We start from the raw sequence: 140600 nt of genomic DNA, 5'->3' as shown, positions 1-140600 counted from the left end.
AAGGACACACAGCAAATCAGGAGTGGAGCTGGGATTCAAATCCAGACAGTGAAGTTCCAGGGTCTCCACTTGCTATGTGACATTATTTCTTAATGTATTCTTTATCTGTTTGAAAAAGTCACACCATATTTCCGTTTGGAGAGAAAGAGAGAGAATCTTGAGCAGGCTACACACTGAGTGCGGAACCCAACAGGGGGCTCAGTCTCATGCCCCTGAGATCATGACCAAGCCAAAATCAAGAGTCAGACACTTAACCAACTGTGCCACTCAGGCGCCCCTCAGGCCATTTTAAAATTCTATATGCATGTGTGTGTATTTTTTAAATAGAAACAACAAATGCTCTATGATGAATTGTTTCATAATCTGTATTTTTTAAAATTCCAGTCACTATACAGCACTATATTATTTTCAGGTGTACAATGTGGTACGTACTCTATCATTCTTCTTGTCTGTTCTTTTCAGGCCTGACCACAGCCTGATGGGAGGCACAGGAGAGGGAAGGACATGACTTTGGGAGTCAGATGATGTCCATCCTCATCTCTGCTCTGTGTGAATTGTGGCAGGATCCTGGCCAGGCCCCTTCCCCTGCCTGACCTCAGCCTCCATCTGTAGAGCGAGGATGACCCTGAAGCCAGTGACCTCCACAGGCCCTCCTGCTCAAGGATTCTCTGGCTTTCTCTGGTCTATTTTTGCCTGACACCTCTCCCAGGGGCCTGTGGGCCTGAGCTAGTTTCCCTGGCTGGCCCCGATCCAGGCAGCTCAGGTGGAGAGCGCCAAGCTAATGAGGCCAAGGTCATGGGCCAGTTAGCGGCTCTTGGAGAAAACCGTGGCTCTGCAGCCAGAACACAGCTCCCCCATCAGTCACTGGGCTGGGGGCGGGTGGGGGGGAGATGATGAGAGCAAAGCTGGCTCCTGCAAGTCATCACTTCCAGTAGGAGCCACTGGGAGCCCAGGTCCCATTGCCCTTTGTGACTGTACTCAGCATGCTTGTCTCCCAATCACACTGAGAAGCTGGGAGTATATGGGGGTGGGGGTGGGGGGTGGGGGTGGGGAGAAGACTAGATGGTTTATTGAGTGCATCCCCTGCCTGCAAGCAGACTCACACCACATTAAGCCAAGAAGATCAGCTCATTTTTTTAAAGCTACAGCAGAGGGTACCCACATCCCCCCAGGGCTCCCCGCTGCAGGACTTTCCTTTCCTTTTCTATGGGGGCGAGGTAGGGAAGAGCTTCCTCTTTTATGTTATTACCTGCTGGGAGTACCAGTCTTCTCTGTTTTGTTCACAGCAGCAGCCTTGGCACCTAGATCAGTGCCTGGCATGCATGCAGTAAAAGCTCGATATATATTGTTTGAGTGAGTCAATTCACCTTTGTCCCAGGAAGAGGCTGTGTGCTGCATTAGGAAGGACACAGCATCACCAGGGGGTTCTTCTTGGTTTCCAATGAGGGTGGGCAAGCTTGACACTCAGAGAAAAACTATGTAAAAGCTCTAGGGAGAAGGAATTTAATTCTTTTAGAGTGAGTCACACACCCCCCCCAATTTGAACATTTTGCAAATTTGAATTTTCTTATTCCAGATTTTTCATTTCAGTTCACTGAATGTCTATTATTAATGATGCTATATTATTAATTTTTAAGATATTTATTTATTTATTTATTTGAGAGACAGCATGTGGGGAGCAGGAGAGGGAGAGAAAGAGGCAGGCTCTCCACTGAGCAGGGATGTGGGGTTCCACTTTAGGACCCTAAGATCAGGACCTGAGCCAAAGGCAGACACTTAACGGACTCAGCCACCCAGGCGCCCCTTCTTAATCCTTAGTTGAGTTCTTACCATCAGCCAGGCTTTGGGCTAAGCACCTAAGAAGGGTTGATTCATTTAGTTTTGATAATAACTATATGAGATGGACACTGCCATCATTCCCATTTTACAGATGAAAAATTGAGGCAGACAGAGGTTAAGTCATTTGCTAAAACCTACATGGATAATGAGTTGTGGAGCTTGGAGTCCAAGTCCAGAGCTCACACTCCTAATCACTGCTAATGCTGCTCTTCAGGATCCCCTTTGCGTGCAAATATCTGTCGATGAGGTGCTGGTGCTTAAAACATGAAGGAGGTTTTCAACAGGTAAACGGTAAAGGAACTGGTAACCCGCTCCTGGAATCCGCTCTGCAGGCAAAGGGGCAGACGACAGATACTAATGGGCCAACTGAACGACTTTCCTGAGAACCTTGCGGAATGTGAAAAGGCAATCTCCCAAAGTGTCCTACTGTGCGATCCCGTTTATACAAAGGATTTGCAAGAACAACATTCTGGAAATGAAGACTAGATCAGCAATGTCCAGGTGAAGGAGGGGCGGAGGTGGGCGGGGAAGTGGGCGTGGCTATCAGAGCAATTGGAGGGCTCCCTGCCGACACATGAGAAAATGCTCCCCATCACTTGCCATCAGGGAAATACAAATCAAAACCACAGTGAGATACCACCTCACACCAGTGAGAATGGGGAAAATTAACAAAACAGGAAGCAACAAATGTTGGAGAGGATGCGGAGAAAGGGGAACCCTCCTGCACTGTCGGTGGGAATGTGACCTGGTGCAGCCACTGGGGAAAACTGTGTGGAGGTTCCTTAAAGAGTTAAAAATAGAGCTTCCCTAGACCCAGCAACTGCACAGCTGGAGACTTACCCCAAAGATACAGATGCAGTGAAACGGTAGGACACCTGCACCCCGATGTTTATAGCAGCAATGGAAGGGTTCTATCTTGTCTGTAGCAACGTCAACATCCTGCTTGTGATGATGTTGAAGACCAGGGAAAGAGGCCGCATTTGCTACAATAAACTACAACTGGCAGACTCTAACCTCAAAGTAGAAACCTGGCTGGTTGTGTGCTAAATGCATGAGTGTGTTTGCATCTATAACATTTAAATGGTTAACTAACCACTGGGACGCCTGGGTGGCCAGTTGGTTAACCAGCTGACTCTTGGTTTGGGCACAGGGTCGTGAGATCAAGCCCTGCACTGGGTTCCACACTCAGCATGGAGCCTGTTTAAGTCTCTCTGCCCCTTCCCCTGCTGACTCTCTGGCAAATAAATAATCTTTAAAAATAAATAAGTGTTTTATTTATTTACCAAGTTGGGGCACTTGGGTAGCTCAGTCGGTTAAGCATCAGACTCTTAATTTGGGCTCAGGTCATGATCTCAGGTCTGTGAGACTGGACTCCATACTGGGTGTCTTGTCTCTCTCCCTCTCAAAAAAAAAAAAAAAAAAAAAAGGTCCATGAACTATCTTTATATTATTTTGTGCAACTCTAAAATAAAAGGTTTAATTAAAAAAAAAAAAAGAATGAAACATGCTTCTGCCTTTGAGGAGTCTAGAGTCTCAGGCCCCACCTGACATGTCCAGGTCACTTCCATGTGTCAGAGTATGGAGGATAGAGCTCGGCCTGTGAGGACAAGTAGGGTAATCCCGTACAGGCAGAGAGGAGCTGAGTCCTCAAACATTAGCAGGTCAGGGGTGAGAGGAAGGACGTCGGAGGCAGGCAGGACCACAGGAGCAAGTGGGATGCTTGGGTCTTCTCTTCCCTAAGCCAGCCCTAGGTGAAAATATCTCAGACTGCATCCCTGCAAAAATGCAAACTGCCAGCTATTATCTAACTTGCAGTGGAAACATTTTAAATGATGAACAAAATTGTCCTCTTAAAATTTGTCTTCAAGCTTTGGTGCCTGCCACCACTTATCTGGTGAGGAGCCCAATTAGAGGAGAAAACAAATGGAGATCCCCTTGTCAGACATCTCACCAGAGAGCCAGAGGCTTTGTTCAGCCGTCGAGATCATCTTTCATGTCCAATTTAGTAAAAAGGCAGATGTTCATGTTTTTCCTGTTAAGAGATCATTTCTTTTTAAAATGCATGGGTTAAAAAAATAATAATAAAATAAAATGCATGGGTTTTTTTTCTTGATAGACTTAGTCTGCATTATATATATACTTTATATACAGTCCACATATATACAGTGGAAAGCCCGAGCGTTACGGGGTCAAAGGACCCTGCATTTCATCTCAATTCTCCCACTTACTACCTATGGTCTTGATCTCCAGTCAAGAATCTGAGTCCCTGGGTCTCTACGATGAGACTAATTATACTCAACAGGCCAACAATACCGAATTCTAGGGCTATGGTGGGAATTCAGGAGAAAACATTTGCCAAAGAACCTGGCAGTAATACCTGAGTTGTAGTAAGTGCTCACCAGGTGATAGTCAGTGTTGCTAATTGTAATTCTAGCTTACGTAAGAAATTAAAGATATGCACTTTTCATGGTGCTCTACAGATAGCACTGTGATTCCCAGGGGGCTTTGCCATATCAGCCCCGATAGTGGAGCTGATCCTATAGCTGATCCAACAACCCCCAAACCTTGCGGGTTTACAACAATAGAGTATACTTTTTTTTTTTTTTTAAGTAGGCTCCATGCCCAGTGCGGAGCCAGAGGGCTTGAACTCACAAACCCTGAGATCAAGCCCTTAGCGCCTGAGCCCCCCAGCCCTCCAGCCCTCCAGCGTTTACTTCTTGCTCATACCACATGGCCATCTGAGGCAGGTGCAGCCCTGCTCCTGTGATCCACCCCCCACCCCGCCCCAGCCGGCCTCTGAACACTGCTGCTCGTCATGGGAGAGCAAACAGTTCTTACAGCAACAGTAAATGCCATGGCTCAGAAATGACACACGTTATTTCCATTCAGAGCTCATTGGTCAGAACTCATCACACATTCGCACCTGCACCGCCAGGAGGACAGAAGAATCAATCTGTCTTGTGTCCAGAAGGGAGGGAACCGGAGGGTGCAGCCCCCAGCCCTGGCGCGGTGCAGGATTGCTGCCTGCGTGGAGGTGTGGCCGCTGGGGTGGTGGGTGACGCAGGAGACAGAGGGCTGCGATCCTAGGACCCTAGGCCCTTGTGCAGGGCTGAGGCCAGGGGAGCGCCTTTCTCAGCTGCACGCGACCCGGACAGACCCGACCCATTCTGTTCTGCAGGCCACCCCGCCGGCCCCACTAGTTGGTGGGAGTCCCAGGCTCTCGACTTGGGTGCTGAGGCCGTGGGGAGCCTGCTTCCCTGGCCCCCAGTTCATGGGCAAAACAGGCACAAAGCAGTATCTTCAGCTCCACCCCTCCCGCCCCATTGGAGCCCAGGGCCTATGCTTCTAATAGTTTGGGGGAGCCCCCAGGCAGCCAGTGTCTCTGGGTGCTCTTTTACTGCACCCCCCCGCCCCCCCCCCCCCCCCCCCCCCCCCCCCCCGTGCCAGCCATCGGCCCCTCCCTGCTCTGGCTGTGCCTCTCCTGTCAGTGCTGACGTCAAAGGCAGGAGCTCAGCCCTCATTGTCCTCTGAGGTCCCTGGGGGTTGTAGCTCCAACAGCAGCCGTGCCTATGCGGACAGTGCCACCTCCCGTCCCCTTGGAGGCTGCTCATGGTGTCTTGTGCCCCCAATGCCCCAAATCTCATGCATGTGCGGGGCAGCCCTTGCCAGAAGATTCACCAGAAGCTGAATCAGGGCAGCCAGAGCAGGCCCTCTCTCAGAGGGATGGCCTCAGGCCCTCCTTTGTCTCCCTCCCAGCCACAGGCCAGGGCAGTGGCCTGAGCACGCTCACTTCCACTTCCTTGCCCCTCCTCCTCAACCCTTGATTCCCCAGACTGAGTCAAGGCCCCAGTATAAGATTCCCCTAAAATTGGATCGGCAGGTAATGCTGGCCAAGCCCGGGCAAAGAGACCCACTGGCCCAAAGCTCTTCCAAACAGCAAACAAACTCTTCCCATTGCTCGTGTGAATTCACACCTTGCTCCTGACCAAGCTGCTCACAGATTCCTTTGTGGCCTTCAGTGGACAGATGCAGGCCTGTCAGACCCATTGGCTTCAGTGAGAAAACTTCTGGGGGCTTCCAGTTTGCCCAGCGAGCTGGCGTGGCTACACGTATACGTTGACCCGAGTGGCTGGGGAAGCAGCCTTCTTTGTTTTCCGTGGCTGACACACCTTCCTTGCATCAAGGGGAGCAGACCTCTCCTTGCCCTCATCCGGGGCCAAGGAAGGCAAAACCAAGGTTCCAGGCAGGGCAGTTTCCCAACAGGCCCGTCCTCCTTCAGGAGCTGGCTGTTACCTAGCACTACCTCCAATGTATAAAAGAACATCAAGGAAACTCAGTAGCAGTACACGTGTCAGGAGCAAGTAGATAAATTAGGATCCACTCTTACCACGGATACCAATGCCCAGAGGAAACACATGCCCACAGCTGCTGCCTTCTTGGGTCACCTGGCCATGCAGGTGGTCTGGGCCCCCATGCACAGCACTCCCCCCTCCAGGAGTATGGGGGCGTGGAAAGAGCAATCAGATTCAAATTCAGATTTGAATCCAGGCTCTCCTACCTTGCACCAGGTACCTAAACTTCCTATGCCTCAGTTTCTCCATTTGTCAACAGGGGCAATAATCTGGTTTGCAAAGGGTTATTTCGTGAAGCTCCTCCTCCCCCTGACCCCACGCCCTCAGGATCACTGACCAGGGAGGTGTGGCTGTTATCATCCACGGAGATTCCAGTCCCCAATCTGAAGACCTGATTTACTGAGTTATAACCACACCCCCCGCCCGTATCCAAAATATACCTGATAAGGAAACAGATCGCACGGAAGAAGTTGGCCGACCCCACCCTCAGCCTCTCCCCTCGGCTGGCCAACTCCGAGGAAGCCCATGTCCAGACCTGCTGGGGCCTCCTCTGGTCGCTCGGGTCGCGGGCCTAACTGGCTGTGGGGCCAGAGTTCCTTCTCTCCACTCTGGGTGCACCTCCTGCCACTCCTGCTGCAGCCGCACACGCAAGGCACGCCAGCTCTGGGCATGCGGCCTGGAGTACAGGAGGCTCGGCGAATACAGTACCGACTTCTGTTGTTGCTTTGTTTTTACTCAAATACCTCTAGTAGGAGGATATCTGTATACCAGCTTTTTCTAGCACGTTACCATTTTGAAACAAATCTGGGGCAGGGTTTCCCACAATCCAACAGAAAAACTTGGCAAATGCTGACAATCCGCAGGACACACACACTTTTTCTTCTCCCATCGCCCCCAGACCTGAAGAGCTTCCAGCTGCCCTCTTCTGTGAGGGTTGTGGCTGGGGTAGCACCTGCAAGAACCTCCGAGCTTTCCGTGACGTTAACTCTTGTACGAAGCTGTGAGTGCCAATGAGGAAGCTGTGAAGTCATTTCCCACCATATTGCAATGATGGGTTAATGAAGAAAGCTACACTTGGATCTGATTCTCTTTTTCTTTCTTTTTTTTTTTTTTTTCCAGAGAAAGAGCTCTAGAGCATGTGTGGGAGTGGAGGGGGTACAGAGGGAGAGAGAATCATAAGGTGCCATGTTCAGCATGGAGCTGGACGCAGAGCTCAGTCTCACGACCCTGAGATCATGACCTGAGCCAAAATCAAAAGTCAGACACTCAACTGACTGAGCCACCCAGGTGCCCGGATCTGACTTTCATTTGGATGAAAATAGTCTCTATTACAAGCAACAGTTCCCCAGGACTTACTCCTTGAAGGAAGGATCAGAAACTCCTGGGCTCGAGGCTGCCAAGCATTGACTAGTTGTGGTGACAGGTACACATGATGACAGAGGTTTAAATGAGGAGGGATTTTCATCAGGATGACTATGGTTTGGGCTAGTGTTCCAGCTACAAAGCCACACAGGTTTTGAGGGGTCTTTCTCAACCTAGCTTTTGCATGAGCCCAATTAGCTGTGGTTTAGGATCTTGCAACATGTATGGTGTCAGAGCAGAGACAGCTGTCCTGATTGTCATGCTGAATGCCATCTACCTACCTGCATGCCTCCAGGTGTTAGTTTAGAACATTCCTTCTACCAGGACACTTGATTCCATCACCTGGAAAGACCTAGGCCATCCTCCAAAGCCTAACCTGCTTGGAAAAACTTTCTTGAGTCCTCTGTGGCAGAGTTGACTGTCACCAGTCAGTGCTTCCCTGGTACCTGTGATTGCTGTAATCTAGCCTCATGCCTCTTTCCTTGTCTGTCTCCTTCTGCTGGACTCTGGTGACTAGACTATGGTTTTCCCTCATGCATCTATGTTCCCAGTGTCCTATGCAAGGTCTAGACTTGAGTAGGCAGAGGTGAATAGTTTTGGAATAAAAGTGGAAATCAAAAAGCATAAGTTGGTGCCCACGATGTTTGGATGGACACAGAGCCTGGATTTTCTGCAGCAGCTTATCTCTGCTTGACTGCATATCCTTACCTGGAAACAGGGGGAGCCAGGAGTGGTAAGTATCACAGTAACTTGGAAGGCCCTCAGGAAGGAAAGCAAATCTTGCTTCTGCCCAATGGCTGTGGAGAACAGGAGTCAGCTCTTGAAGGCTTCGCATGCTAAGGTCTTTACGAGCAGTTTTGAATTTAAGTCTCACATCCACTCGACATTTTCTCAATTAAGAAATCAAAGCTCAGAGAGGAGAACAAATTACCCAAGACCTCAGAGACACAGAGAGAAGTAAAAATCCATGTCTGACCCCAAAGATAGTCTTAATTATTCTGATTTATCTCCAAAAGGAAGTGAGTAGGAGTGGAGCTAGAATACAGAGGCCCAGGTTCACTCTCACTATAAGAGTTTGTTTTACCAGGATAAACATCATGGGGTACCCTGGACCCTTAATAGTCTGTGAAGAGACAGAAGAGAGATGAATATTATTATATCAGAAGAGCACAATGCAGTTTGAAACTTACTTTTTTTTATCATATACTTTTTTAAAAAAATAATTTTATTTATTCATGAGAGACATAGAGAGGCAGAGACACAGGCAGAGAGAGAAGCAAGCTCCATGCAGGGAGCCCGATATGGGACTCGATCCTGGGACTCCAGGATCACGCCCTGGGCCAAAGGCAGATATTCAACCGCTGAACCACCCAGGCGTCCCTATCATATACTTTTGTGTAAAGACAAAATTACCTCCTTATGTATAGAGGGAAATTGAGGCAAGCTCAGGGGCAGTGGTTTGCTCAGCATCACACAGCAAGTCCTCAAAGGACCTAAAGCTCAAAAATAACTTCAATTAAGTTCCTAACAAATGGACTCTCCAGCAGATAACAACCATATACTCTGGACAGAGTACAAAACAACTACTTCAGGGCTCAGCAGAGCGAACAAAACTAGGAAGATTTTGAGAGGGGTCAGAATGAATTAAGTGATGAGCAAAGAGTGAGTTCTCCATTTTTGCAGCTTTCCCTTGAAAGCAGATGTAATTTGGCACAACTCAAAGTGACTAAAACTCTGATAGAAAGCCTTCCATCTTTCTGGAAAAATTAAAACCAGAGAACAAAACCCAGGACAACCATGAATGCTGGAGAGTGCCAGCAAATTGTTAAAGGAGAAAGCCAAAGAAGGGAAAACAGTAGACTTAAGTCCGAACATATGAATAACTACAGTGTATGTTAATAAACTAAATACTCCAATAAAAGGCATAGATTATCAGAATAGATGGGAAAGCAACATGCAACCATGTGCTGTTTGTAATTTACAGATTATAAACAAATATATGTAAATAGTAAATGTAAAGACACAGATAGGTTGAAAGTAAATGGATGGTAAAATACATACCATGCAGACTGTCACCATTAGAAAGCAGGAATGGCTATCTTAATATCAGATAACATAGACTTCAAGACAAGTATATCACCAGACATAACAAGGGGAATCTCATAATGATGAAAGGGTCAATTCATTTGGAAGACATGATAATAAAAATTTTTGTATGCATCTATAAAAGAGCTTCAAAATATATGATGCAAAAATTAGAAATAAAGGAGAGAGAGAAAGTTCCAACTGGCAGTTAGAAAATTTAACATCCTCCTTCTTAACAGTTGGTAGACAAGTAAATAAAAAATCAATATTCATAGAGAATCTGAACAACACTATTAATTATTTTGATATATACAGTGATATATACAGAATCCTGCACACAACAACTGCTGATTACATATTCTTTTTTTTTAATTTTTATTTATTTATGATAGTCACAGAGAGAGAGAGAGAGAGAGAGAGGCAGAGACACAGGCAGAGGGAGAAGCAGGCTCCATGCACCGGGAGCCCGACGTGGGATTCGATCCCGGGTCTCCAGGATCGCGCCCTGGGCCAAAGGCAGGCGCCAAACTGCTGCGCCACCCAGGGATCCCTGATTACATATTCTTTTCTGGAGCACATGGTATAGTCACCAAAGTATACCATTTTCTGGTCCATTAAGTGAGTATCAATACATTTAAGGGATTTAAATCATGCAGACAATGTTCTCTAACCACAACTGAATTATATTCAAAATCAATAAGAATAAGATATCTAGGAGAATCCCAAATATTTGGAAATAAAAAGATTAACTTCTAAATAATCCATAGGTCAAAGAAGAATTCTCAAGGGAAACTTAAAAAACATCCAATTGAACTGAATTAAAATGAAGAGTTGGTGTATAAAAATTGGTGGGATGTTCCAAAAGCAGTGTTTAGGGGAATATTTATAGTGATGATAGGCTCCCAAATATGTTCATGTCCTAATCCCTGGAACTGTGACTATTGCCTCATATGACAAAATGGACTTTGCCAATGTGATTAAGGTAAGGATCCTGAATAAAAAGATTGGTTTGTGGCAGCCCGGGTGGCTCAGTGGTTTAGTGCCGCCTTCAGCCTAGGGCCTGATCCTGGAGACTGGGGATCGAGTCCCACATCGGGCTCCCTGCGAGGAGCCTGCTTCTCCCTCTGCCTGTATCTCTGCCTCTTTCTCTCTGTGTCTCTCATGAATAAATAAATAAAATCCTTTTTTTTTTTAAAGAAAGATTGGTTTGAATTATCTGAATGGGCACAAAATTAATCACAAGTGCCCTTATAAGAGGGAGGAAGGAGGAGATTTGTCTACAGAAGAGAAAGCAGGAAATATATGTTGATTAAAGCAAGAGGTTGAAGTCATGCAAGGAAAGGGTCATGAGGCAAGGAATGCTGGTGCTTCTAGAAGCTAGAAAAGATAAGAAAACAGATTCACGTCTAAAGCCTCCCAAAAGAATCAGTCCTGCTTATACCTTGATGTTAACCTGGCAAAACTGATTTCAGACTTCTGATCTCTGGAACTGTAAAAAAATACATTTGCTGTGTTAAGCCATCAAGTTTCTGTTAACTTGTTAGAGGTAACAGAAGACTAATGCAACAGCTTTAAATGTGTATATTAGAAAAGAAGAAAAGTCTAAAATCAAAGGTTTCAAGTTCTAGACCTAAGGTTCTAGATCAAAACCTAGAATGATAGATCAAGAAGCTAGAAAAAGAAAGAAAATTAAACTCAAAATAAGCAGAAGGGAGATGATGAAGATGGGAGCACAAATCAATAAAATAGAAAGAAGATCAACACAGAGAAAATTAACAAAACCAAAAGCTAGTTCTTTATTTGTTTTCTTCTTTCCCTTTTAGAGAGAGAGCAGGAGTGTGTGTGCATGCGCATGTGTGACCTGGGAGGCGGGGAGGGAACAAGAGAATCTTAAGCAGGTTCCATGCCCAGCACGGAGCCCAGTGTGGGGCTCAATCTCATGACCCTGAGATCACGATCTGAGCTGAAATCAAGAGTTGGATGCTTAACTGGCTGAGCTACCCAGGTACCCTCAAAAGTTAGTTCTTAAAAAAAAAAAAAAAAGCACCAGAATTAATGAACTCCTAGCTAGATTGATCAGAAATAAAAGAGAAAGAGAACATGCATTACCAATATTGAGAATGAAATGAGTTTATCATTATAGATTCTACAGATATTAAAAGGACAGCAAGAGAATATAATGAAAAACTTTATGCCACAAATTTGACAACTTAGATGAAGTGGGAAAATACTTAGAAGAATTCAACTTACTAAAATTGACACAATATGAAATAGAAAATATTGGAGTACCTGGCTGGCTTAGTTGGTAGAATATATGACTCTTGACCTCTGTCAAACCCCATGTTGGGTGTAGAGATTACTTTAAAAATGATAATAAAATCTTAAAAAAATACAAAGAAACATTCTATTTACAATAGTGCCAATAACACTTGGCCGGATGAGCACTGGGTGTTATGCTATATGTTGGCAAATTGAACTCCAATTAAAAAAATAAAAAAAACAATAGTGCCAATAACCATTAAAGTCTTAGGTATAAGTTTAAAAAAATCATATGAGACCTCTTCACCAAAAACTACAGAACATTGCTGAGAGCAATTAGACAAGACTTAAGTGAATATAGACATATAACATGTCAAGGACTGGAAGACTCAATATTGCTACCACAACAGCTTTCCCTAAATTGATCTGCAGAGTCAATGTAATACCCATCCAAATCCTAGTACACATTTTTGGTAGAAACCAAGAGGCTGATTCTAAAATGTATATGGAAATGCAAGTGATCTGGAGTGGCCAAAGCAATTTAAAAAAGAACAAAGTTGGATGTCTTACATTATTTGAGCATATGACTCGCTTAAGCTATAGAAAACAAGACAGTGAGGTATTAGCAAAAGGACAGACATATAAGTTAATGGGACAGATTGGAGAATCCAGAAGTAGACCCAAATACATGTGATCAATTGATTTTTGGCAGAGGAGTAAAGGCTGTTCACTAGAGAAGAAGTCTCTTTAACAAACAGTACTGGAACAATTGGATATGCATGTGACACAAATGGTCATTAGTCTTTATCTCACGTCATACACAAAGCTTAACTTGAAATGGATCAAAAAGCTAAATGCAAAAGCCCTAACTTAACACCTGCAGAAGAAAATATGGGAGAAAGTAATTGTAACTTTGGGGCTAGGCAGTGATTTCTTGAATTAAGACTCAAAAAGCATGGACCATAAAAGAAAAAAGTTGATAAATTGTATTTTATCAAAATGAAAACTTTCAATTTTCAAAAAACATTAAGAAAGGGAAAGACAAGTCCCAGAACAGGAGAAAATATTCTCAGCACACATATCTGCCAAATGACTTATATCTAGAATATACTAAAAATTATTTTTTTAAAAAAAGATTAAAAATAAATAAATAAAAATTAAAAATTAAAAAAAGATTCTATTTTATTTTTTTGGGAGAGAGCACGAGCAGGGTGAGGGGAAGAGGGAGAAGCAGCCTCTCTGCTGAGCAGGAAGCCAAACAAGAGACTTGATTCCAGGACCCTGAGATCATGACCTGAGCCCTGGCAGGTGCTTAACCAACTGAGCCACCTAGGCGCCCCATACTAAAAATTCTTACAACTCAATAACAAGACTACAACTCAATTTTTAAAGAGGGCAATAGATTTATTTTTATTTATTTACTTGAAAGAGAAAGAATACAAGCAGGGGGAGAGGCAGAGAGGGAGGGGAAGCAGACTCCCTGCCTGTTGCAATACTAGATTGCACGCCACTGAGATCGTGACCTGAGCCAAAACCAAGAGTCAGATGTTTAGCTTCACCGACTGAGCCATCCAGGCTAAGGGGGCAATAAAGATAAACAGACACTTCATAAAAAAAGATACAAGAATGGTTCATAAACATATGATAAGATGACTGACATCATTACCATAAATGCAAATTAAAACATCAGTGAGGGGCACCTGGGTGGCTCAGTTGGTTGAATGTCTGCCTTCAGCTCAGGTTATGGCCCTGGGGTCCTGGGATTGAGCCCCGAGTTGGGCTCTCCGCTCAGTGGGGAGCCTGTTTGTACTTCTCCCTCTCCCTCTACTGCTCCCCCTGCCTGTGCTCTCTCTATGTCAAATAAATAAATAAAAGATTTTAAAAAATCCATCAGCAAGACACCACTACACGCCCATGGGAATGGCTACAGTGAAAAAGACAGCCAATTCTAAGTACTGGTGAGGATACAAAGCAACCAGAACTCTCATAAACTATTCGTGTGAGTATAAAATGTACAACCGGCCTGGAAAACTACTTGGCACATTCTTCAAAGGGTAAGTATGCACCTACCATACAGCCACTCTCAGCACATACCCAAGAAAAATGAAAACATGCCCATGCAAGACTAGTACAGAGCAGTCTTGTTCACAATTGCCTCATATTAGAAACAGCCTAGGGTGCCTGGTTGGCTCTGTGGGTGGAGCATGTGACTCTCGAACTTGGGGTCATGACTTTGAGCCCCATGTTGGGAGTAGAGATTACTTAAAAATGGAATATTAGAGAAAAAGAAAAGAAACAACCCAAGTGTCTGTCAACAGGATAAGCAAAATGTAGTATATCCATACATATCACTCGGCAATTTTAAAAAATGAACTACCAGGGCGTCTGGATGACTTGGTCAGTTGAGATCGGACTCTTGGTTTCAGCTCAGGTCATGATCTCAGGGTCCTGAGACGGAGCCCCACGTCAGGCTCCCTGCTCAGTGGGGAGTTTTCTTCTCCCTCTCCCTCTGCCCCTCCCTGCCACTCCCTCACTCCCTCACTCCCTCACTCTCTCTCTCTCTCTCTCAAATGAATAAATAAAATCTTTTTTAAAAATGAACTACCAATACACACAACAATGTGAATAAATCTCAAAAGCATTATGCTGGGAAAAAGAAGAATACGTACAAACATATACTATATTATTCCATTGATACAGAATTTCAGAAAATACTACGTAATTTTATTTATATACAATTCTAGGAAATTATATATAGTATATACATGCAATATATATAAGTCACTGTAGCGACAAAATGTCCATAGGGGTTGCCTGGGGCCGGCAGAGAAATGGACCAGAAACAGGAATCTTTTGGGGTCATATACATGTTCCATGTCTTGATTGTGCCTGCGGTTTCATCTGCTAAAGTTCTTTTTTGTTTGTTCGTTTGTTTCCACTGCATTTATTACTAACATAAAAAAATGTTAAAAAGAAAAAAAATTCATTCTCAGTTCTCCAACGGCTCTCATCCTTCCCCCTTGCCCACACAACTCCTGACCCATTTCCTCAGGGCCAGTGCAAAACTGAACCTGTTCACTGTCGTTTTCACAGAAAACAACCAGTGCCAGGGATGTAGGGAAGAAGATTAGATGAGGGCGACAGTACTGTCCAGGTTCCCAAGGGTAGGCTGGGTGGAGATTCACAGAATTCAGACGAAAGGGCTGGTGGCCTCGCAATGACATACTCTAACTAAAGTGGCCTGGAGAGGAGATAGGATAGCCCGTAAGAGGCTTTAGAGGACATCTCATAGGCTTGTGTCAAACCCCAAAAAACCGACACCAGGAGGATGGGGAGACCAGGGAGGCAGTCTTGCGGAAAGTTTCACAATTCTCCCATGTTGGGAGGTGTGGAAAGTCTAGAGGGTATCAAGAGCCTCACTCATTTTGGCAGGAAAACTTACTCCAGTGTTGGGAAGTCATAATGATGCCACGGACACCGAGAGAGGCTACGTACGAGGGGATGCATGGTTTCACAAAGCACAGTGATCACAGACCAGAGCGGTGGGGACCATGCTACTGACGCAGGATCTACAACACCCAAAAGCAGGGAGAGTGGCCTTTCAGGGAGTGACTCTGCACCAGTCATCCGTCCTTGACCCCAGGTCAACCTGGTGAGTTTCACGGAGCAACTGGCAACTTTGGGGGTAGGATTTGTTACATAAAGAGGACTTAAAACAAGCAGCTAGAAGAAGGGAATGGTAGGAAACTGCTCCAGGGCTCTTAGGAATGGAGGGCAGTACTGGGGGCAGTACCGAGGGCTGGGTGGACAGATGCACAAGAAACAGCACCAGAGGGCAGCCCCGGTGGCGCAGCAGTTTAGCGCCACCTTCAGCCCAGGGTGTGATCCTGGAGACCCTGGATCGTGTCCCACGTCGGGCTCCCTGCATGGAGCCTGCTTCTCCCTCTGCCTGTGTGTCTGCCTCTCTCTCTCTCTATGTCTCTATGAATAAATAAATAAAATCTTTAAAAAAAAATAAAAAGAAAGAAAGAAACAGAACCAGAGAGGTTTCCTGTTCAGTGGTCAATCGGCGAAGGGGAAGAGGATCCAGGAGGCAGTTGAAGAGAGCAAAGGTGGGGTCCTGAAGGCGAGTCTCTGGAGGCTGGATTGGAAGAAAGTCCACATTCTGGGCACGTGATGAAACACAACTCTGGACCCCAAATGGGGGAGGTGGGTGTCACTGACTGAGGGTGGTGGGTGGAACAGCCTCACAGTAGCCGTCACAGGGCCACAGGGAAATATATGGCCGCAGGGTCAGAGGGCCCCTTCCAGCCTGGATGGGAAGGCACGGTCTCACAGAGGAGGTCCACTGACGCCTGGGTGGTAGAAGGCACGGAGGTCCTCATATCGACAGTGGCCCTTTTTGGCAAAGTGTCGGCAGACAAGGAGGTTGGATTTGTCTTCTGTAACTTGGAGGCCGTCCTTGGGCGGGCAGGTATTTTTGATAAGAGACCAACTTTTGAGCCTTCGGGGATTTCTCTGCTCTTTGTGAAAGCCTCCTCTGGAAGGACCCCCATGGCCTGGTCCAGAAAAAGGAGGTTCAGTATTGGCCCCCCACCAGCCACAACCATATGGGTCACACCTGGGGCCCAGGCCTCCCTGAATTGGGCCTCTACCCCTGGGAGAGGGTAGGAGGCTCAGCTCATCTGCTAAAATTCTTGAATTGTGCACTGGAATTAGATGTAGTTTATCATATGTAAAATTTGACCTCAATACTGTTGATAGAAAACAAACCAACCAGTCCTCTCTCTGTTACACACATTCCATTTGGGTCCCATTGCCTGCAGCGGGTCAGGGGTGGGGAGTGCACAGGATGACCCTGGTCCCTGCAGCAGGAGCGGGAGCACATAGAACAGTGCATGAGGCTATGCTGCGTCAAGGCTATGCCAGAGGAAGCCCGTGGGATTGTGGGAGCCCAGAGGAAGAGCATCAGGATCACCCGGAGGGTCTGGAGAGGTCTAGGGAAGAAGTCACTCTGTGTCGAGGGAGTCATGAAGGATAAGCAGGAGGTGGCCACTGCGGGAAGGGCCAGGATGCAGAGGAACCGAGGAGGAATGTCCCAGGGGACGTGGAGGAAGCTGCCAGGATTTCAGGGTTGCTGGGGCACTAGGGGTGAGGGAGGCACAGGGACGGGATGAACATGGAGAGGGCATGGTTGGGAACCCCTACCCTCCTCTTGCACTGTGCACACATGAGTGCTCCCTTGGTTTCTGAACTCCAGAGAGGGCAGGACCTTATATGATCTCTGTGTCCCCAGAACCTTGCAAGTACCAGGCACACAGAGGGGAGGGATGTCAACAAGTGTTTGACAAATGAATGATGAAATGAATGAATGAATGAATGAATGAATGAATGAATGAGGGGCTTGCCTTGCAGATCCACTTCTTTGGCCCCATTCTGTGGTCTCCTGCCAGTGTTGACACTGGAGCTCACCCCTCCTTAGGTTCTTCTGGGGACCATGCTTTCTCCTGGCTCTTCTGTCATTGGCTAGACAGGTCTGTCACCCTGGGGACAAAGGCAGCTATGGGAGGGATGCAGGTCCCATTTGGACGCCACCTCAATGTTCATGTGAGACGAGGCTCTGGAAGCAGACGAATCTGAAGATTACTTGGGAGAGACCAGTAGACTGTGGAATTCAAGAACAAGGTATAGTGAAGGGGAAGAGGGTGGAACGCCAGTCAGGAGGCCAGTGCACCCCATGGGCCGCCCCTTCCCAAAGCCACCCTTCCCTGGGCCTTGGAGCTTCCAGGCCTGGGGAACCCATGTGGCTTCTGTGGCAACATTCTCTTCAGCAGCCTCCCTCCCTGGAGAGGTGAGACAAGCCTCTGACAGCCTCTGCTCTCAGATCGGTCCCTGCAGGGACCCCAGGGGCTCCAGGATCACACCCTAAGCCATAGTCAGAAGCTCAACCACTGAGTCCCCCAAATACCCCCTAATCTCTTTTTTTAAAAAATTTTATTTACTTATTCATGAGAGACAGAGAGAGAGAGAGAGAGAGAGAGAATGAGAGAGAGAGGCAGAGGGAGAAGCAGGCTCCACGCAGGGAGCCCGATGCGGGACTCGATCCTGGGTCTCCAGGATCACGCCCTGGGCTGAAGGCGGCGCTAAACCGCTGAGCCACCTGGGCTGTCCAAACCCTGTCTTTTAAACCAATCTAATTCCTTCCTAATCCTCTGAGTAACCAGATTCCTACAATCCAGACTCCTAAGGGCCTTTTCAATTCTTAGCTGCTGGGTTTTCTTAAGACTACTGAGATCTTTTGCTACTGGAAGGATAGTGGGGATGTCATAGCACCTGAATGATTAGGGCCCACATGCTCCTGGTTGCTTCAGCGATAGAGCCCATCAGTCCCTAGGGTCCAGCGTCCTGTGGCTGAGGCTGGCACATCCCTGTGCATCCCTGTGATGGGGGAGGGACGGTTCCTGGGTCCCACGGTCTTTGATCTGAGAGGTCGGCCCCACCCAGGGCCCTCCCTGCAGCAGGATGACATTCAGAGAATGCCAAGAACAGAATTTGGGGTGGCTGGTCTATTGCTCCTAGCAGTACCCCACGCCATCCAAAGGCCTCAAGCCTCGCACTCTGAAAACTCTACTTTGCATGGAACACAGCAGAGGTTATGGCCTCTAACGGGATGGATAAAGGATGGTGAGAAAAATAAGAAGCCGTGGAGCAGAGCATTTTTCCACTCACCAAAGAGGAGTTATTCGGAAGCCTACTACCTGCTTTGTGTGGAGCCTCCAATAAACGGACGAGGCTCTTTTCTCTCTGGATGGACGCCTGCCTTGGCCCAGGCCTGGCTGCTGCAGCTTCACTACCTGGGGCCCTGGGATCCCCACGTGACTCCTTGGGCCCCAAATCCTAGGTGGTCGTTTGCATCTTCTCAGCCTAACACACCCTCCCATACATGGGGGGATTTGGGTGAGGCTGGTTCCTTGAATTCCTCAAGGCACACCACCTCCTTTCTTCAACTTCCTGTTGTGCTCCCCAGACACAGAAGAGCAATAGGCACGTGGAAAGAAATTAAGGGCTAGATTCTTTACGCCGGGACATCTCCCATGCATCCTTCTCTTTAATCCCAAGGCAGAAAATCCCTGGTCATGAATCCTAGGTGACAATTGGACCAGAAAACTAGGTGAGGGGCAGCCCTGGTGGCTCAGTGGTTTAGCGCCGCCTGCAGCCTGGAGCGTGATCCTGGAGTCCTGGGATCGAGTCCCACGTCGGGCTCCCTGCGTGGAACCTGCTTCTCCCTCTGCCTCTCTCTCTCTCTCTAGTAAATAAATAAAATCTTAAAAAAAAAAAAAAAAGAAAAGAAAAGAAAACTAGGTGAGGCTTTTCTTGCCTTCCCCCGAGATCTAAAGGCTGGGCTTGGCCGGTGAAGCCATAGGACAACTGTTTATCCAACCAGCCACAAGGGTGGCCAGGAGCCCCCTCACCAGGGCTCCTTTCGGGGACAGACCAGACACAAGGCAGGATGACTGACCCAGAGAAAGTCAGGTGGGTGGAGTCTGGGAAAGAAAGAGGGAAGAGAGACTCACGTGACCCTGTGGTGCTTGGCAATCCAAGAGGAAGGGAGTGAGGATGAAGTCTGTGGCCCCCAAGGCTCGGGCCTCCTGCCCACCAGGAAAACACAGCCATGTGTCCCTTCAGTCCCAGGTTCTGGACATGGGCTGAGGGACACGCCTGTGCTCAACCCAACGCCAGCCGGGTGCAAGCTTCCCCGGGTGTCCCACTGGGGCCAGTAGGGTGCCGGGGTCTTGGGAAAATAACCAGATGGGGGCGGGGGGAGCCCAGTGAGCAAGCAGGATGAGCCAGGGAGGACGTGCTCCCCAGGTCCCAGGACACAAGCCCCGGGGAGGGGAAGTCAGGCCTCCAGAGCCCAGGCGAGCGCAGGTGCATGGTCCTGTCCCCAAGCAGTCTGGGGAGGTCGAGGCGGGGAGGCCGCCGGGTCCCCGGTACTCGGCCCCCACCCCCAGCGGGGAGGCTGAGGCTCAGACACGAGGGGTCTCAGCCCCAAGCTGGTTGACCTCCACCTACCACAAGGTTCCTGGACATCTGCTGGCACCTGCTCTCCCTTTTCTGTCCACCCCCTACCCCGCGCTCTTCTCTTTCTTTCTTCCCCCCCCCCCCAAATCACCAGGGCTCCAAACACCACCTTGAGAATTTCATTGGAACTTCATTGGTGTCTCAGCGCACCCGGCCCCAAAGAGCTCCGGCAACTCGCCAAACGTTCCCCGCCCTTCTGCCATCGTCCCCACCGCCAGCATCATCCCCACTGCCACCATTGTCCCCACCGCCACCATCGTCCCCACCACCACCATCGTGAGGAGGTCCGCCGCCTAACGAAGGTCAGTCGACTGAGGCGGGAAAGAGTCCGTTCCTGGGGAGGGTGGGCAGAGGAGCACTTCTCGCAGATTCCAACCATTCTCGCTTGAGTATTCGGGCCTCGCTGCGTGTTCCTGCGCGCCCCTCTTTCCCCACATCCCCCGTGTCCTCTTTGGTCCATTCCCCTCTCTCTCTGTCCCTCTCTCCTCATTCCAGTCCCATGTCCCTTCCTCCCCGGGACCCCTGCCGCTGCAGTAACCCCACCCTCACTGGGCCCAACTAGCTAAATGCTAAGCTCCTTAACACCCCACCCCCAAACTTTATTTTACCCTCTTTCCCCTCTAATAAAGAGCCTCCACATCATTGTCCCACACACACCCCTGCTCCCTCTCTGCTTGGAGTCATGGAGTCCGGCCCTACTTCAGACTCTCATAGATCTCTTTGAGCAATTCCAACTTTCTATTCAGCTCCTGGGCCTCCTCCCTCATACTTTCAGCTGACCATGTCTTTGCTTCCTCATGCAAATTCCCTGACTTGAACACAAGGCTGACCGCTTCCATCAAAATGAAGAGACCAAGGCTGGCCGTACCTACGACCCGGGCTCCTCTGGCTATTGCCCGAAGAGAGCCTCTAACAACTCTCTTCACCTGTGCCCAACCTAGACCTAAGGCTGTGTTTGCTGTCAGGAAGCCTGCGGCCGCGACTACCGGTTGACAGGTGAAGCGGCCTAGCCTGAGGTTACGAATATCTCTTGCAGCGCGAGCCAGGACTTTCATGCTATCAAGAGCTAAGGAAGAAATGCTGGACCAGTTTTCATGCAGAACCTTTGCAACTACCTCCTCTTTATCAAGAGTGGTCTCGGCAGTTGCAGGCGACTCATGTGAGCCTTCCACGATGCTGGTGGTCACCTGGGTAGCATCAGATGCTGCTCCCAGCCCCACTCCAGCTACCAAGGTTTCCGGACTGAGACCCCCTATGACGGGTACCAGACCCAGACCATGAATGCCCAGAGGGCCAGTCGCAGCACCAGTGGAGCTGGCTACTATATTGGTGATGGTGCAGCCCTCGTGGACCTGGTCAACCTCATCTGCACACTCACGGAGCCTTTTTATGTACCCCTCAAGCTCCACTTTCACCTGGGGAAACACATTCAAAAACTTCTCCCTAGCCTGGCCTTCATCTTCAATATCCATGTCTCCTTCCAGGTCATTCAGACCTTCACGTAGCGCATCGGCGTCTTCCCTGTAACAGCAAAAGTCAGGTGATGAAGAAAAGCTGATCTGTCAAAGGGGCTTGATTCCATCTGTCCTACATAAACCACAGAACTTTCATTAGAAATCAAATGGGATAGAATTTTACAAAGGTAAAGAATTTTTCTTGAATGCAACTTTTTTTTTTTAATGCAACTTCTTAAATGCATTCAACATGAGCAGTGTTCCATAGTACACAGTCAATAGGGAGAAAAGGTGTCCATGTCATGTTAATGCTCTTGAGTGTTGGGTATTTGAGGAAGATAGCTCCTCATCAAGGAAAGGTCAGCACAGCTAGTGTCAGTGTTTGTAGACTGGGAACTCTGTAGATGAACATAGGGAAGTGGGGTGGGAGCAGAAAAACCTTTGCTGGGAAAATCTTCGTATGTGCTGAAGGATTAGCCTTACTCTCAGACCCAGCCCTTTGCCTTTGGCACTGGGAGGTGAGCTCTAGGCCGCACCTAGGGTGTCAAGGGTTCTAGAGTGATGATAGGACTGTCTTGCTTGGCCTGGGCCTCAAGCTGCTGGACAGCCTGACAAGAAAATGTATGATGGGGGCTTTTGGGTCATGTGCAGGGTCATGACCTATGGAAGAACTAGAAGATAAAGATATTAGTGAGACCTCCAGCAGGAGCTGGAGACCACAGGTCAGCCATGCAGGCAGCATGGGTTTGAGCCCCATAAAACTCTGTATACTGAGGCTCAGGATGAAAAAGACTCTTTCCCTGACCAAACATTATTTGGGCTCTTCTGAGCCCTCTTCTTAACTAGGCTTTGACCTTAGTCTTCTGTGCTCTGTCCTTGACAACCTGTAGTGCCCAGTTTTAGCAACAACCCTGTTGGATCAGGTTAGAAAGAATCCTCTACCTTCATGTCTTCTCTTAGTGATTGTTCATCCCCTGCCCCTGAACTTTTCCTTGGCTATAAATCCCTAGGTGTCTTCACTGTATTCCAAGGCGAGCCGATCTCTCTCCCTTACTACATTCTCAATGCCTGCAACTGAATTAAGTCTTCTTTATCATATTAATAAGTGTCATGATATGGTTTACTTTCATACCTTGAGCTTCGCTGGTGGGCAATGCTTCATGGGCTATTGTCACACACTGAATACTGGACAGTAATGCTTCCTGCAGACAATTAAAGCTTTGCATTGACACCCTCCTGGACACTGCCCCAAGTGTCTCTTTCTTCGGTTGATGATAACCCATACCCTGCCCTTTGACACAGCATTACCGAGAGTAACAGCTCTCAGTGAGTTCTACGAGTGCTCCCAAAGAAGCATTCAATCTCAGGTGGTGGGGAACCCCACTCCCCAGTTACCAGTTGGTTTCAAAGTAAGAGCAATGTTAGGGAAATCTCTCAGAATTTACAGTGTAGCTCACTGTGGGCACTTGGAATTCACGAGAGAAAACCAACAAACGCTCAGAGCAAGATGGGACCTTAATGATCATTTTGTTGTGCACTTGCTGTCTCTGAAAAGCATGATGTCCTCTGCTGGGGCCCAGCCACTGCCCCAACTGACTGAGAGGCAGCACACCCGCTACCCTGGTTCCCCTCAGACTCTCCAGCTCACATCACAGACCTCTGACCCAGCACCCCCCGACCTCACAGGTGTCACCAACCTAATTCACACCCCAGCTGGTGACAGATTCGCATGCATGCCCACCAAGACCATGTGCAACTTGACAAAATCTCTTAAAGATACAAGAGAGCTTGAGAACCTTCTATCTGAAGCACTAAGCCAGAAAAGACCTACCTTTGGGCAAGCTGGTGGAGGAAGTACTTTCTTCTTTGGTGGGTACTTCTGAGTTTCCTCTTTGGTGGGCACTTTGGTGTCCTCAATGAGGACAGAATTGGCAAATGCCCCTCAGGTGCTGGAAGTTGTCACATAGCCACACTGACTCCCACTGGCCTGACCCTGCTCTATGTAGAGGACAAGACACTTCCAAATGGTAATCAATACTCCCAACTCCCAGGCAAGGCATAGAGGAAACACCTTCTTATGGCATCAGATGCCTGGGGGGAGGAGATCAAAGAAGAGAGAAGAGAAATGTCCCTTCTCCCTCTCACAAAAGCTCTGTTTGGTCCAAAGCCTCCTCGAGTTTTGTCCTCTAGAGCTTCACCCAGTCCTAGCCCTGCTGCCCAACCCTACCTGGTCCTCCAACCTAGACACCCCTTGTCCATCCTGACAGCCAGCTCTGCCCTGGTCCAAGCCTCCTGGGCCATCAGATGGGATGACATCTCTTGGATCCTCAACTTTGTTTTTTTTTTTTTTTTTAAGATTTTATTTATTTATTTATTTATTTATTTATTTATTTATTTGAGAGAGAGAGAGAAAGAGAGAGAAAGAAAGAGAGAGAGAGGCAGGCAGAGACACAGGCAGAGGGAGAAGCAGGCTCCATGCAGGGAGCCGGATGTGGGACTTGATCCTGGGACTCCAGGATCACACCCTGGGCTGAAGGCAGCGCTAAACCGTTGAGCCACCCAGGCTGCCCGGATCCTCAACTTTGACCTTGCAATTCACACTGAGACCTTTACCACAATCTTATCAGATTCAATTCGAGCTTCCATTAAACAAATAATAAATCTGAGACTCCAAGACATACAGACCCAGAGAACCCACTAGGACTGGGCAGAGATAGAGTCAGGATCCAACCCATCTCAGTCCAATTCAACCCAAGCCTCTCCATCTTGTGGGCCAGGAGGATCTGGCATGTTCATTAAATCCTTTGACTGGGGGGTGGGGGTGGGGGTGGGGAAAGGCTCTAGTCTGAATCCACAGGGCACAGACTGATCTGTCAGTGTTTCTGGCGTGTCCCAGAGCAATTCCTGCTTAGCCCTCATCTCCAGGAAGACCCATGGCCCTGTCTTTTCCCAGCAATCTTCTAAAAAGTTAACATCAATTGAGCACCTACTATGCATCAGTCACTATGTTCAGCATTTTACCTGCATTATATTAGTTTCCTTGTGATAAAATTGAACAGATGAGGAGATCAAGGAAGAGCTAGGTCTGCTTTAGGTTAAGGCCCAAGGTCGTACAACCTGCCCTCAGCCAATGTCATTGAAGACGTTTCCCTATGGAATGTTGAGAGGAACATACTCAACCCCAACCCCAGGATACTGCTGTGCAGAGATTGGGGTGTCCATCCTGGGACATTCCCGGGGGGGGAGGGGGTTACCTGGACAATGAGGTCTCAGCCACAAATTTCTCCCAGGTTTCATGGTTAATCAGCAGGAAGTGCAGTACCTCTCGATTCACCGTGTCCTGGAAATACTCAATAGCATCCTCAATAAAACTTTTGTTCTCTAGATGGATAGAAAAAAAAATGAAAGGTCGTATAGTTTTTTTCTTTTTCCTGTTTCACTAAGGGAGACAGGAAACTTGGACTTAGCTGGAGGAACCCACAGTGTTAAATCTGAGTATTTATGAACTGATTGGCGGAAGAGGGATAAGAGAGAGCTGGCATAGGGAGAGGTATTGAGATCAATAGAATCAGTTCCTGCTCCACTTTCATATCAGATAAACAGGTGCTTATGGTAGGGACACAGGGCAAGTGCCCTAATATAGCCATCGGGGTGGGGAATGCTGGGAGAGAGGAGGTAAGTAACAGGTTCCAGGTCAAGAGGAGAGTAACAATACTTAGGGAGGACATCCAGTGTAGCAGGTACTGGCTCAAACCACATAAACACAGTATATTTGATCCTCATAACAACATAAGGAAACATCCACATTTATAGATAAGGTTAAGTAAGGCACCCAGGTCACACAGGTGGGTTGTGGCAAAGACCCGACTGGGGGCCTGGTCGGTGTCCCACTGACCCTCACAGAGCAGTCAGGCTGGCAGCAGGGTGAGAGCTGGAGGGAATGGCCTCTGTTGCAAAGCCCCCAGTCATCCTGAGCCATGCCGGAGGCTTGACCAGGGCAAGAGGGCAGGAGAGGCCTCCAAGGTTGCCAGTCTATCTCCCCTCCCACCCTGCTTCAGGACCCATTCATTCTCCCTCCTTTCTTCTCTGTTGTCCCCCCCACACACACACACTCCTCCGCATCCTGTGTGCTATCCTGGCCTCACTTCTGAGTCATTTGAAGGATAGCAAGGGGAGGGAGAAAATGGGCATCTAGGTCATGACTCTGAGAAGGCAGGAGGGAAGTGTCCCTACAGACCTTGTGGTGGGGACTCCCCTTGACCCCTCTTGGGGGCTCAATGACACTCTCAAGGGACTGACTCCTCTGTAGGTTAACTCAGCTGGAGGCATCCCCGCCATACCAAGCATCATCCAGAAAGTGGAAGGTGACTACCTGGAGAGAGTTCACGGCCTTCCGAGGTCATGGTGCCAGCAGTGGGATCTGAGGAGTTTCCCTACAGTTGTGTCTGTGTCTCAGCTGGAAGGAAGTATTGCAGAAGAGATTCAGCCTTGGGGAAGAGAGAAGAAATGGTGGGGTCAAATGTGAGCCAGCTGTGGCAACAGGGAGCAGCCAGGGTCCAGGCCTCTGGTGGTTCCCTCTGGGATGGCCACAAATGCCAAAATGGACTTAATCCCATGTGTTTCTCCACTGGACTCGGCTGGCTGCTACTTAAGGAAGGTTCCTCACCTCACTCCAACTCACTCCCAAGCCAAGTCAGAGTCCTGTCCTCCTGTTGGAGCACAAGGAGAAGATAATCAGACAAGGAGACTGCCATCTGAGAAGCTACGGAAGCAATAAAACCAAACACAGAAGAAAAGATGGAAGACATGTTCTGGAAGTTCCTTGAGGTCAAGAACATGTGTGTTTCCTAACTGATAATAGCTAATATTGATCCACTATCTAGGACAGGCGGGGCTCCTTATGTGATCCCTCACTGAATAGCCACATGCACTCCATAAGGTGGGTGCTCTTGTGGCTCCCACTTTAAAGTGGAAGAAACCATCACCTGCTCCTTCCCCTGCCAGGATGCCTTCCCCCACTTCCTCACCTGGTCAAAGTTTACCTGTGCTTAGAGGTCCCCGGCCCAAACTCCCCTCCCGGCTTCCCTGCACCCCCCGACTGACTCTCTGGGCTCCCCTTGAATGTGTGCTCTCCTGACTGCAGTCCTTCTCTTGTGTGTTCTCCTCCCTGAACTCTGAGGTACTCTAAGAAGAGACAAAAGCTGAGCAGGCACCAAACATGACAGATCCTATGAATCAAATTGAAAAGACTGAAACCAAGATTTTAAGAGACGTGAACAAAGAATCTCCAGGGAAGGGACTCACCCAGGGTCACACAGCCTCCGGGGGTGGGCAGGGCAGACGCAAAGACCAGGCCTTCTGATGCAGGTGTTTGGCTAGAAAGGTGACTTTAACCATGCAAAGGCTTCTAGGTTTTTCTCTGCTGTTACATCCAAACGTGTAAACACAGATCTAAGCTCACACCCTTATCGTCATCCCCATGAGTCTACAGTTTGGTGTTTTTAGACTATGAAGCCCAGACCGCCTCGCTATGATGACTCAGCCTTTCTTACCCTGGCCCTTCTCTTCCTTCTGATGGGGACACTCACTCCGACTTCTTCTCTTCCTGCCCCATGATGTGAGAACAGAGGGTCCGGCGTGAGGTGATGTAGTAAAAGACATTAGGGTTCAGGGCCATGTTCAAGAAAGAATTCATCAGATGTCTTTGGTGCAAAAAGGTGGTTTTATTAAAGAACAGGGACAGGCCCCGTGGGCAGGAAGACCTGCCCCAAGGTCATGAGGAATGGCCCCTTATAGACTTTCAAGTTGAGAGGGGGTTAGGGAGAGTGTGAATCTCTAAGGAATCCGGGAACCAAGATTTCTAGGACCTTGACGGGGCTAGTGACTGTTGGGAGAAGGTCATTTTTTACTGTCTAATAAACCCTTAGTCATGAGACCTTCAGATGTATATCGGTGGGTTATATGCTTGGGGGATGATTGCCAATGAGTATCTTGAGGGTAGAGATAAAGCAAATTTCTAAAGAAATTTTTGTATGTTAAAGTAGACTCACAGGATTCTGGGGATCAGGCTAGGATTGCCTTTTGCCCTTAGCAAACTGTCAATATTGAGGTAGTTGTGTCCCTAGAGGAAGGTCACTCTGCCTGTTTCAAGGACTTGTCAGTGGGCTGTAGGGCGTAAGCATATTTCATAATTCCTCTGCTGCCTTTATTCCCACATCATTCCCCGCTGAACACTTGTGACCCTTAAATCTTTAATGTTGCTGAGAGTGGAAGGGTCATCTTCCCTAACTTCCTCCTCTGATTAGAAGAAGATCCCATCACAGATGGGATCCCTGGGTGGCGCAGCGGTTTAGCGCCTGCCTTTGGCCCAGGGCGCGATCCTGGAGACCCGGGATCGAATCCCACGTCGGGCTCCCAGGGCATGGAGCCTGCTTCTCCCTCTGCCTGTGTCTCTGCCTCTCTCTCTCTCTCTCTCTCTCTCTGACTATCATAAATAAAAATTAAAAAAAAAATAAAGGAAAGAAGAATCCTTTAAAGCACCAATTTGAGTATACACGTTGCTTAGAAACCCAGATATGTGGTAATCTGGAACATACCCAGAGCGTTTGGTTTTTATGATAGCACAGAGCACCCAGTTAAACATGTAGTGCTGCTCTATTTTGTAAAACTGCTTTATGCATTTGTGTTACCCCAGTATTTAGTGGAGAAATGCTCTTTTGAGTATCACTTAGGGCTTTGACCGTGAACTTACTAAGAGCTTCTGTGTGCCATACGCCACTGTCCAGTCCCAAAGAGGCAACAAAGTTGGATGCGAGGTGGTTATACCAATGAGACACAGAATGTGTCCACCATTGTCTTAAATTTGGAAGGTCGACTGGCTTGGTAATGGTTTTAATAATGCATCTGTGCATCCAGGCAAAACCCTGAGTACAGTGGCCTATCCAGCCATGGGGAAAGCCATGGACACAAGTTAGGGCCACAAGGACATTGGGTCCCATTAGGAGACAATCATCTAATTCTGGGCCTCCCTTAACTGCAGTCAAGATATCAAGGGCGATTCAGGCTTGGAGGGCCACCTTTTGAATTGAAGTAATAAAAGAGGTCTGCTGTCACTTTGTAAGGACCAAGGGAGTCCAGATCCAGGGACAATTTCTCTTAGTTTTTTTGTTGCCTCCAAGGTCTTTTTTTTTTTAACCCAAATCAGTAGCCTGGTATAAACCCTGTATTACCTTCCTTGGTTATATTTGGGTATAATGATTTTTCTTTATTATTACCAACTCAGTCTTGTGGCATTTCCTTGTCTGAATAGCCTGGACTTACAGACTTTATTAGAGGTAAGAGTGGTAAAAGACTTAATGTTGTTTATTTTGTGCTGTCTGCTTGGCTGCATGGTGAATTGTTCCCTTTAGAATCTCATTCCTTTGGATATCCTTTGAGGTGAATTACAGGTACTTCCTTAGGTAGGAGTAGCCTTAAGAAGAGTAATAATTTCAAGTCCTTATTTGTTTGGGGATAATGGCTTGATAATAATCCCCTTTTCTTCCAAACGGCTCCGTGAGCATGTAGGACTAGGAAAGCATATTTGGAGTCAGTACAGATATTAATTTTTAAGACTTTGGCAATTACAAAGCATGAGTGAGCCCTATAACATACCCAGCTATTCTCACTCCATTTTCCACAAAACTATTGCCACCAGAAAACCGACTGTTGTCTGTTGGAGAATCTTTGGGGAATCTTTAAACTCTGGTTGACTAAAATACACAAGGTCACTAACTTCTGAATAGTTGTGCTCTCTGGAACTATGATAGTCAGGCCAGGCATAAGGTAGCTGGTTTAGCATACGTTTGACACGTGTCAAGTGCTATTTCAGGTATGACTATAAGCACAGCCTGGTATTCAAGAAGTCGGCCTCTCATCATCTATTGGTAGCCTTTGGTCTCTATGACACTCTGGAACCAATATGAAGTCATTCCACTCAGGGACTGTCCCATAGTGACCTTTGAGGCTCCTTTTACCAGGAGACCTGTTGTATGCTTGGCTAAAATCTTTGTTTGCAATTATACATCAACAGAGGTGGTTCTAGGATAAACGTGATTAAGGGGTAATACCATCAAGAAGCCCTCTTTTATGTGAGATCCAACTTTAACAAGATACTAATATAAGGAATCAAAGGCAAATGGGAGAAGGCTGGTCTCAAGGGATATGGGCATCCCCAAGTGCATCATCCAATCCAATCACAAAGTGGGGTCATCCGTTATCTCCACAAACCCACACTTAGCCCCACAGTTTGGGTATGCTCTGGCTTTTAGGGAGGGATTTTGTCATCCCAGCCACACAAAATTGGTCAAGGTGCTAGTTGAGTTATACAGTCGTTGGGGACCCAATCCTATTTTCCAGTTGTTTAAATGATCATATACCCATGGGGTCCTGTTATTCCCACGGAATAAAAAGCATGAAGATTGTCTCTATGAGCTTCTGTGGCAATTTCTCTGAAGTTTACCTCAAGTTGTCGGGCTTAGGCAAACAACATTAAAAGACATTTAGAAGTAGAATTTAACATCCACAAAGGTGGGTTATCGAAACATCATTTTTCTCTCTGAAATAACCCTAATTTCTAGAGATAGCCAAATCACGACTCATTTATTTGAAAAACAAGTCCAGTTTTAACAAACTTGGAATCATTATTTGCATAAGCTCAGCAAGAACAACCATTGATCGTATAGACCCTTAAACCTGTTTTTCTGGAACATTTTATAAGGAATCTCTAGCTTGAACTTTTAGTAGCCTCTCCAGGCAGAAGCCAAGTCAAGCACTCGCCTCCAGCATGCCTGCAATACCTGTAGATGTGGGCAGATTGCTCTTCATCAGGTCCCCAGTTATCCTGAGGTTCTTGTACCTGCCAGGAGATGACGACATTCTTTACTCACCTGGTGAGGCTGCTGGGAACTCTGTAACAGGTATCAGGCCAACTGTTCCAAGGGGCTTTGTGGCTTTATGCACGTCTCTCTCAAATATGACATTCCAATTAAAGCCTTGGTAAAATAACCAATGTTTCCAATGCTCTCCTATTACAGAGAGAACAGATTCTTATTGAACTTATGCAAATTACTGTGATTGTCATGGAAGAAAGAATACTCACTGAGACCTTTTGATTATCAGAGGGTTTAGGTCGACAGAAAAGTTAAACGCTTCAATTTGTTCATAAGTGAATGCTTTATCAAATTTCTGTAAGTCATAGGTATCTTACTTAAGACTTTCCTTATTCTGGAAGCACAGACATGAGAGAACCAGCAGTGTTTCAAACAGAAGTCACAAAACCACACTCTTCTACTTAGTTCATTTAGTCCCATGTTACTAGTTCTTGTTTAATTCGAATGCAGCTTTTTAGTTAGTTCTGGAAATTCTTACCCATTCAGTTTTATGATCTTAAAGATATCGCATACCTGTATTCGTCCTAAAAATCCTTTATATGAACCTCCTTCAGGATGAGACACGGTTGACCTTGGCCCCAAGTTGACCTCAATCTACCACAAGGTTCCTTGACCCGCTGCTGACATCTGCTCTCTCTTTTCTAACCGCCCCCCCCCGACCCATGCTTTTTTTTTTTTTTTCCAGATCACCACGGTTCCAACACCACCTTTAGAATTTCATTGGTCTCTCAGTGCACCTGGCCCCCCAAAGCACCAGCAACTTGCCAAATGTTCCCCCACCCTTCTGCCATCGTCCCCACCGCCACCATCATGAGGAAGTCGTCATCTAATGGTCAGTCGACTGGAAGACAAAGGTGAATTGAGGCAGGAAAGAGTCCATTCTTTTTTATATATATAATTTTTTATTTAAATTCAATTTAGTTAGCATATAGTACATTATTCGTCTCAGGGGTAGAGTTTCATGACTCATCAGTGGCATATAATACCCAGTGCTCATTCCATCACGTGCCCTCCTTAATGCCTATTACTCAGTTACCCCCCCACCCCCCACCTCCCCTCCAGAGACTCTCAGTTTGTTTCCCAGAGTTAAGGGTCTCTTATGGTTTGTCTCCCTCCTTGTTTTCCTCTTATTTTATTTTTCTTTCCCTTTCCCTATGTTCACCTGTTTTCTATCTTAAATTCTACTTATGAGTGAAATCATGTGGTATTTGTCTTTCTCTGATTAACTTATTTCACTTAGCACAATACCCTCTAGTTCCATCCATGTTATTGCAAATGGTAAGATTTCATTCTTTTTTGATGGCCGAGTAGTATTCCATTGTGTGTATCTACACATCTTTATCCACTCATCTGTTGATAGACCTCTGGCCTCTTTTCAGTGTTGGACTATTGTGGACATTGCTGCTATGAATATTGGGGTGGAAGCCTGGGTGTCTCAGTCAGTTAAACATCTGCCTTCAGCTCAGGTCATAATCTCAGGGTCCTGGGATTGAGCCCTGAGCTGGGTTTCCTGCTCATGGAGGAGTCCGCTTGGCCCCCTCTCTCAGCTCCTCCCCACCCTTCCCATGGCCTCTCTCCAATAAGTAACATCTTTGAAAAATAAAATAAATAAATATCGGGGTGCACATGCCCTTTGAATCACTATGTTTGTATCATCTGGATTAATACCTAGCACTGTAATTACTGGGTCATAAGGTAGCTCTATTTTTAACTTTTTGAGGAACCTCCACATTGTTTTCCAGTGCAGCTGCCCCAGCTTGCATTGCCACCAGCAGCATCAGAGGTTTTCCCATTCTCTACATCCTTGTCAGCATCTGTTGTGCCCTGATTTGTTCAGGCCATTCTGACCAGGGGGAGTAGAATCTCATCACGGTTTTGGATTTGTAGGAAAGAGTCCACTCCTGCCAGTGCGTCACCACGGGGAGGGTGGGCAGAGGAGCACTTCTCGCATATTCCAACCATTCTTGCTTGAGTATTCCTGGCCTCGCTGCTTGTTCCTGCGTGCCCCTCTTTCCCCACGTCCCCCGTGTCCTCTTTGGTCCATTCTCCTCACTCTCTCCATCCCTGTCTCCTCATTCCAGCCCCATGTCCCTTCCTCCCTGGGACCCCCCCCCCAAAAAAAACTGAATAAACCCCGCCGTCACTGGGCCCAACTAACCTAATGCTAAACTCTGGAACGCCCCCCCCAAATGTTATTTTGCCCCCCTCCCCTTCTAATAAAGTCCCTCTACGTCTTTGTCCCACTCTCGCCCCTGCTCTGTCCCTGCTCGGAGGTCATGGAGTCGGCCCTACATGAGACTCTCATAGAGCCGTGTGAGCAATTCCAACTTTCTCTCCAGCTCCTGGGCCTGCTGCCTCAGCACTTCAGCTAACTCTGCCCTTGCCCCCTCATGCAAGTGCCTTGACTCTTTTACAAGGCTGGCCACATCCATCAGAAGGAACACACCTGAGCTAGCCATGCCCAGAAACCGGATTCCTTTGGTCATTGCCAGAGCAGTACCTCCAAAAGCTTTCTGCACCAGATTGCCACTTCGAACTGAGACACTCCTACCTGTCATGAGGCGCCTGGCCTTGTCTACCAGGTGAGGTTGGACTGTGGCTACCTTCTTGGCACTATTATTCTTTGCAATTTTTTTCAGATTTCTAATGACAGATCCTAAAGAAAGAATTTTGAGTATGGTGTTCTGCAGATCCAATCCAACTCTGTCCCCTTGATCAATACCAGACACCAGGTCACTGGCTTCAGCTCTTGCAGACGATGTGTTTGAGTATTCCACAAGGCTGGTGGACATGTGAGTCACAGTAGCTGCAACTCCCAGCATCGATCCAGTTGTCAAGAGTGTCAGACTGAACCCTGCTGTTACAGGTGCCAGACCCAGACCAAGGACGCCCAGGAGGCCAGACGCAGCACCGGTGGAACTCGCTACCATGTTGGAGATGGTGCAGCGCTTGTGGACCTTGTCAACCTCATCTGCAAGCCTACGGAGCTTTCTTATGCGTTTCTCAAGCTCCACTTTCAACTGGGGAAACACATTCAAAAAAGTCTCCCTAGCCAGGTCTTCGTCTTCCATATCCATGTGTCCTGTCAGGTCATTCAAACCTTCACGTAGTATGTCAGCCTCCTCCCTGAAACAGCGAAGGTCTAGTGAGTAAGAAAGACTGATCTGTCAAATGGGCTTGATTTGATCTATCCTACGTAAACCACAGAAAATGTTTACTAGAAATCGAACGGAAAAGAATTTTACAAATGGAATGAACTGTTTCTGCAGTGTTAAAAACATTCTTCCCATTGCTCATGTTCCGTAAGACACAGTCAGGTCGGGGAAAAATAAGTCCGTGTCATCTGAAGATGCTCTTACTTGGTGGGTATTTGAGGAAGATGCCTCTAGAGTCAAGGTCAGGTCAGCTGGTCAGTGCCACAGTGTTTGTAGACTGGGAACTCAGTAGATGAACACAGGGAAGTGGGGTGGGAGCAGAAAAACTTTTGTTGGGAGGCTCTTCATGTGTACTGAAGGATTAACCTTACCCACAGAGGCCTGCCCTTTGCCTTTGGCACTGGAGGTGAGCTCTAGGCCCTACCTAGGATGTCAAGGCTGCTAGAATGATGATGCCTGGGCCTCAGGCTACTGGACAGCCTGACAAGACGATGTATGATGAAGGCGTTGGGTCATGTGCTGTCAGTTCTGATCTATGGAAGAACTAGAAACTAAAAGCGTTAGTGTGACCTCTAAGTGGAGCTGGAGATCACCAGGTGGCCATGCAGGGAGCATGGGACTGACCCCCAATAAAAGTCTATACCCTGAGCCTCAGGTTGAAAAAGACTCTCTCCATGACCAAACATTACTCAGGCTCTTCTGAGCCCTCTGCCTGACTAGGCCTTGCCGTTGGTCTTCTGTGCTCTGTCCTTAACAGCCTGGAGTGCCCAGTCTTTGCAAGAACCATGATGGATCAGGTTAGTAAGAATCCCCCCACCTTCATGTCTCCTCTTAGTGATTATTCATCCCCAGGCCCCATCCTGCTCCTTGACTAAATCCCTAACTATCTTGCTGTAGTCCCAGTTAAGCCAGATCTCACTGTCCTATGACAAACACTCTCTGGACACCTACAACATGAATTAAGTCTTCTTTACCATTTTAATAAGTGTCACGATAATTGTTTACTTTCACACCGAGAGCTTCCCTGCTGGGCAATGCTCCACATGCCATTGTTACACACTGAATACAGGACAGTAATGCATCCTGAGGACAATTGAAGCTTTGCACTGGAAACCCTCCAGGCCTCTGCCCCAAGTGTCTCTTTCCTTGGCTGAAGGTAACCTGTATCCTGCCCTGTGACACAGCATTACCGAGAGTGACAGCTCTCAGTGAGCTCTACAAGTGCTTCCAGAGACTCATCCAATCTCCGGTGGTTTGGGGAACCCCACTGCCACAATTACCAGTTGATGCCAAAAGTAAGGGCAATTGTAGGGAGAGTGCTCTCAGACTTTACAGTGTAGCTCACTGTGGAACTTGGAATTAAAGAAAAAAAAAAAAAACCCTCAGAGCAAGAAGGGATCTTAATGATCATTTTGCTTGGCACCTGCTCTCATCCCAAGCATGATGTCCTCTGCTGGGGCCCAGCCACTGCCCCAACTGACTGAGAGGCAGCACACCTGCTCCCTGGTTCCCTCAGTCTCTGCAGCGCACATCACTGACCCTCGACCCAGCACCCAGCACACCCGACCTCATAGGTGTCACCAACTTAATTCACACCTTAGCTGGTGACAGCTTCGCATGCATGTCCACCAAGACCATGTGCAACTTGACAAAGAGATCTTGAGAACCTTCTATCTGAAGCACTAAGCCAGAAAAGACCTGCCTTTGAGCAAGCTGGTGGAGGAAGTACTTTCCTCTTTGGTGGGCACTTCTGAGTCTCAGAATCCCTCAATGAGGACAGAATTGGCAAATGCCCCTCTGGAGCTGGAAGCTGTCACATAGCCACACTACCTCCCACTGGCCTGGCTCTGCTCTATGTAGATGACAAGAGCTTCCAACTGGTAGTCAATACTCCCAAACTCCCAGGCAAGGCATAGAGGAAACACCTTCCTATAGCCGCGGATGCCTGGCGGGAGGAGATCAAAGAAGCAAGAGGAAAAAGGTCCCCTCTCCCTCTCACAACACCTCTGCTAGGTCCAGGGCCTCCTCAAGTTTTGTGCCCTAGAGCTTCACCCAGGCCCCGCCCTGCTGCCCAATCCTACCTGGTCCTCCAACCTAGAACCCCTTGTCCATCCTGACCACCAGCAGGAACTGATCCAAGCCTCCTGGGCTTTTGGACGGGATGACTGCCTTTGGATCCTCACCTTTGACCTTGCAATTCACACTGAGACCTTTACCACAATCTTACCAGATTCAATTCCAGCTTCCATTGAATCAATGGCAAATCTGAAACTCCAAGCCATACAGACCCAGAGACCCCCAGGACTGGGCAAAGATAGAATCAGGATCCAACCCAGTTCAGTCCAATTCCAGTTTCTCCACAGACTGATGTGTCAGTATTCTTCTGAATTGTCCCAGAGGAAGTCCTGTTAAGCCCTCATCTCATGGAAGAAGACCCATGGCCCCTGACTTCTCCCAGTAATCCTCTGAAAAGTTAACATTGAGTACCTACTATGTGTCAGTCACTATGCTAAGTAATTTACATGCATTATCTTAGTTTCTTCAGGATAAAATTGAACAGTTGAAGAGACCAAGGCAGAGATAGTTCTACTTTATGTTAAGCTCCAAGGTCACATAACCTGCCCTCTACAGGTTTCCCTTCTCAATCCGAGGCCATTCACTGCCAGTGAATATCATGGAAGACATATTCCTTATGGATTGTTGAGAGGGAACATACTCAACCTCCACCCCAGGATGCTGCCAATCAGAGATCGGGGTGACCATTGTGGGGCATCCCTGAGGTGTTACCTGGGCAATGAGGCAACAGCCACAGCCACAAATCTCTCCCAGGCTTCATGGTCGTTCAATAGGTGATGCAGTACTTCTGGGCTCACGGTGTTCTGGAAATACGCAATAGCATCCTCAAGAAAACTTTCGTTCTCTAGATGGAAAGAAAGAATGAAGGGTTGTTTAGTTTTTTTCTTTTTCCTGTTACACTAAGAGAGAGAGAAAACCAGGGCGTAGCTGGAGGGAAACCACAGCTTTAAAGCTATGTATTTATGGATAAAGGAGGGAAGAGCTGAGAACTGGCCTAGGCAGGGGTACTGAGATCAAAGAATCAGTTCCTGCTCTGCTTTCAATACTGATAAGCAGATGCTTAGTTGGGACACAGGGCAAGTGCCCTAATATAGCCGTCAGGGTGGGGAATGCTGGGAGAGAGGAGGTAAGTAACAGGTTCCAGGTCAAGAGGAGAGTAACAATACTTAGGGAGGACATCCAGTGTAGCAGGTACTGGCCCAAACCACATAAACACAGTATATTTGATCCTCAGAAACATCCACATTTATAGATAAGGTTAAGTAAGGCACCCAGGTCACACAGGTGGGTTGTGGCAAAGACCCGACTGGGGGTCTGGTCGGTGTCCCACTGACCCTCACAGAGCAGTCAGGCTGGCAGCAGGGTGAGAGCTGGAGGGAATGGCCTCTGTTGCAAAGCCCCCAGTCATCCTGAGCCATGCCGGAGGCTTGACCAGGGCAAGAGGGCAGGAGAGGCCTCCAAGGTTGCTGGTCTACCTCCCCTTGCACCCTACCTCAGGACCCCCTCTTTCTCTTTCTGCTGTCACCCATGTCTTTGGGCTGTCCTTGCCTTACTTCTGGGTCATTGGAAGGACAGCAGGGGGAGGGAGAGAAAGTGATCATCTCAGCCAAGACCCTGAGAAGGCAGGAGGGAAGGGTTCCTGCGACCCTGTGGTGGGGACTCCCCTTGACCCCTCTTGGGGGCTCGATGACACACTCAAGGGACTGACTCCTCTGTAGGTTAACTCAGCTGGAGGCATCCCCGCAATACCAAGCATCATCCAGAAAGTGGAAGGTGACTACCTGGGGAGAGTTCACGGCCTTCCGAGGTCATGGTGCCAGCAGTGGGATCTGAGGAGTTTCCCTACAGTTGTGTCTGTGTCTCAGCTGGAAGGAAGTATTGCAGAAGAGATTCAGCCTTGGGGAAGAGAGAAGAAATGGTGGGGTCAAATGTGAGCCAGCTGTGGCAACAGGGAGCAGCCAGGGTCCAGGCCTCTGGTGGTTCCCTCTGGGATGGCCACAAATGCCAAAATGGACTTAATCCCATGTGTTTCTCCACTGGCCTTGGCTGGCTGCTACTTAAGGAAGGTTCCTCACCTCACTCCAACTCACTCCCAAGCCAAGTCAGAGTCCTGTCCTCCTGTTGGGGCACAAGGAGAAGATAATCAGACAAGGAGACTGCCATCTGAAAAGCTACGGAAACAATAAAACCAAACACAGAAGAAAAGATGGGAAGACATGTTCTGGAAATTCCTTGAGGTCAAGAACATGTGTGTTTCCTAATTGATAATAGCTAATATTGATCCACTATCTAGGACAAGCAGGGCTCCTTACTTCAACAACAGCAACAACCAAAAATAAGCTGGACTAAGTAAAATTTTTAAAAAATGACATCAAAAGAATTTTGTAATTTCAATATAATTTCATAAATAAATAAATAAATAAATAAAATAAAATAAAAATAATTTTTTAAACCTTGAATCAGTGTCCTCAGGGAGATCAGAAAGGTGTTTTCTTCATAAAATGAGAACAGGATGCACTGAAAAGCGGGAAAAAAAAAATTAATGGGACCAAAAAAGAGATCTTGGGTATTAAAAAGTGACCAACAAACTAAAGAAGTCTAAGGAAAGGTTGCAAAGGCTAAGGAAAACTTCCAGAAAGTGAAATGAAAATGTGAAAAAATAAATGGAACTAAAGGGGGAATGACAAGTTACCTTTTGAGGTCTTTTCTTAGAAAATCACTTGAGGAAGAGCTGCAGGAACAAAAAGTTTGTGTGCTTATGGGGGAAGTTGACGGTACTAACCAAGACCGAAAGATGTGAGGGATCCAGGAAACAGGAAACAGAACATAGGGAGAAAGGAATCCAAGGAATACAGCGGGGCATGCAGCAAGCCTAGAGAACAACCAGCCCAGGATGGAATAAGAAGTGAATAGTTCTGTGGGGAAAGGGGACTTGACCTAATACCTCACATAATGCACAGTTGTAAAGAAATTGAGGAAATGTTGAACGCAACACGGCAAGGTGCAAAAACAAAGGCAACTAGAAAATTAGGAAAAACTAAAGCTGTGCAAGGAAGCATGTGCAACTGTATTTCACAAGTTACCTCTACAGTAAACAATACTGAAAACAACACAAAGATGTAAACAATCTTGTTTGCTCTTTCACTTTAAGAACACAAGAGACTATTAAATAAGAGAACTAAATGCCCTCGTTGCCAATCAACATGCACCTAAAGTACAATAGCAGAAGCTGAGAGGTGAAGCATGAGGAGAGGAGAAGGATTAACATCCTCATTTCACAGAGTGCGGAGTCCAAAAATCCTGAGTGCAATTGAGAGGCTAAGAAATAAAGACATAAGAAAAAAAGGAAAAAGAAACAAAGGTGTAAATAAATTGCGACCACTAGAAAGGTTTCTCTTTTTTTCTTTGTTTTTCTTTCCTTTTTTTTTTTTTTTTTTTTTTTTTTTACTAGAAAGGTTTCTAATAGAGGATATAATATTAGGGCTATATTATTAGGAGAAGGTGGAAAAGTGTGTAAAAGAAAGTATAAAAATAAGTGAAACTCTTCTCTGTCCTGGTAAGAAAGAACTTTTAAATATCACAATTTAAAAATCACATTTTAAAAATCAAGGGAAAGAGATTAGCTCTAGTGGTTGAGGACTACCTGCATTGCGCCAGGCACTGTTCTAAATGCTCTGTGTGAATTAACTCACATACTAGTTCTCACCATGACTCTGTAAGAAAAGGAACCGAAGCTCTGAAAGGTTAAATAATTTAGCCAAGCAGCCGGCTAGTGCCAGAGCCGGGACTCAAATCCAGACTTCCTGTCTCCCGGAGCCGACTCTTGCACCTATTCTGTTTCCAGTGTAAGAATATCACTTAAAGATCTTGATGAACCACGTAAAGAAAAAGCAAAAAATTAAAAGCGCCTGTGTTTCACTGGGAAGGTGGGTGGGCATATGGGTAAAAACAAGTCCGTGAGTAGAGAGGGAATCTGTACTCTCCAGGAGTGGCCCTGGTGGCTTCAGGCTGAGGGGCACTGACCAGAAGGCCGTGGGTGGACCCTGTGTCAGGACAGGAGCAAAGCAGAAACACAGCTGTCGGGTGATCAGGGCAGGCCCAGCGAGGGGGGCACACGGCTCCCAGCAGGTCCCTCTCTCTGTCTCCAAGCCACTGTGGCTCTGCTCGCGTCCTGCCACCCATGCACGGCCAGCTCTTTGCTCTCAGCTCTGGCCTTCACAACGCATTGGTTCTCCTGGCCTTGCTGCGTCCTGCCCACCAGGTCCCACACACCTCCACGCTCCTCCAAGGCCACTGACCACCCCCTCCGCCTGCTGCCGCTCGTCTCTGGGCCTGGACATCAGGGACGAGTTTACTGGTCATCTTTGCAGCAAGGGCTGGCTGTCCGGCCCAGCCTCGGCCAACAAGATGCAAGGGGACCTCAGCTTAGGGGGGGTCCCTTGACCCTGGAGAGGGGGGAGGGGCAAGGCAGCCAAATGACACCACGAAGCCCAAGGACCAAGAGAAGAAGGAGGAGAACCCGGGGTGACACCAGACGTTTGCCAGAGGTCCATCCGTCCCGTCTTCTGCTATTCTCGGCCTGGCCCTGCCCTCGGCCTGGGCCTCAGCTGGCCTTGGAGGCCGGACCGTGCTCCCTCCTGCTTGCTTAGTACCCGGGGTCCTCGGCCAGCCTGCGGAAAGCTCAGTTCCCGGCAAGGCCGTCAGGAGGAGGAGGAGGGAACCCGACTGCACGGCCCGGACAGGACAGGGGCCCTCCCGGCCCCACCGGCTCTGTCTAAGCTCCAAGGCAGCAGGACCGAGATCCTCACACAGCATCGCCCTGCAAGTGGCTGCGGCCCCTGCTCCGGGGCAGGAAGGGGAAGAGGAGCCGGAATCAGCCTCACACCCCTTGGCCTGGCCCCGGGCCCCCACCCGCGCACCCCTGTGTTCCTCTCTGCTCCCCACCTGCACGTCGCCTCCGTCCAGGCACCCCACGCACCCCTCCTTCCGGCTTCTATTTTTCTTTTTAATTTTTATTTTAAGGAGGCTGCAAGCCCAACGGGGAGCTTGAACTCACCACCCTGAGATCAAGAGTCGCAGGCTCGACCTGCCCCGGCCTTGCTTCTGATCACACCTCAGCCTCCAGGCCTTGGCTTAGGCCGCTCCTTCCGCCCCGGGATTCCGTCCCCCACCTCCCTCACCAGGTCAGGGTTTGGAGCCCCCCTCTCTGCGCTGAGAGGCCCAGGAGCCCGACCTCCTCCTCCCCTGCCGGTTTCCCCCACTGACTGACCCTCCGGGTTCCCCTGAATATAAGCTAGAGAGAAAACGCTACAAATGTCCTGGAAGAAATATTAAAAGAAAAAAATAATGTCGAGTTGGGGAATCGTTCCTAGTCAAGATGGAAATCCCGGATGCAATAAAGGGAAAGTTTCAGTGATCTGACCTGTTAAAAATTGAAAATTGCAAAGGGCACCATGAACACAGTCAGCACAGCGAGAGGCCAGGAGGTACTAGCCAGGATCTGAGAGCAGAAGAGCTGAGCGGGCCCCAAACACGACAGATCCTATGAATCAGCGTGAAGAGACTGAAGCCAAGTTTTGAAGGGACGTGAACAAAGAATCTCCAGGGAAGGGACTCACCCAGGGTCACACAGTCTCCGAGGGCGGGCGGGCGCACGGGAACACCAGGGCTTCCGATGCAGGGGTCTGAGGAGGAAAGTGACTTTAACCATCCAAAGGCCTCTAGGTTTGTCTCTGCCGGCGGAGACACACAGATCTAAGCTCACACCCTTAGAGTGGTGCCCACAGGTCTACACTTCGGCGTTTTCAGATTACGAAGTCCACCGGCCTCTGCTGCGACCACAGACCCTTAACACCCGCCTCCACCTTCTTTCTTTCTTTCTTTCTTTCTTTCTTTCTTTCTTTCTTTCTTTCTTTCTTTCTTTCTTTCTTTCTTTCTCTTTCTTTCTTTCTTTCTTTCTTTCTTTCTTTCTTTCTTCTTTCTTTTTCTCTCTTTCACTTTTAGTATTTATTCATGCGTGACACAGAGAGGCAGAGACAGAGGCAGAGGGAGAAGATGAGGGGCTCCTTCCCAGGACCCCGGGATCATGACCTGAGCCAAAGGCAGACACTCAACCACTGAGCCACACACGTGCCCCTCTGGCTCTTTTTTTTTTTTTTTTTAAGAAGTTATTTATGATTTGAGAGAGAGGACAGCGAGCAAGCAGCAGGGCTAGTGACAGAGGGAGAGGGAGAAGCAGGCTCCCCTCTGAGCAGGGAGGATGTGGGGCTCCATGCAAGGACCCTAGGATCATGATCTGAGCCAACCAGGCCCCGCCCCCCTCTTTCTGATGGGGACACACAGGCCTCTCCTCTCTTCCTGCCCCACAGAACACGGTAGAGAGGGCCCAGTCGGGGGGGCGGGGGGAGCAAAGCCCGGCCACCCCCCTGCTCTGTCCCCAGGTCACGGTCACCCCACCGTGGGCAGTCACTCCCCCTCAGATTCCCTGCAGGCCTTCAGAGACAATGTGGGCGACACAAGGACCCCAAATCCTGGTACCTCAAGACAACCCACCCGAGCCTTTGCACCCCACAGAACTCCTTTGCTGGTCAGCCTGGCAGCAGCGCCCTGGGGACGCCCCAGAGGCTCTGACTCCCCTCCCCTCCTCCACCTCCTCTGCTTCCTCCCAATTCCCCAAAGACATGAGCCTCCGGACCTGGCCCTGCCCTCTCGGCCTCGAGGGCCGTCTGGAACCCTCTGGAACCCGGGCTGAGCACTGTCCCCTCCCTCTCTACTGTTTGGGGGCTCAGAGGGAGGGGGGAAGCTATCAGATGAGCGAACCCGGGTTCCAATCCGGGATATGTCCCTGCTTAGCTTAGAGCCTGGGCTGGAGCTCCAGGTCACAAGGATCCTTTCCTTATAGAGTGGCTTGGAGGGGGAGCCGCCGGGCCGGGCCCCAGCCCCCCAGCTTACCAAGGGCTCTTCATCACACTCGGCCCACCACGTCCAGCTGGTCTCAGCCGTGGGGACCCGGTCGCCGCTGGGCGTCTTGCGGGAACCACACGGCTGGGCCCAAAGAGAGCAGGGCCCCGATGGGAAACGGAAACCCCCACTGCTCGTGGTGAACCAATGACACCCAGGCTCATCCGGAGCCCGTCCTCCCTGGGCAGTCCCCGGCCGCCACAGGAGCAACCGCGCCCCTGACACCCCCACCCCCCACCCCACAAGCGTCCCCCTCCACCCTGTGGGTTCCTGCCCAGCCCCCTCCTCCCTGTCCTCCCACCCCACGTCCCCCCACGCCCGCCTTATTCTCCTTCCTGCCCCGACTTGCCGGATGCTCCCTGCGCACCTACCACTTCACAGCCACAAAAGGCCACACCCACGTGGCTCCTAGGCACCCGGTACCCAGATCCCGCTGCAGGAGCACCTGCTTCTCCACCCGGAACAATCGGGCTCATACATCAAAGCCCAAATCTAGCATCACCGCCTCTGAGAAGCCCTCCGCACCGGCCTGGCAAAGTCCACGGTCCCTTACTCTGCTCCCATGGGCCCTGGGGGAGGGCTTAGCTCCCCGGCTCGGCCACCAGGTCCCGGTCTTCGCGCCACCACCGCGGATCTAACCTGGTGTCTCTAGACTTGTCCCTGATGTCAGGGACACCCCAGCAGGCCCATCCTTGGTGGCCGAGTGCTGTTTGCTCGGGTGCAGACCTTGTGGGAGAGGAAATGAGGGTAAGGCTGTTTTCTCAAAAAAAAAAAAAAAAAAAAAAAAAAAAAAAAAAAGGCTGTTTTCTCTCCACCTATTTCCACTTGATGTAAGATCTCTTTCTCTTTCTCTTTCTCTCTTCCAGGAAAGCTAGTGTTTCTAGGAAACAGAAACAGCCAGCGAGGCCTCCTTCCCACTGGGAAGGCAGATGCCCAACAGCAGAGTCACGCAGGCGTCCCTTAGCCACTACGTCTAAAACAAAGCAGCATCATGGGTGGGTGGGAGGTGGGCAGCTCGGCTCCTTCCCTAGCACAGTGTTTATGGAGATGGCTCTCTTTCAAGGGGATCCAACAGCAACGAAAACCTAAATCACGGTTATGCTCCGTTACAAAAAAGGGAGGCACCTGGCCAGCTCAGTCCATGGAGCTGGCGACTCTTGGTCTCAGGGTCATGAATTCGAGCACCATGGTGGCTGTGGACATTCCTAAAAGTAATTTTATACTTAAAATCCCCAAAACCAAAGAATAAGAATGATGGTGGTGCTGGCCACAAAACATTGTGAAAGTATTTAATGTTACTGAAGTGTTGGGCGCCTGGGGGTTCAGTGGTTGAGCGTCTGCCTTTGGCTCAGGGTGTACCCCGGCGTTCTGGGATCGAGTCCCTCATCGGGCTCCTCGCAGGGAGCCTGCTTCTCCCTCTGCCTGTGTCTCTCCCTCTCTCTGTGTCTCATGAATAAATAAATAAAAATTTAAAAAGAACACTACTGACGTGTATGCTGAACAATGGCTACGACGGGAATGCGGTGGTGTGCATATTTTACCACCATAAAAAAATCGGAGGGAAAAAGCCAGTCACCAAAGAACAAATACTGGATGATTCTACTCATATGAGGTACCTAGCACCCTAAAGTAATTAAACTCCTAAAGACAGCACAGCAGTGGTTGCCGGGGGGTGACCAGGGGACAGGGGCCTAATGTTGAGTGGGGATGGAGTTTCAGTTTGGGAAGATCAAAAAAGTTCTGTAAGTGGACAGTGGTGATGGTCACAGAACAGTGTGAATATGCCTAATGCACTGAACCGGACACTTAAAATTGGTTAAAATGGTGGGGTTTCTGGGTGGCTCAGCAGGTTAAGTGGCCAAATAACTCTTGGTTTCGACTCAGGTCACGATCTTAGAGTCGTGCAATCGCCCTCTGCCTTGTTTTCAGAGAAGAGTCAGCTTGGAGATTCTCTCCCTCTGCCCTTCCCTCTGCTAATGCTCTGTTTCTTTCTCTCAAATGGAGGAATGGATCTTTAAACAAAAAATTTTTTAATTAAAAAAAAATGGTTAAAATGGTGAGCACCGACATCTGGCAACATGCACAGATCTAGAGGATATGATGCTAAGTCAGTCAGTTAGAGAAAGATGAATGCCATATGATTCCACTCATCTGTGGAATTTAAGAAACAATACAAATGAACAAAGAAAAAAGAAACAAAAATGAACTCCAGACTCTTTTTTAATGTTTCAAGATTTTATTTAAGTCAGACTCTTAAACACAGAGAAGACACACTGGTGGTTGCAGGAGGGAGTCGGGCAGGTGTATGGGGGGACAGGGGAACAGGATGAGGAGAGCGCTTGTCATGATGAGCACTGAGTAACGTACAGAACTGGATTTCTGTATTATACACCTGAAACTAATGTAACACTGCATATTAACTATACTGGAATTCAAATTTTTAAAGTTAATTAATTTTTTAAAAGAACGCACTTCTTGTGATGCATGTTGAGAAACAGAAAAAATTGTTCATCATATTGTGCACCTGAAACGCATATAAGACTGTATATTAACTACTTGAATTAAAACAAAATAAGAAACGAAAAATAATAAATCCCTAAGAAGCTCAACCTTGGTGGAAAGAAATAAGAGCACCGGACTCCTCCACGAGGGCTGTGCATGTAGGGATTTTACCCTCTGCTGTCAAGAAAAAGAAAGAAGATCCCTCCCTGCCCAGCCCCGACGCGCTACCCACCACTGGCGGCCAGTGAGCAACCGCACAGACCTTGAACTCCTTTTCTTCCCCATGGAGCTTGTGTTCCCAACAACCCTCCCGGATTTCCTCCAAAAAGGGAATAAAAGCTACCTCGCCTTTGTCTCTCCTGACTTGCCATGGTTTGTTCTGAACTGCCATTCCTCTGCTGTTCTCGAATAAACTCATTTTGCTGGTAAAATGGCCCTTTTATTTTTAAGGTTGACAGCCCAGAGGGAGAGAAATCCTTAAAACCCTCAAGTATTCTAAAAATGTGGTTTTCAGCCCTAAGTTCTCCCTGTTGGCTGGAGATGAGTCACAAAACTTCCAATACCACGAGAACTGGCTGCTGGATCTCAGCCGGCCAGCGGGTGCGCCCGACAGTCTGAGTCCCCAGTGGCCGGGCCGCAGGGGGTGGGGGCTAGGGCTGGCTGGGCCCATGTTGGCCCGCAGCCCCTGGCGCGGGTGTCAGGTGCTCCTGACCCAGCTCCTCACCTCCAGGGGGTCGGAGAAGCTGCCCTGAAGTGCTTCTGTCAGGGCGCCGTAGGCCCGAACCCCGCTGTGTCCAGGTCTCCCTTCCACGAGTGGTGGAGACTTCAGGGCATCACACAGCCCTGCTCAAATGCCACCCCCCCCCCCCAGCTTCTCACCACACCTCGGTTTCCTTGCTTTTGGAAAGCGTACATACCTGACCGTGGTACTGAGGGGATGAAGAGAGGAAGGGATGAACTGTGCTCGGCACACAGTAGGTGCTTAATAAGAATTGCAATTTCCTGAGCACTCACTGTGTAGCTCAGGCACTGAGCAGTCCCAGTATCTGCATGACCTCCGTCCGTCTTCCCAGCACACCCTTGAGGGCGTCTGCTGTCCCGGTCACCTCCATCTTCAGACGAGGACACACACGGACTTGAGAATCTAGTCCTTTCCCCCAGATCATGAAGCTGCCCGTCACCGACTCCCTTGGTCCTGCTCGTCCAGAACTCAGCTCCAGAGGAACCTCCAGAGAGCAGGCTTTGTCTGACAGCGAAGGAAGCTCCTGGAACTCAGCACCTAGGTCCGTGTCCCTAACCCCAGTCAAGCACACGTAGGTACTCAGTAACTGAAGTCAGCAGAAGTTTCCAGGAGATCCTCTTAGCGCCCTTGCCCCGGGCCCAGCCTGCCTTTTGAGCTTACCCTTCCCTGCACAACCACCGCCCCTCATCCAAGCCTGTGCCTCAGCCATGTTGCACTTCCAGAAGCTTCCAGAAGATGCACAAAGTAGGTGCCCGCTGCAGAAGCCCAGCACAGTCCCATCCAGGCCACCTGCTTGGACACACAGACACCACCAGACACAGGGCTCGTAGCACATGGTTCTCTTTATTGTGACGCTCAGTGGAAAACATCTGTAAACCAGCTTACTGTAGTGGTGACAGCTGTAACACATGCTAAGGCACTTTTATTATATAAAAAAGGGGTGGGGCTGGGAGCTCCGTTCACTCCTTTGTGACAGCAACTGGGACCTGAATTCAGAGCTTTTTAGCCATATGTAGCTTTCATATATCATCATGACTTCAGTTGGTTTTTCTTTAAAAAAAAAATGCCTTCTTTGCTATAAGTAAGTCTAAATGCAGCATATACAAAACAGTTAGGAATACAGGTAAATTCAGCAACCAGTGTAGACCAGTGTAGGACAAGCTACTCTCTTCTAAACATGGTTCCAAAGGAAAGGCAGTGATAAAGACTTGGAATTTTATCATTTATTATAAGGGGAGGGAAACTTTTTTTTTTCCTTTCAAACACAACCGTGCAGATGACAGATTTTTAAACCATACCGAGTCCTCGGTGCGGATAGTCTACACTCGGGCCCCAGTCTCTGAGTAGGTACAAGGTCATGCGGGAGGGCCACTGGCCCTTTGCAATGCTCTGGCTGTCAGACTCGGGACAAGTCCCTTAACCATTAAATATATTTGGTCCCCAAGAACGTTGGGAGAAGCCACTGCTGGCCTTTCCAGCTTGGCCCTGAGGCCCTGTCTGCTAGGCCTGGCCCCGCTGTGGCAGGGGCAGGCTGCCCTCGGCAAAGGAGGGAAGGGGGTCGTCATTGCACTTGAGACACTTTAGAAACAGGAGGGGACAGTGGCGCTGCCCAGAGCAGGTGGGGAGGAACGACTCTCCTTCCCCGCCCCCCGCAGTCTGTGCCCCGCACAGAGGTGGCAGCCCTGGGCCTGCTCTTCCCCAATCACCCAGGGCCCACGGGAGTTGGGGGGGCCAATGGGGCGGAGGTTGTGAGGTCGCCGTGTGTGATTGCCAACAGCAAAGGAGGAGGGGGAGCTGGTGGCGGAGGTGGGGGAAGGTGACAACTCTCCTGGGGTGTCGGGCTATCAAAACTTCTTAGTCTGAAGAAAAATAGATTCGTAGAAAACTCTTTGCCCCTCCCCGGTGGCCTGCCCTCCTTGCCTCGCCATCTTGTGCTTTTTTGGCAAGAGAGGGCCAAAGATCCTGCTGGTCACTCTGTTCCCAGGCCAGTGGCCCAAGACTCTGACTCTTTGGTATCAGGTTCTGGGGGTAGGAGGGGAGCAGGAGGGGGCTGCAGCAGAGAAAGCCGAACGCCCTGGAAAGGCCTGGGGTGGGGAGCGGGCAGGGAGGCACAGGCCTGAGGTCCCCCGGCCTGGTGGGACTGGGTGAGGAGGTCATAGTCACAGCAGTCCCAAGAAGGTGGACGGGGTGCTGCGGGGCTGGAATGGGGAGGCGGAGTCGTCTGTCGGTCTGTCCATCCGTCTTGGGCAGCCGGAGGAGAGGTTACTCGGCAGCTTTGGCCTCAGCCCCGTCCGCCTTGCCGTCCACCTCCTCGTCTGAGCAGTCGCCAGCACCTTTCCGGGCCACCCGGCGGGGCACAACAAACGGCAGGTCCCCTCGCCTGGGGGCAGAGGCACAGCGTCAGCAAGGTCGCTAGGGTGGCCGAGTACCGCTCACACACTTCAAAGCCATCTTTAGAGGGACACGAGGCCCAGATATCCGACAGGGCCTCAGGCTCCCTGGCTTCCCACTTTACCCCAGAACACGGGTGCACAGACGTCACCTTTCATACAGATGCTCAAATGGCATACAAAATGAGGTGAACCCAAGAGGTCACCGAGTGACCATCCTGTAAGCACATCCCAGCACCTTCTCCTGATCACGCATAAGAAAGTTAATATTCGTTGTGGGCCAGAATGTTGGAGAGAAGTGAGAATCCTGGAGAAAAAGACCCTCTGCCTCCCCCACTTGAACTTCTTCAGTGGACCCGCTCCTCAGGAGCCACACCGCAGCCCCCCAGGGGCGCAGGCCTGGATGGTCAGGGCCCTGGGCCACACCCAGCCCATGCATGCCAGGGACCGGCAGGCCACCTCGGGCCACCACTGGGGCGAAACACCCAGCCTGGACACCTTGTGAGGTTTGGAGCTACCAGGCCAAGTGTGCAGGCAAGATGGGGACAAAGGACCCCAAGAGCCGCCGTGCACCCGGAAGGCCGGGGAGCGGTCCAGCCGCGGAGGACAGCGCAGCATGGGGCGCCTGGCCACTGACCGCCAGGGCACAGATAGAACCAACTCTGGAAGCTTTGTCCACAGTGCACCCTTCAGAGCCCACGGGCTTCGGGGAGGGGAGGCAGGACTCACCTGAGCTTGTTCTTGAGGGAGCTGACCTCGCGGTTCATGGCATCGGCGGTCTCGGTGGCGTCCTCCAGCTCGCGCTGCAGCTTCCGGCGGGAGGCGTTGGCCCGCTGGGCCTCCTCCTCGGCCTCCTCCAGCTGCCGCTTGAGCTGCTTCAGGCGGGTGGATGCCTTGTCGGCCTGCAGAGACAGGCGGCCGGCGGCCCCGGTTAGGGACGGGGGCGCGGGACGGTCCCGGGGCCCCACCGCTTGGTGTGCACACACACCTGGTCCTTGAACTGCTCGGCGTTCCTCCGCTCGTCGTCCACCTGCAGCAGCACGTCCTTGAGCTTCTTCTCGGCCCGACGCACCTGCTTGCAAGCTGCCTGGCGCTCCCTGAGAGGCACAGACGAGGCGGCTCAGGGACCCTCCTTCACAGGGTCCGGCCACCTGCCAGCAGCCGGATGAGCTGTCCTTAGGCCTCGCTGGCATCTCCCCACCTGGAGGCTCTGAGGCTGAGGCAGGCGCTCGTCACTGAGCACCCACGACCGTCGGTCTACGGGAGGCATGGTGACCAGCTCCATTTCACAGATGAGCAAACGGGCTCAAGGAGGGAGGGGCACAGTCCCAAGAGCATGTATGTGGCAAGGAGAGGGAAAACTGAGATTTGGGGCCCGGGGCAACCTGCCCATTACCACCAAAGAAGCCTCAGTCTTACTGAGCCTGCAGACTGGCTGCCCGATGGGACAGGAACCCTCACCTCTGCTGATTCAGCCCCCAGGGACGGTCACCAAAGCCCCCAACCGCAGAGGTGGGCCGTGGGCTCCTCCGCGAACTCCGTGAAGCCCAGTGGAAGGGACGAGGGCAGGTCAGGAGGGGACATGGGCCCCGGGACTTGGGATTCAGGCAGGCACAGAGCACCCTGCAGGATGTTGCAGGTGATGGGCAGGAACACCTACTTGGTCTCGTTGTCCAGCTGCTCCTCCAGCTGTGCGATCTTGGCCTCGAGGGCAGTGATGGAAGCTTTGTACTTGGACTTGACGGTACCCTCCATCTCCTGCAGCTTGACCTTGAGCTCCTTGTTCTGGCGCTCCAGCTGCTGCCGCGCGTTCTCGTTCTTCTGGGCGTGGCTGCGCTCGAGGTTCAGGTCGGTGTTGATCTGGTCGATCTGTGGGAAAGAGGGCAGGTGACCTCGAGGAAGGCCGGGCACGGGGGGCAGGGAGCACGATGGGGCAGAGGTGGGGCCGCTGGGTCCCACAGAGCCCCAAGCTCTGGGCCCTCCCAGGGTAGGGAGCCCTGCCACATCCAGGGTCCAGAGAGGGAAACCAAGGGAGGCTGTTGCAGGTGCCAGGATGCGCTGGGAGGGGCGCCCAGGGGCCCGACCCCGCCCACCTGCAGGTTGGCCTTCTTCAGCCGATCGTTGACCAGCTCCGTGTTGCCCTGCTCCTCCTCCAGCTCCTCCTCCAGCTGGGCAATGCGGGCCTCCAAGCGCCGCTTCTCCTCCAATGCCAGAGCTCTGGGTGAGGCAGGGAGGCAGAGTGAGACGGGGCCTGTCCCGGAGGAGGGGCGCCCCCCACCCTCAGCTGAACACGCCACGCCACGGCTCACCCCTTGCCGCTGCTGTTGGCGATCTCGTCTGCCAGCTCGTCCCGCTCCTGCTGGGCCTGGCGCTTGGCACGCTCGGCAGCTGCCAGTTCCTGCCACGAGAACCCAGACCGTGACCTGCTGGGGCCGCCCACCTGAGGCCCCGCAAGCCCCCTCCCCCGTTCCTGGCACTCTACAGCACCATGCTCCCCAAGCCCCCCAAGCCCTGGCCCTTCCTCTCGAAACCTCTCCCAGGTCTGCCTCCTCCATGAAGCCCTTCCTCATCAGCTCCTCTGATTCCTTCCACTGAGGCCACAGCTTAGGCACCACATGTTTGCAGAGCCCCTAGATCTAAGTGTGGGAACCAAGTCATGTGCTGGGGATGTAGACATAAATAAAAAACCGTTCTTCCCTGACGGGAGGCTGGTCCCTCTGCATCCCAGGGAGACCAGAAGTCAGAGGAACGAGGCAGGGATGGGAGTTAGGGCAAGAGCACGGGGCCTCTGAAAGTCAGGTGGGTAAGGTGGTCTCAAGAGAGACCCACACATGACCTCAGAGGGAGGGATCACCTCAGGCCAGGCAGGTGAGAATGGACTAGGACAGGCCTGGACACCCAGCCCAGCCAGGAGCACCGGGTGGCCAGTCAGCTCACACTGTAGACCACCTAGGGCGGAGGGGAGGCTTCTGGGATATGGCTCACAGGTGACCGACAAGGCAGTGCGGGTCTGGGAAGGTTCCCCCTTGACAGGAGCCAACGCCCAACAGGAGGTGGTGATTATCACAAAGCCTCATTTCACGCAAGGGAGCTGGCCCCAAATGGCGACAATTTAATTCACACAGCGTTTTAATCACACCAGGGAGCCCAGCTACTTAATGAAACCCTGCAGGGAATTGTTTCACGAAGCCAAAACCACCCCCAACCCACTGCTGGAGTCAGGCTAGTTCGCTGCCAGCTGCGCTGGGTGGCCCAGGCTGGCTGGGTGGAGGCCCTGGGTGGCGGCTCTGGGCTGCCCCCTGCTGGTGACCCCGAGTGCCCCCCTGAGGCCCGGCCCACCTCCTGCAGCTGGATCATCTCGGCCTCCATGCTCTTCATCTTCTTCTCGTTCTCCTTGGCCTGAGCCAGGATCTCCTCACGGGAGGCACGCGTGTCATCCAGTTCCCGCACGCAGTCCTTCATCTGGGCCTGGGGTGCAAGGACAGGCTTGACACCCTCACCACGGCCACCGCCCCTCTCAGGGATGCCCCACCCCTAGAACTTCAGGCGGCCCTGCAGCCCGGAGCCATGTTCAACCGACTTGGCGGTAAAAGGGCAAAATAATAAAGACAGTCGTCTCTTTTACCCTGTGCCATTTTCACATGATTTTGACCATCAGGATTTACCAAGCACACCTCTGGCAGCGTTAACGTCGCTGGCTACGCCTTAGCCCAAGCTGCAACTTGGGCCACACTTTCTACAACTGGCTGTTGACCCGAATGCGGCACTCTGACACCATTCCCGGGACACCTGCCACTCTAGGTCAATGCCCACCTGCCGGATCAGCCCCCACTACAGGGTAGAAACGCGTCTCCTCTGTTCTTCTCCCATGATTCGTTTTAACTCTAAAGATCTTGCTCAAATAGGGTTTTTTTCCCTCTTCTGCAGATAAATCCCAAATTGAGATTCCCTGGGCCACAAGGCAGCAGATAGAATTGCCACCAGCAACAACCCTAGGACCTCACCAATGGCCCCGACTACATTCTTCCCGTGGCTGCTCTTCTGGGTACGATGTGGTTTCGATGTGGTTTCTTAGGATTTTTATCTTTAATGCTTATCTTGATGAACACTGAGTTCAGACATACTGACACATCAGTGCATCGTATGCCTGAAACTCATAAATAACACTGTATGTTAACTACGCTAAAATCATTATTAAAGTACAAGAAGGAATACATGAATAGACAAGACTTGTGATTTTTAATCCTTGATGAGGTGAGAGTCTCCCAAGTATGTGTCCTGTGCTCTGGGCTGCACGTGGGGTTCTGTGCTCAGCTCAGAAGCTTCACTCACTGTCCACCAAGACTGGATCAGGTCGGGAGCCAAGGCTCTCTCTGGTTTACTCTGGAAACCCACCACCAACTGACTACCTCCCTAACGTCACTGTGTTTCGAGGTTTCCATAGCTTTGTTTCCTTGTTTACTAGACACACAGTCAATGATCTCAGAGCAGCTTTGCTTCTGTTTTGCTTCCCCTCAACCCCAGGGCCACAGTCTCCATCTGCGAGATAGGGCTAAGGGCACCCCATCTGTCCGCGGAGAGGGGAGGGTGGCACCTCTCAGCATGTCCCGGCCACCATGCTGCTGGCCCAGCCAACCTCACCTGCAGCTTCCGCAGCTGCTTGATGGCCTCGTCTCGGTTCTTGTTGGCTGAGTCGATGTGGGCCTCCAGGTCCTTCAGATCCATCTCCAGCTTCTTGCGAGCAGCCACAGCCATCGAGCGCTGCTTCTTCTCGTCCTCCAGCTCAGCCTCCATCTCCCGCACCTGGGGCACATGCCAACAGCTTGGGAGGCTGCACCCAAACCCAGACCCAGGCCCGCTCTGAGCCCGGGTGGGCTACACAGGGCCTCTGGGGGCCCATGAAGGTTACTGGCCTTAAGGAGAGGGTCCCTGAACACTGAGACAGAAGACTGGAACATAAGGACAGGGGAGGAGTGGACAAGGAGCCCCCAACACAGCCCAGGGAAAGGGGAGACGGGGAGGGGGAGGGAGCTGTCCCCAGCATGCCCCTGCCCAGAGCCGTTCTCAGCCTTGTTCCAGGGAAGGGCAGTGGGAGGGCCTCCACACCTGTCTGACCAGCTGCTTCTTCTTCTCCTCACTCTGCTCGTCGCGGCCCTGCAGGTCCCGCTCGAACTGGGCCTTCATGGCCTGCAGGTTGACCTCCAGCCGCAGCTTGGCGTCCTCGGTGGCCTGCAGTTCATCCTCCAGCTCCTCTAGCTGGGTCTTCATCTCCTCCACCTGCTGCTCCAGAGCCCGCTTGGACTTCTCCAGCTCGTGGACCTGCCACCCCAACCACCAAGGAAGGCTGAGTCAGGAGCAGACGGACAAGGTCCCCAAGGTCCCTGACCTCAGGGTTTGCTCGGCCCCTAGTCCCTTGTGACTTCCCCACTCAGGTCCCTCTGGAACCCTGGCGGCTGACATGGTACTCACGCTCTTGCCGACGTCGTCCTTGGAGCTCATGAGGTCCTCCATCTCAGTGCGGAACTGCTTATTGAGCCGCTCCAGCTCCGCCTTCTGCTCCATGGCCTCCTCCAGGGCCCGGGCCAGCGACAGCGCCTTGGTCTCCTTCTCCCGGGCCTCTGCCTCGGCCCGGTCACGCTCCTCCGCATACTTGGCAGAGATGGTCTTCTCCTCGGCCAGTAGCTGGGGAAGAGGAGGTCACTGTGAGCATGCTGACCTCAGGTGGGCTAAGCACCCGGACCCAAAACTCCTTGGGGAATGAGCATCCTAAGTGCTGGTCTGAGGGGAGGGGAGCACAAAGAGCCGCCACAAGGCCATCACCCAGGGTACCCAGCGGGCTCCAAGTGGGGCACATGTAGTCCAGTGTGTCCTCGTAACCAGACAAGGTGATCTCTGTCAGCACACTGTGAGGTCTGTTTAGTTTGGATTATTGGAGAATCATGATTCTGTACGTCACATGGCGACCCTTCCAATGAAAACCCACAGGAAGCATGACACAAGAAAGGCCCTGTTCTCCTGAACAACCACTTGGTGTTTCCTTTAAAACCCATGTGGAAAACAAAAAAAACAAAACATGTGAATCGGGACGCCTGGGTGGCTCAGCCGTTGGGAGCCTGCCTTCGGCTTAGGTTGTGATCCCGGGATCTAGAATCAAGTCCCGCATTGGGCTTCCTGCGAGGAGTCTGCTTCTCCCTCTGCCTAGGTCTCTGTCTTTCATGAATAAATAAATGAACCTAAATAAATAAATAAATAAGTACATACATACATATGTGAATCTGGTTGCTTAGAGGCCCCACCTGCAGCCCGCATCAGAGATGCCCATTTACGTTCAAGTTCTCAGGTGTTCACTCTCCGTGCGGGCCCACCATGGCCAGACCTCGTCTCCCCATCTCCCCAGTCCCTCTTGTCCAGGTACCTCTTTATTCCCCAAGGCCCTTAAAGGGCCAGGTCATGAATGCTCTAGACTTTGCTGGACTCTGCTGCAGAAGCACGGAAGCAGGCAGAGACAGCCGCAAAGAGGGGAGCATGATGAAATCCAGCACAGGGGCACAGGGCTGCACTCGGCTGGTTTTGCCGACCCCTAATTTATTCTATTTTTCTATCCTACCCCACAATCTGGGTCTCTGAAAGCTGCCTCAGACCTTGTGGAATGAGGTGGAGGTATGCCAGATAAATAAAAATCCTACATAATGGGGGTATCTGGCTGGCTCAGTTGGTAGGACATGCACCATCTTGGCCTTGGAGTTGTGAGTTCAAGCCCCATGTTGAGGGTAGAGAAAAAGAAAAAAGGCGGGGGGCGGGGGGGGGGGCGGAGGGAATTCTACATACGAATAAAACTGGTTCCATAGAAACGATCTGAAAGATGGTAAGAAATGGGAAAGAGGAAGAGATGCCCTGCCCTGAGGGGGACCCCTGTGTGCCTGCCCCGTGGCCTGTGCCAGGTGGGAAATGAACGGTGGGGGGGTGCCTGGGGCCCACACCTGGTCAAACTTCTTCTGCTTCTTCTCCAGGTTGGAGGCAGTCTGGCGCTGGTGGTCCAGGTCCACGAGCAGGTCGTCCAGCTCCTGCTGCAGCCGCGTCTTCGTCTTCTCCAGCTTGTCGTAGGCAGCCACCTTCTCCTCATAGCGCTGGCCCAGCCCCTCCAGGTCCTTCTGGAGCTTCCTCTTCGCTTCTTCCGCGGTCTCCAGGCACCCCACGCCATCCTCCATCTTTTTCTTCATGTCCGTCACCTGGGCAGGAGTGTGGAGTTAGGGAGACAGCCCCGTGCCCCAGGGCAGTGGCAGCTGGCCTACACCCCACGAGTGGAGGCCCAGGCACGGGGATGCCCCTCTTCCATGGAGGCAAGAAAAATGGGGTTTCTGCAGAGGGTGTCTGCCCAGTGCATGCAGCCCCGGGGAAGGCCTCTCAGTCGAGACATACACCAAGCCTCTTGTTTCTTGTTTTACAGACAAGCCCAGAGAGGGGAGCCTCCTCCATCGGCCTCTGCCCAGGGACAAAATCTGTCTGCTGCGGAGGCAGGAGCTCTGGGGGGACCCACCCCGCAACCCCTCTTGGCACCCACAGACAAAACTGCCTTGACGCACACACACGGGCTACCCCCACCCAGACTGAACACGGACTATGGGCCACCCCCAGGAGGTGGTGTAGATCTTCTGGCCCGGCAAGGAGAACCCAAGACAGGATGTGCAAAACAGGGCTCTTGATCTATTTCTGGTTGCAGACCCTCTGGGAGTCTGGAAAGAAACTATAGTTTTAATAGGCATAAAATGCATAGGATCAGCAAGTAAACCAATACAGGAAAATGCAGCTGACGGCGGTGGTGCTGGCATGACTTCCTGCCTACATTGGCGATACAAGAAAATGCTACACATCCGTCAGGTTGGTGGAAATACAGACCTGATTATCTCCTCCATCTAAGCTGACAGACCCCTGAATTCTACCTGGGGACCCTGGCTAGGAGCTCCAGCTGGAGAGGGCAGGAGGTCCTGCAGGAGGACACCCAGCTTGGGGCAGGCCTGGGCCTCCTCTGCCCCTCAGGCCTCCCCTGCTATGTCCCAGGCGCCCCCTGCCTCCTGGGCCCCCTCTGTCCTCTGGGTCTCCCCTGTCCCCCGGACCCCCCCTACCCCCGGGCCCCCCTTATCTCCCAGGCCCCCTCTGTCCCCCGGGCCTCCTCAGTCCCCCAGGCCTCCTCCTGTCCCCTGGCTCTCCCCTGCCCCCCTGGACCTCCTCTGTCCCCCCCTGGGCAGACAGGTGCCCAGCAGGAACTCCCCAGCCTGCAGCACCCGAGTCATCTGGGTGGCACGCCGATAAGAACCTGGGCATGAAGGGTGGCGATCTGCTTCTCCAGGTTCCGCTTAGCCTCCTCCTCCTCTTCCAGCTGCTCCTTGAAGGAGTTCTTCTCATCCTCCATCTGCTTCAGCTTGGTGCTCAGGCTCAGCTTTTGCCGGTTCTCCTCCTGGAGCAGCTCCTACACCAAGGATGAGGGGGCCGTGTGTGCTCAGGAGGCGCAGGGTCAGACCCATGTGGGCCCCACACCCCCAATGGGAGGGAGGAGCTGATCCCTTGGATCCGGGCGACAGCTGAATTCCTGGTGGGGGCGGGGGGTGGAAGACCCCATGGATACAGGGAAAGACAGGGCATCGGAGGAGCTGGGACCCGCTGCCACCTTTACCTGTGTGTCCTGAAGCTGGGACTCCAGAGCAGAGAAGTCCTTGGTGAGTTTGCTGGACTTGCTGTCAGACTGGGTGAGGAGACCCATCACATTGTCCAGCTCAACCTGTGGCATGTGGGGGAGAGATGGGACAGGAGGGACAAGGCACATGATTGCTCTGGCGCCACCTCAGCAGTCAGGCAAAGGGGAACTGCACCCCGAATGCTTTGCTGACAAGCCAGTTTGGGGGGGGGGGGGGAGAGAGAGAGAGAGAGAGAGAGAGAGAGGTGCACAGGCGGGGGAAGCCCTGGAGATCTGGGCCAAGGCCGAGGAGCCACAGGCAGGAACTCCCGGCCATGGAGGCCTCACCTGCAGCTTGGTGACCTTGTCCGCCAGCTCTGTGCGCACTCGCTCCCCCTCGGTGAACTTGACCTGCAGTTCCTGCAGCTGGGCCTCAGCCTTCTTCCGCTTGTGCTCAGAGTCCCCTTTGCCCTGCTGCAGGACCTTCACCTCGTTGGCCAGCTCCCCTCGCTCGTTCTCCAGGGTCTGCTTCGCCTTCTCCAAGTTGGCTTTCACCTGGTGGGGACACAAGCCAAGATGTGGGAAGGGGCGTCTGTGTCCGGGCAGAAGGCTGGTCCTCCTTCCAGCGCTGGGAGAGCTGTGAGCTCCAGATCCAGAATGTGCTCTCAGCGAGCCTGCTGGCAGGCCAGTTCAGGGATGGTGTGCTGGCAAGAGCCCTGGACCCGGGAGCGCAGGCCTGACCCACACTCATCACTCGGCTGAGCGTGACACGTGGCCTGGGTCCTCACCTCTAGAACGATCCCCGCCCAGCCTCCTTCACGTTCAAGTGTAAAACGTAATCATCACTGACGCTAGGACTTTAGCAGTGTTAGAAGATGAAGGAAATTATAGTTGCTGGGAGTCAGGCTTCCAGTAAAGCCTCTGAAATTTGACATTCTGGCTAATAACATAACGATCTTCCAGAAAATATAAAAGTGGCATTTATAGAGTCCACCCGACATTCCCATTCTATTGGTCCTGGGGGAGCCCACGCACCCGTTTCGTCTGCTCCAGCTGCTCGGCCAGCTCCTCCACGGCCTGAGAATGCTTCTGCCTCATCTCCTGGATCTGGGCCTCGTGGGTCCTGGCCTCTTCCTCGAGGGTCTTCTTCAGGATGTTCACCTCCTGTTCGCGTTTGGACCTGGAGAGAAGCACGGAAGGGTCTCAGAGCGGAGGCCCGGGGCCGGGCGTGCTGCCGGGCTCTCCCTCCCGTGTGTCTCGGCTGTGCGTCTCCAACCCACACTCGCATACCCACTTTGCGGAGGAATCGGGGCCCTTTCAGCCTGAGAGCCCACCCTGGCCTCACTCGAACTCCAAGCCAGCTTCCTCGACGGGCCTCCCACTCCCGACCGACCTCTGCCTCCCACGCCCCCCCGCCTCAGGGACTTGGCCACTTGGCCGCATGGCACACCTGAGCTCCTGCTGGGCAGCCGTCGAGTCCAGAGTGTCCTCCAGCTCCGTTTTCAGCGCCTCCAACTCTTCCCCAAGGTCCCGCTTCTGCTTCTCAGCTTTATTCCTAGAAGCTCGCTCAGATTCCAGGTCTTCCTGGAGCTCGGAAATCTGCGATTCCAGCTCTCGGATCTTCTTCAGGGCCATGTTCTTCTGGGTGGCTTCCTCCTCCACTCTGCCAGAGAGACCAGCAATATCAGGGGAGGCTCTTCCCACCCAGAGAGCAGAGGGTGCAGAAAAGGCTTCAGAGAAGAGCAGCCACCGCCGCTTCTGGAAGCCATAACCATGCCCTCAGGTGCTCCTTTCCACAAAAACATCTAAAGCTTCCAGGAGATTTAAGAGCAAAACCACTTTGAGAACTGGAAAACCTCATAGGGGAGCCACGTCATTTTCCAAACTGAAATTCGGTGCTCTGAACATGAGAAGAAGAAAAACTAAATATTAAGTGAAAATGAAATAAAATGCTAGAGTCCATCATTCCAGCAACTAAGGAAAAAATACGAAGGTGCCAGAGACGCTCTCTGGGTGATGACCACCTGTTGGTGCAGGTTCGTTCGCAGCAGCCAGTGGGCCCCCCCGGACTGGGATGTGATAGTGGGGGATGGACAGGGGTGTATAGGAATTCTCTGCACCTTCTGCTCAATTTTGTTGTGTATCTAAAACTAATCTTTTTTTTTTTTTCCCAAGCACATCTGTAGTCAGAAAGTTTAAAAATGCATGAAAGACCTATGGTGCTTGGGTGATGTGTGGTGACTTCTGGGGGGGTTGCAAATAAATGACAACAAAGGAGCCACACGGGTGCTCTTGGTGGACAGGACAGGTCTTGCTGTGCAGCGGCTCCGAGGGCAAGGAGTGCTGGCCCCACCATGGGCTGAAGCGAGGCCCTCACCTGGCCAAGGCGGCCTGCAGCTCCTCCTCTTTCTTGGCCAGCTGCATCTTGAGCTCGGCAATCTGAGCCTGCAGCTCGGCGATCTGGTCATTGAGGTCGGTGGAGTCCCCCTCTAGCTTCCGACGGGTCTTTTCCAGCTCCTGACGCTGCTTCTCCTCTCTTCGGAGGCGCTCTGAGGAGGGAGCCCGGGGAGATCAACAGAGCCCTCAGTGCCCACTGATTCTTTTTCCGTTCTTGTTTTTCATTCTTATGTAAAATACTGAGTTTTTGTTATAACCCACGTGAGCCTTAAAGGATAACGATATGAAGATACTCGTACCCAACGCCCGGATGAAAGAAAGCACATCCCTGAGCTCCCACATCCGAGGTCACCCCAAACCCCGTTGACCTGCCCCGCCAGGGACCTATGCTCCCCTGCAGGTCGTGTTCACAGCCCCCTTTAAGGTTGCACCAGGTTTGCCTCCCTAAAAACCAGCTTTAGTTTTGCATGAACTTAAATTATGTAAAGAAAGTCCTGCATGAATTCTATACGGTCGGCGTGGGGCGTGGGTCAGGGTCCAATGTCTGGCTTTATGATTTCCACTAGGACATCCCTCAGGTAATCCCTTGACCTTGCTGTGGGGCATCTGAGTAACAAGGATGAGGAGACAACCCGCGCCATTAGGTCGTGAGGCTCATGGGCATGAGTATCTGCAAGCACTCACCACAACCCCTGACGCCGTGTGTGTGTGTGTGTGTGTGTGTGTGTGTGTGTGTGTGTGTTCGCGCGCGCGCGCGAGGAAGCGCGCATGCACATGGCTCACTTGGGCTATTCCACATCTTTGTTAACACTCATCAGGGTCAAACTAAGACCCTGTGTGTTCGCCTGCCCAGTGGCTATGCCCTCCTGGACCTGGATGACATCGTGTTTCAGACTGTTCCCGGGTGGAGGGAGATGACGGGCAAGGCCTCTGCCAGCACCTCGAGTCCCCTTGCCACCCTGTCTCACCACATCCCCCAAACGTGAGGGGGGCAGGCGGGGCTGGGCAAACCCTCCTGGTGGTCAGCCTGGACAGTCTGGGCCCGACATGTGCAGGGAGTCAACAGCTGCCTTGGACACGCCAGGTGGCCCCACATCTCTGCTGAGGGAGCACTGGTTTCTGGCATGAGCTCGGAGCCCCCACAGCACTCTACTCTCTCCTCTCCCTCTGCTGTCTACACCTCTCAAGAGGCAGGGGCAGGAAGTCCTCAGATAGACCCAGACCTGCATGCTACCCCGTCCTCCTCCCGGGACTCAGGGAGACAAAGGCACAACGGGTCACCTGGCCTGAGTCAAGCAATGGCCTGTCACGGCATCTGTCCAGCACAGCAGAGCACGCATGGTGTGTCTGTACGCATGACTCAGTTTAGTCCCCACGGATGCCCGTTCCCTGTGCCCCCTTAGAGGGAAGAGAAACCAAAGCCCACAGAGATTATGGGATAGCTGTAAGATGACCCAGAGCTGGGCTCAGACCTACGACCTCTTAGCAAGTGAATCTTGTGCAACTCATGACACAGACAGTAGAGAAATGCCAGTGTTCTGAGAGCCCTTCACGTGGGGGGACATTCCTTCCCAGTCCTGCCAGTGCCTGGAGGCCCAGACCCCGTGGGGACCAGAGCTGTCGCTGCGGTTTTCAGGGCAGTGGCTGGGGGGTGCAGACAGTGAACCCGAGACCAGTGCAGTGCTCCTGATCCTGGCAGCCGGGCCCACGAGGGCGCTGGAGCAGCGATGCCTCGGTTCCCAGGTCAGATGGCTGTTACCCTCTTACCTTCCAGGTCGGTGATCATTGCCTCATGTTTGTTCTTGAGCTTCGCGAGGCTCTTTGATTTCTCCTCCTCTTCCATGAGGTTGGTGGTAAACTCGGCTATTCTGTCTTCCAGAAGCTTCTTCTCCTGGGGGGGGGGGGGGGGGGGCAAGGGTGGATCAGAGCTTAAAGTCAGTTGGGCACAGAACACTTCAGCTCTCTTCAAAGTATGACTTACCCAGAAATTTAGGATTAAACCAAGGAGAGGGCATTGGTTTAATACTTCAGATTCATTAGGATTTTCTGGATCAAAGGATAACCTTGAAAGATCACTAGCACCCCTGAAATAGCTGGATAAGCTTCCTTAGGATATACAAATGTGGTTGCTATGTCACCCCTTTGGGCTCAGGTAAGAAAGGCGTCCAGCCAGCATCGGCAAGGGGGTGGCTCGACGCTCTGTACCTAGCACTCATCCCCTGGGTAGGCTGGGATCTCTGCCTTCCTCATCTCCCCAAGCACCCAGGCTGCTCTCCCCACTTTCTGCTGTGTGGCCATCACTGGAGTCGTAATCTCAGCGAGGTTCCCAACAAGGCTGACTACACAGGTGACAGCACGGGGATCTCGGTCTCGTGTCACAGAGTCCACAGGCAGGCATCCTGTTGCTTCAACCCCCACCACATGCTCGGGACTGAGGATGGCCTTCTGACCCTGTCTTTCCTTCTCTGACACGACTCTGGGCTTTTATCTGCTCAGAAGCAGACTCTGACAGGGACCCGACTTGGCTCTAAGAGGAGCAGTCAGTACCCTGGGGATAGTTGGAGGACAGCACCTGCCCCTCAACAGTAAGCCACCACGGTGCCCAGAGCCGCTGGTGACGGACGTGCAGAACCTCGCAGGTGGCTCAGCTACAAGTCTCAGGAGCCTGTGGAGAGCTTCGCTAAGAAGGCCAGACCTTTCCCTCGGGCCCCACTCAGCGGACACATGCCTTCGAATAGGATGCTGGTGCTCAGAGGCCACGGACACCCAGGAAAACCATGGCAGGCGGGAGAGGGAGGGTGGTGGTGGGCCCATACCCTGCCTGCGCCCAGCCACCAGCGCTCCGCAGCACCACGGGCCTCACCTTGGCCAGTTTGCAGTTCTGGTCTTCCATGATGATCTGGTCTTCCTCCAGCTTCTTCAGCTTGGCCTCAGTGGTCACCTTCTCCAGCTGTAGCTTCTGGCGCGCGCTCTCCTCCTCCTCCAGCTGCTCCTCCAGTTCCTACCATGGAGTCGGGGAGACCGTGAGGGGCGCAGACCACAGAGACCCCGCCTCAGGACCCAGACCTGGCCCCACCCCGTTGAGGGGTTCAGTCTTCCAAACTGAGGCCAGAGCACAAAGGACGCCAAGACCCCGGACCCATCATGTGCTCGGCTTGTTATGAGGGGCTTCCTTGAGCAAGCTGCCCACCAGAGGCATGGGCAGAAGGCAGAGCTGCTCGCCCTGGCTCCCGGGACTGGCCGCGGTGAGGACAGAGAGAGGGAAGTTAGTTAAACTGGCTTTGGTGCTCTTCTGACGGTGCTCGCAGAGGTCTGAGCCCGTGGGAGAAATCACTGCCCCCAGAGAGCAGCTCTAACAGGCAGCCCAAGCAAACAGAAGAGGGGCCGTCCATGGCCCTGGGATTTCTGCGTTTCCTCCGGCTCCGGGGGCACACACCTCCCTGCACCCCATCCCCTTTGCCCCTCCTTGCAGGGAGGGAAGGGGCTCACTTGGATGTTCTGCTGCATTTTCTTCTTCTCTGCCTGCAGGTGCTGGCAGCGCTCCTCCTCCTCCTCTACCCTGGCCTCCAGGTCATGGCAAATCTCTTCCAGCTCCTGCTTCTTGGCGGTCAGACGGGCCCGTAGCTCCTCAGCCTCAGCACACAGCTCTGTTTCTGCCTGGAGCTGCTCCTGCAGCTGCAGCTTCTCTGCCATGAGCTGCCAAGAACACGTGAGCAACGTGAGCCCCCGCATGCTCCTCAGGCCCCAGCAGTGCGGAGAACCCCTCACTCGGCCTTCCGTGGTGAGACCGTCCCAATGAGACCAGTTCCCATCTCTCATGTTCTTGATCTTCACCACTACCCAGCAAGCTGGGCACCGCCATCGCCAGGAACAGGCTCATAAGGCTAACCCAACACTCAGGAGCTTTCCGCCACACCGGGGGCCTCCCTACATCACAGGACCCCGAATGGGGCCTGCAGGGAGGTGAGCTGCTGATACAGTGACAGCAAAACCTGGCTATCAACTCCAAACACGCCCCGCCCGCTGGTGGCCAGCAGGTGGCGGCACCTGGAGCAGCCGCCCCAACTCCCTGGGCAGAGCCTGCTGACACCTACCTGGGACTGCAGCGTCTCCATCTCCGTGAGCCTGTTCTCTGCAGCCAGCTGCTTCTCGCGGACCTTCACCAGCTCCTCCTCCTTGGCCATCATCTCCTCCTCCTGCCGGCTCACCTGCAGCAGTGGCTTGACCTAGAAGAGACGGAGGTAGACGATAACCATTCGGGCCAGCAGTCCCCTCACCTGTGCCCAACGTAAGCCCAAGGGAGTGACGGACACCCAGACACGCTGTGGGGAGGAGGCACACACTCAGACCATCTTTCTGGAGATGGATTCAGTGCTATGCTGCTAAGCACGGGTCAGAGAGAGGACCCCGTGTGTGCATGAAGATGTGCAGGGCGGCATTGTTTACAACGGTGAAATACTGGGAATGAGAGAAAGAAACACCGCGGGAAAGGTCACCAGATAAAATCGGAAACGGCTCCAGGGAACGACATGCTAACTTTTAAAAGATGATGCTCGTGGGGATCCCTGGGTGGCACAGCGGTTTGGCGCCTGCCTTTGGCCCAGGCGCGATCCTGGAGACACGGGATCGGATCCCACATCGGGCTCCCGGTACATTTAGCCTGCTTATGTCTCTGCCTCTCTCTCACTCTCTCTCTCTCTGTGACTATCATAAATAAATAAAAATTAGGGGATCCCTGGGTGGCGCAGCGGTTTAGCGCCTGCCTTTGGCCCAGAGCGTGATCCTGGAGACCCGGGATCGAGTCCCACGTTGGGCTCCCGGTGCATGGAGCCTGCTTCTCCCTCTGCCTGTGTCTCTGCCTCTCTCTCTCTCTGTATGACTATCATAAATAAGTAAATGAATAAATGAATGAATGAATTAATAAATAAATAAATAAATAAAAATTGAAAATTAAAAAAAATAAAAAAATAAAAGATGATGCTCGTGAAGGAATTTTAAATGGAAAATACAAACACAACTGTTTATGCAAGTCAGAGCTCAGCTAGGTAAGAACGCACACGGTTTACAGAGCGGAGATTTAAAAGGAGTAAAGACGGGGGATAACATGGAAACATCTACCAGACGCCAGCACTGGTTCAGCGCTGGCTGAACGGATCACACGGAAAGTTTTATTTTCTTCTTTATACTTTTTGTTACCCTGCCTTTCACCAACTGCCAGAAATTATTTACTACAGACAAAAGCAGCCTGAATGACTTTTGTGATGAAGGGATGGGGGGGGTGGGGAGAGAGGCAAGGGAGCAGAAGGCCTGTCCAGCTGTGTGCAGGTTCTGACCCACCGCCCTGCGGCTCCCTGGGAGGACTGAGCCCCCAGCATATGTGGCCCCAGCAGCCAGGGCCCTCACACCCTGGGAGCTGCTCTGAGCCTGATGGCAGGCTGCGACCCTCCACGCCACATGCTCTAGACCCCGGGGGGCAGGCCCAGCTCAGGCTCACACCGGCAGGCTGCAGGGTGGTGGGTGAGAGGCAGAGTGCTGCTCCCAGGGCCCTGGGGCCTGCAGAGGCCAGTGTGAGGCCTGCCTGTCCCCTCCACCACATCAGAGGCCGTCACAGCGCTCGTAGGGCTGTGGTGTGGGAGGGGCCCCTTCCAGAACCCACCTTGGTGAAGAGCCTCCACCACTGCCAGTTCCGTAGCTTCAGGTAAGCGGCGCAGTTCCTCTGCAGGACTTTCATGGCTGTCAGTTGCTGCTGCCGCTTGGCAAAGGCCCTGGGGAGAGGGACACAGTCAGGGCAGGGGACCACAGACCTCCAGCAGACCGGAGGTTTTTTCAGGGGAGCCTAACCCTTCCTGCCTGAGACACCTCAAAACAGAAGCATAGGGAAGGAGCCTGGCCTTGAGGTTGAGTCCTGTGGGTGCCCCCGTAGAGGGTGACAAGGACCTAGGTCACCAGGCCACTTTCCTTCACCAAGGGGCAAGTGAGTTCTTGAACTAACGAGTTCTGCATTGAGTATGACACTGGTCATTAAAGAGAGGCAGTGACTTCAGCTTTCCAGCCTCCTGCCACTCGCTATCGGGGGCCTCTGATACAGGGGGACAGGGGGATGTCAGCAGCCAATGTCCTGCAAAGGTGGGCTTAATGTGTCAGCTTGGGGGGCTTTGGGATCAATGAAGGCTCCGCTTGCCCAAACACCACAAAGCCATGCTATGTCTCCCAGGGCTCCCAGCTCACACCGGAACATTCGGCCCCGAGCACAGACACGGGTTCAGGAGGCCAGCATGCAGCTGCCGCGCCCACTGACTGCTGCAGGTGAGCCCCTCTCTCAAACAAATTGCTTGGGACTCAAGGACAGTCTCCTGCCCCAGGAGCACAGGCGACTCGGGGGACAGCCAGGCTCCAGGCATCATCCTCACACGAGGGACATGCTGAGGAATACTGGTAAGCAGGCCTGTGTGGGGCAGGCAAATCAGGCACTGAGTCACCCCCTTCCCAGCCTCAGGCATAAATCCAGAAAGCAGGGGGCAGGGAGCTCCTCCTGGGCGCCCCTCAGACAGACCACCGACTGGTGCCACAGCCCTGTACAGCAGGAAAGCCGGGAAGGGTCCCTTTAGGAACTCACTTCCTGGCCAGGTAGCCCCTGCAGCAGGCCTGGAACCCGATAATGACGTCTGTGATCTTCAGGTCCCGCTCCTCCTCCAGGTGGGCCAGCACGCCGGCCCGGAAGAAGACCTTGCTCTGGCCGATGCGGTACAGATTGCTGTCCAGCTCCAGGGCTTTGATCTAGACGGGAGCAGAGCGATGCATCACACAGCGGAAACACACAGAACCTCCACACTAATGGGACCTAAAGGTCTTCCCTCCTTCCACCTCCCGCCTCCACGCTCTGCAATCACAGCCTACAAATGCCCAGCTGGGCCACTTTCCACCCAGAGGTGGCCGAGCGTCATCATTATTGTCACGACGAGGACATGCTCCAGTTCAGGCCAAGCCCAGGACCAAATGCTGATTAGGTGACCTGAGGCTGTGCTTCCTCAGCTAGAAAATGGGAATAATGCTTTCTTTAATTAGAAGTGAAGAAATCAAGCAACTAACAGAGCCTCCTCCCCAATACAGCTGTGAGAAATGAATAGGAGGGCACAGAGCTTGGCACAGGGCGTACTGTGTACACAACAGATCTGCGTGCTCGTTACCATCACTGTGTGGTTTGGGTACAGGATGGGCTCTCTCTGCCTGGGAGAGGATTCAGAACAAGCTTTGAAAAGGGAGGAGTGGGATCCAAGGGAGCTTGGGGCCCCCATACAGTCCCGGTAACCGTGGAAGAGGCCCCGGGAGGGGCCAGCACAGGCATCTTCCCTCCCTGTCTGAGGGAGGGACACCCCTCACTAGGACAGCCACTAACCATGTCTCCTGGAGAAAGGGTGGCCCACGCACCCTCCCTGGTCATGCCCTGCTTCCCCCAGGCTGGTGAGCCCTGGACAGAGGGAGTGGTCTCCTCCCTCCTCGTCCCCACCTCCCAATCACCTAATGCAAGGCTTTCCACATAGTAGGTATCAAATCCCTTCTTCCCTTTCCTTTTTCTGCCAATCCCCCAGCTTATCCTCTCTCCTTTTTGGAAAAGAATGCAGAATAAAGACCACGGAAGGCAGTGGCCACTAACCCTGGCCCTGTTAGGAACAGTGTGACACCCATATAATGGGAAATAGGACAGGGTGGGATCCAGCCCCAGCTTGGCCACTGAGTCACTGTGGGCCACCATTCATTCTAACAGAGGTCAGAGTGCTGCTGCATGTCAGGCACTGCTCCAGGGGCCGAGAGGAAATGTCCAGAAGCGGGCACTGCAGGGGCTAGGGGCAGCTGCCGTGCTCCGGGCCTGCTGCCCTGGTGCCGACCATACGGGGCACAACGACCAGAGGAAACGTGAGCCAGAAAGCATGAGAATGTGCCCCAAAGGAAGGCACCAGCTCACAACAGTACCCTGCCATGGCCACAGAGCATGTCCTCCACCCTGCCCACATGCCACGCGACCATCCCAGCATCCCAGTGCCGAGGGGGCCTATGGCTCGAGACACCCTGCAGATTCAGGACTGGAGCATCAGCAGGTCGACAGGGCACAGGCATCATCCAGGTACATGGATGTAGGTGCCCACCTGCCAAAGGTCTACCCCTAGAGGGAGGCAGAGGCAGCAGCTCTACTCACCATGAGCACGCACGCCTGCTTCCCATCCATGAAGCCCTTAGGAATGGAATTTGGTGTCAAGATCTCATATCTGAGGGAAAAAAAAAAAAGGAGAAAAGCCTGGTCAGTCTACCCCTTGCTTGTATTCCAAGTGGCCTGGGACACACAGGAGAGAGAACTGTCCCTCCAGGACAGCCCATGTAGGATCCTCCTCCCAAAGTCTCCCAAGGAAGGAAAATGTTCGGTAAATCCCACCCTGCTCTTTCCTTAGACTGAATGACCCAGAAAGGCTGCGTTGTTTTCCAGAAAGTGAATGGAAACTCACATTGGACCGTTTGGATCACACTGGACCATTTGGGTCACTCGGACCTTGTGAGTCACATTGGACCATTTGGGTCACTCAGGGGTGAGCTTTAGGTTGGCCTCACCGACTGCTCATGGCCCGGGATGGCCACACTCCCCATTCCCCCCAGGTGCTGCAGAGACTGCTAACAGGTGGGATGGTCACAGAGTCAGAGGGCTGCATGGCGCCAGCAACTGGCACTAAGCGTGGTTATTACATGAATGGGACCGTGTCACCCATGCCCCTCTCTGCATACATGGCCAGGAGCCACAGTGCCCTGAGATCTGCATTTCTATGAAGCTCCTCTGGCACCCCACTTTCTGGCTGATTCCTCTTTAATGCCTCTTCCAAGATCCTCTAACAGTAGCAAACAGGGCTAGGCCCCCTGGTTGCTAGGCATGACAGCCAGCTAGGTAATTTCTGCTTCGGTAATAAAATGGGGAGATCCTTTCTCATACAGAGGGTGGCAGACAGCAGGGATGGGAGGAGCCAGCCGGACCTCAGCTCCATAGGGATGAGGAAACTGCTCCCTCAAGCAAGTGCCCTGCACCGGATGAGGCAGGCTACAGGCCCCGCTCACCTCTGCCGGAACTCCTGGAAGACCACCCTGTTGGGGAAGCCCTGGCGGCAGATCCGGATGCCCTCGAGGACCCCGTTGCAGCGCAGCTGGTCCAGCACCAAATGCGGATCCAGTTTGCCAGCCTGGAGACAAAAATACACACATGTGGTCTTAAATCTGTGCCTAGGATTGACGGAGAAGGGTGGGGCAGGCCCCTGCGGACTCAGCAGGTAAAAGCCCCCAGGAGGGGGGTCACTGCAGCCCACAGGTTTGGACAGCCAAGTTTCCTGACTGTGGACCGGGAAAGGCTCCAGTCAGGTAGTGCACCCCAGCCGGAAGACAGGCTACCACTGCAGCCTATCTGCTAAGAGTGCCTTGTGCTGACCCGCAGAGGGTCTCCCCCGAGGCTCACGTGTCGGGGGGGGGGGGGGGGCGGTGGGGAGGAATCAATCACTTCTGCTCAGGGAGACAGACAGGGGCCCAGCACCCGCACCTTCTTCTCGTGGTTGGGGATGATGCAGCGGACAAAGTTGGGGTTGGTGTTCCTCAGCGTGGCCATCAGCTTGGCCAGCTGTTCCTTGTAGAGCTGGCCCACGGTCCGGAACATGCCCTTCCGCGTTTTAAAGGCCCCGGGCAGCGCCGTCTCAGACATGCCAGCCACCTGGTCCAGGCCGATGATGCGGTCCACTGCAAAGACCACCCGAAAAGCACATGAATGCCCAGTGGGCCTGGAGGGGGGTGGAGGGACAGGAAAGAAACAGACACCCAGACAAGAGGAGGAGAGACCACAGGACAGCAAAACCATTTCTACTTGGAATCTACACAGATGGCTAGGATCAACTCCAAACACTCAGCAAACTTGTCTTTGTGAACAGGAGGCAGGAAAGGGTTTGGAGAGCCTGGAAAGCCACAGTGGGGTGGGAGGGTGCGCGGGGAGTTCATATTGCACATCTTCAGCCCTACTCAAGCTCTTACTGCCAAACAGATGTACTAAAGTGGCAACACTATTTCAGAATAGCAAGGGGGCTATTCCACTAGGCTGGCTCTAAGGAGGTGTTAAAATCTGATCTACAAAATCCTGTAGTAGTTTCCTAGTCCCATTTAAAAAAAAAAAAAAAAAAATCAATATCCTGAATTCCCACTGACCTTTACCTAAGAGCAGTAGGAGTTAGAAAGTAAGAGCTGTACAGCTACCTACCATTGTCTATTAGGACTCTGGATGATTCCCTTACCATTTGGAAGCCTGCCTGTGCAGAGCCCCTAAATCAGGGACTTAGAGCAGCACATGGCATCAGAACAGAGGCCCCAAGAACCAGCACTTGTCACAATGAATATTCTGAAGTCTGTACACCCCCCCTTCCTGCTCTTGTGTCTTGCTTGGGCTCCTAGCGCATGGGTCTTTATCATCTCAAACACCCTCCGAGGACATAGCCCTTGCGCCATGGCACCTGCCCAGAGCAATGAGGAACCCTTTCCTCAGGGGTGAAAGCAAAGTAACAAGCAAACCCAACCAAAGTGGCTGGTGATTTGAAGTCAGTTTTAAGCAAAAGCCAATATTCAATCTAAAGCCTTCCACTACTGGATGTAAAAGCTAAGAATTCTGTGACAAAGTCACAAAGTTTCCTATTCCTTTGTGACCAGACCTCTAGGATTTGTCTGAAGACAGCAAAAAGAACAGGTGCTCAGGACAGAAGCCGGGAGTGAGGATAGACCTGCTGAACCGGTCAATAAAAATGGGAGGCACTTTTGACCTCACGCACCCGGGGCACATTTCACTGGCTACTGAAGGTGTCCTAAGAGTGGGTGGCTGGCAAAGGCCACTCAGGTTGCCCAGAGAAGGTCGAATGTGCCCCATGATAACTGGCCGTTTCATGTGAGCATGTCCTGCCCCCCAGAGGCCCAGCCTAGAAGGAATAGGCCCTTGCTGGCAGCGCCAAACAAAAGCAGATGCTATTTTAGTTTTAGCTTTTGGGTGCAAATACACACAGCAGGGCGCACGACACCTAAACCTCATGCTGAGACACCCACAGCCATTCAAGCAGCAAAACAGTGCTGCCTCCCCGGGGTGGAGCTCTGAGGAGGATATGAATGTGTACACTGGGCTTTGTGGGGGTTTTCCCCCTCTCTCAGATCTCTATACAGATCGAGGTCGACAGCCTGCCCACAGGCCAGAGGCAGACCAAGGAAAGGGGCAGTTGGGCAGGAAGAGCCAACAGGTAAGAAGACTCCACAGAAGCGTGCCTCACACAGCCCTGGATGCATCACACACAAGGGACAGCACTCCGGGGGGCCAGTCACCTGGTTCTAGGTGGAGAATGGGAAAGCGTTGATAGAAATAGGCTCTCTGAGTGCTCTGCATCTCTGCAACAGAGAGGTCAAAGCAAAACCAGGCAGAGGGAAAGGAGGAACCAACAGAAGCAAGGAAGAAGAACTCCCGAGCAGCAGCCTGCCGAGGAGGGGCAGGCCACCTGCACCACGAGGCTCTGGGCTGCCGGGCCGTTCCCGGAGGTGGAGGCTGGAGGCCCAGCCCTCGTCCAGGGCGGGAAGAGGCCCGCCGCGGCCAGGGGGCACGTACCATCCTTCCACAGCTCCGAGACGAACTTGTCTGATGACTGGTGCAGAAGCGTGGCGATGTTGTCGTTCAGGGGGTCCATGTTCTTCATCAGCCACTCGTCGGCTTTGTAGTCCACCTGCAAGGGTTGGGGGCCCAAGTCACAGGTTGCCCTGGAGACACAAGCTCTCACCCAAGTGCTCCGGAAAACAGCTGGCCCCCATGGGTGGCAGGGTTTAAAAACACGGACACCCCTTGACCTGGTATTTTCTTCCTCAACAAAGAAGTGAGTAGCAAGGGCGGTTGGTCGTCAACAGGACATTCCCCGCAGTGGGATGTGGAACAGCAAATAAAACTAGACATGACACAGATAGCCAGCAATGGGGGATTGGCTGAGAAGTGTTATGTTGCAACCTTTGATAGAATAGCTGGTTTTTAATATTTTTAAGGTAATATAAAAAAAAAAAATCCTGGCAGGACATAACCAAAATCTTATAGTATTTCTTTTTAGTAACAGGAAATGGATTTTTGTTTTATCTTTTCAGGATGTGTGAGTTTCCCCTGAGCTTGTATTCTTATCTTTTCTGAAATACATTCTTAATAACTAATCCATTGCACTTTTACTGCAGAACTGCCTCAGCCTCCCTCAGTGCAGAGCTGATCACTGTTTTGGGGCCGATGCTCCTCTACAGCCCCTTTTGGAGGCTCTCGCACATGTGCACTGCTGTGGATGATGGGTTGTGTGATGCTGGCTTCTTGTTACCTCCTGGGAGGTGAACAAAGGCCCAGAGACAGCGCCTTGGCAACCTGGCCATAGCCAGCATGCTTGTCCTTTTAGCTGCTGCCCTGCAGCCCAAGCGTGCACACACAAGGCCAGTTTCGTTTGGGCTCGCCCCCAATGGGTTTTCAGGTGTGCCCATCTTTTTTGCATTATAAATAATACTGCAATAAAAGCCCTGTGAGTGGCTCTGTACATGCATTTCTAACAGAGACAGATGTGGAAATGCAGGCTCAGGGACATTATATTAGGTAACTATAGAAACAAGGTTGTTCGGATTTTTTTGTGTTTTTAATGGTTTTTATTTTATCTTATCTTATCTTATTTTATTTTAATTTATTTTATTTATTTTATTTTAATGGGTATTTTTAAAGTCAAGAGTTGTGTGCTTCAGCAGCCATAGGAACCAGACAAGCTACATAGAAGAGGCCGGGCAGTGCGGGGCCACAAGAGCAGCAGGTGGGGACCAGGTGTGGCTCGGCAGCAGCTGTGAAAGCTCACAGTTCGCCTCGCCTGATTCATCACACGTTCTGGCCGCGAGTGTCAGGAGCTTTGAGCAAGGAACACAGAACTTGCTGCAACCAGCTTGATTCCCAGTACAGACCTTTATGGACTCGGGATACCCCTCTTCGGTTAGCAAGGAGAGCGATTTTGCCATTTTGTGGCTGGTCAAACTTGGCCATGAACAAAGCTGTCACCCAGAGTGGTGGCTCTCAACCAGGGTGACGGTGCCCGCCTCGTGTTTAGCGATGCCTAGGGACCTTTTTGTCTCATCTAGGGAGAGTGCTACTGACCTCTGGTGGGTAGAAGCCATGAGTGCTGCTGAACAATGCACATGACAGTCCGGGGACACTGCAGATGGTATAGCCCATGGTGTGAGGAGCGCAGAGGCTAAGCAGCCTTGCCCTAGACTGCTGACCTGTGCCGAGCACTGGGCTTCACAAGCTTATTTAGGACACCTAACACTGCCCAGCGGCGGTTACTTATTTTCCAGATGAGGTGATCAAGGCTCAGAGAGATTAACTGGTCCAAAGTCACGCCACTTATGAGTGGCAGGGTTCTAGTTCAAACTCCAGTGTCTGCCTTAGCACAAATGTCACTTCCACACCCGGAAAATGCCACTAATGATGGGACACCTGACTAGCAGTCTGAGTACCTTACAGGACTGCTGCAAGCCCTAAGTACAATGGTGCACAGGACAGTGCTCTCGCAGGTGTGAGAGCCACATGAATGCAAATTCCTGCCACCAGGCACACCACTGGAGGCATCAAGAGATAAGCACTGTCCTTGCCAGCCGCCCCCCTCGGGCTGCCCAGTTCCTAGGCCTAGACAGCATCATCTCTGCTCCCCCCCCACCCCCCCGGAAGGGCCAGCCGGCGCCTTCCCGCCCACGTGCTTGCCTCACCTTGCCTGCATAGTGGATGATGCAGAAATCGGCTTTGTCCTTCAGCTGCTTGGGCTTCTGGAACTTGGGGTGGGTGCCCTGCTCCTGCACCACCTTCTCCACGAAGCTCTTGTCAGTGGCTTTGGGGAACCAGCATTCCTCATCCAGCAAGGCCAGGATGCCAGGGGGCCCTGCCTGGGAAAAACACAGCATCACACAGGTGAGCACGACCTGGGGAACCCACCCCACACCTACCCTCACAAGAAGCCAGAGGTTAATATTCAGAATCCCCAGAACCTCAGCAAACGGTAGGTGGCACTTGTCACCAAAGGCAGCTGGTAAAAAAAGCATTAGCAGAACTCAAGAATTCTAGTCTGGGGGGTCTGGCCAGCTCAGCTGGTGGGGCACACAACTTTGACTTCAGGGTCATGAGTTCGAGCCCCACATTGGGCATAGAGCCTACTTAAAAATAAAAGGTAGTTCTAGTTTAAAAAGAAACTTCTGGGGTCTCAGCTGTGGCTGACACACCTTAACCAGATGATCCATCACCAAATTTCTCCAGCTTTGTTGCACTGGAAATCCCCTGGGAGGTCTGACAGATGTGGGCCACGGCCCCCATGCCCAGGGGCTGTCCTCAACAGGCACCTCTGTCCCTGGAGCCACTGAGACACTGCCCCACATGCTGTGTCTGTCCCACTATGTGGTGAAATGTGACACTTCAGTCAAGTCCTCCAAGGAAGCCCCCACAGCCCCAGAAGCACACTGAATTGATAAGAAAGCCAATTAAAATGCTGTGGGGCCTAGCCAAGAAGACTCTGAGCCAGATGGGATCTTATTCATTGGAAAACTTAACTGAGGGGGCACCTGGGTGGCTCAGTGATTGAGCTCAGGGCATGTTCCCGGGGTCCTGGGATTGAGTCCCACATCGGGCAGGGAACCTGCTTCTCCCTCTGCCTGTGTCTCTGCCTCCTTCTGTGTGTCTCATGAATAAATAAATAAAATCTTAGAGGGAGGGATCCCTGGGTGGCGCAGCGGTTTGGCGCCTGCCTTTGGCCCAGGGCGCGATCTTGGAGACCCGGGATCGAATCCCATGTCGGGCTCTCAGTGCATGGAGCCTGCTTCTCCCTCTGCCTATGTCTCTGCCTCTCTCTCTCTCTCTCTCTCTCTCTCTCTCTGTGACTATCATAAATAAATTAAAAAAAAAAAAATTAAAAAAAAAAAATCTTAGAGGGGAAAAAAAAAAGGAAAACTCAACTGATTTAAGAGAAGCTCACCATAGAAGTAAATTGCTTAATGTTAGGATCACCAGTCATTTCAACCCCTGCCCCCTGCCTTAACTAACACTTCCAAGTGCCCAAACTTCTTCCTAGATCTTCCAACTAATTGGCATTTTGGTATAATTCTGGTTGTACCCATTTTCAGCAGCTCAGGACTCTGGGAAGATGTGAGTTCAGTGCTTTAACTCAATCAAGAGATAACCCAGGGGCACCTGGGTGGCTTAGTGGTTGAGTGCCTTTGGCTCAGGGTGTGATCCCAGGGTCCTGGGATCAAGTCCCACACTGGTCTCCCCAGAGGGAACCTGCTTCTCCCTCTTCTTATGTATCTGCCTCTCTCTCTCATGAATAAATAAAATCTTTAAAAGAGAGAGAGAGAGAGATAACCTAGAAAAAGAAAGGGCACACCCTGTCCAACCTAAAACACAAGATGACCCCAACCACATCTGGCAAGACCTTTCGCTATGAAGTGAAGGCAAAGGAGAAGGCTCCTTGGCTACCGCCACCCACCAACAGCCAATGCTGGGGGACGGCAGCTCTGGCACCGAGTTAGTCCTAAGGGGAACAGACCACGCACGCCTCAGCACTTGTACACCCTGGCTCTGCACAATGCCACGCTGCAAAAGCACCTGGGATAGGATGCTATGACACAGACGCATGCCTGTTTAAGACAAAGAAAGGCCTGTTGAGCCCACCCGTCAGGTAAACACTGGGTGGTCTTGAGACTGAAGACGGGATCCTTGGGCATCAGCCACAGCCTCACCTGGCCAGCAGCTGGGTGAGGCCCTCAGGCACCAGATCTGAGCCCACGGGCTTATTCCTGCAGGTGGCACCCACAGGGAGGGGGCCCAGACACAGCCCCCCATCGGTGCCCCCCCCGACACTCAGTGTCCCGAGGGGACGAGTGACAAGCCAGGTCTGACAGGTCTGGCTCTTACTGGCTTCTCGATGAGGTCGATGCAGGGCTGCAGGTCAAGGCCAAAGTCGATGAAGTTCCACTCGATGCCCTCACGCTGGTACTCCTCCTGCTCCAGGATGAACATGGTGTGGTTGAAGAGCTGCTGCAGCTTCTCGTTGGTGTAGTTGATGCAGAGCTGCTCGAAGGAGTTCAGCTGCAGGGAGAGAGGACTGTCAGAGAGGGGCCCACTCTCCTGCCACGACGCCGTGGCCCTCCTCGGGCAGCTCGGTGCTGGCCCTGGGGAGCCCCAGTGGGCAGGCACCTTCCCTTACCAAACCCAGAGCAGGGGCTCCTGCTTTCTGGGGCCCAAGGACCTTTCTAGCTGCTTGGGAAAGCCTCTCTCAGAAGAAAGTTTGAAAATGAATAAACTAGATTGATGACAAAGGAAAGGATGCTAAAATATAATCATCAAATTACTGTGCCATACGAATAGATCATGCTTCCTTATTAAAAAGCACGAGCTGTGGGCCTTGTAACTTCCAGAAGTTTGAGGCAGATGAGTGTAAATGACATCAGAACATCTCTACAACTGCTATGCATGAAAAGCATCTGATTTCCACTAGAGACAGACCCCAAGCACTCCTGGGGCAACTGCAGTTTGTATATTTTGCTCAACTCACAGCTGAAAATAAATGTGCCACATCAATGAGATGTTAGTGAAAAATAAGAGGTCATTTTCACCCCCACCGAGTTCATGATCTCTCTAAAACCTGCCACAGACCCCAGGTTAAGAACCTCAGATCTCCTGCAACTATCATTTTTCCCAGGCCTTGGGTCTTCATGGGCAGAGACAGTGTCTTGTCCCAACGCTCAATAAATAGTCGCTGGAAGAGTAAATCTCAGAAAGCACCTGCCCAGGAAGGCTCCCCTCCCAGGACACCCAGTAAAAGGTCCCATTGTTTCTAGCACTGCTGGTTGGGAATGGGCATGAAGCCCCAGAGGGGCCTTGAGCTTAAAATATGCCCAAGTGAGGTGTCCTGTCTCCACATGAGGGAGGAGGTGGCCCACTGAGATTGCCATGGGGCCACAGGAAAGAAGATTCCTAGCCCCAAGAGCTAGGAGAGGAGCTCACATCAAAGATCTCGAAGCCAGCGATGTCCAGGATCCCGATGAAAGAGGCACCCTGCCTCTTGGTCTTGTCCAGAGCCTTGTTAATGCGCAGCACCAGCCAGCGGAACATTCGCTCATAGGTGGCCTTGGCCAAGGCCTCGATGGCAAAGTCAGCCTGGGGTGGGGGGAGACAGGGAACACACCCAGGAGAACAGAATGTCAGATGCAGGTGCTTTTAAACTTTGTAACCCAAAATAAATAAATAAATAAATAAATAAATAAATAAATAAATAAATAAATAAATAAATAAAATAAAATAAAATAAAATAAAATAAAATAAAATAAAATAAACTTTGTAACCCTTTGCTCCAGTAACCCCCCCTGTGGGGGGACCTTCCCCCAGAGACAGCTCTAAGGACAGGGTAAAAACGCTTCGAACACAAGTATATTCACTGCAGTGTCATTTATAATGACCTAAAATTTAAACAACTTCTATGCCCAACAATATAGGCATAGCATTAAGTACTTAGATACAAAAAAATTTTTAAGATAAAGAGACATACTGTGGTAAACTACAGAAGAAATGATGAAACATACGAGGTTTCCTTCAAATAACAGGTGTGGGAGGTGGGGGACTAAGATTAATGATGAGCCAAGACCTGCCAGGAGTCAGTTAACTCTTGAAGCTGCCTGTGCAACAGGCACGTGGGGCTCATTTCTATTTTGCCAATGTTGGAATAGTTCCATGATTTTAGAAAAAGCCAGGGCAACAACTAAATTTTAGGAAAAAAAAGCCTCAGGGTGCGAGGGTGGCTCAGTCGGTTGAGAGTCTGATGCTTGATCTCAGCTCAGGTCTTGATCTTGGTTGTGAGTTCAAGCCCCACATTGGGCTCCACGTTGGGCATGGAGTCTACTTAAAAATAAATAAATAAGTAAAACAAAAATGTAAAAAAAAAAAAAAAAAGTAAGTAAAGAACCTTGTAGGCGCCAAACTGCTGTGCCACCCAGGGATCCCAAAGAACCTTGTAGGAAATAAATATCCCACAACGGTCACTGGCTAGGACTGTGACAAATTTTTTTCCCTTTTTCTAGCTTCTTTTTGTATTTTCTGAACCTTGAAGTGTTCATGTAGAAGTTTCGTAACAGAAAGATAAAAGTTCTTTAATTATTAGAGAACTGAAGAGTTGATAATAACTACATGCACTGTCTTTAGAAAACAGTGTCCCTGGGACACCTGGGTGGCTCAGTGGTTGAGCGTGTCTGCCTTCGGCTTGGGGAGTGATCCCGGAGTCCCAGGATTGAGTCCCACATCGGGCTCCCTGCATAGAGCCTGCTTCTCCCTCTGCCTGTGTCTCTGCCTCTCTCTCTCTCATGAATAAATAAATAAAATCTTTAAAAAAAAAAACAAAAAAGTGTCCCTGGCTGTGGTGGGACAGCATTGCCTGTGGGCCACCAGCCACCAGCATGGGGCACTGTGGACAGCACCCTTAGGAAAAGGGACTAATCAAGATGAACTTTGAAGTATATTTGAGAGGTGGGATTAGCACCTTAAAAACACCCACCACCAGTGGCAACAGAGGGGCCTGGCGAGGAGAGGGGACCCAGCTCCTGGGGGAGTCAGGGTCCCTGGTGAGGGTGCAGCTGAGGCAGGATGCTGATTTCACCACACACAACAAGACAGCAGGCGGCGGAGAGGCAGCTGCTTGGCACAGGCCCGAGGGTAGGGATGCCGCCGTCCTGGCCCCAGAATGAGCTGTGCTAAGACAAGCAGCAAGTTCTCGCTTCACCCTGTACCAGCACAGGACGTGCCCCACAGTCGCCGACCAGCCAGTCTTGACGTCGACTCCATGCAACGGGACACCACATACATGTGGCCCTTCCCTAGCCTGCAGTCTCAGGTAGCATCCTGACTCCCAGGGCCAGTTTCCTCGTGTTCCTGCTGCAGGTAAATGCCACCCTGCTCCCCGAGCTGCTGTGGGGACTGGAAGAGGGCCCCCGGCCAGGTGCCTATCACTGCAGCGGCCCAGAGTGGGCCCAAAACCGGCTGCTGTGGCCAGCGACCCTGTAAAGGAGGCAGCCCGACTCCCCGGCCAGAGAGCCTACCTGTTCCTTTGTCTGCGCCTTCTGGACGTAGTCCCGTCCCACCTTGATGCGCGGCGTGAGGATGCCTCGGGTGAAATCCGTCACGTTGATCCCCAGCAGGTGGGACACTTTCTGGGCAGCTGCGATTTTTCAAAGAGTAAGAAAGGGAGGGATGAGAAGTTTTAATTAAACCCAAGAGATGGGCACCTGGGTGGCTTAGTGGTTGAGTGTCTGTCTTTTTCTCAGGTCATGATCCTGGGTTCCTGGGATTGAGTCCTGCATGGGGATCCCTGCAGGGAGCCTGCTTCTCCCTCTGCCTGTGTCTCTGCCTCTCTCTCTGTCTCTCTCATGAATAAATAAAATCTCAAAAAAAGAGAGAGAGAGAGAGAGAGAGAATGAGTCCCTCTGCTTAGCTGAGAGGTGGTAACCGAGAGGTCACTACTAGGACAACTGGCTCCAGGCCCTTCCTCAGCCGGGTGCAGAGTGCCCAGCTCCCCGCTCAGACCCCATGGCCATGGCACAGCAGCAGCCACTATCCTCACCAGGGCAGGGAGGCATGTGTCCTCGCTGGGGGCCCGGGCTGCTTCCTCTGCCCATCCTTGGCCACAGGGTGAGTGTGGAAGTGGGCCCTACCCGCAAACAGGATGAGAGGAGCAGCCCTGCCACCCCACCCGCAGTGCTAGGAGGCGCAACAGCACACATCCCACGGAAATAGCTTTTATGGTTCAAACACGCATGCATTACTATGGCTGATGGCTCAAATGGAGTTCCCTGCAGTGACTCAAGGGAGCGGCAGTGGCCGAGGAGCAGGTGTGGCGATGGCAGTGTTTCGTGGTCCTAACGTGTTCATGGGTAAGGCACGCACGAAGATGCAGCAACAGCAGGAATCACTGTTTCACTAACTGGGACAACTGGTTTGGCCTCCAGAGAGAGAGGGAAACCCTGGTCCACACAATCAAGGGCTTTTCTAATTTGTCCTGATGCTTACTCCCTGATGCAGCACCAGAGTCACGTTCCTGTATGTTTTACTAAAAAAAAAAAAAATTACAGAGCATAGCCAGCCATAAATACACATAAAATGAAGAAGAAAGAACTGACTGGACTTCCTACAAGACTTCTCCTGAGTGAATCCAAGCCCAGACCCCGGGCCTGTTCCAGGTGATGGGACCACAGGCGTTACCTGTGTTGTCGGGCATGGACGCCTGGTCGGTGTTACGTTCCTTCTTGAAGACGATGTTGCCGAGCTGGAGAACCCCTGAGATGACTCGCAACAAGCCTTCGGGGGGCAATTAAAGGTAGGGATTTGAGTAAGCCCCTGGGTGAGGGCAATCACTCCCCCAGGGGCCCTTGGACATGTGGAGGGCCCAGCCACCCCAGAAAGCTCACTACCAGAGCCTTGGGCAGCCCTATGCTTAGACCCGAGCTCTGTTAAAACTCCCAAAACTTCTAAATCTGGACCAAGAACATGCCTCTGACCTAAAGGGCCCACTGGTTATTTTTGCAAATGAAGTTTTATCAGACAAAAACTGTGCCCACCATTTACGTACTATCTGTGGCTCAGCCAAGGTGGCTCCAACCCTCACGTTAAGAACAGGGTGTATTCCCTTTCTCCCCCAGTCTTTTAAAAAATGAAGCCAAGAGGCCTCTTTACCCTCTTTCTGGGGAAACAGGAAGACACAGGCATGTTCCACACTTGACCAATGCAAAGATCCCAGCCCTGGCCCCTTTCAATCCTCCACTGAGATGAAGCAGAGATGTTCCTCTTTCAGCAAATGGCAAGCCCTGGAGCAGGAGGCCCAGGCCCTGAGCAGTGAAGCACCTGACCTTACTCCCCGTGTTATCGCTGGGAGCAAATAACCCTGGAACTCTGATCTGAGGTACCATTTCCTCCTGGCCTCTAGAGGACTCTGAGTCAGAGCCAACAGGAAGCTCTCCCCAGGCTGATCAGCTGCCCCAACGCCTCCAATGGCGCAATGACCAGTCTCCCACCTCCCCTCCCTCACCCCAGAAGGGCCAGCTCTGTACCCATTTGTTCTTCTTCTGGGATGCCCATAATCCTCATGGCCTCCATGGTCTCCTGGAACATGTCCTTGTCCTGCTGCCCAGGGATGGTGACATGCCCATTGGACAGGAAGCGGTATTTGTTGTATGGCTCCAACAGGAGATCAGCTGAAAGGGGTGGAGGGCAAAGATGGGGTCGGTGAGGTGCTGCAACCAGGGTTCTAGTCAGCACTGACTGTGACCTCAAAGGTTTTGGAACATGGGAAGCACCCCTGAGGCCTGAGCTATCCCAGAACTACAGAGTAGCCAGTCTCTCTGGGAGACTGACCCCTGGGAACGTCAGGGCCCCGTAATTCACAGAGGCACACTCCACCGCCCTGGCTTTTCTCTGGCGTGCTCAGCACAGAAGGCCAAGGCATCGGAAGGTGCCTGGCACTTTCACTCCCTGACTACAGTGTGGCCCGACTGGGGCCAGCAGCCCATGTGCCAGGTTGCTGGGCTCACTACTCACTCTTCAGGTGCTCTCCAGCCCCAGACAGGAGGTAATAGAAGATGTGGAAGGTCCGCTCCTCCTTGGCTTGGCGGATAGCACGTGATTTCTCCAGAAGATCTTTGCAAACGTTAAGGAGCTGTGTAAGCAGGAGGGAAGGCAACTTTCCGCTTTCCCCACCCCCATCAAAACGAACTGAGGAACGCCTGAGTGGCTCAATGGTTAAGCACATCTGCCTCCAGCTCAGGGTATGATCCTGGAGTACGGGGATCAAGTCCCACATCAGGCTCCCTGGATGGAGCCTGCTTCTCCCTCTGCCTGTGTCTCTGCCTCTCTCTTTCTGTGTCTCTCATGAATAAATAAATAAAATCTTTTTAAATATAAATAAATAAATAAGTAAATAACCAACTGAACCTCATGAGGCAGCAAAGGACAAAACAAAACAAAAGCAAACTATCTTGACGCTCCTTCCGGGGAGGATAGCCTGTCAAACAGCAGCTCTGACACTCGGGAGCCCTGCCTATTTAAATAGCCCCTGCCCATGAGGGGATAGAGACCAGAATATTCTTGCCAGTGAGACTATAAGGCCTACGTCCAGGAGACATAAAGTAGCACCCACTCAAAATCTGCCCCTCTGGGAACCTCTTCATCATCCCATCTCTTCCAAAGTACAACTCCGTCCTGCCACTAACGAAAAACTTGAGCTCAGGGTTGGGTGTTCAATGAGCTTCTCCTGGTACCCTTGCCAATGCCACAGGTGAGGCATCCCAACAGGCCCATAAGCGGGGGAGGACAAGAGCTGGAAGCGGCCGCTTCCCTCCCCACCAGACCCAGGATTCCTGTGGCAATCAACCAAGGATACAAGTCTCAATGTTGGCTCCAACGATATAGCCATTGACATCAAAGTTGATGCGAATGAATTTGCCCTAAAAAAGACAGAGGAAGCGATCAGAGGCCAGAGGCCAAGGGAGAAAATCAGGAGACCACCCACCTCGGAGGCCAGGGACCCTGCGCCCCGCACTGCAGAGGTACTCAGGACTCCCAGGGCCACGCTGCTTAGAGCCCGGCCCGCACATGGTCAAGAGGGCCCACGTTCCCCACAGAGGTGCAGAGATGTTCTCTCTCCTCGAGCTGGCCCTGGCTTCTAACCCGCTGCAGCCTACAACAGGACAATCCGTGGGACTGGCAGGTAACTCCCCACTGCTTTCTGCACTGCTGGGTTGAAGAAGCCACTTATACAGGCCTGCCCCGACTGGAGCATGACCCAGCCCACTCCATGCAACAGGCCGGGGAAGGCAATAGGCGCTAAAGCTGGGGATGGGTGCACTGGCCCCGCAACTGGCCGCTACTCACAAATCGTGAGGAGTTGTCATTCTTCACAGTCTTGGCGTTCCCAAAGGCCTCCAGGATGGGGTTGGCCTGCAGCAGCTGCCTCTCCAACTCACCCTACAAGGGAACCCAGACATGCAACTGAAGTCTGGGCAGCGGCATGGGCTGTCACGCCTGCTCTGTCAGGCAGAGGGGACACTGGCAGAGCCATGTCTACGACCCATGTGCCGGGAACAGAGGCTTCCAGATGGGCCCTGGCCACACCGGCCCCGGCCTCACCCCAAGTCACTCGAGAGCAGCCTTCCCGCCAGGCCTTTGGAAATCTTCAGTGGCTCGGACTTACTTCCCAGGACTGACCAAGTAGTGTCCCTAGAAAGGGAAGGTGGGTGGCTCTCCCGGCTCTAGGAACCTGGCACGACGGCCCAGACTGCCAGGGAGGACGTGTTGGGAAGCAGCCTGAGAGTCAAGGAGAGGCACCGTTTCTTCTCCTGGACAGAGTCCCTACCCTCTAGGACAATGGCTCCGCTCTGCCCTGCTTGCCGCTGGGCCCCACCCAATACCCGACAACACTTCTCTTCCTTTTTACAGGACAAGGAGAAAACCAGCTCCAGAAAAGACACCAGCTCATTTCATCCGTGTCCCACTAAACTCTGTCTTTTCCTTGCTGGACCCTGGCCTGCCACCCTCCAAGCCTGCTGCCAGCATGTCAGGTGTCCAAGCAGGTGGCCGACAAGGCCCACTACGGGCTTCGAACCGCCTATCGCTAACACGGACGAACTCTACTGTGGTCTTATGAGACTCCATGGTTGACAAAACACCCCCTTCTACCTCCTATCCTGGGTCCTCATGATGCTCAGGGTGATAAACAAGGTGGTCCCAGTTCCCGGAAAAGAAAACAGGTCGAGGGAGAGGGCATGATTTGCCCGAGGTCACCCAGCTGTCAACCAGCACCGTGGGTACCAAGTCTTCTATCGAGCACCTGTTGGTCCCGGCCGTAGCCCCCACCCTGTACAGCCCTGCTCAGGCTCTCCTCTGTCAGGTTAGATCAATTCTAGAAGCAGCCATCACCTTCCCAGCAGGCCTGGTAATAACCGACACTGGCTGAAGAAAACTCGGCTCTCATTCACCTTAATACCTGGATCCTCTCTAGGGGGAAAGAACATCGCACAAGGGCTAGGCTGGCTTTTGTATTTTATTAGCAAGGCTGGACCCCGGCCAGGACTTTACGGGAACGGCTGCCTGTGAGTGATGAAAAGGAAAACTGGTAGTAGCAGGAGCTCCCAGGAGAGTCGTGACAGCCTTCCAGGCACACCTGCTGCAGACAAGACTTGTCTGCTGAGCTCTGAGCCAGAGACGGGAAGGGGCCCGAGTGGGCCCTCCTCCTCCAACTGCTGTCCTCAGCCAGGGCTCCCCACAGGGGTCTGGGGATCTTCTGTTTTCACACCACAGAGATGAATGAAGGAAGGTCAGCAGAGCCACAGTGAAGGGCAGGGGTCCCTGTGTGCTTGGCACCAGCAATCCCAGGACACTGGGCTTCCACCCACAGGGCTTGGGTGGGTCTGCAAAGCCTGCGAAGCCAGCCGATGGAGCCTGATTTGGATGAGCGCTGCTCCCCCACCCACTAAAACGTTCCTCTCGAAGCACAGGCCAGGCTGCCAGGCTGGCTGAGCCACTCCCATTCCTATTTCCACAGACTGGGAGCATGGTCCCCACCAGAGCCTGCCGCCAGTTCCTATTTGAAAGCAGAGCTAAAGTCTGTTTTGGGACCCCACACTGTTGCCGTGGAACGTGGGACCACCTGGCCATCTAGGGAGTGGCGACGTCGGGCTCCAGAGCCAGGCTCCATGCAAACAGTGGTGAAGGCCAACCTATGGGTTCTTCCTTATTGACCCATAACTGGGCACGGGAGAGACCTTTATTTTTCAATAAAATCTGCACACTATGACATTAGAAGGGTCTGTTGGCAGTGTATGCTCATAAGATATGGAATTACCCATCCAGTTTATGAAAGGCTTCACTGGGTGGTGTTTCTGCCAGTGGCTTCCAAACTAGCACATAAAAAAGAGAGGGAGGAAGGGGAGGGGGAGCCAAAGGTCACTGCCCAGGCTACAGAAGTCTACCTGGAAAGTCCCTTCCCCCAAGCTGTGCCTTGCCAGGCTGCAGCTCTGGCCAAAGCCTGGCCTTCCCATGGCAAGGTGAGATTTGGGACATTCCAGTGAGTAGTCTCGGGACAAGCAACTGGGTCAATGCAAGGGAGAGCTCTCGCCCAGTGTATGCCATGATAGGTTCCAGAATACGAGAGCCACAAACCAAGTTTGAGCATCTTGGGCCCCAGCTGTGTGCAGAAAATCACTGTACGGATTCAGGCAATAAATCAACCCAACTGTCAATGGCCTTTACAACTGAGAGCCTGAGCAGTAATCGGAAGCCAGAGGCAACCTATTCAATCTCCCGGCTGGGGACAGAGTGCCTGTCACAGGCTACGACCTGAGACATAGAATGTGACAAGTTTGCTCCCACTTATCACCCCATCCCCAGCACACAGTCTTCTCCAAGCGGGGTGCCAGGGGCCAGTCGGCCCCTCTGCAGCGGGAGCCCCATGGGTCTCCATTCTTGCTCTGTAACTGTGGTCCCATCTCCCATCCTCCAGGGCAGGGACTCCAAGGTCACCCTCCAGAGACCCAGGAGCATGTGAGGCATTTAATAAATAGCTGGAAGATGAATCTGACTGCAAATTCTGAGAAGGAAAACCACAGCTAGGGGACTCCTAACCTCACAGTCCTGTGTTTAAAATAGGCCTCCTAAAAAGAATGGAAAATGGAGGTTGGAGAGAGAGAGCAAGAGAAATTTTATTGGTTTCTAAATATAACCCCTGACACCCCACGGAAAAAGATTCAGAATGTCTTGAGGAGTTTGGCATATGAAAAGTTACTTTTGGTTCAGTTCCAGAAGACTGTACTCATTAGGACATTCTGCAGGACACACCCCAGGTCTGCATGCAAAGAGACACACACCGCTACTTACTGACACGCTGTACACAGCTCCCCAGTAAGGGGGAGCCACAGAGAGACGGCGCAGGTGCCCCCGATGGCTTGAGGGGACACCGTGGGCACTTAGACTTCACAAGGAAGCTTAAGAGTGTGTGCTTAGGAGAAAGAGAGAGAGCACCACACGGGCATGCTTTTGACCGATCACCCTGAGCCCTGGGAAGCTCCAGTGTGGGGCCTTCTGGGCGCAGCTCCTGACAGGCACACTGGTGGCGGGTGGGGGGCCAGCCATCTCCATCTGGTCCGGACACTGACCACGTGGGGCTCCAGGGGAGCAGATGCCCGTTCCACTGTGCCCCCTCCCCCCGGTCGGGGTTCTGCACGGGGCCTTATGGCTGCCGCGCGCGTGGGAACAGTGGGACTGGCCAGAGCTTCTGAGAACAGCTTCCGGGACAAGGCCCATACCCGCTCTGCAGGAGCTGACATTTCAGAGTGCACAAGAGGTCACCGTGTGTCACACACCCCCCTCCGCCCAAGACAGTCAGTGAGCCGAGCCTACAAGAACAGGTCTAGCCGCAGAAAGTGACAATGGTGTGGAGTGAAAAGCTGCTCAGGAAAAAAAATACATAATTCAAGGGCACACGATGGGCAGAACACGCATTCCCGGTGCAGAACGTGCAGTAAACGTGCAAGCTCACCTAGCGAGGACACTGCTGAGTTCGACCATAATCCATCAAGAGGGGGGGGGAGAAAAAGGGAAGTGAGATGACTTTCCAGTTGCCCTTCCTCTCTTCACTGGGGGAATGTCCACCCAGAGGCATTTCAACAGCGGGGAAGAGAAGTGGGGATGCAAATGCAGGCCTGCCCGAGAGGCTTCGGGTCTCCATCAACTTGAGAACCAAGTTTTGGGATCTCTCTTCTGACCTCAGGGGTAGGAGGTCACACAGCAATTAGCTGCAGACCCCGGGAGGGCTGCTTCGCAAAACCCAGTGCTCTCCCGTTTCCAAAGCAACTCAGAAAGTTAGGAGGCTGGGGGAGAAGCGGACTGGCTACCACTGGACCCACTCCCAAGACGGCCACGCTGCAGCCGCCGGGAGAGTGGGACCAGCCTCTGCTCCAATTCCCAAAATGCTCCAAACCACAGCTCGTTAAATGCTCTTCCTCGGGAGGATCGGGCGCCTCCATGGGAGGAAGGCCCGCACTCACCTGGTCCTTCTTGCTCTTGTGTGAGGAGGCCACGTGCGCCAGATACTGAATGACTTTCTTGGTGTTTTCTGTCTTGCCAGCTCCAGACTCACCCCTGCCGAGACAGCCACGAAAGTTCTCAGGGGAGACACGGCCAAATCCCCAAAGTCTGTCCCTTGCCCAACATACCGCGCTCCACTATCTCCCACTTGCTGGCTATTAGTGGGGGACCCAACAACACCTAGCGGCGGGAAAGGGAAGATCTTGGCAGATGAATGCTGGGTTCTGGGATCCTCACTCTGGCCGCTTCCCATGGCCCTCGGGCAGCCGGACAGCAGTACAATCAAACACATTGCCTGCCCTGGTCACTTGGCAGCCCTCGTGTCCACAAGTCTCAGGCATCAGTTTTAGGCAGCTATTGACTCAGAGGCCAAAGGCACTTATACATGTCCCTTCGAAACCCCTTGAAGGAATGTTCTGTGCCATCAGCTCCCCCAGCAACAGGGTTTATTTATCTCCTTGTTCGGTTCAGAGGAGGGCAAGCAGCCCCAGTGTCTGCTGCAAAGCAGGTAAAGAAAGCCACTGTTCAGAGCCAGAAGGAATGTGTTCTGGAGGGGCCAGTCAGTTCCCAACTGTGCTTTGCTGAGAAGACTCCTGCCTCTCCCTGATACGAACCTCCCCGCACTGGGAACTGGCTCCTCCGAGGAGGGTGAGTCAGTCTTTGACCCTGAAATAAAGCTCATCCGTGCTGGGGGGCTGCCAAGAGCAAACTTACTACCTCAATTAAGACATATCCCTTGGGGAAGGAGTGGGGGCTTGACGGGGAATGTTACCCATCGGTCTGGGTTGGGGTAGGAGCCCTCAGAGTCAGAACAAATTGGGGTGACATAGGCCCCACCCCCAGGCAGAAACACTTACGTGCACAAAATGGACTGGTCCTCTCGGTCTGAAACAAAGGAAACATCACGTTAACTTCTACGGGATACAAAAGCCTCCCCCTTGGGCTTCCAAAGAGCGGCCCGTTTCACAGAAGCAGAAAGCCTTGACTACCACCCTTTGCAGAGGGTCCTGCACACCAGCCGGTGACACCCACCCAATGCCTCATTGGATGAGGGAGGGACATGGGCAGGTGGCAGGAGCTCAGACTGCCCACCCTCGCGCCTGCCCCACCCCTAGGAGGCCCCCTCCCAGGAAGCTCCCCGGGAATCTGCTGCACTGAGTATTGAGGGGTGGGGTATGCTCTGAACTGGGGCTGGGGACCCGTGTGCTCTGAACTGGGGCGGGGGTCCTTTGTGCTGTGAACTGGGGCGGGGGGGCCCCGTGTGCTCTGAACTGGGGCAGGGGAGACGTGTGTGCTCTGAACTGGGGCGGGGGGCCCTGTGTGCTCTGAACTGGGGTGGGCGCCACAGGGAGAGGAGGCCTGTGCAGGTGTGGGAAGTACCATCCCGACCTCACTCAAACAAGGATCACAGGTGAAGCGGCTGGGTGCGGGCTGGGGTAGACAAGGCTGGCTTTGCAGTGGATCGGCCCTCGGGGTGCGTGGGCCCCCCAGACACATTGATGGGTGCCCAGAGCCCCAGGCCCTTCGTGTGATGGGGAGGAGAGCACACATGCACGAAGCCCCCACGGTGTCTGGCACATGGGGGCCGTGACGCTGGTGCAGGGGCCGCATGGAAGGAACAAGATCACAGCTTCCGACTGGCCTCTGGGACAAGCTGGGTCTCGAGGCCCAACTGTTGGGATCTTTCAGCAACAGTCTCCAGCTGCACCTCAGTGAGCAAGGAAGGATATAAACAGCCCACTCCCCTCGCTGCTGCAAGAACAGTAACGTCCACACTCTGCAAGCGAAGTTTGACAGAAATGCTTGCAGGTGTTTGGGCTGACCTGGTTCAGTGCCGGGGGGGTGGGGTGCAATTTTAAAGCGACAACTGAGAAGACAAACTTATTTTTTTCCCTCTTCATCCCACCCCATGTCATATCCTCAACTCCTTGGGGTCAAACCAGCCAAATCCTGGACCAGGCCACTTACTAATATTTGAGCTGCAGTGAGGCATTTCAACCTCATGTCTCAGTTTCCTTATCTATAGAGTAAATATGCTACTAGCTCCCTGGCAAGTTTAGCTTGGAAAACAGAAGTAACAGATGAAAAGAACCCGGCAAGGAAACAATGAACTCCACACATGGCTGCGGTTTACTTCTCCGTCATGAAGTCTCCACGATGGGTGGTGGTGGCACTGTCAGGGCAGTGGGAGTACTAGTCGAGGAGTCATAGGAGTACTAGTCGAGCAGTAACAGAAGAGTACTAGCTGAGGAGTAATAGGGAAGTAGCGGGTACTAGTCGAGGAATAACAGAAGACTAGTCAAGTAGTAATAGAGAAGTGCTAGCTGAGGAGTAACAGAAGAATGCTAGTGGAGGAGTGATAGAGGACTACTGGTCAAGCAGGAACAGAGGAATAGGAGCTAAAGAGTAATAGAGGAGTACTAACTGAAGGATAAGAGAGGAGTGCTAGCCAAGGAGTAATAAGCACTACTCAAGGAGTAATAGAAGACTACTAGCTGTGGAGTAATAGAGGAGGACTAGTCACTGTTAGCATTAGAGGTACTGCATGAAACCCAACGTTGGGGACCTGGAAGGACACCTGGAAGGACACGCTTACTAGCTGCCCCTGGCCGGCCAGGCCCTGCAGAATGGAACAATGGGGAGTGACTCATGGCTCCCTGTGTGCACAGCCTCAGGAGACGGATTTAGCCATTCAACACCAACAGAAAGCACTCAGTTGGGTCACCTGCTGGGTCACTTTCCTGGTCGCCAGGAAAGCCTCCAATGTGCCCACCTCAGCAAGCACAGGGGGCTGGGCATTCCTACCATCTCTGCCCCCATCTGACGGTCACTCGGGGTGGCGGGGGGGGGTGGGGGGGAGAGGACATTCAGAACAAGAGGCAAATATGAGCCACACACCCGACACCAGTGGCAGCTGCTCCCATCCTCCCCCCAAGAAATCCACGGTGCAGGGGTGCAAGGGAACTCAGCCAGGCACCCTCATGCACGTACCGCACACCCAGCTCACCACTGTGGAACTGCCCAGAGCAGGCAACCTTGCTTCCCCACTCCCGGCCCCTGTCTCCACATTCCCACAAAACAGAGACCAGGTGGCCAGGGTTGCAGGAGCCTCCACAGCATCTTCATAAGACAGATGGGACGAGGCAGGGGCTGAGGGCTGGAAGACGGGGCAGTCACCATCACCTGCCCCCCCTCCAAAGACACTGTGGCAATTGGCACGGTCTGGAATGCGCAGGGCTGTGATCCCTGGGCCTGGCCTCCCCCGCTGCCCACCCCCCACCACCCCACCCCACCGCCCCGCGCCAGCCCCAGCTGCAGGCATGTTTAGTCACTGCTCCACAAGTGGGCAAGAATGTACCTGCGCGTTCTGGCAAGCTGTAAGGCAGCAGCAGCCGATGCTACCATAAAAGGAAACATTCCCATCCCTTCCAGAAGGAACCGTTTTCCCAGGGCTGTCCAGGCCCCGTCCCTGGGATGGCTGGAATTCCTCTAATTGTGTGAGGAGGAGTCAGATGCTGGGCTGCTGAACAACAGGAAGCAGAGCCCCACAAACACACACATACACACACACACACACGGGCATGTGCACACACACACACACAGACGTGGACAAGCTGCACGAGGACGCAGAGACAAAGATGCGCATGAGCACAGGCAACACACATGAGCACATACAAGCACACATGTAAACACGGACTCGTGGCGGGGGCACGCAGGAGCCTGCGCACCTGCACGTCAGTACATACACAGAGGCCTGCATGCGTTTCAATTTCCAATCTGAGACCCAAATTCTATGCAATTTACATCCACCCCACCACCACCACTCCCTCTGCTCCTGACCTTTCACCTCCAATCCCTGAAGCATGACTATCGACACAACCCAAAAGGATACACGCCCATACTTTCATTTTACACTTTAAAGAAGCGTCAGTTCACTTTGCCAGAATATTCTTGTGGGCAAATGCTTTGGCAGGGGAAAATTGATGGAGGCCCCTCTCATCACCTCAGCTCTTATCCCCACTGCTTGGCACCCCAAATCCACCTGTCTACAGTGAAGGACACCGTGGCCCCGTGAGTCTGGAAAGGCCCGTTCAGTTCTTACAGTGAGTCTGGGTCCGTCATCTTGTGGCCTCACCACAACCTGAGAGTGAATAAGGCAGGCACCGTCCCTGTTGTACGTGTCTCTTCTCACAGTGCTTCTGGGCTTGCTCCTGAGCTCTGAAGCAACTGTTCCCAGTACTGAATGGTCAAAATTCTCAGCCGCCAACAAGCTCTCTGCCTCAGTTTACTCTGCCACACTCCAGTGCATTCCAGCGGGGACCCTCCCGAACACCCACTCCCTCAGCCCCTCCCCACACGGTCACCTCACGGCACACACACTCCAGGGCTCAGTCTGCTCTGTTGTGACTGAAGTCCTCCTTTGGGCCTATGAGACTGAAGGCTTGTTTGAAAATGCCCTTCCTTCCGCCACACCAGGAGACAGACAGCCAGACAGGAACCTCATGGCCCAGAACCATGGAGGACACCCACCAGAGACAACTCAGTTCTGGGAAACGGGTTCCTTCCTGGAATGAAGGCATGTTAGCCTGCCAGAGGCCCCAAACCCGTCCTGCCTGGTCCCTAACTTGGTGGGAGTTGAGTAGAGACAGGACACGAATCTCTCTATGGTGATTTTCAACTCTTTAAGAGAAGCAGCAGCCTTGCCTCAGATACAATCTTCTCGAATTCCTCATTTGAAGAACAGGAGATGAACACCAGAGCTGCCTGCATAATGGAGACAGGGTTCATCAGAGCACCCTTAGCAGACCACTGTCCAGGCATGCAGAGCAGTGCCAGAAGAGAGAGGACAGAGATTCCCACTCTGCACTCCCCATGGAGATGCCTGGCCCCTTGACCTCTCAGAACCAGAGGCCAGGGCATCACCAGCAGGGCTGTTCTAAGGACTGAATGACATCGGTGCCTGAAGCATGCAGAACAGCCCAGGTGCCTGGAAACATTGTCCTTAATAACCCCAGGCCTTTTGCACCTCCAGAGCTCTGCACTGTGCACCATCCCCCAAACAACAACAAAAAGGTTTTAAGTTACATGTTCAGCGATGAGGCCATTCCCTCTCCTGATTTTATTTTAAACCCCAAGCCCCCAGAGACCTTTCGGAGCTGATGGACATCCAATGCAGACAGGTGTTTCCAACCAGCTCAGAAGGCCCAACGCAGGTGGGAGGAGGGGAAACCTGACCACAGGTCTCTCACCCCAGGTACAGACGTATGCTAGGGGCTTTATTTATCGTTCACTTCCTCAGCAAGAGGAGCTGCTGATTCTTGTCCATAAAAGGCCACAAGGCTCGCAGAGTGGTGACATCAGCCCCAACAGGAAGTACAGAAGGAAGAGACCGGGCCTGGTCCACCAACAGCCGCTGCCGGGACTGACTCATCAAACTCGGAGATAAAACCTCTCGGGCCTCCTGCGGACCTGCTCTTGGAGGCACACCTGGATGAGCACTGTGCCCTCAGGATCTGTCTTCAGGCCAACCAGGCTTGATCAATGGCCGTGGGCCAAGAAAAAGGGAAAGCAAAGGGCAGGTTCAGGTTGGCTGACACACCTGCGTGGGGTGAGGCTGACGGGGTGACGCACGACCAACAGGCCTACACTTTCCATCACCCTGGGGTCGCTCACTGTGCTAACTCTTGCTCCTTGTCGCCTGGGACAGGAAGCATCAGGCTGCCCAGGGCAAATCCCTGGGCTCCAGAGTCAGTTCTCCCCAGACTCCCATGAGCGTCAGGATCTCATGGGCCAAAACGCAAAGTCTTTCACCAGGTTCAAACTGTGGAAAGACCTGTGGGTTCAAGCTCAGAACTCAGGGGGCTGGGAAGGCCCGGGGCCACCAGCACTCCTGCCCCAGGCTGCAATGAAAGAGCTGTCCACTCTCTCAGAAGTGTTGGGGGCCTTATAAACTCATCTGGGACTCTGCCCAGAGCCAGCCCCATTCACGAGCTTGGGCTATAGGCACCTGGGGACAAGTAGGGAGGTGAGAACAGTAGGTACAGCTGGCGCTCCATGTTGGCACAGGCTGCACACCGACGCCAAGCCCCAGGCCCCCTGGGTCATGGAGCCTCTGGCAGCCTGCTTGCGGAGCCACCCACTGCCCCTGGCTCCTGAGCACGCAGCGTGGTTGCCAGCAATGTCCTCTCCAAGGCACAAAGGTAGGCCCAGACCAGGGAGATGCTGGCTCAGCAGCAACCCCAGCAGGAACACAGCTGGACTTGGCCCAGAGTCTCCACCCACACCCTCCCCCAGGTGAGGCCGTGTGTGAACCCCACTGAGGCGGCCCACGTCTCTAGTCCCAGGAGGCCAAGAGGCGGAGAACAGGCACCTCCCCCAGCAGGCACCCTCGATAATTAGAAAGAAGCCCCAGGGGCTACACTTACAACTTTCATTATGGTAGAGGGCAGGCGAGGTCCCAAACAAGCCCTCTCTCAGCCAAAATGCACCCAGCCACTCACACAAGCCGAGCTGAGCTGCCGAGCTCCCGGTACGCAGGGACACCTGCCAGGAACCACTGCTGGCTGCTCAGACACCTTGTCCATGGGCAGGGCTGGGAGTGAGAACGTTCTCTGTGTGGGGCTGCTGCTGAGACAGCTCAGACAGGTTTGTCAGGGTGGAGGGAAATTCAAAAGTCACATGTGAGTGCAGACAGCCCACAGCAAACACCACTGGGATGCTCAGAGAGACCAGACCTGGAGGTCGGTCTGCTTTGCTCTTGAACCACATTCCCCTTGGGGAGCAATAGGAAAGAGAGAGGGCACCTGGGTGGCTCAGCGGTTGAGCGTCTGCCTTCAGCTCAGGGTGTCATCCTGGGGTCCTGGGATTGAGCCCTGTATTGGGCTCCCCACAAAGAGCCTGCTTCTGCCTCTGCCTGTCTCTGCCTCTCTCTGTGTGTGTCTCATGAAAGATAAAATCTTAAAAATAAAAAAAGGAGTCCCAGCGGAGTCCCAGACAAGCCCCAGTCCACAGCTCTGCAGAGCGTAGGAAGGAAGACCAACAGGACACTGAGAACAAGGTGGACAGTACCAGGCAAAGCTCTGGCTTTGCGAAATGCCCTTGGGATGAGTTTCATCAGGCTTGTTGGAGAATGGCAGGAACATCTGTGCCAGGAGGTGAACAGTAATGGCACGGAGAGACACATCCTAAAGAAGCCAGGCGCTCCCGTCGCCTTGACGAGGGTCGATCAAATGAAATGAACAGTGTGTTGGTAACTGCTAGGCGAGAATTTGCTCCCAGGGCACAACCTCTGTCCTTGGCTTTCAGCTTAGACCTTGGCCCTGCTGTATTTGTGGACTGGCTTCAGGGTGGAGACCAGATCTTCATCGAGTCACAAAGTCTGGCTGGCATGACATGCAGGGCCCCGGTCAGTATTGACTGTCGCCCAAAGGAGCACCAAGGGTCCTCAGAGTTTTCTGCAAAGGGGGACACTGGGCCAACAGCCTTGGTCCAGACCAGAAGAATTTTACAGAAGCCACTTAAAGAATCCTGACTTTCATGCCTGCAGACTTTGAGCACTGACTTTTCTCTTTAGACAATTAGTCCTGTTCTCATCTGACAGCTTAATTCCAGAAATCGGGCAGGGGGAAGGAAAGCAACCCTTTATTCTGAACACACCAACATTCAGTCCTGACCTATTGGAACACGGCTCTGCTGGAGTCTCAGAGCCAGAACCTGAGAGAACAGGAAAAACGGCGGTAAGCAGGGTTCACAGGCAGCCTGGGAGGAGCACGTCCAGGGGGCATTAAGAGCACAAAGCGGCTCAGCCATTACTGATTGTGCAGGTGACTTCTGGTTGTTTGGGGGTGAGGGGTGGTAACAGAGATGCCACGTCTTCGACCACCCTCAAAATTTCAGTTCCTGAAGAGCGCTTCATGCTTGTCCCCCACTTCAGGTGGCCTGGTGCAAAGCACAGCAGGCCTACTGGGTTGAAATTAAAAAACCAAACAGAAAAGTAAGCCAAAATAAAGCTGAATCCTTGAAAAGGATCCGTGAGCCACAGATTCCTCTTCTAGAAAGAAGATTTTACAGAAATGAGACTGGCAGGCATGACCACATCATAACTAAGCAGCCTCGTTCCAAGGAGCAGGCTTTGCTTCTGGGGGCCTAGCAGGGCAGTGGTCCGGGTTCTGCTGGGCCCAGGGCTAGGGTCACAGGCCCCCCACCCCGGGTCCCCACCACACATGGCCAGAGGATCCCTTCAGTGTCACTCAAGGGCTGCCTCCCAAGGGCACGTCGTTCCCCTGAGGCCCCCCCTGAAGCCACGTGGGCCCACGGACGTCCTGCAGCCTGCTTGGGGCCGCAGACGAGACGGGACAAGTCCGAGGCCGCGTCTGCCTGCGCACGCCCGTGTGCTACGCGGCCCTGCAGGGAGGCGCCTCTGACAAGTCACTTCCTGTGTGTGCTGCCACCCGGAGCCCCGGCTCTCACGGGCCTCCTGGAGATGAAGAAGTCCGCCTGGAGGAAGCATTTGGTTATCACCTGCATTAAGCGAGTGGGAGCGTGGAGGGAAGGAATGCAGTGCAGGGAGGGCAGGGGCGGTTCGATCAAGAGGCTGCATTTCCAGGCGCTCCCCACTACCTTCCAGGGGGCGCTCGTTATGGCCCGGCACCGTCCACACACACCTTGGGTCATCCCTGCAATAACCCTCCAAGGAAGTAGGCGTCACTAAGCCAAGAGGCCACAGGGCAAGGAAGGCTCAGTGAAAGTGGCCCCCTAGTCCACAGGGACCGACAGAGCCAGGCCCCGACCCAAATCCAGTGCAAACCCAGCTCGCTCTTCCTCACACACGTCTTGCTCCCAAGGCAAGTTGCTCCTCAGGCTGAGGCTTACAGAGGCCCAGCAAACTGGTGCCGGTGACTTTACTTGTGGAGGAGCTGGGTCATTGGCCAAAGCCCCTCACACTTTGCCCCAGCCCCCGGGCTAGGTGGGGCTCCCTGCCCGGGGCTCGCTTGCTCTCTCTCTCGAGTTCATCTCCCTGCCTCTCAGGACCTCCTCCCGTTGGGCCAGGCCTGGTGAGCGCACAGTGACCATGTGCGGCCGGGAGCGCGCCCCTCTGGGGTGGGCCAACGCGGCACCCGCGGCCTCCACGGCACAGACGGGCACTCGGGGCCTGGCTCCGGACCTCCCCGCAGACAGCGGGCCCTTTGTGTGCGGCGGCGGCGGGCAGGGCTCGCTGGCAGGGCCCGAGCCTCCTGGCGGGTGCATTCCTGCTCAAGTGGAGTCATCACATCTGTGGCTGCCTCAGCCGCCGGTCCTGGTGAGTGTGCTCGCAGTCATGCTTCACTGTACCCTTGAAGCATTTCCCCAGCGCCTCACCCACACCGTGCTTCCCACCCTCAAGAAGGCCTTGGAAAGCAGACAGCTCCCCAGAAGCAACTGGCAGGGAGAATGTGCAGAGGGAGTGAGGGCCTGCAGCCAGCCGGCGGGCCAGCAGTCCTCCAGACACAGCCAGAGGACCTGGGGCAGCAGCCCCAGGGGACAGGCACCAGGGTGGCAATCGGGAGACCGTGGTTTCTGGGGCTGACTCTGCGGGCCCTGGACAGGGCAAGTAGATCTTTATTTCTGGCCCGAAGCCTTCGGATGTGAGGCTAGTGCTAGAACTCTACCCCTTGTTTGCCCTCAAAGGTTAGTCAACCAACTGACAGAACGTGGACACGCAGTGGACACCGGGCCACTGCTTGGTGACCAGCCGCTTCCGGCGCAGCTTCCACCGAGCAGCAGGGGTGGGACTAGCACAGAGTCAAGGGTTAAATAGTTCTCAGATTAGGTTAGGCCTGGAATGAAAGCAGACCCTGCTGCCACTCCCCCAGAAACGCTGGGAGCTCATTAAAATACCATGAAGTCACCGAAAGTGAACCAAACCTGGCATTTTACCTAATCAACATTGAGGTTTTCTGCTAGTCTCGCTGGGGAGAGAACAGTGCGCAAGTCGGATTCTTCAGTGGGTGGGTTCTCCTTTCAGAACCCACATACACCCTTACCCCCAGAGGGAGACCCTGGAAGGCCAGGTCCCAGAGGAAGCCAGGAGCGCCATTTCCCAACCAGGTCACACCTTTTATAGACCATGCGCTGCTCCTGCCCTGGGACACACCCCCACGCCCCACAGGGCTGCCGCTGCCCAGAGAGGGACAGCCACACAGAGTTCATGCCCATCCTCAGTGTGCCTTTACAGAATCCCAAGGAACGGTTCAATCCCCAAGGCAGGAAGACCCATTACTGGCCAGGACAACAAATTAACCAAAGGGAAAAGCCAGGGTTGGAAGGGTAAACCAACCAAGTTACCACGGGACTTTAATTAAACCCAAGGTTGAGGATTAAAACAAACAAAACTGCCAGGCACGTCTGGGCTGCCCTGGAACCGCTTATTGACACATACCTGCCAGCCTTTCCACAGGATCCGACCTCTGCAGTGCCTTCCCCGCCACCCCTGGCCTCAGTGGCCACACCTTCCCCTCAACTCGCAAGACACCTGACACCTGCTGAAGCCATGCTGGCACCAGGTGTAGGTAGCAGCTTGTCTTGTCATATAGCCATGGCCCCAGATGTCTGGGTACAAACACGTCTCATCCCTCCCCCTGGACTGCCAGGGCCTCCAGTGCCAGAATAATGTACTAGACCTCTTGGTATTCTGGCACTTTCTATGTCCTATCTCCATGGACTCCTCCAGCGCGCCAATGCTGCCATGCCCCATCCCGTGCCCATGGCAGACAGCACTAATCTATCCCAACATTCCTTGGCTTTGAGTCTTGGATCTTTGACATGCCAGGCCCAGAGGCACTACTGATCCACAGGAGTCGATACTCAATAAAAATAATCTGCAGTGCTTGGTCCAGTGGTGCTCAAGTGGGGGCACTTCAGCCCACCCCTGCCCACCTTGGGAAATTTGGTGGCAAGGTCTGCAGACATTTCTGGTTGTCACCAGAAGAAGGAGGGAGCTGCTGGCATCTAGTAGGTAGAGGCCAGGTTGCCGCTAAATATCCTACAATGCATAGAACAAGCCCCCCACACCCAAGGGAGGATTCTCCGGCCCCAAAGCCAAAGTCCGCCAAGTTTGAGAAACCCTGGCTTACTTAGTCTGATACACGCGCAGAGTGACCATATGATTTATCATCCAAACTGGGCAGCTTTTCAAAGTGAAAAATGAATACTAATACTAACTACAGGACAAGCGGCACTCATCAGGACTCACAGATGAAAGACAGGGAGGCCCCAGGAACAGGCAAAAGGAGCTCATCTCATAAAAGTCCCCAGACAAAGACACCAACTACCTTATTTGGCAGAGTAAGTGCTAGTATGCCATAAGCCACAGGCAGCTCAGGGAGGAAACCCTTTTCTAGTTCCCGTTTAGAGAAAAAGCAAAAAAGGAACTAACTGTGCTTTTTAAGAGGTGAGGGGCAGAGAACACCCCTGTTCTCCCCACAGAGCCTGTGCTAAGAAGTTCATCCTAACAGCCACTGACCCTGAAGCATCACTGTCCACACCTGACTTAGGGCGACAACCACAACTCCTCTCAAGAACTTTCTTTGCTTAGTGAACCACCTTATCCTTAACAGGAGAGCCAACTTCTCTTAAATAACTTCCTCTCTGCTCCAAGGGAAAAAAAACCTGTTGCTAAGTGCTTTGCAGGTCAGCTGTAAACAACGAGAAGGGATTTGGAAATGTTCTCAGTAGGTCCCCACGGAGGCTAATGGCTGCACCAAGTCCGGCATTCATGAAGGAGGGGAGGGAAAGGCTCGCAGGCTGAAGGTCAGAGATTACGGGGACCCAGCACCCCCACAGATTATTAAAAAGAGGCACCAGCACCTCTGGCTTCCTGGGTCCAGAATGGATTTCCATCCCTGGTCTCCAAAGAATGAAACACCTTCCCGCTTGCTCTCATAATTTGGGGAGCTCATGGCTTCCTGTCAAGGCCATTCTGCTATGGCCAAGACTCTCTGGTCAACACAAAGGAAAGCTCCAGCCTTCTGCAGATCGCTCTCTTTATTTCAATGACCTCCAACCTACAGAGCTGACTTTTGGCCCTTTAAATGTTTTTGTCGTTGGATAAAAATTGGTCAAATCTCTTCAAGAAGGAGTCATGCAGACTGTCGGAAGAAAGGCTGGGAGTCCAGTTCCCAGAACTCCAGCCGCTGTTGTCACGCTCTGCATCATGACATTGTTCTTGCGATAATGGCTTGCCTGACAGTCAAGGAAGCCGATGTGCTAGAAAACCATTCAAATCCAGGATCCAAGGATGGGAACATGCCCTAATTCAACAGCGCAGGGCTCAGGAAGACTCCAGGGTGAATTTGCACCGGGCCAATTAGCACAGCTAGGAGAAAACTGACTCATAACCTCTAGAGACATAGACTCAGGGTCTTCTGGAATCTCACAGAATGTTCTCCAACCAGATTGCTTTAGTTAGCACTTTGAAACACACATCCTACTTTAAAACTAAAGGGCTGGCTTCCTCCAGAAATTTTCATAGACATAAACATAAGCCAAAGGCTAGGCCCAACTTGTACGTCCTGCATAATTCATCAAGCTTGGCAATGAAATGCCTTCCCCACAACACCGTGCAGAACGAGACAGACTTGCTCACTGTCCCTTCAAACCGCTACACCAGGGACTGACTCTGCTAATACAACAAGGTTCTCTACCACCACTGCCCAGCTTCACTGCAATTTTAAAGAAAAAAAAATATGCACATGTACGAGGATTTGGAAAACCACTATCGATATGAAGTCATGAGAATTCAGCCCTGCCTGGAAGTTGGGCTTGACTGGGAATTACACGAAATGCCACCACATGCCAAGCATTCAGCTGAGCTCAAGAATATATAGGTGACACGGGCCCTGTCCATGTCTAGGAGAGAAAACCAAATGTGTAAACACCTAAGTCAAAGTATCACTAAATCTAGCCCAGATATCCTCCCTGGAAGGCAGGAAAGCTTTAGTCTTATGTTTAACAAGAGATTAGGGACCTGCCAGGCATTGCAAGTAGTTGGCATGGGCAAGGTGGCTGGACGCAGGAAGGCCCGGGAGAAAAATGTAAGCAGGTCCATGTGGCAGGAAAGTCAGAGGAAGGCAGGAAGCCAATTACAAGGGCGCTGTTTGTGGCTAGTGGGTTCTGGGGTTACCTCTGGGGCCATGAGGAGCCTTTTCGAGTTTTTTTCAAGATTTCAAATCAAGGAGTTTGATCAGATTTGCATTCTAGAAAGATGACCCTCTGCTGAAAGTAGAGGGAGGGCTCTAAAAGTGAAGGTTAAGAGGTCACAGCAACAGTGCAGGCGAAAACCGTTGGGAGGCCATAACTGAGGTCATGGCCACAGGATAAAAGAGGGGCAAGGCGGTGAGAAATATGGAAGGAGATTAAATCTATAGGCAGTGCTAATGGACCCAAGAAAAGGAGGTAGAAAGAGAGCAGAGAGGGGAGGAACAGCCAGGTTCCGGACCTGGGTGGCTGGAGAAACGGCAGCCCGAAGCAAAGGGAGCTGCTGAGTCCCAGTCCTCAGCCAGAATGTGCTGGCAAAGCCATTCGAGCGGATGTGTCCAGCATCCAGAGGAATACAGGAGCGAGCGATGAGGCCCTGAGGGGCACCAATGCGCAGAGGCAAGAGAGGGGCAGGAGAGAACCATGCAGAGGGCCAGGCACCGATTTGGAGAACCAGAAAGAGGGTCACACAGGAAGGAAGGGCTTTCCAAAGGACTGGTCAAGATTGTCCAACGCTGGGGAGAGGTTAGGTAAGAGAAGAACACATGAGTACCGTGGATTTAGCAATGCAGAAGGGAGGGTAACCTTTGTCGGACAATCTGCAGAAGGGGTGAGGGAGGCCTGTGGAGCAGGCACTTCCTCTACAAAGCTCCACTATGATCAGAGAGACAGCAGAGACAAACCAGAGGAGGTGCAGAACCCAGGAGAGATTTGGTGTCTGTTTCTTAATGATGGGAAAAACTCAAGCATGTTTCTCGACCATGGGGAAGGAGCAAGAAGAAAAGATATGAAAAGCCAGGAGGAAAGGGAGTAACTGGTAGAAGAAGGGGCCTGGAAGTGAGGAGACTGGCACAGAGTCTGGACAAGAATGAGAAATAGCAATAATTAGGAATTGTATTTTTTTAAAGCTTCTAGAACACTCTCTCAACATATAAACACGTCCTTTGATAGCCATTGACCTTGGTTCTCACACACCAGCTCAGAGGTCTCCATAATGCACGGCGCCACCACCAGATCACTGTGACACTGAATGTGAATGAGCACCTGCAACGGTGTCCATGAGGCTGCAGGTGAAGACTCAGCCACCAGGAAGGCCGAGGCACTCACCTTGCATCATACTCCTGTAGGCGGTGTCTGTGATGGCATAGATGTGGGGGGGCATCTCATGCCTCTTCTTGCCCTTGTACATTTCCACGATCTCTTCGGAGTAGATGGGCAGGTTCTTATAAGGATTGATGACCACACAGAACAGGCCTGAATAGGTCTAAAGAAAAGAGGAGCAAACAGAAATGGGTTAGGAAGTCTTGGTTCTTGGTAGCGTGCAAACTTCTGTGGCAAAGTTCCTGCCAACAAGGGCCGGGAGTCAGGCTGACGTGAAAGCACCCCCTACAGCCCCTCGCTCCCTGTGCCCTGCCCTGCTGCAGGTGTAGCGGCGCCCACCACCAGCTCTGCGTGTTGGGTGAGGGTCCTCCCTCAACTGCATGATCGCTGTCAGCTTTGCATGCCAACAAGCTGGTGCCTCGGGCGAGATCCGCACACAGCAAGACAGTAGAAATCCGGTTACAAAACTCAGATCCGAGGACAGTAAGAGATGTGTCTGTCATCGTGAGAGGCAGAGAGAAAAGGATTCAGCTGCAGCAAGCAAACTGCAGAAACACCAAGTGTTCTGCCCTGAAGGCCTCTCATGAAGATATTCAAGCCTCAACTTCTCCAGCACTGAGAAAAACTCATGGCCCACCCCACCCAACCAGATCTTCTGTGGGAGAGGACATATTACAGACAGCTCTCTCCCTCAAATCTTCTGGAGACATTCACATGGCAATCCCTCAAAAACTCAAAGATCATTTCCCCGTCCCCTGTGAGCCTTCTCCAAGACGCGAGTCTCCTCTGAAGGGGAGCCCACTTAGCCAACACCCTTGATGTGAGGCACCCCAAAACACACCCACCCAGTACTCCAAGGCTGATCTGACCAGGTTAAAAAATCAGACCCCAGGGTCAGATGTCCTGAGTTCCAATCCCAGCAAGGCAAGTTTCTTAACCTCTCTCCCTTCCGTTTTTCAATCTCCAAAATGGGGACAGACCCTCGGCTGCCTCACAGAGTAGTTATCAGGATTGACACAGCACCCAGCACAGCGCTGTGAGCAGGTCAGGAGAGCAGATGCCAGCGGCAACCATCTAGACAGATCTTCCTTCAGTGTCTTATGGTCAATTCACATTAATTTGTGACTACTCTTTCCCTAATAACCTGCTTCTTTTTCTTCCAAGATCCTTCTTCCTGGCCGAAGAAGAAGAAGAAGAAGAAGAAGAAGAAGAAGAAGAAGAAAAGAGACCCCTCACAAGCTGGGCAAGACTCCTGAGACCACCCAGGTGGCAGGTGTTCATCTGGGGGGTGCAGCTGTCTTTAACCCTCCAGAGCAACCCAAGCACCCTCTTCTGAGGACAATGCACCAAAGGACCGGAAGCAGCCGCGCAAAGCCAAGATTCACACACACCTATGGCCCTTGACTCTGTGGAGTGACAGCTGAGGGTCAGGAGGCAGTTCAAGGCAGAGCTGGGAGCAGCCCTGGCTCTCCTGCCACCACCAGTGCAGAGCATCCTGGTCAGGGGCCAGTTCTCTGCACCCGTGTCTTTCTGTTTGCGTCATGATATCACCTCACTGTCTGGGGCTGTGCCCCTCAATCCTACAGCAGCCAACACCTAAGGGCGCTGTGCTATGGGCCAACCCGGCCCCCTCCAGCCCCGGCCTCCCTAGTCCTGTCCAAACAGAAGATGGATCTAGTGGCTGAACCTAAAGACAGGTTCCACACAGGAACCAGTCGGGAGGACAAAGGCCCTTCCCAGCCTGGGCCAAGAGCAATGGCACTTGGACTTTGCAAGCAGAAGTTAAACACAGGAAGCAGAACTGGGGAGGGACCCAGTAACCTACAGCGGCCTGCGTGCAGAAGAGCAGCCAAGTTTGCAAATGACCAAGTGTGTTTGGCTGCCTCTTCTGTTTGGAGGCGGGGACTCGGGGCTCTCTGCTTTTCTTTCTTCCTGGGATAATCGGTCATTTGCCTTCCCTCCAACTACTTTTTCACGAGGGACGGGGGAAAGCTCCAAGGCAAAGCAGTCTGCACGTGGTGCTGGCCACCTGCAGCGCGGGTTATCACAGGCAGATGAGAGAAAAGCGGGAGACTTCTGGTTTTTCCCTGGGGGGCAGGGATGAAGAGGAAGGCGGTCAGGGAGCAGTGAGGTCATCCCAGGAGCTCAGAAACAATTGAGCTCTGTTTCTGGGGTTTGAGAAAACCCACACTCTAGGAAATCAGCCCGATGAAAGCCAAGGACACATGGCCACACTTTTAGGGTGTGCCTCGGAGCCAGATGTTTGCAAACAGCTGTCTGTGACAGCAAAAGGGGACTGGGGGTTCCTGGGACCAGGCTTTCTGACAGCTGGGTGGGCAGATGGTCCTGCGGATGGTTCTCTTTGCAGAGCTCCAAAGGTCTCTGGGCTAATCTCATCAAACCAGCAGGTGTGAGCCCTACAGCCCAGGTGGGAAGATGGAGACCTGCCGGCAAGCCTCCCTCTGGATGCTCCTGGAGGTGCGGACAGAGAGCAAGTGGCTCTCTCCCCCACGGCCACGCCAGGGAGCTGCTCCATTCACGGGCCACAGAGGCTCTTTGTGATCGGCCGCCCCCTATCCCAGAGCTCACCCCCCGGGGAAACAGGCAGAGCAGCTGTGGGCCAGGATTAGCCACGCCGCCCACAACACCAGGCAAACCCGCTGCACAAAGGCTCCCGGGTCGCAATTTGGAACGACGTGTGCAGAGAGGTGGACCATGAATGAGGCGGTGGCCCCCTGCCCAGCGGCTTTGATCCCCCCCGCAGCTCTGCACCTGCTGGGGTCCCCATTAGGGCAATTGCAGAGACAATCGACTTCCCTTATGGGGAGGATGCTTAGGAAGGGGGCTGGTGTGAGGCAGGAGGAACGGCGCAGGAGGGGACAGATGCAGGAGTTCGGGCCTCCAACCAGAGTTCTGCCTCTCGAGGACAACCCACGCTTTCAGAGGAAAGATGAAGCAACTAACAGTGAACACACTTTAGTACTATTTCCCTTTGTGGGAGAGCAGACCGTGGGCAGCCAGCCAGTAGCGGCAAGCGCAGGCCCCCCGATGAGCGTCAGGCTCACCAAATCCCTCGCAGGACAAAGGTGAACAGAGACACCAGTGAAGGCCTCACAGAGGACCAGCTGCCTTCACTAAGAGAGCCCAGGCCCTGCCATGAACCAGGTGCAGGCTGGCACTTGCACACTTCTCACCAGCGAAGAAGTGAGGCTCGTGGTAGCCATGGTGTGTGGTGGGGAAAGGATCTGAACCGGGTCCTGGAGGCTCCAACTCTCACGCCGTTAATCACTCTGCTTCCCTAAGCAAAGCCCACGTCGGCTTAGGGACCCACCAGGATGGGTACAATGAGCGATGGAGGCTGCCCAGGGGGCATCCCACTCCCAGATGATGGGACTCAGCTCCCAGCGGGCACAACAGACAAGCAATGCTTCCTTAAAGGTCCCTAGTCTTTCTGCAAGCCTCCAATTCTGAATTTCAGTGGTCAAGATCCCTAGGGACAGAGGCTTTGAATTCTGTCCATACAATGTTCTTATGAAGAAAGAGGCAGCCAGGCTGAGGGTCAAGATACCTGAGCTCCAGTCTCAGGCTGTATGACTCTGTGCTGGGCTCTGGCCCTCTCTGGGCCTCAGCTTTCCCCACTTGCCATATGAGCAGATAGGACTAAGCTGGTTTATAAAAAAGGACTTCCAGGAGGACCATTCTGTGTATGTCCTCACTGGTGGGTCCTGACTAATCAGGCTCATCCCCCAAAGGGTAGTCATCAATGGCAAGAGATTAAGAACCTCCCTATCATAAACCAATTTAGCAATCAGCAAGGAAACACAGCTCTGGCATGCTATCTGTCCCAATCAGGAGCTCTGGGCAACCCAGGATGGTCCATGGCTCCACAGAGGACTTTGGCACATTGCAGGGCACTCGGAAGTCCCTGACCAGTGTGCTGGGGAAGTGCCCTACGGAAACGTGTGCTGAAGTCACCCTCAGATTATAGAGAAAATAAAATGGCTTACTGAGGGGGCCACTTACCATCCTTGAGCCCAATGTCCTTTATTTACATATGTGATCATCAACAAAGCCCCAGATCCAAGGCTTGGTCTCCCCACCAAAAGGGTTATAAGACTCTCGAGATGTTTTCTTCCTCCAATTCAAACACATTTTGAGAACTGTTTTTATTCAGCTCCAAGACTGAGAAGGCCAAGGTGAACGTAACAACATATTCAAACAAAGAGCTATTTTAGGAATAATAAGAGCCAGATATCTCTTCCCTACCTGAGACAAAACTAGAAGGAAATACCTTGGAACTGAACAGAAGAAAGAAGGAACTAGAAAGAACTCTGTGGCCCTAGGACCATAAGATCTTGGAGCCTATTACACAGGAGATGGGGCAACGCCCCTCCTCTGATGTTTTCTAAAGCGGTGACAAGCGGTCTTTCTGCGAAGGTGGCCCCGCTGGACAGAAGACAGAGAAAGGGCTGCTCCTTGTCCTCTGCAGGCTCCGGGCCTTACACACGTGCCGTTCTCAGATGCTAAGCCTGCTACGGCACCAGAACTAATGTGCCGCATGGGCTGCAGGTGCAAGCCTCGCTCCTGATGCTCGTCTCTGCCCAAAACACATTCCCCGGGGAAATAAGGCACGCCGCTAGGCCTCTACGAAGAACAAGATGGCAGAGGGTCCCAAAAAGAGCCTGGGCAAGCGGGGAGGGGGAAGGGGACCAGGTGGTGCAGGAGGACAAGGTGGGAAACCAGGACACGGCATTCCCTCGGTTTTGAAAGAACTACCCTTCCTACCTCCACCAAGCCTGAGGAACAAGGCCCAAGGGTGGGCACAGCCCACCCACACCGTGATACACTCCTCCCTCCAGGCGACCTAAAACAGGCGTCCTGGTGTGATCTCAGCTACGCAGAGAAAAGCTAAAACAGAACACTCCATTAGGACACCCGCAGGCCAAGGTTCGAGGTCGTCACCCCAGCTTTCCTCAAGTCCCCTACTCCCCCAGGGCACCAGCGCCAGGCCAATGAGGGTGAAGGGACAGAGCCAGACCTCCCACCCCGGGCCCCAGGCCCCACTTACGTAGATGAGCCCTGAGTAGTAGCGTTCCTTGAGGTTGTGCAACACGGAGGCTTCGTTGAGGCACGTGAGCTCCGCCATGTCCTCCACCTTGGAGAACTTGGGTGGGTTCATCTTCTGGATGTCATCCTTGTTCACCTTCACCTTCTTCCCGTTCTCCACCAGCTCCACGATGGCCTCCTCGCCCACCTCCTCCTTGAGGCTGGCGGGCTCAAAGCCGCTCTTGTCGGAAGGCACCCATACCAGCTTCTTAGCAGCCCAGTCGGCCTGGGCCAGCGGGTTATTGATGAAGTTTTTATCCACATAGAGATACTTATCGGCAGCTTGCTGCGCCATGGTGACTCACAGCCAGGACCTACAGCAGACACAAGGACAGAACGTCAGACACAGGGACCTCAGCTGCACGAGGCCCGCTAGAGCCCTCTTATCAGCACTGGAGTAGAACAAAACTTGTCAAACCAGGCTGCACAGCTTCCAGAACTTTCCCGCTCTCCATTTTTGAGAAAAAGATGCCCGTGATTGAAAAAACAAGTTGTCATTAGAGCCTCTGTAAGAAAATCATGGTAAGGCAGATCCTAGGATCCATCCACAATCACACAGACCTATTAACTCCCGTGGTGCCGAATGACAAGCCTTAGTTGAGTTGCACAAACAGATGGAACTATGGTCACTATGCTACATGCACTGAGGCAGAAAAGAGACCACGCAATTTAAGAGCACTTCCAACAAAAGCAAGTTTCTAATTAGCCCTCCCAAAAAGGGCAACAAGCTACAAACCGCGCATAGCGGAAGTTGCCAGTTTAAAAAACTTTTTATTTCAGAGTCAACGAAGAGCGGAAAAAAACCACCACCACCACCACCACAACACACCAATATGTTGCCAAGAGATGATAAGTCCACCTTGAGAATACAGCCAAAGAAATAAGGCTTGAGGAAAAGAAGTCAGGCTCCAGGAAACATCATGAGCAGTAAGAGTGCTTCCCTTCTGGGGCACTAATGCGAAGGCAGCCTTCACAATCCATGTCTCGGAGAACATGTGTGTTTGCTTTTTTTCAAAACTCATTTGCAAAATAAAGATGAAATAATAATCCCTTACACCTGTGTGGTTTTAATGGTTTATGAAACTGCTTTCACACGCACTTGGCCACCTGGAAAGATCCTCATCCTAACTCTGTACGGTAGGGGGGCACCTGGGTGGCTCAATAGTTGAGCGTCTGGCTTTGGCTCAGGGTGTGATCCCAGGTCCTGGGATCAAGTCCCAAATCAGGCTCCCTGTGGGGCACCTGCCTCTCCCTCTGCCTATGTCTCTACCTCTGTGTCTCTCACGACACATAAATAAAATCTTAAAAACAAACAAACAACTCTATAGGGTAAGAAAGATGTGTGCTTCATCCCATTTTACAGACAAGGAAACGGAGCTCGCTGGAGGAACCTCGAGGTCCCCCTGGGCAGACTGGTCCCATGGCCTTTCCACAGGATAACCACAGTGCTTATTCCTGCTCAAAGGCTCAGGCTAGGACCTGCTGGGAGGACAGCTGGTTTAGGTAAACAGAACACAGGACTTAGAAACTGTGGTCTGAGACAGAGCCAGCTCACAGCCACCGGAGGAGCATCCCAGAAGCTCACAGCCCAGTTCACAACACAGGAAGGCCTTTTCCTTATGAGGTCAAGGTCCCTTCCCCAGGCCCAGGAAGCCAGGAGGACCCCAGATCCAAATCCAGAGTTACCTGGGCTTTCACACTTCTAGATCCCAACAGGGACCTGGATGCCAATGAGGCTAGAGATTTGGGAGGGAGAGAACAAAAGGAAAAGTCTGGGCCGCCCAGGCCTTCTTATCTGGGCTCATTAAATGCTTTCCAGATCAAGACTAAGGGGCTCCTCTGGACATGCTCCAGGAAAGGGGTTGTTTTCCAGGAAATCTGCTCGCTCGCCACCCCCACCCCCCACAGGAGGGAAGGCAAGTCCATGGAACAGAGCCTGGCAGCCTCCCCAGCAACCTCAGCCAGTGGCTCTGTTTATATTCCCAGCCAAGCAAACCCTCACAGACCCTCTTAGGGGACCAGGGGTATCATCCACCTGCAAGGACCACTCCCTGAAAGAAAGCAGGGCCCAGAGTCAGACAGCAGTCCACAAGGCAGGAAGGGATGGCCTGGCTTCATCTGTGTGGGGCTGGGGTCTCAGGAGGCTGCAGTCCCCAAGCCACGCCAGCTGACTTCCGACTGTCCAGGCTCCCACACCCGCCAGGCCATCCAAGCAAATCAAAGGCTTCCCTCTGCCAGAGTACATATCAGCTGTCCTCTCCCTCTCTGCCATCCAGCTGACCACTAACTAGCCAGGCAGCCTCAAGTCTTAGGACCCAGGCTCTCGAAATCAATCTCTCCAACAAGCCACTGTCCTGGTTGAGGACTTGGAACGATCACACAGCACAGGGCTTCACAGGCTGTTGGTTCTGAACCTTTCTGCAAACTTCAAGCCTGAAATGGACATTCAATCTCCCATCAACATGCAAAAAGGGATTCACTTGAACGCTGTCCCCCAAAATCCTAAGTCACTGCTGGTTAAGAGTTCTAGAGAAGACACCTGAGGATATCACATGCTCTTTACGAGATCCCTCCAAGAGGAAGGAAAGGGGATAGTCATTAGGTAACCTACCAACATCAAGCTCTCTTAACCATCAATCACCCTGCAAAAGATCTTTTATTATCCTCAATTTATAAATGAGAAAACAGGCTCAGAGAGGGCAAGGTACTTGCCCAGAGTCACCCAGTCCAGTCATGGGGTAGGGCTCTAACCCAGATCCGCCTGCCCCTGCCCACCCCACCCCACTCTAGGCTCTTCCTAGCACACTTGTGCTGGGGTCCCTCAGATGAAGTCAGACTGGCATGGGAGCCAGGTCAAACTGTCGATGCAGTGAGTGGGACATGGGATGTGTGGGGGAATACATCCCACAGTACTCAAAAGATGAGTTTGATCGGGCAGGCAGGGAAGCTGACTGAGTCTTCCCAGTGTGGCCAGTTCAGAAAGCAGAGCACAGTGGAATTTTAACGTTCTCACTCCCGTGGCCAACTACTGTCCATGACAGCAGCCCATCAGTGATGGCACAAGGACTTCTGGCCTCTGCAGACTCACTTCATCCCAGCAACACCAGCCCTGGTAGAACCAATACAAAGAAACCATCTGGTGGCCTGGCACCTCGGCAGCACACAGATTCCCTCCGGGCTGCAGGCCCTGGGCACTCAGCCTACCCTGGAAATCCAGGTAAGCCGCTCAGCCAGCTCTTCGGTGGGGGTACACTGGAGGGTGTGAACGTGGCAGCTGCTCTCAGGGCACAACTCCACCTGGCTCCTCGTTCTACCTTCAGGCCTGTCTACCTGTGATGAGACCTGGAGTCTGTACTTCCTGTAAGGAGGGGGGCTCATCCTGGGTCTCCTCAGAGCGGGACCAACAGAGAGGGCTGCCCCCCCCTGCCTACAGGGGTGCCAAGACCCCCGTGCATGGTCTAATGTCCAAGGAGTCTTCCTCTCTGAGCGGAACTTCCATTTCGCTCGCCTGAGCACTGTTTGGCCAGGCCAAGGACAGAGCTATTTGGTGTCAGCAGCTCTGCTGGAATGACGTGGGTTAGCAGCAGTGCCAAGATCAATACATGGGTTGGACAAAGGGGGGGGGGGGGGGGGCACGGAGGTCACCATAAACAATGGGGTTTATTAAAGCCCTCTCACCAGCACAAACAGGAACATCCACACTCAGTGACAGCCCCAGTGTCCACCTGAGTCAGACGAAGACCCCAGGGCCTTAGCGGCCGCTGACCCATGCACACCCAGTAGGACTGCCAGCGATGCAGATGGAGTAGGCTGTCACTGCTGAAAGCTCTTAGAAATGAAAAGGAGTGTCAAAGAAGGGATGCTAGGGAGGAACAGCCACATCTCCTCTCCCTGGCCTGAGACCACGCTAAAGGGCCTCTCCTGACACTCTGTACAAAATAAGATGAAATCAGAGAGGGAGGCAAACCATGAGAGACTCTTAACTCTGGGAAACTGAGGGTCATTGTGGGGTAGGAATGGGGGTCGGGGTAACTGGGTGACGGGCATAAAGGAGGGCGTTATATGCAACTGATGAATCACTGACTCTACCTCTGAAACTAATAATATATTGTATGTTAATTAATTGAATTTAAATAAAAGTTTTTTTAACTACACATAAGTTTTCAAAATGAAAGAAAAATATCCCCATAAATTCCTAAGACCCTCCCCCTAAAAATCAATTTTCTCTCTTTTTTTTAATGGTCTTTATAGTCTTTGTTCATAGAAACACTTGAGATTTTTTTTTTTTTAAGGTTTTATTTATTCATGAGAGAGAGAGAGGCAGAGTCACAGACAGAGGGAGAAGCAGGCTCCATGCAGGGAGCCTGACATGGGACTCGATCCTGGGTCTCTAGGATCACACCCTGGGCTGCGGGCCCTAAACCGCTGCGCCACCAGGGCTACCCAACACTTGAGATTTTTAATTGCAGGCAGAGTGTGGAGTTTCACATTGTGGATTCTTCCTATTTATTATGACCATTTGGGGATCCCTGGGTGGCGCAGCGGTTTGGCGCCTGCCTTTGGCCCAGGGCGCAATCCTGGAGACCCGGGATCGAATCCCATGTCGGGTTCCGGTGCATGGAGCCTGCTTTTCCCTCTGCCTGTGTCTCTGCCTCTCTCTCTCTCTCTGTGACTATCATAAATAAATAAAAAAGTTAAAAAAAATAAAAAAATAAAAAAAGAATATATAAAAATATTATGACCATTTGTTTCCCCAGAAGGCCACAGTTTGCTTGCTGATCATTTTTATCCAAACACTTCACTTTACAGCTGACAACACAGAGGCTCTAAAAAGGAAGAGATCCCTTGGGATCCCTGGGTGGCGCAGCGGTTTGGTGCCTGCCTTTGGCCCAGGGCGCGATCCTGGAGGCCCGGGATCGAATCCCACGTCGGGCTCCCGGTGCATGGAGCCTGCTTCTCCCTCTGCCTGTGTCTCTGCTTCTCTCTCTCTCTCTCTCTCTGACTATCATAAATAAATAAATAAATAATATTTTAAAAAATAAAAAAATAAAAAATAAAAAGGAAGGGATCCCACTCAGCCACACACGTGGGAAGCGAGAACTAGAATTCAGGACTCTTGACTCCAAGGCCTCCTTGGGAGACACTTTTAATGGCTGCATAATATTCCACAGTGATGTGGTTTTGGTTTTTTTTTTTTTTTAGACCACCACTTACTAGGTTTTTTCCTTATATGGTAGGCCACCTTGAGATAAATTTCCAGAAGTGCAGTTATTGGAACAAAGGAGCATCCAGACACTTTTATGGCCTTGAGAAGTATTATCAAAATGCTTTTAAAAAAAAAAATGCTTTCCAGAAGGGTTGACTGGGGTGCACGGCCACATGAGCAGCCTGCCCATGTGGCAGCAACCACACCAGCTCTAGGAAAACCCTCTGCAGGAAAAAGCTTGGGGGAACAGATTAGGGACCCTCAGGAAATTCTGGAAATTTGCGGGACTCACAGCCAGCAAGGAGTTAAGGCAAAAGAAGGCAGCTTTCCCCACTGGAAGATCAGATCCGGTGGAGGCCGGCCCTTTCCACACCAGCTTCCTGCGGGTGCCAGTCCAACTCCAAGAAACCCAAGTAGTTGCCTTTTTAGGCCATAATCGGGAGGACATAACCAGAGGCTAAATTAGGACTCTCAGGAAATGATGAAACTGAAAGTAAATAGGTTGACCAAAAATCTCTGCTTTCAACCCAAAATGTAATTCCTTGATTGTCTGCCTTCTCCCCTCCCCCCCTACAACCCCTGCCCCCTAAAACATCCATGTGGACCTTTTACTCCTTTCTGTTTTCCCAAGGACCCTTCTTTCTCTCTCTCTCTCCCAGCTTCCCACCCTTTAGCTTGGTTCTTTTACGGAGTTTTGTGCTTGTTTGGAAAAGAAACAGCTAGCGCCTTAAAGACAGAATTTATTCGCCTGAAGACAAATCACTGGTCCAAACACTGAGTTTGTCCGTTACGGGGGGTCTATGTAAAGTCTTCCGTAGCCACGTTCTGGGCCTGGAGCTTCCCACCCTGTCACTAAGGCTACCCTGTACGAGGGCCTACCAAGAAGCCCTCTACTTCCTCCATCCCCACAGGTGAGGGCACCGAGGCCCACACAGGTCCTAAAACCCAGGTTCAAACTCCGACCCACTGCGCTTCCCCCTCAGCTTCCTTCCCCAGGAGCTCTCTGATACTCTCTGGAGAGAAAACACCCCGAGCATCCCCTGGTTAATGAAGCAAAGCAGGGCCGCTGACACTAATTGTGCCAACGTGAAGCTGCAGGCCTCGCCTGCTGGGGCTGCTTAGGACCAGGGACTGCACACTCCCATCTTAGATCGCTGGTGCTGAAAGAAAGGTCAGGGGTCTGTCTGACCTTGGGTGAGCCATTTCCGTTCTCTGAGCCAAGGTTCCAGTTCAGAGACCCAGTGGCCCCAACCCAGACACCAGGAGTCTGTTCCAGCATGGTCACCAATGCTTGCGAGTAGGTTCCTCCGATTGTTTCTTTATCCCCAGCCCCACCCAGAGAGCACAGCTGAACATGTCCTCCTCCTTTCTTCCTAGAACCACTGCTTTTGAGTCAAGGAAATTATCAATGTGCCTGAGTTCCACTGTTAGGAAGGCTCTATGAAGGCAGCTGCTGAAGTAATAGAATTTGTCAAACCTCTGACATTTACTTATTCAATGAACAAGTGCATACGGAGGGTCTATGCGCAAAAATACTGTGACAAAGATACAAAAGACCCAAGGAGCTTATAACATAGTGGGATGACACTCATGCCACTAAAGTCCCAATCTGGACAGTGCAGTCTGGACAAGCAAAACCAGGCAAACTCCTTGGTTTTTGTCCTGTGCACGGCTGCATGATGGGTGCCCAATACATAGATCTACCATATGCAGACGAAGCACTTGTTCTGTGGCCGTGGGCACGTGCCACCTCTCTGGCCCATCTGTAATGCGGGCAGCATTACATACTGGTAATCCTGGTAATATGCCACCAGGAGCATTTATGTGTCTCCTCTCTCTGTCTCTCTTTTCCTCTCTCTTGAGGCTGTTTCATTCAATGTATAGTTATTAAATGTGCACAAGGAGATGGGACCCCCGTCACTGTGGAGGGGTAGACCATGTAACCAGCCAGCTCCAACACAAGACTCAATGAAGAAAGAAAAAGGGACAAGTAATGCACTGCGGAAACACAGAGGAAGGGGTAAGTCAATGGAAAACTCAAAGCAGCAGGAACTTCATGGAAGGGATGGGGTGTAAACTGGGTCCCAGAAGATGGAAAGGGTGCTGGTGGGGGTGGGGGAAAGGTGGTAGCAGGCCGAGGGAGAAGAGGGGGCAGTTCTTCATAAACTACGTGATGATGTGATCTGATATGATTGGCTGAGGCAGGGCTGTGAACACCTGGGGCCTCCTAATCTTTTGCTGTGGGGGCTCTCCTGTGTATTGTGGGATATTTAGCAGCATCTCTGGCCTCTCTCCCCACCATCTCCAGCTGTGACTGTCCCTGTAATACACTGTTATGTTAAGGGATCTGACCTGAATCCACTACTGGACTGTACTCTAAAGATTCCTAAATATCCCAATTTAAAACAAAAAAAAACCTCAGGCAAAGGAGGCTGATGTGCCTCCTCCAGCAGGGCCCGTAACTCCAGAACCTCCAACACAGCTGTTTGGCTGGTGATTCACATGTAAGTTCACCAGCGTGAAGGGGTCCAGGTGATTCATGGAAGGCAGGCAGCAGCCACACTGTGTGGGGGGTGGGGAGGCGCTCCTCTGGCTGTGCTGGTTCATGCCATATTCTGGAATTCCATCAAACACCATTTATTCAAAGTTCTTTTTTTTTTTTTAAGATTTTATTTATTTGGAACAGAGAAAGAGAGAGAAAGAGCATGTGCACAAGCTAGGGGAGCAGCAAGCAGAGGGAGAGGGAGAAGCAGGCTCCCCATAGAGCAGGGAGCCTGAGGTGGGGCTTGATCCCAGGACCCTGGGATCATGACTTGAGCTGAAGGCCAACGCTCAACCAACTGAGCCCACCAACCAGGTGCCCCTATTGAAAGGTTTTGATAAATCAGGATTAGTCCCAGGGAGGATACCCAGATAAATGTATCCCACCCAGAAATCTCCTGCAAACCCCCTCAAACATATCTGAGTGCCTACCAGTCGATGTCTCCACCCAGAGAACCCACAAGCACCATCACACCTGAACTCCCCCAAACCTGCACTCCTTCTGGGTCTCCATCTCTGCGAAAGACACCTGGTCACCCAAGACCATCACTGTAAACTCCTCTCTGGTGGATTAGCAAAACCCTCTGTCAATCCCATGGCCAGTGCCCGGCTCCAGCTAGACTACACAACAGCCCCCTTCCTGGCCTTCCTTCTGCAGAGTCTTCTACCTCCTTCTAATCCATACCCCTTGCTGCTTCAGGAGGACTCAGCAGCTCCATTTCTTGTGCGTGCTATATCCTATTTTATTGCCTATTTTATTGATAATTACTTGCCAGTTTGAAATGGTTCAATGACTCCACATCTTCTCCAGAATAAAATCTAATCATCTTTGAATGTCGAGGAGGTCCTGTGTGACCCTGCCCTTCCTCATAACCGAGTCCTGTTCACAGCCTCCTCTGCACCTCTCTCAAATCTCAACTCCAACACCCTCCGCTGTAAGGCCCTCCCGGATGGCTACAAAAGGACTTCCCGTGAGTAATCAAACAGCTGAACTGCCATTATCTGCAGTTTCATCTGAGCACAGGAGGCAGTCTCATTCATGGATTTCGAATGTCTAGCACAATGCCTGACCCCAGTTCATGCTCAGTTCAAGTTTCCTGAACGAAATGAATGTATGAGCAACAAGGAAAAGAGAAAGAAGGAGTAGTGAGAAAGGTTTCTAGGAAGCTGGAAAGTCGCCTTGAACTGTGCAGAGGGCCAGAGGGTTAGTTGACGGGAACGGAGACCCAAGCTGGCAGCACGCTCAAGAGTCACGGCCACTTACCTAAATTGTTACAAAACCCAGCTCATTGAAGGACTAGTTCTTCTTTCTGTCCCCAAAACAAGAAGGCAAAGAAAGCACAGTAAGGCTTTCAATCCACAAAGAGAAATAGGAGTGAAGATTATTTACTGGTCCTCAAGAAGCTTTGCATAAGGTTGAATAAAATCATCTGTTTTCTGGAACCTTCTGACACCTCCTGACTAACCAAGGTAGAGGCACCCACCATCTACCACCAGACACACCAGAAAGGACCTGGGCCGATGTGGCATGGCTTTTACCCTTGTCAGGACTCATGAAAAGGCCTCAGGCCACCCTTCCTGCCTCTCAGCACTTGGCCTGCATCTGCTAATAAGCAAGTACTGCAGACACTCATCTTTGGTACCAACTCTCAACAGACAGATGGAACTTGGAAAAAAACCACTGCGATGTGGAGCACCAATTCTGCAAATCCCAAGATAAGCCTGTAATGTGCTGTAAGATAATGGAATGGGTGTGACTTCAGAGTCACATGGACCTGGGTTTGAATCTCGCACTCAATTCCTATAATCTTGAAGCTGTTCAATACCGCAATTTCTTAGCTTTGGAGTGAAGACAAAATCTGTATCAGAGGAGCTGTAACTCAAATTGACAGGAAAGACTCAGACACTGAATAAGAACTTCTGGATCTCGTCCTCCTGACCTAATTAATACTAATCCTTCTCTAGAAGGACACCTGGGGCCTATGAAAAGTTTCTAGGAGTTTGGTGACTCCTTCTCCAGATTACATGAATACAAGGAGAACAACATGGCACAGTGTGACCTCTCCCAGCTGGGAATTTAGCATGAAGGAAGAGGGCTGCATGGCCAAAGAGGTTGGAAACCTGCCTTTCCGTGGCCCTTGTGCAGTCATGATGCCCACAAAATGCTCTGCAGTCAAGGAAACCCGCTTCACTTTCTCCAATCAGGTTAAGCACCCTGGGATATCCTGCAGGAGAACTGCTCCTCAGCGCTGGCCTGGGAAGTGCTGGTCTGGTGGGATGTGCATGAAGCCTTGGGCAGAAGAGCTAAATTTGAGTCTGGCTTGGCACAGACCAGCTGCTTGGCTATCAGGCTTGACCAAGATAGCGGACCACAGGAGCCAGCCTACATAAACACCAGAGCCATTAGAACAGTCAGCTCCAGGGAGGAGTCTGGCATCCTGTCACCCAGGGCTCACCTTATAGTAGTCGCCCACCCTATGGTGCTGGGTCTCCCAGGGATGGGGAGGAGGGGAGAGGGAGGGGGAGGAGGAGGGGGAGGGTCCTCCCAGAGCCCATGAGGCAGAAGCTGCTGAAGACTGGGAGGTTGCCCCCCTCCACCCCGCTTCTCCCCACCTCAGGAATGCTGTCTGCTTACAGAAGAAGCTAGGACTTGTTGCCATTAGCAGTATTCCAACCCAAGCCTGTGTTGATGCTTAGCAGATAAGAAAAGAGACCAGAGACAGGCCAGAGAGGAATTTAGCACCAGAGCCCCAGAACCCACCCCCTTTGCCCTTCCCTCCTCAGAGGCCACATGGAGGGGCTTCCCAGGATTCCTCAAGAGCCCAGGAACACAGAAATGGTCACATTAGCCTGACTACAGAAGGCAGGGCCTGGGGTCACTTTGAATTTGCCCTGTACCCAACACAATCAGACCATCACAAATGACACTAGAGGGACTAAAGGGACTAGAGGGACACCTGGTGCCTCAGTCAGTTGACCAGCCAACTTCTCGTTTCAGCTCAGGCTCAGGTTGTGATCTCGGAGTCCTGGGATAGAGCTCAGCTCAGCAGGGAGTCTGCTTGAGGATTCTCTCCCCAACTCCTTCTGCCCCTCTTCCTCCCTGCGCGTGTTTGTGCACACACACTCTTTCTCTCCCTCTCTTAAAAAAAAAAAAAAAAGACACAAGAATTTGGTGCATAGATTCCCTCCCTCCTTCGAGGTAAGGACAGAAGAGAGAGGGAGGGGGAGGGAGGAGCTGGGGCTGGAGGGGATAAGCAGAGCAGCTCACCCAGGATCTTATCACCCACATTGAAGAATGTGGATTTTAGTTGAGGGACAAGGGGAGGCCACCTGGGGTGGGGGGAGGGTGATATCACTGGATTTGTATTTTAAATAGATCACCCTCTCTGACTCACTTGGAGGGGACAGGAGAAGTGAAGAGCTGCAAAGCGGCCTGGACGACCCAGGAGTGGACTTGCAATGTAAGAGAGGGGAGTCTCAGGACGGGGCTAGGGGGGACACTGGTTAAATGCCACAAGATGAGGACAAATGAAGGCACAGGTGTCACCCTGTGATACTACTGCAAACAGTCAAGCTCAGGCCTCAGGGAGAAGCAGGAGTCAATGCCCACCACAGGCATTTCCTCCAAAGTAAGAAGTAACCTGGCATCCCAGGGCCTCTCCAGCCTAAGTGTCTTGGGCATAGATCTCAGGCATCACATGTCATTCAGACCAAAGTGCCTAAATGGGTCTCCCCCACTAAGATCCCATCCCTGTCTTCTGGGCTATAAGATACTTTCTTAACTAATGAATCAATCAACCAGTGGGGGCAGAAGGCAGAGCGAGAAGACGCCCCGTTGTCATTCCATTCAAGAATTCTGACACTGAGCATGCCCATCCTGCCTAAAGAACAAGAACCTCGTGACCTTTAGGACCCAACCAATTCCTGTACCCAACACCTCCCAACTGTCCTTCCAGCCCCCCCCCCTCCCCTGCCAGACACTCTCCATTCTAGACATGGCTCCCTAGCGGAGAGCCTGTGCTCCGTGGCCAGCTCTCCCATCACCTGGGTAGACTTCCCTAACACCCCAGTACATTACTCATCTAACTCCCTCCCCTCTCCAGACCTGATGCCAGCATAACCTCCTTATACCAGAAGCACTGCTTCTCTGCCTGTTTTCCCATCAGCCCTCAGACTCCTTGAAGGCAGGGACTGTCCCCCACACCCCGACCCCACACGCAGGTGCTGACTGAGCCCAGGGATCACAGAGAGGGTCGTCAGTTAGTGCTTGTGGAAGTGAACCAAACTGTCCAAGATGCTTGGGTTCATGGCTCACGGTGTGTCTTCTTGGCTGCCCAAGAGAACAACCATTCCAAAGGAAACCCTCCTAAACCCTGCTGTCTAATGTTGAGGGGGTGGGGCACATTAGCAACAGGTTATGCAGCTTTCACTCAATGGGAAGAGGCCGGGTGGAGAGGCGGAGAGGCCTCCGGCTGAATCTGCAGTAAGTCACCTGCACTGGACCCTCGACTTTGCTTTTAATTGGTTCAATATTTGCGTAGTGAGATCACACACGGGCCTCACCTCCTCCGTGATGAGCTTTCACTCAGCCGCCCTTTGGTTCTGCTGATAGGATGGTTTTTCTCTCCTTAAGCATGTGAGCAGTTTGCTAGAACCCAATGCAGAAAAATAACCATACTGAAAAGATCTAATTATACGGCTGCTGTCTCAATGGGAAAGTGCAGCATGCTGGGTTTCCTTTTTTTTTTTTTTTTTTTAAGATTTTATTTATTTATTCATGAGAGATACAGAGAGAAAGGCAGAGACACAGGCAGAGAGAGAGAAGCAGGCCCCATGCAGGGAGCCCGATGCGGGACTTGATCCTGGGTCTCCAGGATCTCGCCCTGGGCCGGAGGCAGGCGCCAAACCGCTGAGCCACCCAGGTGTCCTCATGCTGGGTTTCCTGAGTCCACATCATGACAAGCAGGGAAATGCAACCTGAGATGAGAAACTAAAGACAATTTCTGAAGACCACTCTGCCCAGGACCCACCAGGCCTACAGCAGCTTGTTATTCTGAGTGATGTTTAAATAATACAAAAAGAAAAAAAAACACACACAAAACAAAACACACACACACAGAAAAGCCCTGAGTAGCGTAGCCACTACCACCAACAACCATCCCAATGCTATTCCTGCTGGGAACCCTATCCCAGGCACCGGTGGGTCCCCGAGGCCCAGCACATGTAAGTGCTGAATAATACTAATGAACCGGAGTAATGGGGAAGGTTCCAGCTTCCCAAAAGGTTCGAAGTCCAGGGGTCAAACACCATAGACTCTCTGCCACCCATTCTCAAAGTGCCTAATGATAAGACCAATAACCCTGCACCTTATTGTCCAAACTGAAGTGACTTCTAGTGTGGTTCGCCTCCCCCTTGAGCAGGCAAAGCAGCAGAGGCTCAGAACAGATGACCTCCAGGATCACATCACCTTCCTCCTCCTCCTCCTCCACATCCAACCTTCCAGCTAAATGTGATGTTCATTTGTTTCTAAGAGACATATGACCGGCCGAGGTCAACACAAACTTCCTGAATTGATTAAGTAGTCATTTAAGTCAACTCTGATAATGAGCTTCATCACTGAAAGGGAGACAGCCCTTCCAAATAGTGATAACTTATTCATGACCTTCCCAGAAGGCGTCTTAGAAGGATCTCAACTCAGGAGGCAGCCAGACTGGCCCTAGAATTCCAGACCCATTCACTTCCAGACCCACCACTTAAACAGAACAAACTTTGCCCAGTTGCCTTGGCCCCCTGGGCCTTAATTTCTTCTGGGCTTATAAAAGGGAAGTGCTATCAGCTTCCCCGCCCCCAGGACAGCTGTGAGTACGAGAGAGCATGTGGGGGTGCAGCCCCCACCAGGTCTAGCTGACAGTCCCAGTTCTGCAGCATGGTCGGGGCACTGCTCAACTCACAGAACTATTGTGAGGCTCACAATGGGCTAACGGAGGAGCCAGGAGCCGTGCTTGGTGGCGCCCCGGGGCCTGCAGGCCCCTCTCTCCACAATCTTTGCCTCTTCTCTCAAGAAGTCTGTGTCACCACTGAGTCCATAATGACTCAGTCGCAAGCTCTGCCCTCACACAGCCCACTTCGGGGGGTTTTGAAGTCACATCCTGCCTAGCCTAACTCAACATGATTTATTCCACCCCAGGAATGTAGCTCATTTCCCAGAATTTTGTAAAGAACTTTCAAGAGTTTGATCTTGCAAGGGACTCCATTTACAGGCTCAGCTGGAGTGGAGGAGGAGATTTCGTTCAGCTCAGACCTGTAGGCGGGAACCACACAAAGTCAGGGCTGAAAGGGGCCCCCAGATCTCATCCTGGAGTGCCAACATTTTTTTTAAATCTCAACCCACAGCTTAAGAAAAAAAGAGAGAGAGAGAGAATTTAATTTAAAGGCTTTTAATCCCAAATACACACAAACAGGTCAAACAAAAGCTCCATAACATGATATATACATGCTATTCTTGGTATTTTCCATTTGAGTCTATTTTATTTCGTGTCTAAAAACACTGGTTGCCGCCTATGAAAGTAATTTCACCACCCACCAACAAGGTTTCCTTTCAGTTGACAGTCTGAAAAATGCCAATCTGACACAACTGTCACTGGGTAGAGGCAGCTCGGACTGGTCCAGTGACCAGACCACAAGTGACCCAAGACCACAAGTTAGGTCAGGCAGAAGCTGGAGCCCAAAGCCAAGCGAGGCTCGGTGAGGGTCAAACCTGCAGCAGGTAGGATGGCAGTCACCTGACATGTGTCAGATACATTCATCGCCCACTGCTCCATCCCCTGATCCTGACAAGCTCAGTAAAGCTCTGGCATGCATCCTGTGGCTCTGCCCTATTCTTGCTCCTCATCCTCCCCCTTAAAAAGAAAAAAAAAAAAAAAAAAGACACTCAGAGGTTCAGGCAGGTGAAGCAAACTGCAAGGATGTGGGCATTTAGGAAACATCCTTTGAGGACCTGGAGCCCAGGGCGGCAAACGTGCAAGGACAGGGTTCCCTTGGTATGCGGAATCCCAAAAAATCCAATCCACTACAATCAGAACATCACCCCTCCAGCCCTAGCTAGTTGCCCAGAAGTGATAGGATAGTAACAGGTTTTTTTTAATATATTTTTTTAAGATTTTATTTTTTTATTCATGAGAAACACAGAGAGAGAGACAGAGACATAGGCAGAGGGAGAAGCAGGCTCCATGCAGGGAGCCTGATGTGGGACTCGATCCCGGGTCTCCAGGATCATGCCCTGGGCCGAAGGCAGGCACCAAACCACTGAGCCACCAGGGATCCCCCGATATTAACAGTTTAATGCAAGAAAGATCGCTATCCTATAGAGATGAGCTCAGAGAGGTGCTCTCTGCATATTTATATCCCTGGGGTAGCATAACCTAACCCTGTAATGAACAGACCCTCATGTCTGTTAATAGCCTGTCGAGGGCATTTGTTCACACACACACACACACACACACACTTGTGTGCACATACACACTCTATAAGCAGGAAACCCAAAGTTCTCTCTAGATCATTGGTTCTGAGCACTTTCAGCCAGTAAGGACCCCTTTGGGAACTGGATGAAGGCAGTGAACCCCATGCATGCCACCTTACAGAGCTCACCGAGACCCCCCACGTACAGTTCATCAGTTACAATTTCAAAGGCAAAAGGACCCTCAAGTGACCTCCTTCTCCACCAAGGCAACATGAAAGACCTGAGAGGATCCTCTTTCTTCATTACCCTCCAGAGGCATAATCAGGATCTCACAGAAGAGGTCAGAGGGGGCAAAAGACAAACTGCAGGGCAGCCTGGGTGGCTCAGCGGTTTAGCACCTGCCTTCAGCCCAGGGTGTGATCCTGGAGACCCGGGATCAAGTCCCACGTCGGGCTCCCTGCATGGAACCTGCTTCTCCCTCTGCCTGTGTCTCTGCCTCTGCCTCTCTCTCTCCCTATGTCTCTCATGAATAAATAAATAAAAAATCTTAAAAAAAAAAAAAGACAAACTGCAGTCAGGACAAGCCAATAGTGAAAGTTGGCACGAAAAGTGGAGGAGTCAGGATGGTGGGGCAGGAGGCCATTTCCCCTGAGCTGCTCTGGATCACCTTGGACTGCAGGAACAAGAAATCCAAACCTATACAGCCAACAGTCTCTTCTCCCTACATCTCCATCACTTTGGGACTATTCATGAGTTTGCCAGCAGATGCCAGCCCGGGGCACATGGCAGCCTGGAGGACAGAGCCAAACCCTCCCAAGAAACTAGGGTAGACAAGCAGCATCCCAGAGCCTTTGGCCTCCGGGCGGAGCAGGGGGATAAATCACTTGAATACTAGTCACACCGTGAAGATACAAACACACATATTGGGGCACCCGGGTGGCTCAGTGGCTTAACATCTGCCTTTGGCTCAGGGCGTGATCCTGGGGTCCTGGGATCAAGTCCCACATCAGGTTTCCTGCAGGGAGCCTGCTTCTCCCTCTGCCTATGTCTCCGTCTCTTTCTCTCATGAATAAATAAAATCTTAAGAAAAAAAAACCCACATATGTCCCACTTTATGGAAAACTTCAATTACTAGAGAAGGCTAATAATCAATCCCTAGAGAAGGCTGGCCAACCCAGCTGTCCTTGAGCAGGGAGCCTGGCTGCGGGGATGACCTCAGCATGTCCTTCACCAGAAACCTGGCTGCTGCTTATTTTACCACCCACCAAGAACTGCTCCTCTGCCCAGGCCGTGGTCTGGTTCCAAAGGGGTCAAGGCTAAGCTGTGCGCTGGAAGGAAAGCACAGCAGCCCCCGCCCCACATAGCTGCCAGACTGGGAACGAACCCACCCCACGGGGTGCACACACGCAAACTGGTACACACACCGATGCAGGCACACCTGTGTGCGTACGCACCCCAGGGATGCGGCACCAGGGCAGAACGTGACGCTTCTGGAATCAGGCCACCCTGACTCCAGCGTCACAGTCTCCACTCACAGGTCGAGGGAATGTCTGGGGATGTTATTTCAGTGCCCCGAACCTCCCTTCTCTTCATCTGTAAAATGGGCGCTCAGAGGGCCCACGTCCCAGGACTGCGCTGGCAAATAATAACTGCCACTAGCACTTGGTTCTGAGATCTCGCCAATCGGCAAGGCGACCCTGGGTGGTAGGTTGTAGCCATATCCTGTTTTGCACAAGAGGAAACTGATGCCCAGAATATTGAAATGCCTCACTCTAGGACACACAGGTAGTAGCACCTGGTGTCTGCGCCCTAGAGGTCTGCCTCCTGGGCCTCCTGGCCGGCTCACCGCTTCACTCACCCTCTGAGCAGGTGCTGAGCAGCAAACACCTGAAGTCTGTAAAGAGCACAGAGGGATCAGCAGGAAGGGGAAGGAGCCCAAGTGACCCACCACCTGTCCCGCCACACGCCGCAGAAGGGGCAGCCCAGTTTCCCTGGCAAACTTCTTTTTGACCTGACTTCCCCCCACCCCTCCCAGCTGTCCCCTTCAGATCCCACTAGCGAGCTTGGAATTTAGAGCACCCACTGGAGTTGTCAGAGACTTCCAACCACAACCAATTCGGAATGTCCCAGGTCCAGGAGCACAAAAGGCTGCCTGGTAAAGCCCCCGGAAGAGCTCTGAATCCTGCCCCTGATCTTTGCTCAGGTCCACACAGAGTATCACATTCTTCAGATTCTTGTTTGAAAGCCAGAAGGGGGGGAGGGGAGAGGCCTCCACTATGTCAACCTAAGGATAATTAGAGCCTCTGACTTGTTTTAAAGGGGAAGAGAGCCATCCTTTCCCAGCTTCTCTTGAATACACTGGCCTGCCAAGGTGTGTGATACTGCAATAGTCCGCACATAAGGGGCTTCGCATCCTGGAAGCGTCCTCACTTAGAAGAGACCAAGGCTCCAGTGCACTCGGCTATTAGGTGGTGGGGAGGGATGCTGCTAGATCCTCAGTCTCACCCTCAGAGGCCACTGTCCACTCCTTCTCTGACACAAGGCTTGAAGTACTAACCAGAAAGTCAGCAGAACTAACTCCAGGTGGTTTGGAGGAAGGAACTGAGACAGTTGGAGTTGAGAAGTCACAACACTGATGGGGTCCTATAAATGCCACAGTGCCCAGTGGCCAGTAATTAATCCCATAATGAGGCAGTTTTCATAAGCACTTGGCGCAACACAGCCACCTCCTCCTCACCCTGGCAAAGGCAGGAAACAGTCAGTGGGCAGCAGGCCCAGCTCTGGGCAGAAGACAGACTGAGAGCAGGGTACTGTGGGCTAGCAGGCGGCTTGGAGGCGGTGGCACTGGGAAACGGAGGGAGAAAAGCTAGTTTCCCCCACAGGAACCAGGCTGACCAGACCTCACACATCTGGCTGTGCATCCCCACCTGCTGCCGTGTCTCAGGATAGGGAGGCTGTATACCTGGGCCCACAAGCCAGCGAGGCGGCACTGGGCCTCGTGACTCTAAGGCTATGTACAAAAGCACAAACTACGAACCCCCAACTTCACAAACATAGCCTGCCCCTCGCCCCTATTGAAGGGGTTCATTGGGATGAGAAGGCAGGAGAGGCAATGAAAGCAGACATGGAACATGTAGGAGCAGGGGAGGATTGAGCTCTCTCACTGGCTACCTGGGGCTCGGCACTTAGGTTCTTTGAGTCTCAGTTTTCCTAGCTATAAAATGGGAGCACTGAGGTGCCTGGGTAGTTCAGTCCATTAAGCATATGCCTTCAGCTCAGGTCTGATCCCAGAGTCCTGGGATCAAGCCCCACATCACCCCACATTGGGCTTCCTGCTCAGTGGGGAGCCTGCCTCTCCATCACCCTGTGCCTGCCACTCCCCCTGCCTGTGTTCTCTCCGTGTCAAATAAATAAATGAAGTTAAAAAAAAAAAAAAAAAAAAAAAAAAAACCAGGAACAATATTACCACCCTCATGGGATTGGGAGACTTTCATTGCAACAACCTGAATGTGACTTCAAACTTTATCATGATAGAAAAAACTGATCACAATAGGTTTTTGAACCTATTGGATAAGTGGATAAAAGCAGGTATAAGACACTGGCACTGTGCTGGACAAACAGTATATAAATAGGAGTACCCGGTTGGCTCCATCCGTAGAGCACAGGACACGATCTCAGGGTTCTGAGTTCAAGGCCCACACTGCACATAGAGCTTACTTTGAAGAAAAAAATTTTTTTTGAAAAATTGTTTAATTTATATATAAGATCAAACATATAAACAATAGAGCCAAACTTTACTGAGCATCAAAGTCCTCTATGGGGACTCTCATTTTCCTCATTCCACACACAAGGAAAACAGGAGCAGGAAGGGTACATGGCTTGCCAAGGTCAAAGAGCTGGCAGGTGAGAAGATCAGGATCAGGACAAAGGGTCCTGCCTATTACACATTATGAGACGTACACACATCACAATGGTTAAGACTCAGGGCTCAAAGAAATAAGCTTTCTACCCAAGGTCATGCAGAGCTAAGTGCTGGAGCAGATGCTAAGCCAGCACACTCAGTAGAATGAATATATTGACCCGTTTCTCAAGCATACACTAAGTGCCGACTGTAGGCGAGGCCCCGTATAAGGGTCCCAGGAGCAACACCTCTAATGGGAAGAGCAAGACCTGAAAGCAGACCAGCTCAGAGAAGTGCCAAGGAGTCCCGGGTCCAGGGAGGTGTTGACACGGCAAAGGAAGCAGTATCTCGCAGCATCTAGGATTTTACACTTAATTCTACAAACTGTTACCCGTCACTTGTGTAAAAACAGTGTTTATGGCTCATCAGAGGGGAGAAGCCATCTTCCAAGAAGGACTGGTCAACAAGTAGGGGGTGAGGGGTACAATCACCCCGGAAGGAAGGCAGAGCAACCTGGAAAGAACACGAACCCGGCTACCCTGGACCTTGATCACAGTGGAATTGGCAGCAGAGAGGAGGAAGCAGGGTAGAAGGGAAAGGTGCCCTGGTGAACGAGGGGCAGGGAGCAGACAGGTGAGGGTACGGGGACCCACGGTGGGCAGGCATCCTGGAAGACTCTCAGTCCCTTCCTACGTTAGCGACTCCAAGGACACCCACATGGGTTCTACTAGCCACACTTTACAGAGGAGGAAACCGTGGCTTGGAGCAGTGACATAAACACCTGGGGAAATCCAGAAAAGTCCCTTGCACCTGGAAGAATGGAATAATCCAGGACTGCCCTGGATTACAGGAGAGACCGCTACTGACACACTGACACACACACACACCCTCTCTCTTCTCCCGATGCAGACAGACCTGTGTCCCACACCTCCCTAAATGCACCTGTTGAGGCTTTAACCCCAGGACCCCCAAATGGGACTGTCATATGTGATGGGCCCTAACAGAGGTGATGAAGGTAAAATGAGAGCATTTGGGTGGGCTCCCCAATCTGACCGGTGTCCTAATAAGTGGAGGACAGGAGCCACAGCCACCAGGGATGCCCGTGCATGGAAGGCAGCTGGCTGCAAACCAAGGAGAGAGGCCTCGGAGGAAACCGAGGTGCTTGCACCTCGCTGGTGGACCCCCAGCCTCCCAGCCTCCAGGGCTCGGGAGAGAGAGTCCTCTTGACCACGCTGGCCTGGGGGACTCCGTGCACACCCTCACCTGAGCTGCTTGCCTTGCTGCTGCCTGGTTCGCACCCCCTAGAATGTAAACCACAGACTCTGGTTGTTTCATCCAGACATGCGCCTGGCACCTAGGCAGTCTCCAGCAAACCCCCAGGAATTATACATTTTTTTTTTAATTTTTATTTATTTATGATAGTCACAGAGAGAGAGAGGAGGCAGAGACACAGGCAGAGGGAGAAGCAGGCTCCATGCACCGGGAACCCAACATGGGATTCGATCCCGGGTATCCGGGATCGCGCCCTGGGCCAAAGGCAGGCGCCAAACCGCTGCGCCACCCAGGGATCCCGGAATTATACATATTTTAATGAACAAATAAACTGGGTGAAAATAACCCACCTGCTGCTTCCAGAGTCACCCACTCCCTTACCCACAGCCTGCCGACTCCTGCTTTATCTAACTCACTAGTCCGTGTACCCACCTCCCCCTCTTCTGATATAGGAGCTGGCATGTAACTGCAGATGGTATAATTACCAAGACAACCTCTAGCGTATATCCATCACCCAGCAGTAGTGTAAAGTAGGGGATGGGAGAGAATCTATCAAGTGCTGCAATCTCCTAGCTCATGTTTTCTTCTTATTACCAATTTCCAGTCAATATGTAAAAAATAAAATAAGATGAGGTTAAGGCATTGGTTTTCCTTGGTTTGGGGTTTTTTTGAGTGTGCGTTCAATGGGTGGCATTGAGGACCTGACAACTGGGACAGAAAGTGTCCTTGTCCAACATGAGCTCCGGGCAGCCGGGTACTGATCCAGGCTGCAGGGGGGCTCAGGGTGATGGACAAAGCCTGAGACACCAACAGGACAGGAAGTGCCCCAGTGACCCCTCCTATCCCCACCCCATGGGGTGGGTGACAAGCCTGTGGCTCCTTTCTGAATAAAGGATCTCTCTCCTGACCTCCAGGCTCCCTGGAGCCAGGGCTGAGGGACAGGAACAGGGACAGTGCAGGGCTGGAAGAGGCAAGGAACACCAAACCAGAGCAAAGGCATTACATTCCAGGTTCTAGACCCTTGACCATGTGTATCTTCTCCCAGCATGCCCAGCTCCCAAAGAACTCCCTTACCATTACAAACACCTATCTGCTCCAAAGGGGCCACTAGGATTCTGAAACTTTCTCTTCACAACAAAACTAAACTGTTGCCACTTGTTGCTACAATCCTGCACCTTCCCTGGGCAGCAGGAGCCACAGCAGAGCCCCAGTGGCCTACTGGATGTTTCTGAGACCACCCCTGCCTCTCTCTGTGACTCAGTCCGCAGGGGATGGGGTGGGTGAAAAAGATCTCCCAGTAGGGCCAGGGGGCTATGTCCCCAGCCCCCCTGTGGACGAGACCCCTTGGAGCCTCTGCCCCTCACTTCCTCCGAGTGTTTTCCAGCCCAGGCCTGTGAACTGCATCAGCCATTCAGATCTTCCTCCACTGAGCCCAGAAAGATCTCCCAGGTCCTCATTCCTAAGCTGTGCCACCACTAAAACCAAAGTGGTCTTCCATCTATTCAAACTGGGCACCCGAGCTGCCATTTCCTCCCGGGCTCACTTCTATCACAACCCACAACACTAGAGGGAAGTGCTTTTTCCCCCGGGGTCCAGAAGTGAGCCCTTTGAGGGCAGGGCCTATGACATCTCACGCATCTGCATTCTCATCTACCTCCTAGCCACCAGCAGTTTCTGCCCTAGTACGCCCAGGGGAGCAGCTGCTGAATGAATTTCCAAAGGGTCAGGGTGGCCTGGGTGGCTCAGCGGTTTAGCGCCGCCTTCAGCCCAGAGCGTGATCTCGGGGTCCCGGGATCGAGTCCCATGTTAGGCTCCCTGCATGGAGCCTGCTTCTCCCTCTGCCTGTGTCTCTGCCTCTCTCTCTGTGTCTCTCATGAATAAATAAAATAAAATCTTTAAAAAAAGGAGGTCACTAAAAGCCATGGAACTTTCTGACAATGTAAATAATGGTTCTTCCCCTTTGTGGCATAGCCATTAAAATAATACCTGTGGAGACTGCTGGAAGACAGGAAACTTTACAATACTGAACACATGACATTACCTGTCCCCCTGTCACTTGTACACTGTGCATGCCTGTGTACAGACAGGGACCCCAGGGAGAAGCAAGCGGTGGATGCGGTGAGGGGCAAATCTGCTTCCGGTCAGCTTTGTTATTATACTGTTTGTGCCATAAACACCCGCCCTCATTTTACTTCAAAAAGGAAACTAATTCCAGCAACAGTTTCATCTTTCTCAACACTCCATGAAAAACTTCATCCCCCTAGTCCTTCAGCTGGGGACAAGCTGACCACACAACCAGAGGACCCAGGCAGACTGCCCAGCAGCCACCCAGAGGCTAAGGATCCGGGAGTGGAAGGCTGCACTCTCACATTTCGCAGAAAATGGCACACGGAAGTAGATCTTAATGGGCCCTGTGAGCTACGGAGGGGGCTGGGAGTGGGGCTGGGGCCCGGTGCTCCTCAAAGGAGAGGAAATCCTTTACCACCTGAGCAAGAATGCTCCCTGGACATTCCATGCCACGTCCCTACCTGCAATCAGCTCGGAGGCCGCTTCCTCCCAGAAGCCTTCCCAGAGGCCCCTGGGCCCTCTTCCCTGGGAGGCCATCCACTTCTGGAAACAAGGGCCCCACCTCCTTCTCCTTCATCTCCATAGTCCCATTACCCAGCCCAGTGCCTGGCATAGAGTAAGCTCTGAGGAGTGATACCTGAATGATGCAGGTCAGATAAACAAATGAAGAAGGAAAGAAAGAATGCACGTTTGCAAATGGGTTGAGGTCAAGAAGAGCCCACTAGTCAAGATGGCAGCAGGCCCTCTGGCTGGTTGGCTCTCCAGGGAAGACCAGCGAGGGCCCAGCTAACAGCAGCAGGCACGGCGGCCAGAATTCACGCTGCTCAGCCATGGTTTGTCACCTGCCCTCCCTTCGCACCAACCACATACATTTGAAGAATGGCCAGATGAGGTTAAAGGTGACGTCAGTAGCCAAGACAAAGCTACAGAACCAGCAACCCCACTCTGAACAGCCATTCACACTGCGGGATGGAGGCCCTGTTCTGCAGCAGCCCAAAGCTCTGCTCCTCTCATTGATTCTTGGCCACTTGTGCCAGTGGACGCCTTGGGACCAGCCCAACCTCTCACTGGCAAGTGAGGAAACACAAGTTCAGGAGTGAAGGACATCTATAAAGTCACACAGGGGTCTGCAATCAGTGCTAGAATCTGAATACCTGCTCAGTCTCCTCATCTGTAAAATGGAGCTAATTTCAGGACAACTGGGTGGCTCAGTGGTTGAGCATGTGCCTTCAGCTCAGGATGTAATCCCAGATCCTGAGACTGAGTCCCATGTCAGGCTCCCTGCAGGGAGCGTCTGCCTGCGTCTCTGCCTCTCTCTGTGTGTCTCTCATGAATAAATAAATAAATCTTTTTAAAAAATGGGTAATTTCTTACCTCATCGGAAATGAGGTAAAAATTAAATGATTCATGTAAAAGCACCAGCACTGTGCCTAGCACACAGCAAGTGCTCAGAAGAATGTAACTATTAGTACTCCTACTATCAGCACAGCTGGGACTTCAACCCAGACATCCTGATTCTCAGGCCAAAGTCCTTCCAAAGGAGCCTCTTCCTTCTTTCCCAGCCCACATTTCCCATCTTCCCGCCCCCAGCCCCGCCCCCTGGCAATCCTAGCCTCCAGGGGACTGGCTCAAGATGCTCAGAAATCCCCAGTCACTCAGGGTGCCCGGGCCTGCCTCTTGTGACAAGTCTCTCCCCAGTGTCCCAACCTCCTATCAGAGGGGAAGACTCCTGAGGATAGAGCTGGGCTCTGCCCTCCACCCACACTGAAGCCTCACCAAACCCAGCACAGTGAAGGCCATGCAGCAGCAGGCCCAAGGAGTGTTTTCACGACTGAGATTTGCCCAAGAAATTTGGCATCAACACCCTCATACCCAATAGCTGCTCTTAAAAATTAAAAATAGATGAAAACTGGGGGCACCCGGCTTGCTCACTCAGTTTAGCGTCTGACTCTCAGATCTCAGCTCACATCTGGATCCCAGGGTTGTGAGTTCAAGACTCACGTTGGGCTCCATGCTAGGCAGGCATGGAGCCTACTTTAAAAAACAAGAGACAAAACAAAAAAACAGACAAAAACTTTAAAATGACTCCCTGCCACCACTTCTCTTACTCCAGAGATTTCCAGACAAGTGCCTGAGCATGTGCATCTGTCAAGGAGAGAGATGAGTAAATGGCATGCTAAAGCACTAGCGGCCTGGGCCTCCTGTCCCCAGGCTTACAGGCAAAGGCCGCAGTGAGTCCAAACACTTGATACAACTAGGAGCCACCTCTGCACCAGGCACCGAGTGAGAACCGGGATCTAGACTTGAGGAAAGACCCCTGCCTCTGACCTCCAGGTCCCCTGACCTCCTCAGTCGGGTGGCTTCTAACATCTTCTCCCCCATCCCAGACCAGTTGGATTAAGTCACCCAAACCAGTCCCAATGCGGGTCTTTATGTTTATCAGACAGGAAGCTCCTTCTGCAGCCCAGTGACTTCATGCAAAACACAGGAAATTCGGTGGCTTTTGAACACAGGCAGCTCTAAATAAAGGAGCCTCTACGGCTCTGTAACAGCCTTTGTAAAAAAAAAAAAAAAAAAAAAAAAAAAAGGCTTCATTAACACAGCTCAGATCAGTGTGACAAGGTGAACTGTACCATGTGTATGAAGGATGCAAAGGAAGTGACCGTTGACAAGCTCAGCATCTGACGCACATCTTCTGGCAGGTTCCAATGCCATCCTCACCCCCACACTTTGTTATCAAGGGACAGACTTGTGGGACTAATTTAAAATCTTTAGGGGATCCCTGGGTGGCGCAGCGGTTTGGCGCCTGCCTTTGGCCCAGGGCGTGATCCTGGAGCCCCGGGATCGAATCCCACATCGGGCTCCCGGTGCATGGAGCCCGCTTCTCCCTCTGCCTGTGTCTCTGCCTCTCTCTCTCTCTATGTCTATCATGAATGAATAAATAAAATCTTAAAAAAAAAATAAAATAAAATCTTTAAAACCTGACCACGTATTTCCTCCGGCCCAGGGGGGGACAGGTGATGTTGGTGAGAACATGAAAGAGGGGGGAGGAAAGAACTGGACTGGACTGGACTGAAGATACTTTACGTATCTTCACATGTAAATTACAAGCCTGAAAAAGCAGGCATCTCCTTGTTGCTGGTGGGGAAACTGAGGCAGTGGTCCTTTAGCTGCTGGAGAAAAGGCGAGGGGCTGCTCCCAAAGCCCTTCTTTTGTTCCCTCCACCATGAGTTTCGTATTGAAAATACAAGAAATCGATCACCTCGGTCATTCAAGGACTTAAAACGACCAGCAATGAGGAGCGGCTAAGGGACAGGGGAAAGGCGGGGCGGCCCTCCGATCGGCCCACCCTGCTGCCCGGCGCCTCCCCATGTGAAATATTGATTTTTCGAGCTGTGGGAACTTTCAGCTGAAGGCGCCCTGTCCAACTGGAAGCAGTTCAGAGAAACCGAGAACACTTCCCACCCAGCGTCCTAACCGTGGCGCCCCTCCCCTCCAAGAAAGAGAAAGACCAAGGGTGTGGAAGAGCAGACTCTTGAGAGATTAAAGGAGCTAAGTATGTGTTGCTTGGCTAAACGGTGCATAAAGGCCAAGGAAGGGAAGATAACACTTTAAAAACACTTTTAAAACGAGGCCACGTGATTTCGAGAGAAAGGCGCTGAGTGAAACCAGGAGCCCCACGGCTTTCTACCAACTCACAGAACGAGCTTTGGGCAAACGGCTCCTTCTCTGATGTGGGGGGGGGCGGGGGTGAAATTATCCCTAAGATCCCCTCCGGCGCACACATCCTACGATTCCAAGGAAATTCCGACGGAGGGTTTTCACTGTCGTTCGTTTTCTCTTTTAAGCAGGCCACCAGGTGGAATGAACGGGTCAAATGAAAGGGACAAGTCTCCAAGGGGCAAAGTCCCGGAACCGAGAGAATGCCCGTGGAGGGGGTGGGAGAGAAGACCCCCAACCAGGAGGCCCCCTTCTCCTCGGGGTGGGGCGGCCTGTAAGGCCCCTGAGACCGAGGGCCCGAGAGGCACCCGGGAAGCCGCCGGAGGGCGGGGAGGGCGGGTCGAGCCGCTACACCTCCCACTTCCCTCCAGGCCTCGCCCAACCTGCCCGGGCAGGAAGCCACACCCTTCGGTGGCAACTTCCGGGAGGCCCGGGAGGCTCCCTCCAGCCACTCAGGGAGGGATCCCGGTGGAGCAGCTGGAGTCGAAGGGCCGCAGTCAGGCCCCAGACACTCCCGGGAAGGCCTCACCCTCAGCCAAAGGCCATCCGAGGGCCCCTCTGGGCCCACCTGCGCGGGCCGGGTGCTGTGTCCAGTCTGGGTGCTGAATCACCTCAGGCTTGGGAAACTAGAGGGCAGGATGGGGCCTGAGAGGTGCCAACAGAAGCCCGCCTCAGTTACTTTTTAAAGAGACACACATCAGGGGCAAGAGGGCAGCTCCTCTCCTGCTCCCCAAATATCTGGTGCCTTCACAGCACAAGGTGAGGACAGGGGGTAGGATACCAGCCAGCATCCAGCCTTCAAACCATCTGCCCACGTGGTGGCAGGCCCATTTTAGACTCAGGCTCATTTTGTGCACTCATGTGTGACTCATGCCATTCCTCCAGGAGGCCCAGAGGCTGCCAGGCAGGGGACACCGGCCTGTCCGAGACCCCGATGGGGGGTCTTCTGCTGGCTTTGCCACAGAAAAACGCCAACTCGGTGGTGAGCAGTGCTGGCAGCTTCTCCAGGACCCACAGCATCCAAGGCTAAGACAGTCTTTCTTGAGAAGGCGATCAAGCCCTCCAATTCAAAACACCCTTTTGATCCCATTTTCTCAAGAACTTGGGCTTTTCCAGTTATTAATACGTTAAAGCCACAGGCCAGAGGCCGGAGGGACAACTGGGGATGGAAGGGGAAGGATCGCTCTAGTCATTACAGTGACCCCGAGTTTTAAAAAGTGAATCCAAAAAAAAAAAAAAAAATGTGAATCCAAGCGAATAAAGGTCTGGGTTAGCCCTATGGTCAGAATGGGCTTCCCAGGAAAGAACAGCATATGATTTGGAGTCAGGGGAATTGTGGGAAGCCTGGCAAAAGGGTATCCCGAAATACTTTCCAGACACACACTGCGGGCTTCCTTTTCTCTTACAGAAAAGAAAAAGCAATCATCTATCATTTCCCAGAATATGAGGGAGTGGATCAGAATAGGCGTTTGTTTAAGGGGGTTACTCTGGCAATATGTCACGGGGAAGAAAACAGGACCCAAAACGTTCCAGCCACGAGAGCAAGTCAGTCCATTTCCGAGACCCCTCCTCCTTCCTTGCACACAACAGGCACTCATTATGAAATTGGGAATCAAGAGCAATGCGTTTTGAAGTTGAAGCCCACAAGACTGGCCAAAGACCCCTTAGTTTCCACAGGTAATAAAACTAAAAAGGCATGTGATGCTCACTCCCACTCCTGCTTCCTGGGCCCTCCTCCCCTTCTGGAAGCAGCCACAATCCCCAGCATCTCAGTATCTTTCCATGCAGAGCCCAGGCGACATACTAGGTTTTACATACTACTTCGCCCCTAGTTCTTTCCACTTGCAACGTATCTTGCAGAGTGCACCCTATAACTACTCACAGATCGGCCTCATTTTCCCAGGGGCTACACTGCAGGATCCCCACTGTAGAGCTGTGCCATGATTTATCTGACCCTTCTGATGGACAGTTTGCTTGTTTCCTGTCTTTTTTTATGACAATGCTGTAAAGAATATCCTCAGACACTTCCTCTTGCATATCTGAGCTTATCTGTGGGTTGAATTCCTAGAAATTAGAGGGACTATGCTTTGGCAGACATTGCCAAACTACCTTTAAAAAGAGAGTTCTCACAATTTATGCTCCCACCGGTAGGGCATGAGAGCGTGCCCTCAACACGGGGGCATCTCGGAGAAATGAAAACTGATTTTGCCTGTTTCCCGGGCACTCTTGTGTTTACCTGGTGGGCACATAAAGTGGCATGATGTCTTTGTAGGATGGCAGGGCCCTTTCTATCAAAATCAAATTGTCCCCCAACCAGAGCCAGAGACCAGGTCTCCAGACCCCAGGGTCCTATGCTCTTTCCAAGTCACCCCTTGGCTCTACCCTGGACTTCCTGGACCATGGGAAACCATATTTTAGAACTAAAACCGGAGAGAGTTTGTACACCTTCTGTCTGGGCCAGACCCTGAAATGGGGCTACTGAGCACAAGCTTGTCACAGAGTGCATCCAAAAGCAGCAGCGGATGGGCCCCCCGACCCACCTGGGCTTCACAGCCCGCAAGCACTGCATGCACGTTTGCACACACATAACCACTCCTTTTGAGAAAGCAGAAAGAGCCCTGAGCAGAAGCAAGGAACACCACCTACCCTTCCCTCCCCTGTGTCCCTGCCTGAGGACCCAGGTTGAGACCTGTTATTCACATATTTTCTTAAAACTGACAGAGCCACTATCTATCAGGCCCTTTACACACCTGATTTCTTTTAGTTCTCACACCTAATCCCTCAAGGTAGGTATTCATTCCCATATTACAGATGAGGGCATTGAGGCTCAGGGAGGTTATGTGACTTGCCTAAGATCATAGAGCTAATTAAGTGGCAGGGTCAGGATTTGAAGCCTGGCTCGCTGCAAAGCTCCTGAGCCCACTCTTCCTAACTCTAAGAATGGCATTCTGTGAGTCCCAGGAGCACAGTCACTTCCCAGGTGGCAACCAGGGCTCCATTCTGTTGTCACCAGAGGACTGGAGCCCAGGAGTTCAGTGCAGCAGGGGTTAAGGCCAAGAGGCAGTGACTCTCTGGAGCTGCACGGGGGAAAGTGCACTTCCTGCCCCTGCGGGCAGAGATGCTGTTTTATGCTCAGCAAATTAGGACGTTTGTTTAATTAAGACGACACACAGATTTTGTTATTCTAAATATTTTTGGAACATGATGCTTGGGAGGAAGCTGTCAAGGCACGGGGTTTTTTTTTTTCCCCCTTTGCTTTGGGTTTCTTTCTCCCCCTTCCAAAGAAGGGTAAGGCCAGGCTCAGAGGAAAACAACAGCCAACCCCTCCCCTCCTTTTGAAATAAAGATGTCAAGCTGGTAAGGGCTGTCTTAAGTACTTTATTGAAGGATTAGCTAGAAGAGGAAGTGAAGAAAGCACAGTTAGCCTGGTTTCTAGCAATACCCTCCCAGGCTACACAACAATGCTGCATTTTCTAAGTGTGCTTTTCTCCTTCTAAAAAGCTAACAGATCCTTGTTTTGTTTTTTCTGGAGCAGAAACAGGCAAAAGGCAGCCTGTGATTAACATGCATCCTTCATCCTGCAAGAGGGAAGTTGTCCCATCTCCAACCCCTTAGGTTAAAAAGTTAAAAAAAAAAAAAAATTGAAAACGAGAGAGCTAGGACCCTGATCCCCTCTTTCCTCTCCCTTCATGTGCCCTTCAGGGAAGCAGCCCCACAGAAGGCACCTCTGGAGCTGAGCGGCCCTTCCCTGCACAGAGCCTGCCAATCCAGGCACCTGGATCTGCCCACAGGCACTGCCGAGGCTTGCTGAGTGTGAAAAGTAGAGCTCTTTGGTATCACCCGGCAGCCAAGTTGGGGGCACAGTGACTCTCAAATTACACTAAGCCAATCTCTTGATTGCTCAGTTATGCACTAAATGAGGCCTTCCTTTCCAACACTGAAGGCCTGCCTCAGTTTGCCAGATCGGCAGCCAGATCAGCAGTCAGCTCAGGCAGCGAGCTCCTTCGGAGGCAGCTTCCCTCTTGCCCACCCCGCCCCCCCACTCCGGACAGAAGTGGTGGCCCCTCTTGGAATTCCTCGAGTCCTTTGAGTCCTTTGTCTCCGGCATGCTTGGGATACTCATCACAGGCTGCCTTTGTATTTTGATCATTCAGACACTATTTCCCCTGAAGGACTGTAAACTCCTGGAGGGCAGAAGCTTCTGGGATCTCCGCACAGTGGGCTGGCTCCCTTCTCCCAGTCCCCATGACTCACAGTACCTTTCCGAGGACCATGTCATCTTCACCTCACATTAGAGTCATCTACAGATTTGTCTCAGCGTTCCCTAAGTGCTCGAAGGCAGGGGCCAGGTCTTACTCAACCTCACACCCCTCCACCACCTGGCCGAGTCCCTGGCACAGAGCAGCCAGTTAAATATTTGCTCAATTACACATCTGTGTACCCTCCCCCTGCACCCAGCAGCCTTGAATATAAATTGACTAATATTATTAATCCAGCGATTGTCTAAACAGGCCTTAAAGCAGCCTCCCTTCTACCAAAAGGGGAATAAACCACCAGGTGGTTATCAGGCAGGTCTCAGTGGAGTCAGAAATGGCCAGTGTTGCAGGAAGCAGCTAAGGCTCTCTTCCCCTTCAACAGTTACTCAACAGTTACTTTGAGGTCCTCTTAAACCCAGAAAAGGATGCAGTGAACCAGGAGTTGTTGCGCCTCCCCACTGCCCAGCGGGGAGAGCCGCCGGGCTCCACGACCTACCAGGACCTGGGACTTCCCGGGAACCTTTCTCCCCACACCGGCTGGGTGGGGCCACAGACTGGGGCACGGACCTCACCCAGCCCCCACCTCCAGGCAGCCGCCAACCTGGTCCTGGAGGTCACGGCGTGGTTACAAACGACTGGGCTCCCTGCGGGGATTGGGGGGGGGGGGAGGCGGTGCAGTCCAGCCCCGGGTGTGGTCCCAGGACAGGATGGAGGGAGGCCCCCCCCCCGCACCCAGCACGGAGAAGTGGGGAAGGCAGGTAACAACCCCGGATCTGGCCCAAACGGGGACGATGCACGAGCGCAGGCGGGGTCCCGAGCGGCAGGGCCCAGCTCCCAGCCCCCGCCCGCGCGGGGCGGCCCAGGTGCGGCGGAGTCAGGTGCGCTGCGGCGGCCCGCGCGGAGGGCTGCAGGCATTCCGGGGCCCTCCTGCCGGGGCGGGGTGCGGGGGGCTGCCCGGGGAGTCCCTCCCGCCCCGCCGGGCCCCGGGCCCCACGCACCGCCGCACGGCCCCCGGCCCCCGCCCCCGCCCCCGCCCCGCCGATCGCGGCGGGCGAATGAGGAAGTCGGCAGCGGAGGGCGGAAACCGAGCCGAGAGCAATGTCTGCGGCAGGACGGTCCGATTCTGACTCAGGCGGCCGCCCTGACAGCTGCCAAACGGTCCCCGCCGGCCCGTTACCTCCGTCCGGAGGCGCCGGCTGACTTCCCGGGGAGCCGCTGCCCCGACCCCCACCCACGCCCCTCGGCCCGGCCCAGCCACAGCGGCGCGCGGAAGGGGTTAAGAAGTTTGCCCAACTTGGGCACTCGGCGGGGCGAGGGCGGGGCGTGCCCGGGCCGCAGGGGAGGTCGAGGCTGCGGCGCCCCGCCGGGGGGGGGGGGGGGGCTCCCGGGAGCGCCGGCCCAAGCCTTCCCGGGCTCCCGAGGCCGCGGCTCCGGCGGCGCCCTCCGCGGGCGGAGCAGGGGGTCCCGCGGCCCCTCCCGGAAGGATGCGGTGCGCCCGCCCGGCCGCGCCGGGGCCGAGAGCCACACGGCAGGCTCGCCCCGGACGCCGCGCGCCCCGTCGCCCCCACCCCGCCCCCGCCCGGGGCGGGACCGGCCGGCGGGGCTCGCTCACCTGAACCTGGATCCGCGCCGGGGAACGGGCGCCGCTTCTCCCGAAAGGGCTTCCTCGAGCGCGCGGGCGACGGCGGGGTGGGGCGAGCGCGCGAGGCCGGAGCTGCAGCAGGTCAGTCTCGCTCAGCCTTCCGTGCCCTGCCCGGGAACCGCGGTGATCTGCGCGCCTCACCGCACCCAGCTCGGCTCCTCGCCGCCTCCCCGCCCCGCCCTTGCAGCCGCCCGCCTATTCCAGCCCCGCGCCGGCTCCGGGGCGGAGCCTGGGGGCCCGACACCGCCCCCCGAGCCGCCTCGCCCACTCCAGTCCGTCCCCGGTCTTGATGGACAGGCCCCTTGGCCTGTAGGAAGGAGGGTGGGCGGGGCCTCCGGGGCCGGCGGGGTGGGGCACTCACCCTCCCCATCCGCCCCCACCTCCACCCGCTCCACCTTCCTCCGCGCTTCCTAGGCGGGAGCCCCGCCCCCGTGGGGCGGGCCCGACGGACAGCCCGGTTCCAGGGGGAGGATTGACACGCAGAGCGTCCAATCAGGAGGAGGAGGAGGCGGCTCGCGGAGGACTCGGGCTGGGGATTTGGTGCCTTGCCGGGCCGGGCGAGGCCGGGCGGGAGCCGGCGGGGAAGGTCCGCGGCGCTGACGCCCCGCCCCTCGAGCTGTTTTCCCGGTCCCATGTCATCCTACCAGAAGCACAGATATTAAGTACCATATATGGGAAAAGTGCTATTTTACATAATTATGATGGCCCGTGGGGGCGGGCGTGGACTCAGCCCGGGATCCGCTGCGGGCGCCCTGAGTTCGATTCCCGACCCTCTCTTTGGGTGGGCACGCCGGGGTCCCCCAGCCTCCGGACCTTCCTCGGACCGTTCCCGGGGTGCATTTCCAAGTCTCTCTACCTGCACGCGATTAACTCGCACACTTCCCTTAAGACCTTTGTTACCAGTGTTTTCTTCTGTGTTCTTTTTTTTTTTTTTTTTTTTTCAGGTAGGCAAAGAGCCACTCCTTTTGGTTACTGCCCACTACACGAGGATAAAACCTTTTATATTAAAACTTGTTTTTAATTTTTTTAGGGACGCCTGGCTGGTTCAGACCGTAGAGCATGAGACTCTTGATCTAGGGATTGTGAGTTCAAAGCCCACATTGGACTTAGAGCTTACTAAGATATTGTTTGTTTGTTTGTTTGTTTGTTTGTTTTTAAGATTTTATTTATTTATTCATGAGAGACACTGAGAGACAGAGACAGGTAGAGGGAGAAAGAAGCAGGCTCCCTGTGAGGAGCCTGATGTGGGACTCCACCCCAAGACCCTCTGGATCAGGACCTAAGCTGAAGGCAGATGCTCAACCACTGAACCAGCCAGGTGCCCCTAAAAAAATTTGTTTTTTAACTTAAAAAGATGTTTATATTTATCTTTAATCCACCTAGAATTTAAGTTGGTTATGGAATGAGGGAGAAATACAATACAATTTCCCCAAAGGCCGGTTGTCCATTCCTTATTCATCACCTTTCTAATTTATATATGCTCAGACATGCTTCTGAGTTGTATCCATTGATCTTTTTTGTGTATTCCTGTGCTATTTCCAAAATACTTTAATGATGGTAGCTTTATAATACATTTTATATCTAAGGGGCCAAATTTCTCATAACACTTCCCTTTCGGAATGTTCTATCTATCATGACTAACCTATAACTTCAGAAAATATGTATGATGTAAAAGTAAAAAGAGCACTGGGAAAAAAATTTGCAACCCTAATAATTACTACCAACAATATACAAAGAGTTTTCAGTCACTAAGAAAAATCCTAAGTATTCCAAAATAAAAATGGCCAAAAAAGGAATAGACAAGTAAGGAAAGAGAAACATAAATGGCCAATAATCATGGGGGAAAAAAGGTAAGTCACTAGAAATGCAAACAAAGAAATGCAAACAAAATATCATGAGATACCATTTTTCAACCAAATTTTTTTTAATTAGTAAAAGAATAAAAATGCCCACTGTTGGACAGGCTTAGAGATACAGATGGGAGAGTAAATTGATCAATTTTCTCTGAGAATTCACCACAAAAAAATAATTGGAAAAGTGCACAGATAGTGGTTTAAAAGGTATTCCTTTCAACATGGTTTAGAGTCACTAAATATTAGAAACAAAAAAATAATAATAATAAAATAAAAAATAAAAAACAAACAAAAATATTAGAAACAAATGTGAAAAAAAGAAACAAATGTGTAATATGAGACTGATTGAATAAATGTTGATATATCTATGTTTTAGATATACCCAAAAAGTCACTAAAATTTTATTTAGATTTGTATTTACTGTTTTAAAATATACTAAGTAGGGATGCCTGAGTGGCTCAGTGGTTGAACATCTGCCTTCAGCCCAGGGCATGATCCCGGGGTCCTGGGATCGAGTCCCACATCAGGCTTCCCAGTGGGAGCCTGCTTCTCCCTCTGCCTGTGTCTCTGCCTCTCTCTCTCTCTCTCTCTCTCTCTCTGTGTCTTTCATGAATAAATAAATCTTTAAAAATCTTTACAATATACTAAGCAAGGAAAAGCAAATTGTAAAATGCTGTTATAGCAGAATTTCATTTATTTTTGTGCGGTGTTTGTATATCTCCCTGGTGTGTGTGCATGCATGCCTATATAGAGGCAGAAAATGAAGTTTAAAAGGCATTGTA

At 52.1% G+C, this 140600-nt stretch overlaps 3 protein-coding genes and 1 long non-coding RNA gene across 18 annotated transcripts in view; 1 reads left to right on the top strand and 3 right to left on the bottom strand.

The window, feature by feature from the left end:
• LOC144323008 (uncharacterized) overlaps window positions 1–862 on the top strand; it is an 8244-nt gene extending 7382 nt beyond the window's left edge. Inside the window, exon 3 of the long non-coding RNA XR_013388566.1 lies at window positions 463–862. This is a non-coding gene — a long non-coding RNA (uncharacterized LOC144323008). The remainder of the gene's footprint in view (window positions 1–462) is intronic.
• Window positions 863–20225: 19363 nt separating this feature from the next.
• Window positions 20226–27826, bottom strand: LOC144323007 (apolipoprotein L3-like). Of its 3 annotated transcripts, XM_077913200.1 has the most exons (5): window positions 26738–27826; window positions 26100–26142; window positions 25806–25920; window positions 24688–24814; window positions 20226–21500 (listed from the first exon to the last, which is right to left on the bottom strand). In XM_077913200.1, the coding sequence occupies exons 3-5, from the start codon at window positions 25834–25836 to the stop codon at window positions 20675–20677; spliced, it is 984 nt and encodes a 327-aa protein (XP_077769326.1). In that variant the 5' UTR covers window positions 25837–25920; window positions 26100–26142; window positions 26738–27826; the 3' UTR covers window positions 20226–20674. The 3 variants fall into 3 exon arrangements, with proteins under 3 accessions (XP_077769326.1, XP_077769328.1, XP_077769327.1); XM_077913202.1 differs by lacking the exon at window positions 26100–26142; XM_077913201.1 differs by lacking the exon at window positions 26738–27826 and having other exon boundaries at window positions 26100–26482.
• A 3450-nt stretch (window positions 27827–31276) lies between these two features.
• On the bottom strand, window positions 31277–43320 carry LOC144323797 (apolipoprotein L3-like). 13 transcript variants are annotated; one of them, XM_077914663.1, is made up of 8 exons: window positions 43194–43319; window positions 41213–41278; window positions 38287–38325; window positions 38048–38111; window positions 37670–37712; window positions 37376–37490; window positions 36306–36438; window positions 31277–33489 (listed from the first exon to the last, which is right to left on the bottom strand). In XM_077914663.1, exons 6-8 carry the CDS (start codon window positions 37404–37406, stop codon window positions 32652–32654), a joined length of 1002 nt encoding a protein of 333 aa, XP_077770789.1. In that variant the 5' UTR covers window positions 37407–37490; window positions 37670–37712; window positions 38048–38111; window positions 38287–38325; window positions 41213–41278; window positions 43194–43319; the 3' UTR covers window positions 31277–32651. The 13 variants fall into 13 exon arrangements, with proteins under 13 accessions (XP_077770789.1, XP_077770786.1, XP_077770788.1 ...); XM_077914660.1 differs by lacking the exon at window positions 43194–43319 and adding an exon at window positions 42546–42701; XM_077914662.1 differs by lacking the exon at window positions 38287–38325.
• Window positions 43321–46622: 3302 nt separating this feature from the next.
• MYH9 (myosin heavy chain 9) lies at window positions 46623–138142 on the bottom strand. Its single transcript, XM_077914658.1, has 41 exons — window positions 137936–138142; window positions 105864–106215; window positions 100802–100958; window positions 87319–87346; window positions 86422–86515; window positions 82253–82345; window positions 81762–81825; window positions 80921–81019; window positions 80434–80577; window positions 79589–79684; window positions 78430–78548; window positions 76349–76501; window positions 75257–75430; window positions 73066–73239; window positions 70907–71021; window positions 68825–69018; window positions 68353–68474; window positions 67451–67520; window positions 65873–66033; window positions 64913–65021; window positions 63351–63482; window positions 62746–62952; window positions 62120–62257; window positions 61024–61147; window positions 59237–59408; window positions 58310–58522; window positions 57895–58039; window positions 57208–57414; window positions 56860–56964; window positions 56503–56655; window positions 55169–55417; window positions 53658–53870; window positions 53295–53507; window positions 52830–52991; window positions 51528–51656; window positions 50498–50586; window positions 50282–50405; window positions 49849–50057; window positions 49177–49285; window positions 48918–49090; window positions 46623–48178 (listed from the first exon to the last, which is right to left on the bottom strand). Exons 2-41 carry the CDS (start codon window positions 106194–106196, stop codon window positions 48061–48063), a joined length of 5883 nt encoding a protein of 1960 aa, XP_077770784.1. The 5' UTR covers window positions 106197–106215; window positions 137936–138142; the 3' UTR covers window positions 46623–48060.
• Between the last annotated feature and the right edge of the window lie 2458 nt (window positions 138143–140600).

The sequence above is a fragment of the Canis aureus genome, chromosome 11 (assembly GCF_053574225.1).
Source record: "Canis aureus isolate CA01 chromosome 11, VMU_Caureus_v.1.0, whole genome shotgun sequence".
Lineage (NCBI taxonomy): Eukaryota > Metazoa > Chordata > Mammalia > Carnivora > Canidae > Canis > Canis aureus.
Note: the sequence above shows the minus strand (reverse complement) of the source record. Positions and strands in the feature narration are given on the sequence as shown.

Coding starts and splice junctions, on each gene's coding strand:
- LOC144323007 (XM_077913200.1), bottom strand. CDS start 25,836: ATGACCTCGGAAGGCCGTGAACTCTCTCCAG. Junction 24,815..25,805: donor AGGCCGTGAACTCTCTCCAG/GTAGTCACCTTC, acceptor CTATCCATCTAG/AGAACAAAAGTTTTATTGAG. Junction 21,501..24,687: donor GCTGAGACCTCATTGTCCAG/GTAACCCCCTCC, acceptor TTGCTGTTACAG/GGAAGACGCCGATGCGCTAC.
- LOC144323797 (XM_077914671.1), bottom strand. CDS start 37,406: ATGACCTCGGAAGGCCGTGAACTCTCCCCAG. Junction 36,439..37,375: donor AGGCCGTGAACTCTCCCCAG/GTAGTCACCTTC, acceptor CTTTCCATCTAG/AGAACGAAAGTTTTCTTGAG. Junction 33,490..36,305: donor GCTGTTGCCTCATTGCCCAG/GTAACACCTCAG, acceptor TCGCTGTTTCAG/GGAGGAGGCTGACATACTAC.
- MYH9 (XM_077914658.1), bottom strand. CDS start 106,196: ATGGCGCAGCAAGCTGCCGATAAGTATCTCTATGTGGATAAAAACTTC. Junction 61,148..62,119: donor AGAACTGCAAACTGGCCAAG/GTGAGGCCCGTG, acceptor CCCCCCCCCCAG/GAGAAGAAGCTTCTGGAAGA. Junction 53,871..55,168: donor AGCAGAAGAAGTTTGACCAG/GTGTGGGCCCCA, acceptor CCTCTTCCCCAG/CTACTGGCCGAGGAGAAGAC.